Source organism: Trichosurus vulpecula, chromosome 4 (genome assembly GCF_011100635.1).
Source record: "Trichosurus vulpecula isolate mTriVul1 chromosome 4, mTriVul1.pri, whole genome shotgun sequence".
Lineage (NCBI taxonomy): Eukaryota > Metazoa > Chordata > Mammalia > Diprotodontia > Phalangeridae > Trichosurus > Trichosurus vulpecula.
Genome location: NC_050576.1, coordinates 155,265,761 through 155,409,939, shown reverse-complemented (window position 1 = coordinate 155,409,939; position 144,179 = coordinate 155,265,761). Strand labels below are relative to the sequence as shown.

General features: G+C 40.1%; 3 protein-coding genes across 4 annotated transcripts in view; 1 reads left to right on the top strand and 2 right to left on the bottom strand.

The window, feature by feature from the left end:
* Nucleotides 1–8,792, bottom strand: part of GNPAT (glyceronephosphate O-acyltransferase) — a 49,565-nt gene extending 40,773 nt beyond the window's left edge. The window contains exon 1 of the mRNA XM_036754456.1: nt 8,490–8,792. Coding sequence (XP_036610351.1) covers nt 8,490–8,576 — 87 coding nt within the window. The 5' untranslated portion in view covers nt 8,577–8,792. The remainder of the gene's footprint in view (nt 1–8,489) is intronic.
* On the top strand, nt 8,359–33,004 carry C4H1orf131 (chromosome 4 C1orf131 homolog). The gene is made up of 7 exons (XM_036754457.1): nt 8,359–8,995; nt 16,855–17,201; nt 28,158–28,214; nt 28,701–28,796; nt 28,930–29,016; nt 30,727–30,782; nt 32,282–33,004. The coding sequence occupies exons 1-7, from the start codon at nt 8,908–8,910 to the stop codon at nt 32,418–32,420; spliced, it is 870 nt and encodes a 289-aa protein (XP_036610352.1). The 5' UTR covers nt 8,359–8,907; the 3' UTR covers nt 32,421–33,004.
* Nucleotides 33,005–59,308: 26,304 nt separating this feature from the next.
* TRIM67 (tripartite motif containing 67) lies at nt 59,309–136,548 on the bottom strand. 2 transcript variants are annotated; one of them, XM_036756339.1, is made up of 11 exons: nt 136,424–136,548; nt 135,493–136,300; nt 93,450–93,545; nt 89,766–89,888; nt 87,647–87,757; nt 83,084–83,243; nt 80,525–80,670; nt 76,043–76,181; nt 72,195–72,498; nt 61,766–61,928; nt 59,309–59,374 (listed from the first exon to the last, which is right to left on the bottom strand). In XM_036756339.1, exons 1-11 carry the CDS (start codon nt 136,546–136,548, stop codon nt 59,309–59,311), a joined length of 2,241 nt encoding a protein of 746 aa, XP_036612234.1. The 2 variants fall into 2 exon arrangements, with proteins under 2 accessions (XP_036612234.1, XP_036612233.1); XM_036756338.1 differs by having other exon boundaries at nt 135,493–136,548.
* Between the last annotated feature and the right edge of the window lie 7,631 nt (nt 136,549–144,179).

Below are 144,179 nucleotides of genomic sequence, written 5' to 3'. Positions count from 1 at the left end.
GGGAATTAGAGATGCGAGACTGGAAGTCAGCAGAGAGGTTAAGACAGGAGAGGTAGAGGTCTCCCATCCTATCAAGGAAGACAATAAATACAGATTTAAGAATGGAATAAATATATCCAAAATGAATGTAAGGTAATTAGTAAGGGAAGCAGTAGCAGTTGGGTATAGAAGGTAGTGTTTGTGTTTCTTCTTGAAGTTAGGCATTCTGTGAGGTAGAAATGAAGAGAGAGTATACTCCAAGTATGGGAGATGGTCAATGCAAAGGTGGGGAGAGTGACATATGTGAGAAGTCAAAAGAAGCCCAGTTTGGCTGAACCATAAATTGTGGGAAGGGAGTAATATATAACGAAGATGGAAAGGTAGATTAGTGCCAAGTTGTAAAATGCTAAACAGAATATATATTTTATCCTTGAGGCAATATGGAGCCAGTAGAATCTGAGTGGAGTGGCATGATCAGGTCTGTGCTTAAGGAAGACCACTCAGGCAGCCTAAAAATAGGCCGGAGTGGGGGATGGAGGGAGGGACTTATGGCAGGGTGATGAATTAGGCAGCCATTGTAACAGTCTAGGAAACAGGTGAAGACGTCACTGAATTATGGTGGTGGCTATGGGAGGAGAGAGAAGGGGCTGGTTATAAGAGATTTTGTGTAGGAGTAGAAATGCCAAGATCTAGCGACTGACTGGATATGTTGGGTAGAGGGCAGTAAAGACTCAAGGAGACTCAGAAAGTGGGGGCGTCCTTAACAAAAATAGGGAAGTTATGTAGAGGGGAGAGTTTGGGGGTAAAGATAAAGAATTCTGTTTATGATGTGTTGAATTTGAGTTATCTCTGGGATGTCCAGTATGAAATGCTCATTTCAGAGCTCAAAAAAGAGGTTTGGGTGGATGTGTATGGATCTCTGAGTCATGGGAATAGTGGTAATTAAATCCATGTAAGCTGATGAAATTACTAGGAGAGTGTGGAGAGAATAGAGAGCCCAGAACAGATCCTTAAGGCATACCTACATTTGAGTAGATTATATGGATAATGATGCAATAAAGGAGACTGAGAAGAAACAGTCAGGTAGGTAAAAGGAGAACCAACAGAGAGCACTATCATGAAAACCAGAGTAGAAAGTGGGTCTAGAGAGTTGACAACAGTATCAAAAAGGAACTAGCTATTTTCTCGATAAGAGATCATGAGAAGGGCTTTTCAGCACGCGGAGTAGTGCCTCCCCTTCCCTGAGGGTCCACAGTACCCCACCTCCCAACCTCTGCCACAAACTCAGATTTTTGGGATTTAAAAAATTGCATAGAGCAAATCATGGTGGATTGTGATGTGCACTGTTGGATCCCTTCCCCGTCACAGAATCCCTAATTTTTCTTCAAGGAGCAGCTCAAGTACCACACTGATTAAATCACTGAAGTATCAATGTAATTATATTCTCCAGTTTGGCTGATTTGTCATTGTCTGACAAACTATGCCCTAATTCTAGTGCTTTTGCTCATACTTACTGGAATGGTTTTCCTGCCACTCTTTGGCTGTTTAGATTGTACATTAGCTTAAGTGCGGTTTCTTCCATAAAACTTTTATTGTAGTCCCCAATTATCACCTCTTTCTTAGAACTCCCATGTAGAATTGGTAGAGGGGCCACCGGTTTATGATTGTTCTGTTAACTCCTCTCAGCAAACATTTAATCTTTACTTACCTTTCATTGTCAGTGGGGGTAATTAAATTTTAATTAAGTTCTCTAAAGGATTAAAATATTCTCCATGTTGACTTCATAAATACATATATTCACACCAAGTTAAAAGTCTACCAAATAGGAGGATAAATACCTAATTATCTGGAATACTGCAATTACTACCTAGAAGGATTCTCTGATTAGTTTCCCTCCCCTCTAATAAATCTCCCTAGTTGCTGCCAGGCTAACTTAAAACCCCAGTTTCTTTATGTCACTTGCTCCTCAAAAGCCTTCATTGAATTTAACAGAAACTGCTTATAGAACCAACTCCAAGCCCCTCAGTTAACATTCAAGGTCTTTGATCAATCAGAAAACACTTATTAAGCACTTACTATGCATTAGGCAATGGGGTCGCAAAGACAAAAAAAGAAACGAACCCTGCATTTAAGGAGCTTAAATTCTACCTGGTGAGGCAATATACACATACATAAAGAATACAAAAAAAAAGTAGTCTGATATCCTACTCATCCAACCTTCTTTCAGATCTGTGGATAGAGGAAAAGTTCATGACCAAGCAAGAGACAAAAAAATCAAAGAAGATAAAATAGGTAATTTTGCTTACATAACATTTAAAATTTGTGCACAAATTCAATAAGGCTACCACTAAAAGGCAAACAACTAGGAGGAAAAGTCTTTGCAGCAAGTTTCTCTTAAAAAAAAGTCTCATTTCCAAGATATGAGAAACTGATTGAAATTTATAAGAATCACTGTCAATTGATAAATAATCTAAAGGATATGAACAGAGAATTCTCAAGAAACTCAAGCTATCTATAATTATATTAAAATATTCCAAATCATTAATAACTAGGGGGAATGCAAATTAAAGTAATTTTGAGGTTTTACCTCACACCCAACAGATTGGCAAAGACGACAAAAAAGGGAAAATGATGAATGTTGGAGAGGCTGTAGAAAAATAGACACAATGATGTTCTGTTTGAATGGATACAACTATTCTGAAAAGCAATTTGGAATTACACACAAAAAGTTACTAAATAGTTCATGTCCTTTGGCCCAGCTAGACCACTGCAGGGTTCATACCCCAACGAGATCAAAGAACGGAAAAGATGAGACAGAAAATATTAAGCACTTACTATGTGCTAAGGTCTGGGGATAACAAAGAAAAGTAAAAGAGAGCACATGGTCTGAAGACAATTGGCAATTAACTATATATGAATATGTTGCAGTTGTTTGTCCTTTGTTCTAAAAGAGGACTGATGACATCAGGAAGTGATGTCTTGACTTGCAAGTGAATTGGATTTAAGTGAGGTAGGGCTGTGCAAAGTCATTAGCCTCACTCTATTCTCCAGAGCCATCTGGGTCCAGTGGCAAGAGATAGATCAGGACTGGAGATGGCCCTGGATACAGTGGGAGACGTTGGCCTTTTTAAGCTAAGGTCTTTCCCAGGTCTCAGTTTGTCTTAGGCAATGCCCAATGAATAAGCTATGGACAGGGTAAATAGGAAATAATCAACAGAGAGAAGGCACAAGAATGAAGGATTCAGATGGACTTCCTGTAGAAGGTGGGATTTTAGGTGGGACTTGAAGGAAAACAGGAAAGTCAGGAGGTACAGGTGAGGAGGGAGAGTTGGGAGGATGGAGTGCCTTGCTTGAGGAACAACAAGGAAGCCAATGTCACCAGATCAAAAAGGCATAAGGTGTAAAAAGACCAGAAAGGTGAAGAGGGGCAGATCATGAAGAGCTCTGTATGCCAAATAGAAGATGTTATATTTGATCCTGGAGATGGTTGGAAATCACTGGAGTTTATTCAGTAGTTGTTAAACCTGTGCTTTAGGAAAATCACTGATGGCTAAGTAGAGGATGGACTAGAGTGGGGAGAAATTTGCGGCAGGCAGACCAACCAGCAAGCTATTACTTCAAAAGTCCAGGTGTGAGGTGATGAGGGCCTGGCACCAAGGTGCTAGCAGTGTCAGAGTACTGAATAGGGAACATGCATGAGATGTCCTAAAGGTAAAATCAGCAAGTACTGGTGACAGATGGGATATGGGAGGTGGGGGTAGGGAAGGGAAGGTGAGAGAGGTTGAAGAATGAGTGAGCCTGGGGGACTAGGAGGGTGGGTGTCAAGTACTAGGAAAGTCTAGAAGCAGGGAGGGTTTGGGGGGAAAGATAGTAAGTTCAGTTTTGGACATGTTGAGTCTAAGTACAACTAGTTCAAGTACAGGACATCTAGTAGACAGCTGGAGATGCTAGACTAGAGGTCAGCAGAGAGGACAGGGCTATGTAAGTAGACTTGAGAATCATCAGCATGGAGCTGATAACTGAATGGGAACTAATGTGATCATTAAGTGGAATAAGATAGAGGAAGAAGAGAAGAAAGCCCAGGACAAAGCCTTATGGTTAAGGAGGATCACCTGAATGAAGATCCAGCAAATGAAACAGGAGTTGAGTTTATGTAACATAAATCTGTAGCGGAACTAGGCAGCTTCGTGATTTTCTCATACTTTGTTTAGCAGCTTTGCTCATTCCCACCTCCCATATATGTAGAGGCAGCAGATATCAGAAATGATCTAAGCTTGGCAAGAGATGGGCAATATGATAAGGGATTCAAGAGAAGTGTAGATCTGAACTGATTCAAGAAAGGGTCAAGATAGAAAAAAGGGCAGTGTAGTTGGTATGGTGTGATGGCCTGGGAGAGAACTTGAGGGGTCAAGGAATTGGAAGTCATGGTTGGACAAAGAGTAGGATTTGGGATTAAAAGTCAGAGGGAAAGGTAGAATGACAATGGACTGTGATCAAGTAAGTAAATTTCAGAATTCATGATCATGGACATGGTACATTTGTGGGTGGTGGCAAAATCTCAAGAGCATGGCTATTTTTATATGTGGCTTAGGTAGAGGAGAGGAGCAAGTTAACTGGAAAAAAAGCACATTAGAGAAATATGAGTGTATGGGCAGCTAGGTGGCACAGTGAGCAGAGCACTGGTTCTGGAGTCAGGAAGACCTGAGTTCAAAGCCAGCCTCAAACACTTGACACATTTGTTGGGCAAGTCACTGAACCCCAATTGCCCTGTCTTCCCCTCTCAAAAAAAAAAAAAGAATTTAAAAAATGTGAGTGGAGCTAAAGTACCAGACGGAGTTAAGAGTCAGAGAGTCCATAAAGATTTATTAAGTACCTACTATGTTCCAGACACTGTGCTAAGCTCGGGGGGATAAGAAAAAAGGCATGACAATCCTTGCCTTCAAAGAGCTCACAATCTAATGGGGGAAGACAATACAAAAAAAGAAGTTGAAAAGGGAGGGGAAAGTACCCATGCAAGGGCATGACAAGGTCCTGGTGCTGGGAGTGGGAAATGATTTAAGGACGTGTGAATTAGAGCTGATTTCATCATACTTGATAGAATGGCCTTTCTCCTCTAACCCAGAGGCAAGGAGTCTAATGGAGGAGTCATAATAATATTTCTTTTTCTGAGGGAGGCTGAAGACTAGGCAGTTCATGCAGATGGAATAGCACCTTCTCCCCTCATCAAAAAGGCAGGAGACTGGCTTCTTTTCCTCTTACTTCAAAGAGAGGAGAAAAGGCCTAATATTTACCAAAATATCTACTGCATCTCTTTTCATGATAGCAAAAAACTGGAAACTAAGGGGATGCTCATCAACTGGGGAATGGCTGAACAAAATATGGTCTATGAATATAATAATGAGAAAACAATTTCAAAGAGCTATGGAAAGGCTTGTATGAACTGATACAGAGTGAAATAAGAACAACATTACAATTAATACTACAACATCTATATTATAAAAATAAAAAACTTTGAAGACTTTTATAAACTGATGAATGAAATGAGCACAACTGGGAGAACAATTATACAATAACAACAATGCTGTGAAGAAAAACAACTTTGAAAGCAGTGAAACTATGATCAATACAATGACCACGATTTTTGAGGACTAATGATGAAGCACATTATTTACCTTCTGACAGAGGTGATATAATTCAGAGAGCAGAATGAAACTTATTTTCCTGATCATGGCCAATAGGGGAATTTGTTTTGTTTGCCTATGCATCTTTATCACAGGGAATTTATTTTACTTTTTCCTTTTTTTCCAGTGGGGTAGGGGGCATGAGAAAAAAAGATTCTGTTAATTAAAAAAATAAAACTTTAATAGGCGGTCTAGAGGTGAAAGGGACTTTAAAGATTATCTAGCCCAAACCATTTTCCAAATGAGGAAAGAGAGCACTGGAGAGGTTAAATGACCTGCCAAAGGTCATATAAGTAAGAAGCAGAGGTGGGATGCTGTATTATATGTGCTTCAAGGGCAGGGACTATGTCAAACTGTTTTTGTGTGACCCAGCACTCAGTACAGTGCTTGACACACAGTAAGTGCTTAATAAATGCTTTTTCATTCTTTTCATTGACATGATATTCATTCCACAGCATCTAACAAACTAGTTACTCAGTAACTATTATTATCAGTAATAACTCGCTTACATTGCACTTTAATATTTACTAAGCACTTTCCTCACAACACTTTAATGTAGTGCAATCATTATCCCCAATTTACAGATGAGGAAGAGAAGTTTTATCAGCTTAACTATGGTCACAAAGCTAATAAGCAGGACTGACTCACACCCAGATTTTCTGTCCCTAAGTCCTGTACTCTTTTCGTCACACCAGGCTGCCTCCATCATGTCCAGGACTGTCATCTCTCCATGAAGCCTTCCCCCATCTATGTGGACCGCATTAATGTCTCCTCTGATTCTTTCAATTCCTTCATGGATCTACAACTTGATTACATAGTCTTGCTAATAACTTGTTAAGTATAAATACAATCTTCCAATTTGATTTCTACATCCTCAAAACAGGAAGGTTGGTCATATTTCTTTATTTGACCTGATAATGCCTAATTCATCGCATAGTATGTGTTCAATAATTTTTTAATTAAATCACACACATTTATTTACATGTATTTATTACATATATGCACACACATATGCATGCAGAAATAATAAAATGTTATGATATATTAAGTGACTCCCCTAAAGCCATCATTTCCTGGTTGGATATGAGTTTGCACAGAAGCAGAAAGGAAACCGGAAAAATTAGGAGAGCTTGAAGTTGACAAGAAAATAGGTGGAATTACATAGGAGAAATGTCAAAGTAAAGGGAAAGAGTTGTAGCTGTCATTCCTTGACACAAAAAAGTGTTTCAAAAAATCTTAGCATTAAAACGAGAAGGTATGGAGAAAGTTTAAAGAACTGAACATTTGTACAGTTCAGACAGCTACTAAGTATGGGTCAATGACAGAAAAGGCAGACCTGAAAGGAGTCTAACCTACCAAGAATCCTCTGTCCCATCATAGATATTGATGACTGTTTTTGGACTAATGAAATTGAGTTGGGGCAAAAAGATATAAGTGAAGGGGGCAAAGGAATCAAAGGAGTTAAGCCTATTGGAAGAGTGGAGTTATAATAATTTGACTATTAAATCAAGTGTCAGAGAGTGGACCAATAAGAAAGAAAAGGAAAGAGTGCTCAGAAATTAGTTAAATGGCAATTGCTGCCAATTATGAACCTAAGTCTGTCTTATATTGCTGATGTTGAAAAGGACATGCCTAATAATTTTCCCCTCTTTATTTTTATATATTAAAAGTTACAAGCTAAGAATATACCCAATGCAATGGATAGCATATGGAAGTTCCAATATTAGATGAAAATAGTCTCATTCGAAAAAAAAATTTTTTATACTGCCTATACTTTTCTTTTTTTGTACTTTAAACTTAATTTCTAAGTCAGAAGATAGCATTCACATGCTTCTTAAACGAATTTTTTGTTTCCTCCAGAAGTGGTTAAAAATTACAACACTGTTAAAAAAACACGGCGATTTCAACATGCTTCTAATCGCATGATTACGCAATCTGGAAGACAGGAGTACTTCTACCTCTTGACTTCTTGAAGTAAGTTTTAAGAGATCACTCCTGAAAAGGAGGAGCTAAAGCAGGCAATTCTGATAAACCAGGCGGAAGGGGATTGGGAGGGAATGGGGAGAGAGGAAATGGGTTGCAGTCAGGCAAGGGGATAGTTTAAAAAAAAAAAAAAGGAGCTTGGTGGTGTCAGCTGTTCCTGTCCATTACTCTCGAAACAAACACTACAAACTGTCAGAAAATAAAAAGAGGCAAGGAAAAATTCCAGAAAGATTTCTAAATCTTCTAGAGTATTGTCAACTCCAAACCCAACGAAATCCTCCAAAACCCGAGGATTTGTCGGTGGGAGAGGATTTCCTGGAGGAAAAGAAAAACGAGTCTGGAGGACTTGGTGTCCACAGCCCGGGGGCAGATGAGACGGGGAGGGGGCGCGCTTTCTTCTCCTCGGGTGTGACACATGCCACTAAGAACCCGGGGCAGCCACCCTGCCGCCCTCCCTCGTCCCCCGCCCTGCCCCAAGCGGCTCCTGGAGCCAAGCCGCGCAGTTCGGAGGAATGTACTCCCGCCTCGCCCACGGAGGGATTGGAGAAAGTGCTTCCTCTGGGTCGGAGTCACTCCCATCCCCACGCCCTCAAAGTGGGGAGAGTGGTCGGCAAGCAGTGGGACGGGAAGCAGAAACCGAGACCGCGGGGTTGGTCCGTGGCGAGTGTAGGGTCTGAGAACTAGACCACCACCCTGGGCTCCGTCGCCTAGGAAACCAGCCCCCACCCCCCGTCCCCGACCCGGTCCGCACCCCTCGCCGGCTGGGGCAGGGGAGCAGAGCCCAGCTGCTGGGCGATAGCTCGACCTCTCGCCGGCCCGACTCCCCGCCCCGGCCTCAGAGCCTACCGAATAGAGGGGTGCGGGGGAGGCGACCGTGGAGGTAGAGGTGGAAGCGACGGCGACGAAGCATTCGGATGACCGAGCCGCTGCCATGATCCCGCTGCCGCCCTCCGGGAGATGCCTGAGCTCCCGAGCTAAGCAGAAAGGGTGGCGCTGACAGCTGCTGACCCGCGCTCAGCGGCCCGACCTCGCCCGGGGCGGCGGCACCCGCGGCAGACGCTCTTAGGGGCCCCGGGCGCCGCCATCTTGGCCCGGACGGAAGCCGCGCTGAACCAAAACGCGAGCCCAGGCCCTGCCCCGGAAACGCGGAAGTCGGAGGGGGTCTCATTGTTAATTGCTGACCACCAAAAGCTTTGGGTCCTAACTCCGAAAGGTATTTCTTCGGTCCCCCTACCCTTTTTCTCCCCTCGCCTCACACCCCGTAATGGCTAAGGAGGAGAAGCCGGGACCAGAGGACTCTTCCAGCCCTGAGAACCTCCTGGATACACTGCTGCACACCCTTTACGACTTCGGTGAGTGCTCGGAGCTGGGCCGGCACCCACGTGGGGAAGGAGCGGCTGCTTGGGGGGCGCGGCGGTGGTGTGTCTTACGCGTGTACTTTCTTGGGAAGCGAGAGACCAGCTCATTTCCGCCAGTGGCAGCTCCTTCTAGCCCTACGCGTAGAGCTGAGCTTGGGCAGGCGCGATTTAGAAGGCGCCAATGATCCTTCCCCACCTCCCGGAGCCTCTGTTTATTCCCGGGCGAGGCCGGGAGCGTGGGCTGCTTCATGCCAGCCAGGTGCTTGGCGTACTTTCTCACGAACTCGCCTAGGGGCGGGAGGCCGGTCCCCTACTACCATCCCACTCCGGGTTTTACTTTTCCTAGGGAAGCCTCCACCCCAGCACCTCCAGCTTCCTGCGCGCACCCCCCCCCCCACCCCATTGGGTAGTAGTTAGTTTTACTTCTCCCAGGAAAGCACCCTCCCACCCAAACACCTCCTGTCTTCTACCACCATTCCCTCCCCACTCCTTGATTGAGAAGTAGTGAATTTTAGTTCTTCCAGGAAAAGACCCCACCCACCCGACTTGGTACTAACCTGTTCTCTATGCGATTCCTGCTGTTTCTTGGGCACTCTGGGCACCGGGGTGCTTGGGGATACGGTTGCCAAGTTCACAGTCTTCTCCATACCTTCTTCTGCCGCACCAAAACCCAAACAAAACAAAACAATGGACCTCTGAAAAGCCTGGCCCAGGTTACCCGGCTTTCTCTCCTTTTTTACTCTCCGTAGCCCTGTCTAATTAAGCCACCTTGCCCTGAAAGAATAGTAGCTCTTTGCTGGATTAGGGGAGCGCAGACCTGGGAAGTATGTCCCAGCTCAGAGCGTTTCACCACCGCTGGAGAGCTTGGACAGAACAAACTAAGACCTTCCTAAGCAAAACTTCTCACTGCCTCTTGAGTTCCTAGCCGAGATAAACGAAGGTCTTCCTTAATCTCAGTGGGCATGTTATTAATGGTTGGGATATAATTTCCTACCTGGCACTTCCTCGGAAGGTAGCACCACACCCCTTTAGCCAATGATGGTAGGAGGGGGAGATTGAGGGAGGGGAAAAAACCCTTTTGTGTATACCACAGATAATAATTATTAATAGGAGGTCTTATATGTATGTAAATGCAGGCACATTTTCAAAACTAGTTAAAATGTTGGGAATGCTGTTTTCTTTTTAGTTGTCTGTTTTGAGACTGGGTAAACCGAACTTCTAGGCTACCTTAATGTAAAAATAGTCAACAGTATTTACTGAGTACCTGTTAATAAGGAAAGCACTCTGTCCTGGGGGTTTTGGGGGGGAAGGAGGGAGAGGGCAGTTACAAGTGAAGCAGAAGACTGGAGGTTAAAGGTTTTTGAGAAGATTAAAGTCTAATGGAGAAAATGATGTATTATAATGTTATACAAATGCCCATAATACTAAGCAGACATATGGGGTGGGAACTAAGTCTTCTGGTATTCGAAGTTAGACAGTACGAGTCCTGAATGGTCAGGGAACTGGGTGTTTTAAATGCATGAGTGCTAGGTGAATCTAGAGGCCAACAAATCTGGAGATAATTATGAGGTGGGTAAGGGGGAGGCCCTTGGGTGACTGACAGATTTGCTCAGGTTAAACCAAGAACATGATTGTAATTTAGGGAAAATAGGGCATTAAAGTGTTTACTGGTGCCTCAGGTTTAGTTTAATTGTTAAATTTTTACATGTAGAAGATCAGGAGTGAGAAGATTATATATCTTCTATCTCATGCAAGAAAGGCTTGTTGAGCAAAAAGAAACATTTTCTGATGCTACCGTCAGCTTTAGCCCACCATCCAAGCAGAAAAGTGAGTCAATGGTGTCTCAGAATGGCATTTGAATTTCTGGATGATGGCCTAAGATAGAGGAATGATGGGCCAAGAGGGACGAAGGACACTAACAAGGGCCAGTAGAAACGTATTTCCTTAGAGTCGTAGAAAGCTGACCAAAAAAACTTTAAAGTGAAAAGGGAGAGTTAGAAAGGTGCCTGTAGGATGAGATGTACAATGCAGTCTCAGAAGTAGAAAAGACCAGAAATTTACAGAAAACAATATTTAGGAAAATGTCAGAAATAAAGCACATTTGCGTGTTCTTAGGTATTCATATACAAATGCGCAAAGTGTGGGCAATAAGCAAGATTTTTTAAAAGACATGTTCAGAAGATGAAAGCAAAGACAGGTAACAGAGAATGAATGCTAGAGGGTGATATAGTTAGACTCTTGTCTTATCCTAACATGGTGGTGAAGGCACAGGAGTGACCTCCTCACCATGTCCTCCATGTCCATTTCAGGATCAAGAGGTTTCTTGCAAAGAAGCAGAAGCAAAATTGTTCCATTCCTTAATGGAGTTGCAAGAAAACAGGCAGGTACAACTCCAAGAAGAAATACTGGAGAAGGACCAAACTAGTTATAAAAACTATCAGCATGATGATACACTTAGTCTGTACTAACTGCATAACTAACTACCATAACACCACTCCTGTTAAGAAGTAAATGCCACTACCCTGCCATTTTGGAAGCTGTCTGCTAAGGTGCAACTATCAAAACAACACAAAAAACTTATTTTGGAAGAGACTGTTCTTGTCCTTTTGTTTTCACATGTTGAGTTGATTGGTTTAGTAAGAAATATGTACATGGGGCAGCTAGGTGGCCCGATGAATAGTGTACCTGGCCTGGAGTCTGGCAGACTGACTCATTTTCCTCAGTTTAAGTCTGGCCTCAGACACTTACTAGCTGTGTGACCTTGGGCAAGTCATTTAACTCTGTTTGCCTCAATTTCCACATCTGTAAAATGAACTAGAGACGGAAATGGCAAATCACTTCTGTGTCTTTGCCAAGAAAACTCCAAATGGGGTCACAAAGAGTTGAACGTGACTGAAAAACGACTGAACAACAAACACGCATAAAATTTAAACTGTTCTCTGCATCACTATTTTTATATATTATATGTGTATAATTATATATTTGCCTGTAAGAAGCAGAGTCCATAATAAATAAGGTGCTGGAGTCAAGAAGACCAAACAATATGTATGATCCTGAGCAAGTGACTTGACCTCTCTGAGTCTGTTTCCTCCTATATAAAATGGAGATAATGATAGCACCTTCCTTACAGAGTTGTTGTGGGAAATTAAATGAAATAGCAGCTAATGCAAGTTAATTAATTTATTTATTTGGGCAGGACAGTTGGGGTTAAGTGACTTGCTCAAGGTCACACAGCTAGTACATGTGTCAAGTGTCTGAGGCCACATTTGAACTCAGGTCCTCCTGACTCCAGGGACGGTGCTGTACTCACTGCGCCACCTAGCTGACCCAATGCAGGTTAATCTATAAGCCTTCAGTGCTATATAAACTTGACCCATTTTAGCCAGATTATGTGTGGACTCTTCTGCACTAATTGAAACTAGTGATAAAGTATATTAAAGAAAGGCCTTATGTCGCTTGTTGTCTATGCTAAGGAGAATGATCTTGGGACTGAAAAGAACAGAAAATGACTAATAGGGAGTTGAATAGGAAAAGTAGGAGAAAAGATAGAACCTATCTTAGATAATGAGTTGATGCTACCAGGCCCAAATAAACTAAATCTTCATTATAATATTCCTGTTAGATATAATTGTTGAGTTAATGTTCTTTGAAAAGATCCTAGAGAGTGGCAGAGGTACCAGAAGTCTGGAGAAGGGCAATGTTGTCCTGACCTCTAACTAAGAGAAGAAAATCAATTATAAAAACTGTAAGCCAGTGAGCTTGATTTATAGAACATGTATTTTATTTATAGCGGCTCTTTTTGTGGTAGCTAAGAATTGGAAATCAGAGGGATGCCCGTCAATTGGGGAATGGCTGAACAAGCTGTGGTATATGAAGGTAATGGAATACTATTGTGCTGTAAGAAATGGGGATGATACGGACTTCATAACAACCTGGAAAAACCTACACGACATAATGCTGAGTGAGCAGAGCAGAGCCAGGAGAACATTATACACAACCACAGATATACGGATTCTGTGAGGACCAACCCTGACACACTTCGCTCTTCTCAGCAACACAAGGTACAAAGACAACTCCAAAGGACTCACAATGGAGATTGCTATCTACATCCAGAGAAGGAACTATGAAGTATGAATGCAGATTGAGGCACATTTCATGCTTGCCTTTTTCTCCCCGCCCCCTTTTTTTTTTCTCTCTTTTGTTTTTGGGTTGTGTTTTTTGGGTTTTTTTTTTGTTCTGTTTCTTCTTTCTCATGATTCATTCCATTGGTCATAACTCTTCTCCACAACTTGACTAGTGTGTAAATTAATTCAATGCGATGTTATATGTGGAAGTTATATGGGATCCCATGCTCTCTTGGGGAGGGAGGGAGGGAAGAAAAGCTGGAACTCAAAATTATGTAGAACCGTGTGTTGTAAACTAAAAAGAAAAAAAAAAAAGAACATATATTTTTTCTTTTTCTTCTTTTTTTTTTTTAAACTTGTGATTTCAAGGTAGAGGGAACTCCTGTGAGGAAACTTCCTCCCCCAAGGCAGATCAGCAACTCTTCTCCAACTTACAGTCTCAGAGAATTGCCTGGGTCATGGAAAGGTTATGAAAATATCCCAGGGTTACACAGCCGGAGTAGAACATTTTGTTAAGGGGATAGTTGGTTACTAACTGAAAGAGGAAGCAGTGATCCCAGAAGGGTATTCTAGACTAGAGCTAACTCAGATAAGTTTAGCAATTCAGGCTTAGCAATAGAATGCTATAAGATACTCAAGGATCAAAAAAAGCAATAAAAAATCTTTACTGAGAAGATTTTTTAAAAATATAGTTCCTAATTAAAATAAAATACTACTCTTCTCCACCTCAGTATTAACCACAGCAAGTGGTAACACTGTCCGGAAGTCATACCTTGCAGGATGATATAAATTCTGTTAAAAGCTATAGAACATTTGGTTGGTAAAAGATACATTGAACATTTCTTCATTTATATCTTTGTAAGGTTTTTATGCCCTAATAGATGGTCTTTTTTTTTTTTTAATAAAAGTACTATATACTGTTGAGAAATAGGTATACTCCTTTCTATTCCCATTCAGTATTTTCCAGAGGGCTAGTAAATCTAGCTTTTCTAAAATTCTATTCTGGTCCTTCATTTCTTTTGATTTCTTTTTTTTTTTTTAAATTAGACTTATTTATGTCTGAGAGGGTGTAAATTGAGGTCCCTCACTATTATGGTTTTACTGTTTTTTTCTACATATAACTCAGTTAACTTTTCTTTTAAGAATTAGGTGCTGTGACATTTGGTACTTTTATATTTAGTACTGATATGAATTTATTTTCTATGGTACCTTTTAGTGGTCTCTAGTTTCATGTTTTTCTCTTTTAATTAGGTCTGTTTTTGCTATCATTTGGTCTCAAATCATGATGGCTACCCTTACCTTTTAATTCAGCTGAAGCACAATAGATTTTGCTCCAGCTGCTTATTTTAGCTTGGTATTTTTCTGTTTCAAATTTGTTCATTACTTTTCCTTGTCTTTTTCCCCTGACCCCTCTTTGAAAGTTTGTTTGATTTACTCTCCCTATTATTCTTTCCTCTTTTCCCTTAGGCCCTTTCCTTCCTATTTCTTTGTCAAGTAAGATGTATTTCTGCCCTTGCTCTGTATTTTTCCCACCTTTGACCAGTTCAGGTGAGAATGAGGTTCATGTGTCACCCACTTTCTCCTGCTGCCCCTTAGACTTCTACTTATGCACCCCATTTATGTGAGATAATTTTTCCCTTTCTTCCTCTTTAGTATATTCCTCTTCCCCTCTCTTTGTATTCTTAAGATCATGAAGATATAACAGAACCATTCCCAGGCTTTATCTTATCTACTTAGACTCCCTCTGTGACCCCTAATTATGAAAGAATTTCAAGAGGTTAATCATCTCCATGTAAGAATATAAACAATTTAACTGTTTAGTCCTTTGTGATTGCTTACTTTTGTTTGCCTTTTTATGTTTCTCTTGACTCCTGTGTTTGTATGTTTCAGCTCTGGTCTTTTCATTAAGAATGCTTGGCAATTCTCTATTTCATTAAATGTCCATTTTCTCCCTGTAGGTTTGTAATCAGTTTTGTTGAGTAAGTTTTTCTTGATTGTAAAATCTAGATCTTTTGCCTTCTCGAATATCATATATGCAAGTTCTCCTTTCCTTTGGAGTGGTGGCTGGTAAATCTTGTGTGATTCTGACTATAGCTTCTTGGTATTTCAGTTATTTCTGGTTGCTCCTTAACCTGGGAATTCTGGGTTTTGGCTTTAATAGTCCTGGGAATTTATATTTTGGTGTTTCTTTCAGGAGGAAACCAATGGTTTCTTTCTCTTTCTACTTTGCTCTTTGGTTCTAAGAGAATTGGCCAATTTTCTTTTTTGTAATTTCTTGTAATATAATGTCTAGGTCCTTTTTTTGTTCATGACTTTCAGGTAGTTCATAGACTTATTGAATTATCTCTCTTCAGTCCATTTTCCAGGTCATTTGTTTTTCCTATGAGATACGTCACATTTTTATTCATTTGATTTTGTTTTAGTTTTTTGATGCCTCATGAAGTCATGAGCTTTTATTTGGTCAAATCTAACTTTCAAGGAGATATTTTCTTCAGTATGGTTTTGTTCCTCTTTTTCCAAGCTGTTAATTCTTTTCATTTCTTTATTCCATAGACTTCACTTCTTTTCCATTTTTTTTTCCTCTACCACTCTCATTAATTTTAAAAATCATTTTTAGGTCCTTTTTAAAATTTAACTCTTATAGGAATTCTTCTTGGACCTTTGTCCAGTCTGCATGTGAGGCATTGTTTATAGGTGTTTTCAAGTCATTTTTCTCTTGGGTTTGTGTTTTGAACTTTCTTGTCAACGTAATAAGTCATCATGGATTTTTTGTTTGTTAGCTCATTCTTCTATCCTACTTCTTGACTTTAGACTTTCTGTTACTTCTGGACTCTGTACGCTACGGGGAGGAATATCTTGCCTGAGCTTCTGTCTTCTTATGTCCTTTTGCATAACTAGAACCAAAACCTCCAGATCAAAACCATACCCCAAACTCAATAACATAAATTTAGGAGCCAGTGAAGGTTTATCGAGTTCACCAGCAAAGGAGCCCCAACTGCATAAGTGGAAACTCCCTGAATGAACAGAAGGACAAAACTTACATAAATTTCGATTTAGGCAGGAGGTGAATTGGGTATGGAATTGGACAAGGTTGTTGCAGTATCCCTTGATTGGACAGGTCTGTGCTCAGGCTAATAACAGGAAAGACTATTCAGGTTAGCTATCTCTTGTAACTCTGCTCTAGTAGATAGGATGGTCCTTGCTATTTCTGCAGTAAGGAAGGTCCCAGATGGGCAACTAGGGGATGGGTGAAGGAAAGTTGCAATACAAATAGGGTCAGGGGCAATAGAGTAACTTCTAACCAAGTTGTTTTAGCTTTCTCCTACCCACACTAACATTCATACAACACCTACTATGTGCCGGGCAATTATTATCTCATTTGATTCTCACAACAACCCTAGGAAGTAGGTGCTATTACTGTCCCCATTTTACAGATGAGGAAACTGAGGCAGACAAGTTAAGTGACTTGGCCAGGGTCACATAGCTAGTAAGTGTTTGAGGTCACATTTGAACTCAGGTCTTCTCCATTCCAATCCCAGTGTTCTATCCACAGTGCCACCTAGCTGTCTGGGTGCCTTTGTGTCTGTTACTTCACACTTACGTTTTGAAACTCAATGTGTTTATATATATATATATATATATATACATATATATATATATATATATATATATACATATATATATATATATATATATATATATATATTTTTTTTGTCCTTGAAAACACAGGAGAGACCCTAGATAAAAAGACATTGAAAAGAAGGAAAAATAAAAAGGACAAGAGAGAATCAGCAACTGCAGAAGCCACGACAGTGGACACAGCCTTGCAGCCAGAGTCTCTTTGCAGAGGTCAAAAGAAAAGTGCTTCTAGCTTCTTCCAAAAGCTTAAGGAAGAGCTTCTTTGTGACTCTTCTGAGGGTTCCACTGGTCTTGCTCCTACAGAAGTCTCTGCAACAGTTTCCTCTACACCATCGCTAAAAAAGGGAAAAAGAGGACCGGTGGAAGTGGTTGAGTTTCACAGCTGGAATAAAAAGAAGAAAACTGAACTAGAACCACCCAAGGTTGAGGGCACAAAGGTAATAAATATCTGTTTACATCTAATTAATACAGTTCCCTGAACCCTGTTGTACTCGGTAATATATGGGCTTTCTACCTTAATAGTATTAATTAAGCACTGATTTTTTTTTTCCTAAAAGTTTTATTTTTGTAGGAGATGATGCCGTACACAGGAACAGGCAACAGCTATGTAGAATGTAAGCTTCTTGAGGGCAGGGATGGCTTCCTTTTTGGTTTTTATCCCCAGAGCCTAGCACAGTGCTTGCTGATTCACTGACTCCAAACTCTGAGGGTATAATTTGTACATCTAGCTCATTTGTCACTCTTTGTGCAGGTTACTCAATGTTGACTACTCAGCTTTCTCATTTTTAGAAAGGCCTCTATAAGACACTGACCAGAAACCCCACCTTGTCCAGTCAAGTCAACGAGTGTTTATTGATGTGCCTGGAACTTGCTCAGCCCTGGAAATAGAAATATAAGCAGAAAGAAAGTCCCTGCTCTCAAGAAGCCTACATTTTAATAAGGGAAGACAATACATAAAAGGAAGCTGAAAAGGCTGGGAGAAAGGAGGGTAGAGTCCCAGAGCTGCTGCTGCCTGGTAGAGAAAGTCTGAAGAGTCGAGGATGGAGTCTGTAGAGGAATGAAGACTAGGCTGGCCTGCCCAGTCAGTCTCCTTAAAATGGAGGTTCTGGGAGGAACCAGCCAATTGGAGGAAGAGGGTTGAGGAGGAAAGAGTACTTCCAGTGTGAGAAGTGGGGGAGGGAAGAGGGGGAGGAAGCTTCTGTGAAAGGGTAGAAAAAGCCCAGAGTCAGAAGTGGATCCTGCAGTGGAATGAAGGTATGGCTGGCTTTTGTTTTGTTTTGTTTTTTAAAGAGAGAAAGAGATCAAGCCCCAGAGTGTACTATTTTTTGTTTTGTTTTGTTTTTTTTAATGGACCAGGACTCTGATAAGGGATGGAAGAGATTATTTTCCACGGTATTGAACTGGATTGGGAAGGTTGTGATACAAAGCAAATCATTGCAGTGAAAATAAGGACATTTTAATTGGAGTCATGTAATTATAGAATGCAGGAGCATTTTCAGATTTTGTCGACTTTTTCTGTACTGATTTTGCTTTTGTGTTTTAGAGAATCCTACTTTCTCTATGCTGAAGTTTACTTCAGGTTATGGAGGTGAAGCCAGCAGTAACTTCCAAAGATGAACTCTAAAACGTTGGCTTTAGCTCAAGAACAACTCACAATTGTACAGTCTTTAAGGCTGACTAAGCAGCATTCTGCAGTAGGTAGTACAGATGTTATCGTGCCATTTTTACAGATGAAGAAATGAATTATTTAAGCAACTTGCCTAGGGGCACCTAGTTGGTCATTCTTAGAGCAGGACTTAAAGTTCAGTTCTCTCTGCACAGTAACATGCAGTTTTTCCACAGCCCTAAGTGAGTGGCTCAGACTTGAACTCAGTTAAGACAGCTAAGATGTCCTCTTATTCTTTTCTCAACTATATTCCATTTCAATTATTGCTCAGGCGTGTCTGACTCTTTGTGATCCCATGTATCATAGCATGCTGATACTGTCCATGGGGTGTTCTTGGCAAGGATGCTAGAGTGGTTTGCCATTTCCTTCTCCAGAGACATTCAGAGGTTAAGTGACTTGCCCCCAGGGTCACAGAGCTAGTGTCTGAGGCCAGATTTGGTTTCAGGTCCTGCTTACTCCAGGCCCAGTGCTCTGTCCACTGAGCCATCTGGTTGGCTCTTACATTTCGATTACCTATTGACTGTATTTTCTCTACCTTTTACAGCTTGCAGAGCATTCTCTTCAATAAAGCAGATGGCAGCAAAACGAAGTTGTCTGGTAGTTTGGTTTCCTTTCTGTCACCTGCACTATGGCATTTTGGAAAGAGCATTATTAAATTTGGTAGCAGAAGACTGAGATTAAAATTCAGACACGCAGAGGCTTTAAGTGTAAAATGGCCATGTAAATGTGACCTTCAGTCATCTGCATTACATTGGCCCTAGGTAAAGCAATGGGTCAATCCTTTATTTGTTCCTTTTGTCCCAAACATAGCTTTAAAACCTTTTTTTTTTTAATTTATGGTTGATTTTTCACAGACTTCAAGTTCACCTCCGTTCTTACCCTTATACTTGGTGACTTGAATTTACATATTGATGTTCTCTCCAGCACAGTAGCTTTCCGGTTCATCAGCCTCCTCAAATCCCATGATCTGTAACTTCGCCCTGTTCCCACAACACATGGGAATGTTCCTATCCTTGCTCTTATATCTCATCACTTGCGAGTTTCTTCTGTGTGTACCATTTCTCCCATCCGTAATTCCAGAATTCCTCATCTGACCATAATCTCTTACCCTTCCATCTCTCCCTCAGTCTCACCCTTCTTAAACCTATTCTTTGACCTCGATGAAACCTCCAGTCAGTCCACCTCTCTTTGCTTTTCCAAGCGATCACCTCTGCTCCAACCTCATTTTCATCCCCTTTAAAATCTGGACTTTATAGTTTTACCAGTTCACCTTTAACACTTATTCTCTTCCTGTAAGCCCCCTGCCTCCTTATCCTGTTGGTGCTGCTCACCCCTTTCCAAGTTTCAGCTTTAGATCATTGCCATCATTTGCATACTCACCTCATCTACTAATGCATTAAATGCTATTGGAGGAAATCGTACAATTGTGCTATCTTGATTCACTACAGATTTGGCTACGTAATCTCAGCTGGGCTCTCACAGCTTTGGCTCGTACTTTTTATTTTCCCTACCTGACTATCACCTGTGGAATCAAGACCCCAGACCTCATTGAACTTGTAGAGAGTTTGACATCACTGCAAAGGATTGTGGGTAAAATAAATGATGCTAACATGAAGAAGCTGTGGGGAAAATATCTTCCTATGGAAAAAGGATGTTGCCCCTGGGTAGGGCTATGGAAAGCCCGGGCTCAGTTTCCAGTACTTGTTTTTATGATGTTTCAGTCACAGTTTAGTCACTGTCCTTCTAACCAAACCTTTATCAGTCTCCTAACATTGTACTTCCCTCTCACAGCATTGTACAAACCCCCTTTGTCCTCATAAACTCCACCTCCCCCAATTTATCCTTTGTCTTCTCAACCAAATTCTGAATTGGTCAGGCACACTTCACTTGGTTGGAATGAACATGGCTTGCAAGTCAATGTTCCAGTTCTCCCCTTCTGTACACAAGTAATAAATACGTCTTGGTTAAGCCAGATAAATTCAAAGTCCTGAGTTAATTCTCAACATCATGCTCCATTTTCTTCTCCTTTGCTCCTGCCTTGGAGGAAGAGGTGGCTTTTCTCCTCACCAATGTGAACCCCTTAGTTCATCCCCTCTATCTCATCCCCTTTCCTCTAGGAGTTTGCCTGTATGATCTCTAATTTTGTCCCTCTTTATCTAGTTTTCCATGTCTCCTCATCTTCTTATTTCTTCCGTTCTTCCTATAAGTTTGCTTAATCTTCTCCATCATTAAAAAAACATTCACTTTATTACCTCTGATGCTATCATCCTAGATCTCTCCTCCCTTTCACAGCCAAATCCTTTTTTTTTAAAAGGTTGTCTGCATCCCTTGCTTCCACTTTCTCAACCTCTAGCAGTTTGGCTTCTGTCCCTATCACTATCCCCACTGGCTCTCTCCAAGATCATCACTGATCTCTTTATAGCTAAACTCTAATGAACTTTTCTTAGTAAAAGTCTTTGTGATCCCTCTAGCAGTGGTTGATACTGTCAACTACTCTGTCCTTCCTGGATTCTCGCAACACTGATCCCTCTTGGTTTTCCTACTACCTGTCTGGCCATTCTTCAGTCTCCTCTGCAGCATCATTATCCTGCCTCTTATCATTTAGGAAGCCCAGGCCCCTGTCCCAGTGTCCTCTCCTTTATATAAACTCTGCCTTGGTGATCTCATTAACTCTCATGGGTTCAGTGGGTGTCTCTATACAGCCCTCATTCATTCTTGAGTTCCCCACAGTCGTCACCCCCATCTCCAACTGGGCCTGTTTGGTAGCTTGTATGACTTACGAGTATCTTAAACCCAACATACCCCAAACCAGACTTTTTCTTCAAAGACCACTCCTTCCCTTGACCTTCCTTTTTCCATCATGGCACGCACCACCTTATAATCACCCGGATTTGCAACCTACCAGTCATCCTTGACTCTTTTGGTCTGATTAAATTGGGGAAGGTGGAGTTTTGTATAACTTTGTTCCCCTCAATATATAGTCAGTTTCGAGGCTATTAATACTATGTCCACCATAATCTATTAGAATGGTATTTTATAATGGTCTCCTAGTTGGTCTCCCAGCCTTTCCCTCTCTAATCCATCCTCCACACAGCTTCAAAGCTGATATTTGTAAATCACAGGTCTGACCTTGTCACTCTACTACTCAAGGATCTCCAGTGGCTTCCTACGGCCATAGTATAAAACCTCAACTCCTCTGTTTGGTATTTAAAGCTTTTTACAGTCTGGCTTCCATCCATCTTCCCAGGCTGATTAGACATTTCTCCTCTCCATATATTTTATTTACTTAGCTACAAACTATAGCTATGTTTCCCCACCTAGTTGAGATTATCTCATTTTTGTGCCTGGCACTTAGTAGGCATTTCATAAATACCTGTTTATGTCTGAGCTTTGGCGTATTCACATACTAGGTGCTTGTTAAATATTTATTGAATTGAAGTGAATTAGCCTACATGACAGCGTAACAAGAATTTTCCATTCATTTGGTTACGCTCATCTCTTTTCTTTCTCGTGTGTGTCTGTGTGTGTCTGTGTGTCCGTCCTTAGAAATCTGAGCTCATTCAGTCAGGGAAATGGAATATATAGCTTTAAAAGACACGTATAAAGAAACATGAACAAACAAATTAATATGCTAATTCTTAGGTTAAAGACTATTTTAAGACCTAAAGAGTAATCAACAGTTTGGGGGTAATGAGGATGTATAACACCATTTTAGTTGCTTATGTTCCATATTAAAAAATAGAACTTGTTTACTGCCTCCCAGGAGTCCTATCATCTAATTGAGACAGGATAGACTAACATGTAATCAATAGAAATATATAAATACAATCAGCATCTGACTTAAAAACACCAACTCTCCTGCCCTGAGACTTGAGCTGAGGATTTCCGGTCATAATACCAGCTACACAGGTAGTAGCCAACAGGCTTTTGACCTCATTGTCTTCTAAGAGCTTGTATATGCATGTGTGTGTGCACATCCCCCCACCCCCACACCCCATATATTCCAAACTCTCTTCACATAATAATGGCCCAGAGGTCCATCTATATAGTAACCTAAGCGTGGCACACTGCCCCTGCTTTCTATTCCAATCCCAGGTACGATATTCACAAGATATTCTCCAGTGAGAATGCTAGCTCCAGACTCAGGCAACTTGGCCCAAACCCCAGCTCTGTCCCCAAGTCCCTGCGACATGTTACTTCATCTCTTTGGGGCTCAGTTTCCTCATTTTTAAAGTGAGTAGGCCAGAGGCGAGACCAGGTCCTCCTAGCTTCAAGGCTGGCTCCCCGTCCAGACACCATGCTGCCTCCAGATAAAAAGCCCTTGTAAGGATTACCCCAGACCCACACTGTACTAAGTTTAGAATAATTACACACACTTCTTTAAGTTACTAAAATGTAAGAGCATTTTATATAAGTTACCTCTTGTACACTATTGAAATCCTATCAATTTTTCAAGCTTCAGGTATGAACTCTGACTCCCCATCTATTCACTTCTGTAATTGGAATGAAGACTGTCCCCAGCTAAAAATGGATTGATTCCAAAAGTTTGTTATGTTAACTTATTTGTTTCGGCACACCAGTAGAATTCTCCCTTGTTACCAAAAGCCTGGATAGACAGAGCAAACCTAATCATTAACTATGTCTTTCAACTAATAGTTCCATAGATTTAGAACTGGAAGGGGAATTGGAGGTCATCTCATCCAATGCCCTCATTTCACAGATGAAGAAACTGAATCCCAGAGAGGTCTAAGCTGCTGATTTGAGGAGGGGAAGACATTTTTCCCTGGCACCCTTCTGAAGTCAGGCCCGGCCTCTGCATTGATCGGAATGCTGTGGTCTTTGAGTGTTGCATTTGGAATGGATTTTCCACTGGAAATAATACTCTGTTCTATTGGTTTGGTTTGGTTTTTTTGAACCACCTTTTTTGGTGGATTTTTTGCTCTCAATTTTATTCTTTGATTTTTCAGAATTTCTGTTTTGGTGTTTAATTGATGGTTTTTAATGTGTCAGTTTTCCAATGTTTTTAGTTGTATGCCTATATCATTGATCTTTGCTCTCTCAGTGTCTTGGTGCCAATATCTGTGCCTCCCATCCCCCACCCCCTAATCCCCTCATCGCTTAGTGAGGGTGTTTAGAGATACATTGTTCCCATAAGAAACTGCTTCGGCTGCATCCTGAAAATTTTAATGTGTTGTCTCAATGTTATCATTGTCTTCAATGAAATTACTTATTGTTTTTATGATTATGTTTTTAATTGCTTTTGTGATTATGACTGACCCACCTATTCTTTAGAATTGTTAGTCTCCGATTAATTTTCATTCTTTGCCTCAAAGGCTCTTTTATTGAACCTAATTTTATTGTGTTATGGTCCACAAAAGATGCATTTAACATTTCTACTTGTCTGCGTTTGTTTGTGAGGTTTTTATGCCCTAACTCAGGATCAGTTTTTGTGAACAGGCCACACATAGCTATCAGTAAAAGCATTCCTTTCTATTCTTGTTTAATAATCTTGAGAGGCCTAGACCAAGTATTTTAAATGGTGGTTACATTTCCAGGGCAGCACACAAAAAGCCTGTTTAACCCATATAATGTGTGTAGCTAAAGAGTAGTTATAGTACTGGCCTGAAATATAGGTCATGTGAACAGGAAGCCATGCAAAGCAGAAGAAACTTTATAGTCATACTTTTGTGTTGTTAACAACTCCAGTTAAAACAAACATGCATGTATTCTTGAAAGACAAGAAGTTCCATAAAAGCTTCAATAGGGAGTAGACTGGAGAGTTGGGTGTCATCAGTCAGTCAACAGATGTTTACTGAGCGCCTAATATGTGAAGTGTAAAACGTGGTCCCTGACTTTAATGAGTTTATAATTTAGTTGTAGCAATTAAGGAGGGTGCCCCGCTGTGCTCCTTTGGACTTTTACATCATGCTCCCAGGAACCTCATCATCCTGCAACAGCACATCAGACCTGCTACGCACCCCTCACCAGAAACCTCTGCCTCTGCCACGGGGGCTGAAGGGCAGAGCTAAGAGCTCCTCCCCAAAAACTTCCATGAAGGAGAGCACCCATGCCAACCATCCCTCTGTTATCCATCTGGCTGCACTCCTTTGAATTCCTCATCCTGCCTCTGCGGCAGGCGCCTTCTCGGCTTCCCTTTGTATTTCTTAGCACAGAGCTGGCACATAGTAGATGGCTAATAAATGTTTATGGACCGACAAGACTTATACACATGAGAGTGCACAGACATGTGTGCACACACACGTCGGGCTTCCTGTATTTGTAACTAACCAAAGTGTTAGCACAAAGTTTATATTCAGCTGCAAGGACAGCTCTTTAACGTCTTCTGGTCCAACTCCCTTACTTTCTCTAGGTGAAATAGGAGTTTCTCAATGGTGTGCCAGTGTAATATTAGGCAATCTTGCATTGATGGGCAGGGCATTTCCATGAGGTATTTAGCCATTAGGTTTCTCTGTTCTCACAGTCCTCCCTATTGTGGAGACAGTAGAGAACTTGCATCATCACCAACCAAATTGGAAATACTTTGGGCCATTAAGCAACTTTCAGATGGTAGCACTGTTGTTGAGTGATTACTGATCTGTAATCATTTAAATTATTTAGTATTAGCATAACTGCTATTTATGTAGAAGAAAGGATATGTTCCATAGGATTTTAGAGATCTCCAAGTCATCCGCCTTTATTAACATAAGAAATTAGGCATGTGATGAAATCACCAAGGAATGGCTTTCAACCATGTTAAACATATTAGTCATATAAATCAATAACTCCAGTGTCGCAGCTCCCTAGTCACTGTTGTTCTATGCTAGTCACAGAAATAGATTTAGATAAGAAGAAATGGGGAACAATACATGTCATCATTTTCCTTAGGGAAAACTATCAGGGAAGGGCCAAGAACAGATTCATGGTTTATGTATTATGTTTATGCACTTGACTAATTAATCAAGTCGCTGTAAAGGAAATCTTCTAAAAGATTACCTGTCCCAAGAAATGTATTTTAAAAGTATTTGCTCGTTCTGTAAGGGAAAGATGACAAAAGTTCCAGGTGCAGGAAAATTGTGAGATTCATTTAATGTGGCTTAACAACGCTAAATCAAACACATTCTCTCCCCAAGTTACATGTTAAATTTATATGCTTAAGAAGGAAAATAACTTGTATCAAATAGAGATTCACAGTTTCTAGTACAATCCTCTTTTTCTGTTCTACTTTGTATATAAAAATATCCATTTTATTTGGCGTCAAGTGTTCAGAATAATTTTTTTTAAAAAGAAAACCTATGCAGTAAACTGGGGAAAATGGACAAAAGTATGCTTAATATCCAGCCTTTCATAAGTGAAAGCCTAGCTCCCTAAGTGACCAAAGTATTTGTGTACTTTGAATATTCAATATGTACTTTATCATTTGCATTTCACAGGTGCTTTCAAAAGTAGTAACATGGATGCTCACCTATTACCTGCTAGTCAGGCTAATATCATGAACATTTATATTCAGTCTGCTATTTTTTGACAAATATAAAGTATTCTCCCTTAAAAAAATGATTAAGGAAGCAATGGAAGTAGGAACAATCTTTGAGAAGAAGGTGGGAATTGACATTGATTTTCTTCTACAGACATTTATTAAGAGCTTATCGTACAAAGATTGTTGTGCTAGGTGTCAGAGAAAATACAAAGTCCTTGCTAAAATAGAACTAACGCTAGTAGCATGATGACATGGATAACTACAATACACAGTATTACATAATCCATAAACACTTAGTAAATGATCACTACGCATCAGTTATTGGGCTAGGCCAGAGGTGGGGACCCTACAGCCTTGAGTCCATGTGTGGCTTTCTAGTTCCTTAGGTGCGGCCTTTTGACTGAGTCCAAATTTTACAGAACAAATCCTTTTATTAAGGATGTCTGTTCTGTGACTCCTTGGATCTGGTCAAGGGACTGAATTTGAGGACCTACAGGGCCACATGTGGACATGAGGCAGAAGGTTCCCCACCTCCAGGCTATGTACTGAGAATATAAAGACAAATACGAAAAAAAACAGTTCCTGCCCTCAGTGCTTACATTCTACCTGGGAAATACCATGTTGTACACGAATAGATAACAAATCATATATAAAGTAAATAAAAAGTAATTTGGGGGAGAAAGGTAGTAGCAGCAGCAGCTGGTAGAATCAGGAAAGGCCTGAGAAGGTGGCAGTTGAACTGAGCTTAAAGGAAGCTAGGAATTCTTAGAGGAGAGAGACCATTCCAGTCTTGTGCAAAAGCCTGTAGGTGGGAAGTGGTATGTTATGTAGGGGGAAAAGTAAGAAAGCCAGTTAGGAGTGCAGAGAGTATGGTGGGGCTCATAATTTGTAATAAGGCTTCAAAAGTAGGTTGGAACAAGATTGTAAAGATCTTTAAAGGCCAAACAGAACAGTTTGTTTGATCATAGAGGCAATACAGAGCCATTGGGGCTTCTTGGACAGGGCGGCAATATAGTTGGACTTGTGCTTTAGAAATACCACTTTGGCAGCTCTGTGGAGGACTGGATGAAAAGGAAAGAATCTAGAGGCAGTGATGGGGAGACAGGTAGGTAACAAGCATTTGGTAAGTGTGTAAAGTTCCAGGCACTATACTAGCCCTGAGCATGCAAAGCAAAAAGAAAGGCAGTCTCTGCCCTCAAGGCACTTAGATTCCAGTTGGAGAAGACAATACATTAAGGGGAATGGGAAGGGTAGGTATGGGTACCTGGGCAAAGGGCATGGTGGCAAAGTCATTCAAGTCAGAACTGAGAAGAGAACAAAGTGTGGCTGGTCTGGGCTTGTTTCCAAAATCGAGTGCAGGAAAAGAGCTCATGATTGGGAAATGGGAGCTTGGCATAGCAGAATAACATTGGAGGGTGATAAGGCCCCAGGTGATAAGTGAAGTCCCAGAGTGAGTCGTGGTAACAAAGTCCTTAGAGTCAAAAGCACAGTCAGGAGGGGGAAGGGAGACCTTCCAGAGACTTTCAAAAGTAGTACAGGTGGTAGGTGATTGGGTTCTGAACTACGAGTAGTACATGAGAGTAGAGAAAAAGGGATAGACATGAGCACTAAGAGGCAGCAGAGGGATAAGGCAGGGCTGTCCAACCTTAGGTTTTTATTGAAACAATAGACAATATATTTTGATTTGCCATTTTAATGAGAGCTCTAAGGTAGCTCGGCATCTTTTACTAAAGCATTTATGTAAATTTCTATGCTTATAGGCGGGCCACATGCTGCCATATTTTGGACAACCCTGGGATAAGGGATGAAAAGCCAGTCTCAGATTCAAGAAAGCTAGAGTCCAAATCCATCCATCTCTCCATATACTGGCTAGTCAGTGAACCTCAATGCCCTAGGCAACTCTAAAAGTATACGTTGCTTAGCATTTGCCAGCCTGTTAGTAGAGGAGGTTTATTCATGAGGAATTCCCTGCATCAATAAAATCCCAGGTATAGATGCCGTGTCCTGTCCCCCCCAAATTATGTGATAAATAAATATGAGTTGTGGAACAAATTTCTTTGTGAGGTGCAAGGTAGAAGGTTATTTCCTGACTGGGAAAGGGGGAATTGACAAGTATGACTGGACAGGTAAACATTCTGACTGTCTTAAAGATTGTTTTTGTATTTGTCCAAACTTCTGGAGTCAACAATCATGATCATTACATCAATACAGTAATGAATGGTTTAATGAAAACCTTTTTGTTTTTCCTTCCAGACAAAAATCAATGCCCTTGAGAAGGACGTGGGTATGCAAGAGTTTAATTTGGAAAAGGTATGCACTAGAAGATGCTCTGAAGAGATTTCAGAGGATGAGTGGACATCAATCTTGGGCAAATCCTGAATTTTATTCCTAGGTCTCTCATTGATTTATGAGGTAGCTGCCCTTTGCCTTATCCTACCCTTATAAATGAGTAAATATTCCTCGCAGGAATAAGGACGTGGAAAGATTTGAGGTGGTGTTTTCCTATGCTTTCATACTGCTCTTTGAAGTAACTAGAATTCTTTTCTGTGGTTGGAAAGGAAAACATGCTAGGGAGAATGTTTCTAACATCACTAAATCCCCTTGACTTAAAACACAGCATAAACAAATTATTCCTAATAGGTTAATAACATTAATAGTAGGGAATTCTAGTTGTTAGAATGCTAGAGTTAGCATTCAATGCAGCCTCTCTAAAATGCACTGTTCAGTGGGATGGCATGCTTTCTCTAGGGCAGTTAGTATAGGTGACTAGTGTTTAATGTTGCTCTCTGTTCACAGGCCCGTTTGGAAGTGCATCGATTTGGGATCACTGGTTATGGGAAGGGGAAAGAACGGATTTTGGAACAGGAGAGAGCCATCATGCTGGGTGCTAAGGTCAGGTGTTCTTTTCTTCCTTTGAGGGAGACTTAAGGAGAAAGACACTGGGAGACAGAAAGACACTGGGAGATGTCTAAAAACTGCCATTGAGTTAAGGTCAGTAATGTGTGTCCCTTTTATTTCATTACAGCCTCCAAAAAATAATTACGTGAATTACAAGGTTTTGCAGGAGCAGATCAAAGAAAAAAAGGCAGCAAAGGAAGAAGAGAAAAGAATGGTGGGTACAATTTTTTTCCTTTATTGATTTTTATACCTTGAAAAGATCTTGTGTGTTTAAGTCACCACAGCCTGCCAATTTAACTCTGAATGGGAAGTCAAATCAAATCAATAAGCGTTTATTAAGCACTTACTATGTGCTGGGGACACAAGGGCAAAAAAATGTTTCTGTTCCCAAAGAGCTCCCAGTCTATTGAAGGTGACAAAATGCAAATAGCTGTGTCCAAATAATAGATACAGGATAAATTGGGGGTGATTTTAGAGGAAAGGCACAATGATGATGACAATGATTATTCACATTTTTTTTTTGAAGGGGGGAAGGCAGGGCAATTGGGGTTAAGTGACTTGCCCAGGGTCACATAGCTAGTAAGCGTGTCAAGTGTCTGAGGCCGGATTTGAACTCAGGTCCTCCTGACTCCAGGGCTAGTGCTCTGTCCACAGGGCTTTTGTTCTTCACTCATTTCCATTTGAGGCCTATATATCTTAGATATCAAACCCTTACTGGAGATAGTTGATAGAAAGATTTTTTTTCCTAGTCAACTGCTTCCGTTCTTAGCCTAGATGAAACAATTTTGTTCATGTAAAAGCTCTACAATTTCATGTCATCAAAATTACCTATTTTATCTTTTCTAATCACCTCTATTGCTTGTTTGGTTAAGCGTTCATCTATCCACAGCTGGATATAAGCACATGATCTAGTGCAGTTTCCATTTTTTATAGTATGATCTTTCCTATATTTAAGTCATTTATGAATTTTGAATTTATTGTGGAATATGGTGGAACATGTTGGTCAAAACCAATAATTTCTCCACTTTTCCCAGCAGTTCTCATCAAATAAGCACTTGTTTCCTTTGTAATTCATTTTCCAGCTTACTGTATTATTGAGCTCAGTTATTTCTTATTCTTCCATGTCTATTCTGTTCCACTGATTTATATTTTTTTCAGCTAGTACAGCATTTATTGTTTCATTATGTGCCAGGCACAGTGCTAATAAGAGTGGCAGATACAGGCAAGCAAGACTGCCCTCAAGGAGCTTACATTCTAAAAGCTTAAATTGTTTAATGAGACAATACATAAAGGGGAGATGGGAAGAAGAGTGAGGGAGGCCTGTGACCCCAGTAATGTGGTTTGGATCTGGTAGAGTGGAGGCTTAATTTCTGGGCAACATAAGATAAAAGCCCAGGATGGTTCATGGGTGGAGTACAGGTTCCTCTGGGGAACAAATTAGACTGAAGGCCTGAGTGCAAGTGGCATAATTTGTAACCACTGACTACGAAATATGGTGGAGGCTCAGTTCCCAGCAAAATGGAGGAAGAGTTCAAAGTTCAGGGTGGTTCCCAGAGTTGGAGTTCTCGTTTAGAGGGAGGAAGAGGTGGGAAAGGAGGTCTGAGGGGAGCTGGCGTGATTTGGAGCTGGTTGCTAGGAAATGCCAAGGGGTTTTGATTATGGCTGCTTCATAATAAGAATTGGAGGTCTGGAAGTGCTATTTCCCCTTTCATTCCTATCTATTCATTATTTCTCTTGTTACTAAGCTCTTCTGTTGAATTTTATAAAATAACCCTACACTGTCGGCCCTTAATATGTGTTTGTTGAATTGAGTGACCTATTAGAAATAAACTGTGAGTGTCTTTGTGAGAATCAGTAATTTTGTAGTGACATTAGAACATGATGGTAACTACTTTGACATAATTCTTTGAAATTCTGTAACTAGGTGCAGGTCACAGACGTGCTCAGAAAAAAGAAGAGGAAAGGTTCAGAGGATAATCGGTGAGTGATAGCCTTTGTTTCAAAGAAGTCAATGGTTAAATTCCTATTTAGGCATCATAACAAAATCTTGCCACTAATATAGCATTTTTTGCCATCCAATTATGGTCCTACTTCATCTGGTTTTGTCTTGATGATAACTTTGTTGGAAGTATGGGTAAAATAATTGTGTTATCTGTAGTTTATGTGTAAGAATGCAGAAGTGGAGAAGTAACTTCCCCCAGACAACACATTTATCCAACATTTCCACCAACCTGAACCTCTACTTAGATTCCCCGATTCACAGATCTTTTTGTGAGACAACTCAGTAACTGTAGACAGGCTCACAAACCTTTGAAATCAGATGGGCATTTCCAAAATCAGGACCAATTTCAGAGGAAAGAATAAGGTAAATTATCAACAGATTTTGTTACTGTCTGCAGCAACACAAGTGTAGAACTTCTAGAGTCCTCTCTTCCCCATCCTTTGCCTGAACCCCAAGCAAATCACTGTTTTGTTGAGACTGTCTTGTTAATAAGGTCTGGTCTAAGACCTTGTTAATCTGCCATGGTTGCATTTGTCCTCCTCGTTTTTATGTTTCCAAGACTGTTTCAGCCTGACTCAAAAGGATACTGTGACCATTTCTTTCTTTGTTTTTAGAATGGAATAAGCATTTACTGTCAGCACCTCCCAGGTGCCAGTCACTATACTAAGCTCTTTACAATTATTTTCTCATGTGATTTTCACAACACTCCTAGGAGGGAGGTGCTATTATCATCCCCATTTTCAAATGAGAAAACTGAGGTAAACAAGGGTTCGATGACTTGCCAGAGTCACACAGTAAGTGTCTGAGGCCAGATTTGAACTCAGGTGTTCCCAACTCCGGGCCCAGCACTCTACCCCTAATACCACCTTACCGGCTCTGCCATGTCTACGTGATCCTGGACAAGTCACCTAACCTCTCCGGGTCTCAGTTTCCTCATATGTGGAATGAAAGGTGACTATTTCTTTAAAGAACAATATATTTTATTGCCGCCCTTTTCCTTTACATCACAGTTATCTCAATTCCACCCCTACCCCCACCATTAAACTCCCTTGTAAGAAAGAAAACCAATTAGGAAAAAAATCTGATACAGTGACCATATCTAACAATGTTTGCAATACTCTGTCTGTGGTCTCTTACTCCCTCTACCATTACAGGGGAAATATGTTTCAGAATCTTTTCTGTGGGACTATCATTGGGTTTTTTTATGACCTCGAGCACACAAACCTTTCCATTTTCTTTGACACAATACCATGCAATATAGAATATTAGTAATTTTCAGTAACTTCATTAGATTATATTCTTTTCCTCTGATTTTCATCCTCTCAGTAACCCTTTACTCAACATAGTCTTTTCTCATTTGTGTACATGTTCAGATGTTATCTTTGGCTCCCCTTGAGTTAGGACTTTTGATAGGTGCTTTGTGTGTCTTCTTCACTCAACTTAATTATAGCCTCTTTTTTTCTTATTTTAAATCTAGGAAATCCAAAAAGAAGAGCTCAGCTCCCAGTATTTTGTCAACAGGATCAGCCGGACAGATTGGAAAATTCAAAAATGGGACCTTGATTCTGAGTAGCGTGGATATCAAGAAAATAAATTCTTCTAAAGTGACTAAATGAAGCATTTACTGAATCACCTAAAGAGAAGAGAAGCTGAGATAAGCCCTGTTATCCTAAAGGAGGACATCAGTTCATTCAGAAATTTCCTTCTTTTCACATTTCCGCTTGACCTTTTTTTTCTTTTTGGCAACATGGTTTATTTTTAAAAATTTGTTTTTGTTGGTATCTTTTGTTTTTACATCATCTCCATTATGTCCTTCCTTCCTCCCGAAGAGTCATGCCTTCTGACAAAAGGAAACAAAAAAAAGAAGAAAAAAATTCATTTAAACTAAGAAACAACTCAGAAGCCCAGTGTTGTGCTCTCTGCTTCGCAGACAATGTCTTCCAACTGTCTGCAAAGAGAGAAGGCCAAACTCAGTCATTATCATTTCCTAGAATTGCATTTCTATTGTTTTATTGTTGGTCTTTCGGTTTCCAATAAGTATGTTATTTTCCTGGTTCTGTTTCACTCAGCATCAGTTCGTGTAATTCTTACCATGCGCCTCTGCCTTCATCATTTCTTTCAGATTTTCCACCATAGTTTCTTTAGCTATTAACCCACCACTACAAAAAGCGCTACTGAAAATAACACAAGACTTCAAAGTGTGTTTGTGACCTTTTTATCATTGACTACGGGATCAGTGGAAATGGGGGGTAGTATATCCCTAGCTATATGATCTCTGCATTTTCTGAGACTTTTTTACCCTTTAGGGAAGGAAAAATCATCTAACTATTCATATCAGATTTCAGAGTAGTGAGATTGTGATAGTCCAGAAATGGTTATGTCCTGAAAGACTAATAATGCGTGTTAGTTTCTTAAGAGTTTTATAGAAAGGTTAGTTTAATGCTAGAGCTTGGAAAGACCTTAGTGATTATCTAATTCCATCTGTTTTATAGATGAGAATACTGAGGCCCAAGAGGAAGAGCGACTGGCTCGAGATTACATAGGCAATAAGGGACAACACTAGCATTCAAACCTAGGTCGTCTGACTCCAGATCTAATTCTCTTTCCCCACCATACCATCATGTTCTGTCTCTTCTAGGTTATGAAGTATAAATTGGCCTTTAGAAAGCTCCCAAAAGCTTTCACAGAAATACGACTAATTAGCATGACATTTTATTTTTCAAATGTCGGATTCACACATTCAAAAAACTATGAGCATTCCCATGGATATAGTAACAATAATAGCTAAGGGGGGCTGTGCTAATCCCTTTACAAATACTTTCTCATTTGATCCTCATAACCACCTTGAGAAGTAGGTGCTGTTATTATCTGCATTTTATATATGGGGAAACTAATGCAAACAAGTTAAGTGACATGGTCAGGGTCACACAGCTAGTATAGATCTGAGGCCAGAACTGAGCTTAAGTCTTCCTGACTCCACGCACTGTGCCACCAGCCGTACATATACAGGGCAGAGGATTATATGTGAAATAAGAAGCTCCATTCCACACCTCTTGCTTTAGAAAAGAGCAGTCAACTACATTACTTTCAAAAGTTCCCTGCTTATCTATGTTCATTTTGAACATCCCTTTGTTCTTACATATTTTTAGAAAAATGTTGAATTACTGGAACTTCTTTCCCTGTTTGGTTATCTTACTGTGTACAGAGGGCTAGGGCTGGTGACCTGATTGCTAGACCCTGCCTGCTAACCTGTGAAGCATGTATCAGTACAGTGATCTGTGACTAAAGGCCATAAGAGTAGATTTCTGTCCAGTACAGCTTCTCTCTTAATCTTGAGTGTCTTGGGTTGTTCCTAGTTTCTGTACGACATTGGATGACCAGACAGGTTGACCTCACTTCAGCTGCTGTAGGTGAAGTAGATTGGACGTCAGTTCATCAACTGCTTCATAAGACAAAGAGATCATATGCAGTATATGATATCATGTATGTTTATTTTTGTTATGTTGTGTGTGTGTGTGGAGTATCATTCTCTACCCATGCAGCTGCTCCTTGGTTCTCAGAACCCCTCACCTCTGAGAACATACCTGTCACTGTAACATTCTCCAACTGGAAAACTCAAAGGAACCATTCAGAGCTAACTCTGATTTAGGCTAAACTAAGCTGGAGAGTGATTCCTGGTGGCTGCCTTTTACATAGTTGGCATGATGGGTCCGTCAATCAAAACGCCAAAAAACAGCTCAATAATAATTAGGCATTACAATGTAAATAGACCATAAAGGCTCACGCAATTACATACTATAAAATAGTCAAGGCATGTAATAATTTACATCCTCAAAACAGTGGCACTTTGTATAATTTGCATAGCATTCCAAAGATGTAGTCTAGCAAAATTCCACCCTCTGTACTGGTAGACCATATTACTACCCTGGGGATTAGTGGAGTGGTGCAGTACTTAGGAATGTAATTCAAGGAGCTAAGTCTTTTTGAAAGAATGAATAATGCCTTTATTAAGCATTTATTATGTGAAAAGCACCACAGTTGGCTCTGGGGATACAAATTGAAAAGTAAGACATTTCCTGCTCTCAAGAAGCTCACATTCAAGGGGGAGAAAAACAGTTTCAGCTACAAGTCAGATGGAAATGCCATGGTCTGTAACAGTATAACAGCACAGCAGGTGTGAATGCTGCTTTGATGTCCTTTACGCTGATAAAATCATACTTGGTTCTGACGTTGAACCGTTTGGCAGTGTCAACATGGCAACAGCTTCCCTTTCTGCATCTTCAGTAGCCACAGCTGTTGGAGTGGTTGCCAGGCTGCATCTCCACAGGCAATGTTTTCTAGGAGGGCACTAGGCTGGAAGTGTTGCCGTTCCCGAGGCTCTTGGATTTAGATCCAGGATTCTGATTCCTCTACTTAGAGTCTGAAGGGAGATGATGGTCGAGGTGGTGGTAGCGGTTTGACTTGCCTGGCATATGCTGCTTGCTGTCTCTCAGGGTGCCTAATTGCTTAAGCCGGGTGGGCTTTGGGGCAGCTGGGTGCCGCAATGGATAGAACGTTCAGCCTGGAGTCAGGAACTCATCTTCCGAGTTCAAATCTGGCTTCATACGCTTATAGCTGTGTGACCCTGGGCAAGTCATTTAACCCCATTTGCCTCAGTTTCCTCATCTACAAAATCAGCTGGAAAAGGAAATGGCAGATCACTCCAGTATCTGCCAAGAAAACTCCAAATGGGGTCCCAAGGACTCTGAAATGACTGAACCACAGCAAAAGTGGGTTTTGCCAGCCCTGGAAGTGGTGGTTGGCATTTACTGGGAAATACTGGTTATGTCTCCACAGGAGCTGCTTCCCCAGTTGGTGTCTGTACAGACTGGGCTGGAAGCAGGACAGTGCTGCCACTCCAAGGGCTCATCTGTTGATGACAGCTGGTCAGCAGTTATGGCTGGTGATGGTGAGGAACATAAGCCCCTTCTACACAATGATTTCTCCCCTCAATGGTAGCTGCAAGGGCTGCCCTGGAAGAGAATCTGGACCTTGCAACATGTAGTTGACCCCAGATATTTTCCCAAATACCAGCTACTTCACAAAAGTCAGTAATTCTGTCCTTTCCTGTTTTTCAGGGGAAGCAGGTCTAGATAGATGCTAGCTTTTTCTGGGGCAAGTGTCAACTAGTATTTGGGAAACAAATTCACAAATTTACAACTGAACAGGTTTGGATGGTCTTTTAATTAAGGAGCTGAGAGGGGATACATTGGGTAGAACAATGCCCTTGATGGGAGGATTGCCTGTTGCTGGAGAAAACCTGAGTTTTGGGTTATGGTTCTCTTTACAGGACAAAGGAGGTTACAGCCTCTGTGCTAGCAGGGGCAAGATGCTTGAGATAAACTGGGGTTGGGAGTTTGGTAAAACATGAAAATGGGAGAGGTGGGCAAGTGACTGAAAATTTATTAAATTTTGCCATTTGAGAGTAATTTGAGGCCAAGGGAAAGGAGTTTGGGCAAAAATTTTACATAAGGATGAATTCCAAGATCGCCTAGAAGAGCACTTTATCCTAGGCAATCTGACAGGTAGGATAAACATGTTTATCAGTCAAACAACAAGATGTGTTCAACACCTAAAATGACCAAGACCTATGCTAGGTGCTGTCATAGAGACAATAGCAAAACAACCCTTGCCCTCAAGGAGCTTGCTTTCTATTTCTGCACATAAATGTATACAAAACAGGTACAAGATAGTCAGAAAGGCAGATGGGAGGAAAATAAAAGGCCTCCTGCAAAAGCCAAGTTCTTGAGCCTAATCTTAGAGAAAACCCATGATTCCAAAACATGGCGGTGATATAGGAGGGCACTCCAGGCAATGAAGATAGTGGGCACAAATGTATGTTAATGCAACATGGAGTGTGATGCATGAGGAACACCAAGAAAACCAGTTTAGCTGGACCATGGAGTTCATGGAATGGAGTTGTGTGTAATGAGCCTGGGAAGGTAGGACAGAGCCTGTTATGAATGCCAAACAGGAATATATACTTGATCCTGAAGATGATAGTGTGAAAGTGTATTTAAAATCTTTTAGTTTCCCTAGAAATATTAAATCATATTTCTCTAAAAAGCCCTTTCCAAAATCCTTGGGAAAGCCTCCTAGGGTGGGTGATAGGTCTAAGACAAAAAGGATCTTCTTAGGGATATGGATTCAGAGTTGATAACCAAGTTTGATTCTTGCTCTCCACCCACCTGAAATAATAGCCAGGATCCAACCCTCTCCATTGAGAAAGAGTTTGTTTACTCCAGAAGTGAGAGGAGTTGCCTAGGAGGTAATGGACTTGGTTACTAAACAATTCCATAATGTTAACCCAAACTGTATTGTGATCTTTCCTTGTTGAAGATGCCTATAACATAGCTGATGTCTTCTTGGGGCAGAGAAGATATGTTGGACATATAAGTAGCTATGCCAGTTTGGACATGTCTTTCTCCAAGCTAGAAATAGCTTGTATATATAGAGATTATATATGTATGTGTATATACACAGATTATAGATCATAGATTATTTATAAAGATTATATAGATTTAGTATTAGCTTAAGTGAATTTGTTTTAAAAAAGTAAATTAAGTAAAATTGTTTCTAGTCTAAATGATGAGCCTAAAGTATTCGTATAGTATTCGTATTATTATTTTTTCATTGACAGGGAAACTACTGGAGTTTACTAGAGTTCAGAAAGGTCACATGGTCAGAATTATACTGTAGGAAAATCACTAGTGGCTATGTAGGGGTTAGGTTCATGTAAAGAAACAAGACAGGGAAGTAAGTTTTAAGAGACCACTGCGGTAATACAATTGAGACATAACGAAGATCTGAACTAGTGCTAGATGTGGAAGTAGAAAGGAAAAGATTTGGCAAGTAATTAGATAGGTAGGGTGAGTGAAAGTGAGGAATCAAGGATGACACCAAGGTTACAAACCAGCATGACTGGAAGGATGCTGAACAGAGCTCTGTAGTGATTGAGAGGTCCAGATAAGGGATGGTTTTTGAGAAGATAGTACACTGTTTTGGACATGTTGAGTGTGAGATGTATATGGGACATCCAGTTCAAATTATTCAATATGCAATTTGTGATGCAGGACTGGAGTTTGGGAGAGACTAAGTTTCAGAGTCATCTGCACAGAGATGATCATTAAATACAGGAAAGTCCCTTGGTTTAAAGACAATCTCACCAACTAAAAGAGAGAAGAGGTTCTAGGAGCCTTGTACAATCACAATTAGGGGGAGCAATATGGATGATAATTTAGCAAGAGAAACTGAGTGAGGATTGGATGGGTAGAAGGAGAACCAAGAAAGAATGGTGTCACAAAAACTCATCAGGGAGAGAGTACCCAGGAAGGCAGGGCAGTCAACAATGTCGAATGCTACAGAGAGATCAAGAAGAGTTAGAACTGAGAGGAGGTCATTAGATTAGGTGTTTAAGAAATCACAGGTTCCTCTGGAAGGAGCAGTTTCAATTTCCTGATAACATCAGAAGCCAGATTTGCACAGGATTTAGAAGAGTGACAGGAAAGGAAATAGGAATAATGAATGTAACTTTTTGTGAACAGGTACTTGGTACTAAGCTCTGAAGACAACTGCAAGCAAGACAATCCTTGACCACATTCTAATGAGGGGAAGGGAAGTATAAAGGAGAGCTGTAAGTGGGAAGATAGGTACATGCTATGGAGATGTTTGGGTATTGGGACATGGTTTGGGACTAGATGAGATTGAAAACTCACCTATCAGAACCCAGCTTCCTGGGACAGAATCCAAGATTCCAGTGGGAAACAGGAAAGTTTCCCAGACCATTTTTTCCTTTAAACAATATTAGATTCACAGTTGTCCCATTTAATCTTCATAGACCTGGTAGGACAATTTTGCTCCCATTAGAGAGGAAGCATGCTCCTATTACAGTGATTTTTTTTTCTATCAAGGCTAATAAGTGATATAGTAGTGTCTTTTCACCCTTTGGAGGAATCTTGAATGATTTTGATGTGTAGAGAAGAGCTGTGCAGTATTTTTGTCATAAGGAAAAGTTTTTTGTTGTTGGTTTTTTGTTTTTATTTTTTTGGAGGCAGCTAGGCAGCATAATGGATAGAGTGCTGGACTTATTATTTATATTAGTTAAGCTTCTGGATTAAATTATTGTGACCTTTGCTCAAAGGATCATTTGCATGGGATTATCCTCATTGGTGGATATTGATTGCTCAATATTCAGTGCCTAGGTGAGTAGAAGAAAGGAGAGATCCTGATTTTCTTTGGGCTTCCAATTGATTGAAGTACAGTTCCTCTACATGTCAGCTTCTACCTAGAACCTTTCTTTCCTTTCAGGAACATGAAGAGACTCTAGAACTTCATGCCTTCTCCTCTCAACAGCTGGTGCAGACCCTCATCTCCTCACTTCTGGAATATTACAATAGCCTACCGGTGGGTCTGCCTGGCTCCAGTCTCTTCCCCACGCCAATTCATTTACCAAAGTGATTGTCCTAAAATTCAGATCCTATCATGTCACCCCCCTGCTCAATAAACTCCAATAGCTCCCTATCACTTCCAGGATAAAATATAAAATCTTGTTTGGCATTCAAAAAACTTCATGAACTATCCATCCTCTTACCTTTACAATCTTTTTATACCTTACTCCTCACCATGTACTCTTTGATTCAATGACACTGGCCTCCTTGCTGTTCTACAAACTGGCAGACCCTTATGCCTGGAATGTTCTCCCTCACCTCTATCCAATTAGCTAAGCTAATGGCCACTAAACCATACTCAAAGATCCCTATGGGAGCCTATAACTTAGAAAACCACATATTAACATTATGTTTCATTATATTTTATTAATATCATACCATATTTTTATTTATTTTGATAATTTTTTTCTCAATTACATTTTAATCTGGTTTGTGCTGCACTTGGGGGGCCCTCCTCTCACATGTTTGACACCTCTGTTCTATAGGAAGCCTTTTCCAGTCCCTCAACTCTACTGCCTTTCCTCTCAATTATTTCTTATTTATCCTGTGTATAGCTTGTTTGGACATATTTGTTTATGTATTGTCTCTCTCATTAGAGTGTGAACTTCTTGAAGGCAGGGACTCTCTTTTGCCTCTTTTTGTATCCCCAGAATTAGGACTGGGCTTGGCACATAACAGGTACTTGAATGTTTCTTGAATGGCTGACTAACTACTACTCTGAGAAGAATGGATAGTTGGGATGTATGATGAAGAAAACCTGTGAGAAACCTCCTTGCACCAGTCCATTCCCCAGCCTTCCCCTCTCCCCACTACACTTCTTTTTTGATATCTACTGTGCTGGTTCCTAGGCCCAGCCTTGGTAAATGCTGATGGCCTGAGGAGGAGAGAGCTCAACAGCTGTTACTAGGTACACTTTTCCAGGTCATCTGCAGTATCTGTTTAAACCCACCTATCCTTTGAATTTGTACCAGGCTAATGTCGTCATCATCACCACCATTGTCATAATCATCACCATTACTGTAACTGACCTTCATATGGTGCTTTAAGGTTTGCAGAACCCTTTAAATTCTTGATCCGATTTGAGCCTCAAAACTGCCCTGTGAGAGGTGCTACAGAATTACACCTATTTTGCAGCTAAGGAAACTGAGGGTTGGAGAGAGTGAGTGATTCTCCTGTGGTCATACAGCTAATAAACAGAAGTGAGATTTGAATCTGCTCCTTCTGATTCTAATCATCATAGCCTCCTGCTTGTTCACATGCCATCCATGTGGCCCCACATAGTCTTAACTATCTTCTTTCACCGTGGGAGGTGACTCCACCCACAACCATTCTTATTACTATTGCTTGATCACTCTGCTCAGGTGACTGATTACAGGATAGCCAAAACTTCCGGGACTCAGGAGATAACACCTGCTTGGCCTCATTTTCCAAATGGGTGGGGGGAATGGGTAATAACAAACAGTAATGTATGATCCGAAGGGTTTGGGTTTTTTTTTATTTTTTATTTTTTTTTGGCAAAACAGACCCAAGAAAAAAAGTCAACAAGAAAAGAATAAAACAATGATGAGTAATACCATTTTTCTAAGTCAGCGGGATTGAATCAATAGAATCTTGCTGAAGGTGGCATTTAGATGTTTTCTTTGTTCTTTGTTTTCAAAGAGGACCAAATGATATCACAAGTGATGTCTTGGCTTGTGTGCATAAGTTGGATTTAAGTAAGAAAGAGTTGCACAAAGTCACCAGCCTCACTCTTCCAGAGTCACAACAATCCAGGGTCAGGACAAAAGTGAGAACGACTGGCTATGCCTTGAGATGCGGTGGATGACCTTGGCATCTTCAATGTCTGACCATGCTCTAAATACTCCACAGCACCTGCTTCAGCCCCATCTACCCACTGTACTGAGGAAAGTTTTCACATGCTTGGGGTAGATGCCCCTTAACTCACTGACAGCTTTGAGGCCTGTCACCCTCAACCTGGTTTACCTGTCTGCCAAGACAGTTTACCAGGGTGTGGCCGCTGTACATGCCACACTTCCTGGAGCCACAGGTGAGAGTTGAGTGAATCAGATGGACACCAAAGGTGGATAAGCGGCTGTGAAAAGGGCTTGGCAAGCCCTCATACCTGAGGTGCCAGTCCTCCTGAACATTGCTATAATCCTAGCAGAATTACAGAACTAGCTTTTCCCTGTGCCATGTAGGATGGAGAAAGCCAAAATCATGTGTACAATGGAAAAGAGAAAGACATCTTCTGGGTATAGTGGCTGCAATAAACATGCTGGAAAAGCGACCGCACTGGCACCTGCCAGCAAATTCCAGATCCAAGACAAGAACTCCAAGTGGGGACACAAACAAAGACAGAAGATTTGGGAGTGATGCAGGACATGAAAATGGAATCAAGAGAGCAAGCAGCAATTAAGAGGAAGCAGACAAGCAGTGAAACCCCATGCACATTCCTGGGGTCCTCCATTAAGGTCTGAATAATGATTGGTAGTGGGGGGGGGTGGATGTAGGCCTGTAAGGGTCATCCCATGTAACACTGAGCTATCCTAGCTGCTTTAGGGCAGCTAGGTGGTGAAGCGAATAGAGTGCCAACCCTGGAGTCAGGAGGACCTGAGTTTAAATCTGCCTTCAGACACATGTGACCCTGGGCAAGTCACTTAACCCTGTTTGCCTCAGTTTCCTCATCTGTAAAATGAGCTGGAAAAGGAAATGGCAAACCGCTCCAGTATCTTTGCCAAGAAAACCCCAAATGGGGTCGTGAAGAATCAGACTAGACTAAACAAAAATAGCAACAGCTGCTTCTAGCCAACTATGAGTGAGAAAAGGTTTATTGCTGTGGAATAACAAAGAAATGTCTTTATTAGTCCCTTAGTCTTGTGATAGCAGCAAAGAATATCAGCATCACCATCGTCTGCTGAGCCAGGAAAAGGTACCCACTCATAAAAAAGAAAATAGGTCCCTGGACACATTGCCATACATATTTGGTGAATTAGACCTATACAACGATACTGTGTTGCTGGAAAAAATATAGACAACAAAAATTAAAGTGACATCTTTGAGAAAGATCTAAGTGCATCCCGTCTTTGTCTAAGGTGCAGTTCCCAGATCTCCTGATATGGTCAGGAGAGTGTGGAAAAGATGAGGGTGGGTGGGAAATCCACATAACAATTACAGAATTTTTAATAAGGGCTTGAAATGGCAAATAAAAAAAAACATACTAGAATGTTTCCCTTCCATCCTAGGGGAGAGGATCTTCCCTGTATCTTTTCCTCCATCTTTTGCTCCTGTGCCACTGCCCCTGCCTAATTCCTACCTTGATAACAAACCCCTCTCAGAGGGCAGGAACAGGACAATGGAGAAGATCAAAGGGGAGAAAGTAACAAGAGGGAGAGAGGAGGGCAGGAAGGACTGGTGAGTATTCTAGAGAGTTTTTCTTCTCAAAAGAAGTTAAATTATGAAAGCCATCCAAAAGAACAGGAATGTCCTTAAACCACTCCACCTTATTATTTCATTTTAAAAGCTTTTAAGTAGCCAAATGGATCACATCATTTATGCAAAAGCATGCTGTTCTAGGTACATATTTCTCCTGGATACATCCTGGATACATGGTTACTTATTTCTAAAGGGACCCTAGTCTCCTGCAACCACTGAGGTGAGCCAAGTTTCTGTGAGAGTGCAAGAAGACTCTGGAAGAAGTATGAGATACTTAAAGTCACAGGGGTGCTGAGGTCAGGTCCAATGGCTGGGGAAAGCTAATTGTTAAGTTTTCAGTGTGAACACATTACCTCAGAAATTAGCAAATGCTAATCAAGGCTTGATTTTTTTTTGTTGATTTATAAACTTAGGAAAATGATGGAAAAAATATTAATAATGCAGATTATACTTAAGCATGCTGAGTGTACATTTCCTTTTTTCTCCCCAGCAGCCAGTTGTTAAACATTTACCAGCACATCCCTGTTCAAGAAAGAAGGGAAGACTTGGTTTTAAATAATAGAATGGTGTTTAGGAGGGCTGTGACAGATATGCTAGGTGTCCTGTGGAATCCTAAGGAACAGGGAACATTGAAAATCATTATCAACAAGTGCTGTTTATATTAAGAAATAGAATAATGTGAGAAGGGCCGGTCACCAGGGAAATCAGCGGAATAGCTGACATCTATCTCTCCTTCCCCCAAACTGAGCTCCTCTGTCTAATAACCTGTCATGAAAGCATCAGAAATGGGAAGATCAAGGCAGGCAAAGCATCCAGGAAATAAATAAAGGTAGTAATGGTTTAACCTAGTGCCAGACAACATCTCTCCTTCCTATAATGTTGGTTTTAGAAAAACTAAGAGAAAAAAAACCCAGTGTGCTTACTGGTCATGTTTTGGCACCCCCTTTGCTCTTACTAGGGAGAAAGCTTACTATTTAGAGAGCCGACTCTCCATTTCTATTTTGGTGGCTTCTCACAGCTTCATTTTAGTCCAAAGATGCCAGGTGAAAGTTATTAAAATAATAAGTTGTATTAACCTAATACCTTTCCCAGAACAGCTTGCACCTTAAGAGCAAAAGCCATGGGTTAGTGTCTCTGGAAAGCATCTTTGTAACTCCTGTCCTGGGGCCCAACTACCTCTCTTGCTGAATGAGTGCAAATTTACTTAGCATACTCAATCTAGCTGGCGGGTGGGCCCAGATTCTAGACCTTATGTCACCTTCAGATCTGATCCTGCTATCTCCCAGGCCATCTTGGAATCTGTCTGCTACTGCTGCTACCCCACTTCTTCCCACTAAGATCAACATCCTCTTCAGACCTGCAGAAGATAGACTCTGAGTTGCTATGGAGACTAATCCATCCCTCAATGAGCTTATATTCTAATAGGGAAGACAACATCTTCACATACAAGTATATACAGAATATGAATGTGATATCTGTTTGGAGGCAATCTTCCAAATGGAAGAAAGGAAGAGAATTCTGGCACTTATAGCATTGGACTTTGGTGGATGCTTCCAGAACAGCTTCAGGGCCCATAGGACATTAGACTGGCTAAGGGTGATGTGAACTCATGCTAGATGCGATACAAGAAAAGCCAAGGTTAAGATTCAGAGCTGGAAGGAGGCAAAAGTGGGGAGAGAAAACATCTCCTATGGCAGGAGTGAACTGGGAGACAAGTTCCATCTCTCTTGGTATTGTGGTTATTGTTCTTTTCTCCTTCTTGTGGATAAGAGACTTGAAGAGAGATATGGAAATACCATGGTAGACCAGAAAGACTTGTGGCAGGGTTATGCTGCAGCCAGCTCAAACCAGCTCAGGGGAGCTGATTGTGAAATTTTCAGTGTGAGCATTTATACCTCAGAAATTGGCAAATTCTATAAATCAGGCCTTGCTCTATTGTTTGTTGATTGTGTAGACTTAAGAAGGTGAATTAGAAAATGCTAACATCACAGATTAAACTTTAAAGTATATCATATATACTTTTGTGGGGGGAGGGAGATTCAGTTGTTAAATATTTACCAGTGTGGGAAAACTTTATTGCACTGTTGGAATGTAGCCCTGTGTGGCTTAGAGATCAGATTTTTTGCTTAACTAGGATATGCAAGTTATGGTGACCCCCAGAAACCTTCCAGGGGAGCCAGACATTACTACAAGGAATATAAGGAGTTTCCTCCCGTTATACACCTCAAGTATCCTACATTTCTTCACTGGAAACTGCCTATATGCTGTCCAAATGGCTGTTGTTTCCTTGTGCCAGTGTTCGACCTCTATATGATTTAGAACTTACAGAGAATGGGGGCGGGGGGCGAATGTCACCTATTTCCATTCTCCCCTCTCCCAGACAACTTAATAAACTTCTTCCTAAAACTTTTTTCAGGTTTGTGTTTGTTCTCACCCAACATCAACACACTCCTGCTTATGAGGCTTTTCTTGTTACAGATAACACCAGACTTGAGGATTCAAATATGGCTGCACAGCACAGACTCCCCTCCTTTGAGTGAGACATTGTGGCTACAGGAACCTGGAGGATTCACCTATCCAGTGACAAGACACACTACAAGTCCAGGCATCAAATCATAGCATCTTTAGCAGTCATCTATGGCAAATTTTTACTACAACCTGCTCTTGTTCCTATTAACTAAAAGTGGGTATAGTATAGCCATTTGATGGGAGACCCAGGACCGTAGCCTTGCTGCCCGAGTCTGGGAGTCAGAAGCAAGGGAGAGGGTAGTTTGGGGATGATGATTGGATTTGAGGTATCTTTTGATTTTTCCCCCCTGGAAATCAAAATGCTTTATATTTTAGATAAATTTTCTTTTTCTCACTATCTTATGAAGTCATGTGATAATTCTGACTGGGTCAAAAGGGGGAAATTCAGTTGAGTCGGGGCTGAGTATTATTGTGCGTAGTTTTAATCCGAAACCAATCCAACAAACTGGGTAAATACCCAGGGTAACATTTGGTGACATCTCATGTTTAGAATCACAAAGATAATTTTGTCCAATGATCTTTGGATTATCAATATGAGGTGAGGTATAATATATGTAGATGTATGCTCATCAAAAGTGTCTTGATCATGACATAAAGACCATTAAAGAAGTCCATCAGTATAATGATCTTGGACAAATAGCACAAATAGACAATGATCTGGGTCCAGAATTGAACAACAGGAGAAAAACAGGACTATTTGAGAAACTGACTGGCACTTTCAATAATTTCAAGGTGCATGCACAGACTCAAACACACACACACACACTCGCTTACACACATAATCTTTTTTCTATTCATTCTTAAACATTTTTATTTAAAGTTTTAAGTTCTGAATTTGATACCTCCCTCCCTTCCCTCCTCTTCCCACATCCTTGAGACAGTAAGCAATCAGATATAGGTTATACAGGTGCAATTAGGTAAAATATTTCCATTTTTCACTTTGCACAAGAAGACTAAAATAAAAGAAAAAATGAAAGAAAAAGTGAAAAATAACTTGCTTCAGTCTGTATTCAAATAATATTAGTTCTTTCTCTAATGGTTAGTGCTTTGGGATTGTCTTGGATCATTGTATTGCTGAGAATAGCTAAGTCATTCACAGTTGATCATTTTAAAATATTGCTCTTATTGTGTACAATGTCCTCCTGGTTCTGTTCACTTCATTATGCATCAGTTCATGTAAGTCTTTCCAGGTTTTTCTGAAATCATCCTGCTTGTCATTTCTTATAGCATAATAATATTCCATTGCAATCATATAACACAGCTTGTTTAGCTGTTCCCCAATTGATGGGCATCCCTTTGATTTCCAATTCTTGGCCACCACAAAAAGAGCTGCTATAAATATTTTTGTACAAATAGGTCCTTTTCCCTTCTTTGGGATGTTTTTGGGATATAGACCTAGCAGTGGTATAGCTGGATATGCACAAAGGGTATGCACAGTTTTATAGCCCTTTGGGCATAGTTCCAAATTGCTCTCCAGAATTATTAGATCAGTCCACAACTCCACCAGCAGTGCATTAATGTCCCAGTTTTCCCACATCCCCTCCAAAATCCAATATTCTCCTTTTTTGTCATATTAGCCAATCTGCTAGGTGTGAGGTGGTACCACAGAGTTGTTTTAATTTGTGTTTCTTTAATCAATACTGATTTAGAGCATTTTTCTATATGCTATAGATAGCTTTGATTTCTTTGTCTGAAAACTGCCTGGTCATATCCTTTGACCATTTATCAACTGGGAAATGACTTGCATTTTTATAAATTAGATTGAGTTGTCTATATATTTGAGAAATGAGGCCTTTATCAGAGATGCTTGTTGAAAAATTCCCCCCCCCGCCCAGTTTTCTGCTTTCCTTATAATTTTGGTTGCATTGGTTTTATTTGTGCAAAAACTTTTTAATTCTATATAAACAAAATTATCTAGTTTACGTTTTTGTAATGCTCTCTATATATTGTGTCCTAAATTCTTTCCTTATTCATAAATCTGACAGATAAATTATTCCATGCTCTCTTAATTGGCTTATGGTATCACCCTTTATGTGTAAATCATGTACCCATTTAGACCTTATCATGGTATATGGTGTGAGATGCTGGTCTATAGCTAATTTCTGCCATGTTGTTTTCCAGTTTTCCCAGCAGTTTTTGTCAAATAATGAGTTTCTATTCCAAAAGCTTGGATCTTTGGGTTTATCATATACTAGATTACTATGATCATTTACTATAATGTAATTTGTACCTAATCTATTCCACTGATCTACCATTCTATTTCTTAGCCAGTACCAGATTGTTTTGATAATTACTGTTTTATAATACAGTTTGAGATCTGGTATGGCTAGACTACCTTCTTTCACACTTTTTTCATTGATTTCCTTGATATCTTTGAGCTTTTGTTCTTCCAGATGAATTTTATTATTTTTTCTAGCTCTATAAAATAATTTTTATGTAGTTTGATTGGTATGGCACTGAATAAATAGATCAATTTAGGTAGGGTTGTCATGTTTATTATATTGACTTGGCCTACCCATAAGCAATTAATATTTTTCCAGTTGTTTAGATCTATTTATGGGAAAAGTGTTTTGTAGTTGTGTTCATATAGTCCTTGAGTTTGTCTTGGCTGGTAGATGCCCAAGTATTTTATATAGTCTATAGTTATTTTAAATGAAATTTCTCTTCTATCTCTTGCTGCTGGATTTTGTTGGTAATATATAGACATGCTAATGATTCATATGGGTTTATTTTTAATTCTTCAACTTTGCTAAAGTTATTAATAATTTCAAGTAGTTTTTTTAGTTGATACTCTAGGATTTTCTAAGTATAACATCCTATCAACTGCAAAGAATGATAGTTTTGTTTCCTTACTGCATATTCTAATTCCTTTAATTTCTTTTTCTTCCCTTATTGCTATAGCTAAAATTTCTAGTACAATATTAAATAATAGAAGTGATAATGGGCATCCTTGCTTCTTCACTGATTGTATTGGGAAAGCCTCTAGTTTGTTCCCATTACAGATAATGCTTACTGATGGTTTTAGATAAATATTATTTATCACTTTAAGGAAAACTCAATTTATTCCTATGCTCTCTGGTGTTTGTAATAGGAATGGGTGCTGTATTTTGTCGAAGGCTTTTTCTGCAGCTATTGAGATAATCATATGATTTCTGCTGGTTTTATTATTGATATAGTGAATTATGCTGATGATTTTCCTAATATTGAACCAGTCCTGTATTACTGGTATAAATCCTACTTGGTCATAGTGTATGATCCTTGTGATATATTGCTGGGATTTCTTTGCTAATATTTTATTTAAAATTTTTGCATCAATATCCATTAGGAAAATTGGTCTATAATTTTCCTTCTCTATTTTGGCTCTTCCTGGTTTAGGTATCAGCACTGTATTTGTGTCATAGAAGGAATTTGGTAGGACTCCTTTTTTGCCTGTTTTTCCAAATAGTTTCTACAGTATTGGGATTACTTGTCTTTAAATATTTGGTAGCATTCGCTTGTGAATCCATTTGGTCCTGGATATTTTTTTCTTAGGAAGTTTGTTGATGGCTTGTTTAATTTCTATTTCTAAGACTTAGTTATTAAAGTGTTTTATTTCTTCTTCTGTTAGTCTGGGTAATTTATATTTTTGTATATATTTATCCATTTCATTTAGATGGTCAAATTTATTGGCATGTAATTGCCCAAAATAGCTCCTAACAATTGCCTTAATTTTTTCTTCATTGGTGAATTCACTCTTTTGTTTTTGATACTAGTAATTTGGTTTTCTTTTTTCCTTTTTCAAATCAAATTAATCAATGGTTTATCTGTTTTATTGTTTTATTTTTTCCATAAAACCAACTTCTAGTTTTATTTATTAGTCCAATGGTTTTCTTACTTTCAATTTTATTAATCTCTCCTTTGATTTTCAGGATTTCCAATGTGGTGTTTAATTGGAGATTTTAAATTTGTTCTTTTTCTAGTTTATTTTAGTTGCTTGACCAATTCATTGATTTGCTTTTTTCTCTATTTTATTGATGTAAGCAATTTGAGATATGAATTTTCCCCTAAGTGCTGCTTTGGCTGCATCCTATAAATTTTGGTATGTTGTCTTATTGTTGTAATTTTCTATAGTGAAATTATTGATTATTTCTATGATTTGTTCTTTGACTCACTTATTTTTTAGGATTAGATTATCTAATTTCCAATTAATTTTTCATCTTTCTTTCCATCGTCCAATACTAAATGTAATTTTTATTGCATCATAATATGAAAAGGATGCATTTACTACATTTTCTACATTTTGTTGTGAGGTTTTCACAATGTCTTTTTAACATGGTATTCTTCATGTGATTATAAATGGTCACGAATCACAGAACACTGTAATCTTCAAAGAATTAAAATTTCCAGGAATCCAAAGGACCACAGTCTGACGCATGGTGGGTCTTAATAGTCCCATTATCCAAAGACAATTGCATGCAAGAGGTGGTGTAAAAGATATTACCCCTGAAATGTATAATTGGAAAAGGAGGTGGGCAAGCCATGTGGCAAGAGTAAAGGATAATAGATTGATAGTCTGTTGCATTGATAACCACAGAGTGTTAAAACTAAAATCGCCCATCATTGAATAACAGGTAAGCCAGCCTAGCTGAAGCAGTGAAGCACTCTGTGGGAAAGGCAGAAGATGTATATGCCAGGCATGTCAAACCACCTTGAACACCACCTCCTCTCAGACCCTGGTGGAAACAGAACAGGACCCTAAGCCCAAAGACCACAAGAATACCAGTGCCTTTCAGCTCTCCAGTCTTTCTTCAAGTTTGGTCCTTGGTGCCACCAACAAGATGAGCAACTCTTGCGCAGATGCAACCTGATGACTGTCCTTGCAGGGGCTGCAGCTCCTGTTTCTTCAGCAGCCACAGATACTGAAGACCCAGAGAAGGATGTTGTCTAAATTCTTTGTGCTAGGGAAAAGAAATATTGGCCCCGAATATTTACAAATTAAAACAACAACTCCAAACACTAACAGAAATACTTATCTTGGCTGTGTTGGGAATAGGGTACCATTCTTCTTTCATCAATCTGGTGATCTATGGGACTGACTGGCAGAAAGAATTCAAAGAGAAACTAGAGATCTGAGGATGAGTAGTAATTACAGACCACGCCTTCCTACAGATTGTTGGCAGTGTCAAAAGAATTTATTTCAAATCTGGTTAAGACAGTGGTAAAACTTAGGTTTTCCAAAAAATAATACATAAAGTTCAACCAGACCCCAAAAGACCAAAAAACACTTGTGTTTCCAATTCAAAAAATACAAATGCTTGCAGCTACCAATACAAAAATTAGAAAAAAGTTTTCTTTCCTTTCCTCCTGTCTCCAGTAACACATGAGCACAGATGTGACCGACAACTGTCACTAACTTCCAACAATGAACAACAGAAAGTGACCACACTACAGGAGGAACAAGGATGAGTAAAGAGAGGTGGAAATTTTTCTTTAATAACCAAACAAGACACAATTTTTTCTTACTTTTAAAGTTCCTTTGCCAACATTTAAACTAACATCTTTCATGCTTCATACAATAGTTTGGTGCAAAGGCAGCAATTCTATTTCATGCATTTTAACTCTCCTGCTTTGCCCCATGGTGCCTCTTGGCTGTGCTTCCATTCATTGCTGATTGAGAAAGCCTGGTGTGTAGTTATTTCTAGCCACAGTGTTGAGGGGAAGGGTTGGAGTCTATAACCACCATTTTTTCTCTCTTCTCTCCACCCCAAATCCCATTCACTCCTTCCCCCACTCCTCAACACTGAGGTGGCCCCAGTCTTGTCCATGCTTAAACACCTACCAGAAATATCTTTCCTGAGCCTGATGCTTATCCTGGGACTCAGCCTCATGGTTTTATCCTCAAGTATAGCATGCAACATCAACAGGTGATGAACTTTGACTGTTTGGGAAAATACGAATAGATGCCCACAGAAGAAACCACGCTGTGACTAATCTCCCAATTCCTTGTCTACCAAAAAAAACCAGCTTAATTCATCTAAAGGGCCAGCAAACTCCCATTGGAGATGGTTCAATGGAAGTCCAGGCATTTATCAATTACCTAGAAACATCTTAATACTCTTAAAGTTACTACCTTTAGATCTGAGTTTGGTTTGTATCTTGTCATATGTCCAGACACGTATATGTAAGGATGCTCATGGTGCGTGAGGCCCTCAGTCATAAAAACAGCATGCTATCTGAGTGATTGTGTGTGTGTGTGTGTTTGTGTGTGTGTGAGCACCAATCTTGAATGAGGAGGCAGAAGCCCTGACCCATTTCTTCACGTGGCCCATAAGGCTTTCTGCCCATTCAATGCCTTGATGATTAATAATGAGAACACTGACACTTATAACACTTGTATAAGGTGACTCGTTAAAACTGGCCCCACTTAAAGCTAGAGCACTTGGGATTTTTTTAGTAGTCAAAGTAGGCCTGTTCTCAATGCCTATTTACGCCCCTAACCAGGCCAGCCAGCCTATGAATATACACTGGAGGAGAGTGGATCAGTGAAAAACCCCTGTACCATCAACTGTTTTATAGATATTCATTAGCAAAGGTTTCAGAGATGATGGCTACTTTTTTTTTTAAGGCCTCTTGCTGTTCCTTGAAGAAGACACTCCATCTCCAGACTTCTGGCATTTTCACTGACTATTTCTCATGCCTCGAATGCTCTCCCTTCCTGCCTTCAGATACTAGCTAAAATCTCATCTTCTACAGGAAGTCTTTCCCAATCCCCCTTAATTTTAGTCCTTTCCCTCTGTGGATTATTTTCAATTTATCCTATATATAGCTTGTTTGTACATAGTTGTTTACATGCTGTCTCCCCCATTAGACTGTGAGTTTCTTGAGAGCAGGGTTTGCCTTTTACTTTTCTTTATATCCCCAGTGCTTAGTGAAGTGCCTGGCATATAATAATTGCTTAATACTGATTAATTGCCTGACCATTCATTTTCACAACAGCCAGTAGAGGTAGGTTATACTATGATGATAATAATTGTCCCATTTTACTGATGGGAAGGCTGAGGCACAGAGAGATTAAATAATTTGTCTGGCACCACACAGTGAGTCAGCAACAGAGCCAGAGTAAAAAATTTCAGTAGTCAGGACTTGGTACCTTGTGATAATAAATACTATTACTTCATATCTCCTTTCAGTTCCTTTCCAGTTTAAGCCGCTTTGATTATTTTTAATGCCCAAAAAAGAATCCTTAAGAGATACTACCACTGCAAAAAAAAAAAAACCCACAAAAAGCCAAACAAACAAACAAAACCAAAATTGGCTACTTTTAGAAAAGAAAAGAGAAATCCTGAGAACACTCTGGGGATAATATAGTCCTTTTATTTGCTGTTTGTCTTCTAGCCAAGTTTGAGAATGTTCCTTCCTAACCAGTTGAATCCCCTATGTCATTGACCTACCTCCCTTTTCAGGGCAGACTAAGAACTCGGTTTTCATTCTAAAGCCAAAGGCTCAATTTTCTGTGGATGGTGGGGTGGGCAGGGAGCATCTCCTGAGGCTATAGGGGTGGGAGCCTAACTCTGTTCCTTTTGTGGTTAAGATACCCCTAGATGTGCCTCATTACATTATTTCCTCTAGAGTTACTGAAATACAGTTGAAAACTCCATTTTGATGCTGGTGTTGGAGGAAAAAACACATTCCAGCTATTGTAGGTTAGGCTTCCTGGGTTACCATGGAAGAAATGGCCAATTCATTACTTTACATGTGAGGCAGCATGGTTAGACTGTCTATGTATGTATGTTGTATGGCAAGGCGCCTAATAATTATGTTTTACAGTATTCACCAGTTCCACTTCCAACGAGTATTTTCTCCACCACCCCATTCATGAGAATCTGGGAAGAGTAAGCAGATGGTTTGGTATCAGAGCCAGCCTTATGATGCATTGGCTGAGCCAGTATTTGGCTAGCAGATGAGCGGCAAATTTTGATCTTTTCCTAAGGACAGTTTTAGTCAAGTAGAGGACACAGAGTACCTGGAGGGGGAGAGAATGATATTTAGTTGTTTCATGTTTTTCAGACTCTTTGTGACTCCAAAAGATTTTCTTGGCAAAGATACTGGAGTGGTTTGCGATTTCCTTCTCCAGCTCATTTTACAGATGAGGAAACTGACTGACTTAGAACTTAAGCAATATGCATAGGGTCACACAGCTAGTAAGTGTCTGAGGCTGGATTTGAACTCAGGAAGATGAGTCCAGGCCCAGCATTCTGTCCATTGTGCCACCTAGCTGCCCGCAGAGAACAACAGGGAACATTGTAGACTGGGACAATGGGCCTTGCCTCCCAGAAGTAGTCTCAGGTCTCTTATAAGGCATATTGCCTAGGGGAACTTGGAGGCTCACAGGTTCAGGCAGCATCTCGGTACACATTTCTAAAATGTTTAGATCATGTGTCCCAGTTACCTTTGCCCACATTCTCTATATGTTGGACTCTGGTTTTCCAAACATCAGAACAGAAAAGTGAAGTAAAACAACATTATATGTGATATTTCACCTCGTCCTAGGTAGAGCTCTAGGAAGCTTTGCTCTGAAATTCTCTTGGATATTTTAAAGAGATGTTTAAAAAAACAACACACTGACCAAACTGTATCACCAGTGAATAATGTACTAGAACTACTTTAGGATAACATTATTTACAATGGAATGGGATCCTTAATATTTCAAACTACTTCAAATTTCATCCTTTCTAACTAAACCCTGCTGGATAAAATTAATTAAGTGGATTTCATAGCTGGCCTATTATAAACTCTTGATAAGTTGGTTTCTTTTTAAAATGTACGAAGGATGACATTGGCATATAGTAACACATTAGAAACTCTGATGAGAGACAACAACTCCGTATTATTCCATCCTGAGTCCTAGGAGCCCAGTACTTTCTCTCTTTTTTTGGACTGCAGAAATGACTCACTATCCTTTCTATTTAAATGCCCCAGAGACAAAGGCGAGTGTGTGCAGGCTTGGCCCTCCTTTTGGCATCTGTCCTTGGTCTCAGTAAACTGAACATTGCTTTGAGCTAATGCAGAGGAAAGAATGAGGAGGTATAGCTCCATTTAATTTGTGAAAGTTTTCACTTTGAGGTGTTGATTATGGAAGGTTGGATTATCCACTCCCTTCCACACTTCCAATACTTAAGTAGTGGGGGAAAGGGGAGGTAAAAATTAGGAGAAGGCATGTGGCAAAGGACCCAGGAAGGGTGCTGAGAGGAAAAAGCAGAAGGAAGTCTTTCCCAAAGGTTACATTTTAGGCACTAGTTTCTCTTCAGCCTCCACATAATCAAGGCCACCTGAGACCTTAGGCATTTTCAGCTTCTTATTGGAAACAGACGTAAGTTGTTTTAGGGGAAGAGGTGGATTTAGTATTTCTGGGTGCCAGAAAGAGTTTTCTTTTTCCTCTCTCCTTTTCTGTTCCTGATCCACAAATCAGTACAAACTTCTCTGAATCCTCCATACCTCTCTTCACCTCCATCTTTGGGAAGTCAGGTACTATGGGCCTCTATTTACTTGCACTGGGGTTAAAGAAAGCTGGGAGAGAAGGGTTTTAGCCTACAAATATCTTCCTATTAATCTAAGCAGGAACTTAATTCCTATTAATCTAAGCAGGAACTCCATCCCCTAAAGTACTACTCTGATACCACATCCTTGGTGGGAAAAACTTTCAGTTTTGGAAGACTGAACAATCACAGTAGATGTTTTGGCAGGTCTTATCATACTAGGTAGATTTCCAATACAGGCTCTTCTATGGACTACAGACTGCCTGTTGTCTGAGGTCTAGACCAAGGGCAGAAAGGCTCTTCACCACAAGTTGGCTAGCAGATAATGTTTTTTGTTTTGTTTCGTTTTTTGTTTTTGTCCACAGTAATTCACAAGGACTGTTTCCTAAGGCATGATGGGGTTGTAATCTGCACCCAAACTAATGATATCAAGGATTTTCTTTTTAGTATTGAAGGAGCTGATTTCTACCTCATTCTCCTTTCCCTCAAGTCACAGGTTTAAGACTCTATGTGGGAAGTCCCCATGGGACCCAATGGATCCAGTCTGGCCCTCTCACAAATAATAGCAATAGCTTACAAAGTACTTCACATACATTATTATTTCTCTTGACTAAATGTCATTACTGTCTCCAAAAGTGGAGAATTATCCCAAGCTCATTGAAGCAATCTAGCTTAACTGCTGTCATTGGCTGGCCCCAGAAACTTAATATCTTTCAGCCTTGGATATCACCAAAAACATTGTTTGGCTTCTTTCTGGCCACAGTTTTGGGAAAGAAGAAAGCCTCTGTGCCATCACATGCTTCTTTTTGTTTGTTTGAATTTGTTTCAGATACCTCTGGAAATGAATCACTCCCTAGCAGTTTGGCCTCATCTTTTTCAAAGGAAGCTGTGTGTGTGTCTCTCACAGCAATAGAAACGGCTGGCCAAAGCACATGAGGTGGGAAGGTAGAATCTGTCATTACCTCCACCTCCTGATACTGCAAAAAAAAAAAAATTCTTTGTTCATTTCCACGGGTTCTTCCTGGAAAATCAACCCAGAGTCATGATCCTCAGAAACAATTTGCAAGAAGAGACAACAGAATCCCTACCTGAACAATGGGAGAAAAAGAGATGGAGTTAAATACCCCACATAGGCAGCGGCAAAGTTCCCTCTGTTTGGCATTCTCTTGAAGGGTCTTGCTTCAGGAAACAGACCTACTCAGAAAGTGTCAAAGGAAGAACTGCCTTCCTGCTTCTTGGAAATTGCTGCGCTCAGAAGTCAAGTCGGAAAGAGGATATTGTCTAGGACAAAGTTCAGTGGTAGTTTAGTCACAACAATCCCATGCAATGCTTGTTCCACTCTTCTTCTTCCTGGGGAAAGCAGGATGAGAGGGTTCCCCAGGACTATTCAAGATCTGGAAGCATGAGATCTGAGGTAGGCTTGTTGGATCCACTGAATAAAAGATCAAAACCTGCACAGCATCAACCGGTGGTTAGTAAGAAACCTAATATATAAACGAGAATCTAGAACCTAAGAAAAACACAGTTGGTTTCGGCTCACAGATCAAAGTAAGTAGAGATTCAGCAAGTAGGTTAGCCCTCAACCTCAAAAATAAGAGGCCTGATAAAACATACTCTTCAAGAAAAGGAAAAAAAATCACTTGTTGCTCTCAGATGAAATTGCTTATTTATGTTGCTTCCTTCATTTCATTCTTCATACAAAAGTGTATGTCTCTGTTGGATGGTAGGGTGGAGACTGGGAAGAAGTCTGGATGATCACAGGTAAGCCAGGGAAACTGAAGACCGGATTCTTAGCATGCTTCACTTCTCAGACATACCCATTGTGGCATCTCTTCCTTTCCAAAGGTCCTGGTGTCACTACAAATTTCCTCTGTCTTGACTGCTGCTTTTGCTCCCCCAATGGTCTCCTTGTCCACACAATGGGCAGATGAAACATGCTTTCCAAGTTGGTGTCCAACTGTTGCCACAAGCAAAGGAGATGACAGTGTGACTCTGATCTACAGACTTAACTCTGGGCACAAGCCTATGGACAGGCTTGTTTGTCTATCTTGAAAAAAAAAAGCATGCCAATTCATTAGCTGTGCTTCTGGATGAGTGAGTATGCAGGCAAACAATGAGAGCCATTCAGCAATGCACACAGCTTTATCCTCAGAAAATTCGGCCCATAGAAAGGGCAAAAGTGTTAGATGTAGCGTTGCCCTCCAGAGCTACCTGTATCATCTGCTGTTGTCATGAGTCTAGTTAAGTCCTGGCCATCTTGACTAAATTCAACTGTGAATTGTATGGATGATACCGAGGTGGAGCATTTGCCTTCATCTGGTGATGGTGTCTAAGGTGGGCAGGGCAGAGGCAAATGTTCTGAGAACAACAAAATGTGTCCAATGGGATAGGAAGTTTGACTTAGGGCAGGCTCATAGTGGTCTGGGAATCCTGGAGTGAGTCACCTCCAGCAGTTATAGAATCCCCAATGCTAGGCCAGTATTGGGCTTTCCTGGTAAAGGGTATGAAACAGCACTTACCGTGGCATCTGACTAACTGGGATGTCTTGACCATGTTCAGCTTTGGGGTAGTGGAATAGAGGGTGCAATCCCAGAGCTTCGTTTGCTTCTTTTGCAATGACGGGGTAACCGAGGATCTCAAACACCATCAAAGTCCCAGTTCAACAGTAATTACAAAGTATTATTGATTCATTTCCTACCCTCACCAGTAGACCAACTATTGTAAAGTCCAAACTATTCTCCCACCTCTGCCCCAGACCCCAGGGCAAAACTTTCATTGACTTCACTGACACTTTTGCTCACAGGCTTAGGTTTTGAGGCAAATGGGTATGGGGGGGAGCAAAAGTCTCATTATGAACCCCAAATTTTACTTGCTTGTGACTCTGAGACTGACAGTGCTAGGAAGGGCAACTCCAAGGCCAACAGCTCTCCAGTCACCACTTTCCAAGCTTCTTTGTAAGTCAGCCTTACAAGTAAGGCCCAAACAGTATTTTCCCATCCTGCTCTCCTCTAAGGAGAAACACGAGTAGCCAAAACAGTGATATCTTTTTTCCCCATTTAGCTAGGATAGAGGACTACTGGTGATCAATCAATTATCAAGAATTTATTAAGCACCTACTCTGTGCTAGCCCCTGGCAGTTCCAAATGCGGAACAGAAGGATTCCTTGTGAAAGGACATAGAGATCATTTCTGCTCTATTAGAACTAGGGGTGAGAGTTGATTGTTAAGCTTTTAGTGAGCATTTACACCTTAGAAATCAGCAAATGCTACAAATCAAGGCTTGATTTATTGTTTTGTTGATTGTCTAGACTTAAAGTGATGGAGAAAATGGTAATAATTAAGACTAAACTTAAAAGTGTTTTGTGCATATATATTCCCCACCCCCCTGCGCCCACCCCAGAGAGCTGGTTGTCAGACATTTACCAGCACATCATTAATTGGAACTCAGTTTCCAGGAAAGGATATACCACTCAGGGATAGGTTGTGATTTACTCAAGAGATTTTCAAGAAAACACTAGTGTTTGCAGTAGAGCATTTAGGTAGATTTCTTCTGTGGATGTGTGTGTGTGTGTTTGTGTGTATTTGTGTGTATTTGTGTGTCTGTTTTAAGGTAGATCTTAGTTAAGGAAGGAGAAGGGCACTGCCTGCACTACAACACAGATGAGTCAGATATTACAAGTTCTAGAAAAGCCATTCTGTGAAGTCCAGAATAAATCAATAAAAAAGCTAGAATCCAGGATCCATTCTTTTCTCCATGTCCTGGATTACTTTGTGTGCAGGGCATTATGCTATGCAAACAGTAGGTGCTTAATACATTTTTTTTTAAATTGCATTATTAGACTAGACTGATACCAGCAGGTACCAGGTAGCAGACTATAGACTCCTGAAAGACAAAATTGGAGATGTTAGTTATGAGGAATGATTTTCCTATCCCAAGAGGAAAGTCTAGCAATCTTGGGACTGCAAAGAAGTAGGACCATCTTAGAAAAAAGGCAAAACACACACCATACTCCATTTAGTACTTAGAATTAAACAGTCATCATTGCCCTTTCTGGAAATGTCATTCTCAGAACCAGGAAATGGAAACCTAAAAACTAATTCCTGTTTTAAAATGAGTTATAAGAAACCTACACATATCACCTACACTTGCTATCTCACTCGCCTGTTAAAATTCCCTTTCTTGTGATTAGAGAAAGGAACTCTGACTTTTGGAGGTTCTTGGAGTAACAGCTTCATCTCAAGCTACCCCAGTCTCCCATCCCATCCTAAAGAGCTCTGCTATGGAAAAGTGAAGCTATGAGGATAAAATGTACAGATCACACACCCACATCTGTATGGGAAAAGGGACTTGTGATGAGGAGACCCATTCCTCATTCTCCATAGGAAAAGTTTTTTACATGGTCTTCAGTGGCTACTGGGCTGCCCTCCTCATTTGACCACTTTGTGTTACTCAGAACAGATTCTGTGCTAAATTTGAAGAGAGGGATGGCTGAGTTTCTCTCAGAGAGGATTTTCTCACTGAAGATCATCAATTTCTGGGATTTCAGTTGCCAGACAGTTTTTGCTGCCTGGGATTCAATGGCACCTCTAGTCCTGTCTGCAGGGTAACCTGGAGAAAGAAGAGGGGATAACGATGGGTACAGCTGTTGCCCCAAATAGGATATTTAAAGCAGTCTAGAAACCACGTGGATAATGGCTGTGGTGATTCGTGACAGAGGCCCAGAGAGCACTGTAGTTCTTTCCCTCTGAAATTACCTTCCATTTACACCACATGGGTCTTGCTAGACAGTTATTTCCACATTGCCTTCCCTATTGGACTCTTCGCTTTTCTCTGTTATCTCTAGCCTCAGTAGATGGTAAGCCCTTAATAAACGTTTGTTGGCCAACTGACTGCTGTGCATGTAGACCTAGGTCTGCCCCCTTTCCAAAGACAATCCTGAAGACCTGAGCATGAGAGGCAATTCTACTTCAGCTGTGGGCAGCATCAAAGAATTTGAGAGATGGAAGGGACCCCACTGGCCATGTAGTCCAATACATACATACATGAGAAGAATCCCCATTGTAACCTACCTGACCAGTGTCCATCCAGCTTCTGCCTGAAGATCTCTAAGCACAGGAAACTCATTGCCTCCTAAAGCAGCCCATTCCACTTTTGAACAACTCCAATTATTAGCAAACTTTTTCTGATATTTAGACTAAGTTTGCTTCCTTGCAATGTCCAATTATTGTTCCTGGTTCTGTCCTCCAGGGCCAAACAGAACAAGTCTAATCCTTCTTTCGTAAGGCTGCCCTTTGAGGCAGCTAGATGGTACAGTGGGTAGAGTAATGCCCTGGAATCAGGAGGACCTGTGTTCAAATCTGACCTTAGACACTTAGCAGCTGTATGACCCTGGGTAAGTCAAGTACTTGAAGACAATCTTCATGTCTCTTCCTCTGTAGTCCTCTCCAAGTCTTCTCCAGGGAGGTCAACATGCCTAGGTTCTTTAACTGAGTCTCCTAAGGCCTTTCCCTGTGCTGGTTGCTTTCCTCTGGGTGCTCTCCATCTTAACCATGTCAAGTCAACAAACTTAAATATATCAAGCATTTGTTATGTATCAGGCATTGTGCTAAGCAGTGGGGAAAACAAGAATGAACATGTGGCACCCAGAATTGGGACCTGGAGAGGGGTACTGAACACAGCATTCCAGGTGAGGTATGACCAAAACAGAGAGCAGGCCTCTCTTTTTCTGGAAATTATGTCTCTCTCAGTGCTGTCCAGGGCTGAAGTAGAATTTTTGGTGTCCACATCATGCTACTGACTCTTCTCTAGGCTTTGGTCCAATAATCTTTTGCAATTACTATTTAACCATGCCTCTCCTACATTGTACTTGTGATGTTGATTTTTTTCCCTCATTCAAATATAAGACTTTATACCCTTTTCACTATTGAATTTTGTCTTATTAGATTCAACCCAATGCTCTAGCCTGACACTGTCCTTTTGGATCCTAACTCTCATCTTGTGTTTTAGCTATTCCATCCAAACTGGGTCATCTGCAAATTTGATGAGCCTACCACCTATGCCTTTATCCAGGTATAACAATTTTAACACATGGGGCCAAGCAGAGATCTCTGAGGCATTACAATGGAGATAAGCCACATGGACATCAAACCACCAAAAACTACTCTTTAAGTCTGGCCAACCAACCAGCTCTGACACCATCTAATTATAATATCATCTAATCCATATCTATCTTTTCCACAAGATTTGCATGAAGTGTAGTAGGAGCTATGCTAAAATCTAGGTAAAGGTTGGGCCCACACCCACATGTTTTACTTCTGCCTCCTCTGCCTCACCGACATTTTGGTGAAATGCTTCTAACCTTGTACCTGGTGGGCCTTGGCCTCCATGTGTCATCATCATTCATCTGAAGCTTATATTCAACACTGGAGGTCCCCAAAGAAAGGTTCTCCTTCTAGTCCAAGTGAGAGCCATAGGAAAGGTCATAGGGGAGGAGGACACTAGGGAAGACTTCCATCTATTCAAATAGTCTCCTATAATTATTTTCTTCTGTACATCATCCTCAAAGGGCAGGCACATGAAATAGCATGCCAGCACATTTGAGGCAATTAAAAGTCAGTACTCAGGAAGGTCTCTATAACCAGGGGAGGTAGTGTGTATGGTACAGTCTTAGATGGGAAAATACTCTATCACCTGCTCCAACTTTTCCACCTCAACTTCCCTGGGTCAGTAGCCTCGGTGAGCTAAAACATCACTGTGTTTCTTTTGCTCCTACCCATCCCATAGGCTAACAGCTTTAGAAACAGCTATTTCCTTCCTCTTTTGGGGTGAAAAACCAGAATGTATGTTGGGCATCATTCCTTCCATTATCAACAACCTCCAAGACACAGGATTGATTTCAAACACCACTTTGTGGGCTAGCATAACGTAGGACTTTATTTGTAAGTGGCTCCATGAGCTAAGTTTCCAGACCAGTTTGGAAATCCAAGGAATTCACTATACCTGAACATTCCGATTGAGGCTGACAGCTGGCATGAAGACCCCATCCACATGGTCAAAGGCAGTAGGACCCTGTTGTTGCCCATTGATATAGAAGGTCAGGGTATGTTTATTCAGATCCAGAAGTACACCAACTGTAGCCCCTTTGAATACACCACCTTCAGTCCTAGGGGAAGCCCAACAAAGCCCAGTTACCAATGCTGACCTTACACCGTTGGTGAAATAGGTGATCACAGTATCGTAGATTTAAAGCTGGAAGGGACCTCAGAGTCCATCTATAACTTACTCATTTTACAGATGAGAAACTGAGGCCCAGAGTTAAGTGACTCTGCATTGTTTATAAAGCAATACAAGGATGTGCTGGTGAATGTTTAATAATTGGGCTACAGAAGGTTGGAGGAAATGTTTGCATATACCTTCAAGTTTAACCTGTATTAATAACACTTTCTTAAATCTAGACAATCAACAAAACAATAAGTCAAGCCCTGATTTGTAGCATTTACCAGTTCTAAGGTGTAAATGCCTATACTGAAAATTTCACAATTAGCTTTAGCAAGTCAGTTAGTAAACCCCTGATAAAATCCCAGCGTTAGATTCAATCCTTTGGCTTTATTCAACTGAAATCAATTCAACTTTAAGTATCTACTGTGCATAAAGTTTGGTGCTAGGCAGTGGGATTAAAAGTTCAAAAAAAGTCCCTGTCCTCCAGGAGTCAAAAATTAGGTGAACAACAAGATGTTGTCAGAGATAAACATAATTTGTTAAAATACAATTAAGAGAAGGGCAGTGTGGTACAGTAGAAAGAGTCCTGGATTTGGAGTTAGAGGATTTAGGTGTAAATCACTGCTCTGACCCTATTACCCGTGTGGACTTTGAGCATGTTCTGTGGACCTTAGTTCCTCAACTGCAAATCTCTGCTCCCAAGTACACTCTGTGTGCCTGTGACAGGGGTGGGCAAGGGGTGATCCCAATAGAGTAATAGGCCCAATAAATTCAAGGAGGAAGGATCACTTTTAATTGGGAGAAAGGGAGAATCGCAGAAGTCTTGAAGGAGGTGGCACCTAACTTTGGGCTTTTAAGAATGAGGATTTCAACAGGTAGCAGTGGGAAGTTACTTCAAGGCATGGTGTTAGCAAATCGACAGAGGTACAAGAGGGAGCAGATGAGATCAGTAAGAAACAAATGGTAACTTGGCCAGAGCATAGACTATGTGACATAAGGCTGGAAAGCTAGGTTGGAGCCAGGCTGTTGAGGAACTTGAAAAACAGGCTTAGGAGTTTACATTGTATTTTTAAGCACTAATGAATTACTGAAAGTTTTTTGCTCTGGAACTTGACTTTGTGATACCTATGAATTAGGACAATTACTTTGGCAGTTCTGTGAAGGATGAAGTTTTAAAGGTAAGGACTGAGTCAGAGACGTCATTGGGGGAGCCATTACAAATAGTCTAGGAAATAGCATAGTCTAAGTAATTAGGGCTAGAACTAGGATATTGACAATGTGAGTAGAATGAAAGGCATAGGGTATGAAAGATATTGTAGAGCAGAGGTATCAAATTGTGGGAAGCAAATTAAAATGTATTTGGGAAACATTTAACGAAATAAATTAAGATACAATGAAACATAGATAATGTTAATATGTTCCTCCTGGATCATTGCCTGGTTGGTAAAGGGGCTTATATAGCTCAATTAAATTATGAGCTATGCCATGCAGGGTTCCCAAGATGAACAAGTCATAGTCGAAAGTTCTGACAAAAGATGATCTATTGGAGAAATGGCAAATGACTTCAGTATCTTTGCCAAGAAAACCCCATGGACAATATTAAAATAATAAAAGATATGACACCAGAAGATGAGCCCCTCAGGTGGGAAAGTATCCAACACATTACTGGGGAAGAGTGGAAGACAACTACAAGTTGCTCCAGAAAGCATGAAGCAGCTGGGTCAAAGCCAGAAGGAAGTTCAGCTGAGGGTGTGTCTGGTGACAGAGGAAAGTCTGTAACAATCAGTATTGCATAGGAAGCTGGAATGTGGGAGCTATGAGTCAAGGTAAGCTGGATGTGGTCAACAGGCAATGGAAAGATTAAACATCTGCATCTTGGGTGTCAGTGACCTTAAATGGATGGGAATGGGTGAATTTAATTCAGATGATCATTACATATACGACTGTGGGCAAGAATCCCTTATAAGAGATGGAGCAGCCCTCATAGTCAATAAAAGGGTCAGAAAAGCAGCACTGGGGTATTATATCAAAAATAACAGAATAAATCTGTTTGAGTCCAAGGCAGACCATTCAACATCAGAGTAATAAAGTCTATGCTCCAACCACTGATGCTGAAGAGGCAAAAATTGAACAATTCAATGAAGACCTATAACATCTTCTAGAAATAAGACCCCACCCCCCACAAAATGTCACATTTGTCATTGTGGATTGGAATACCGAAGTTGGAAATCAAAAGATAATTGTAAAAAACCAGGCCAGTTTGGCTTTGGAGTATAAAATGAAGCAGGGCAGATACTAAGAATTTTGTCAAGATAACTCAGCGGTCATTCTAAACATTCTTCTTCAACAACACATGGAAATCACCAGATAGTCACTATGGAAATCAGATTGACTACATCCTTTACAGCCAAAGATGGAGAAGCTCTATACAGTCAATTAAAACAAGATCTGCAGCTGGCTGTGGCTCTGATTATGAGCTTCTTATTGCAAAATTCAGACTTGAACTGAAGCAGGGAAAACCATCAGACCATGTAAGTATGGCCTAAATAATATCCCTTATGAATATGAAGTGGAAATGATGACTAGATTGAAGGGATTAGACCTGGTAGATAAGACTACCTGAAGAACTATGGACAGAGGTTTGCAATATTGATAGAAGGCAGCAATAAAAAAACATTCCGAAGAAAAAAGAAAAGCAAGAAAGCAAAATGGTTGTCTGGTAAGGTTTCACTAATAGTTGAGGAAAGAAGAAAAGTGAAAAGTAAAGGAGAAAGGAAAAGATATACCCAACTGAATGCAGAATTCCAGAGAATAGCAAGGAGAGATAAGAACATTTTCTTAAATGAATAATGCAGAGAAATAGATGGGAAGACAGGAGATCTCTTCAAGAAAATGAGAGACATTAAGGGAACACTTCATGCAAAATTGGGCATGATAAAAGACAAAAAATGGCAGGGACTTAACAGAAGTAGGAGAGGTGGCAAGAATACACAGAACAACTATATGAGAAAGATCTTAACATCACCAATAACCATGATGGTGTGATGACTGATCTAGAGTCATACATCCTGGAGAATGAAGTCAAGTGGCCCCTAGGAAGCATTGCTAACAATAAGGCTAGTGGAGGTGATAGACTTCCAGCTGAGTCTCTCCCATCTCTTTGAGGACTTGCCACATTTTGTTGTACCAGATCATCTTACTTGTCTCCTGAGGAACCTATATGTGGGCCAAGAAGCAACATGGAACAACTGATTGGTTTAAGATTGGATTAGGAGAATGCCAAGGCTGTATATTGTCATCTTATTTAACTATATGCAGAGTACATCATGCAAAATGCCGGGCTGTATGAATTAAAAGCCAGAATTATGGTTGCTGGGAAAAATATCAACAATCTAAAATAGTTTTATGGACAATTTCTCAGACAAAGGTCTCATACCTCAAACGTATAGAGAACTTTGTCAAATTTATAAGAATACAAGTCATTCCTCAACTGATAAGTGGTTAAAGGATCTGAACGGGCAGTTTTTTGATGAAGAAATCAAAATTGCATATTGTCATTTGAAAAAATGCTCTAAATCATTATTAACTGGAAAAATGTAAATTAAAACAACTTTGAAACATCATTTTACACTTATCAGATTGGCTGAAATGACAGAAGGGAAAAATGACAAATGTTAGAGGGGATGTGGAAAAATTGAGATATTAATACGCTCTTGGTGGAACTGTGAACTGATTCTACAGTTTTGGAGAGGAGTTTTAAATTATGCCCAAAGAGTTATAAAACAGTTTATCCTTTGACCAAGTAATACCATTATTAGGTTTGTTTCTCAATGTGATCAGGGAAAAAGAAAAAGAAAAATATTTATAGCAGCTCTCTTTGTGGTGGCAAAGAAGTGGAAATTGAGGGAATGCTATTCAATTGGGGAATGACTAAACAAGTTGTGGTATATGATTGTGACGGAATAGTATTGTACTTTAAGAAATGGGAAGGTTAGGTTTGGAAAAAAAAACATGGAAAGACTTGCATGAAATAGTGAAATGAGCAGAACTAAGAATGCTGTATTTGGTAACAGCAATATTGTTCAAAGACTGATGTAAATGACTAAGTTATTCTGAGTATTATAAATATTCAGATCAATTTGGAACTTAAAATGTGACAAAAATAAACAATATTTAAGAAAAGAAATTTAAATAACATTTAAGAAAAGAAAAAACAAAATTAAACAAAAAGAAATATCAACAATCTCAGATATGCAGATGATGTCATTCTGATGGCAGAAGGTGAAGAAGAATTAAGAAACCTCTTAATGAGGGTGAAAGAGGAGCGTGTAAAAGTTGGCATGAAGCTTAACATAAAAAAACTAAGGTCTTGGCAACCGGTTCCATCACTGCTGGGCAAACAGAGGAAGAAGAAATGGAAGCAGTGTCAGATTTTATACTCTTGGGCTAAAAAATCACTGCAGGCGGTGACTGCAGCCATGAAACTAAAAAATGATTGCTCCTTGGAAAGAAAGCGATGGCAATCTGGATAGCATACTAAAGAGCAGAGACATCATCTTGCTGACAAAGGTCCGTACAGTCAAAGCTATGTTTTTTCCAGTACCAATGCATGGCTGTGAGGGTTGGACTATAAGGAAAGCTGCATGCCACAGAATCTACACTTTCAAATTGTGGTGCTGGAGAAGACTTTTGAGAGTCCCTTGAACAGTAAGGAGATGACACCAGTCAATGCTTAAAGAAATTAGTTCAGACTATTCACCGGATGTGAAGTTCCCCTTAGAATGTAAAGAGTCTGAGGTTGGAGAATATAGGCACTGATGTTTCCTAGGCAGCTATAAATTGAGTGTAACTAGCGGTTTGGTTTAAGAAGTACAAAACACTTTTATGTACAATATTTCATTTTACCTCATAAACACCCTGTAATCTGGTGATGCAATGGATTAGTAAGAATGCTAGAACCTGAGGCAGGGAACCTTTGAATCCCATTCGAATCCCCACTCTGCTCCTTACTGCATGTGGGTCCTTGAACAAATCACAATCTCTCTAGCTCTCAGTTTCAAGAGAGCTTACACTTGGTGATCTCTAATGGCTTTCAGTTCTACATCTATGATCTCTATTAGCTAGTAGCCTGGCATTCACAGTAATTCTCTTATCTTCTTTTTTCAGATAATAGGTTATGACTTGCTCAGGGTGTAATAACAATGTTACTTACAGCTACTATGGCTATGTAAGGCCAATAATACAAGCACACAGGAGGGCTGCTAGCACAGGTTCTTTGATATGCTTTTCTAAGAAGCAACTTTAGAGGGTTAACAATCTTACTTTAATTAAACATACATATATCATTCACTTAGTTCAGGGGGAAACACCAGCACCCTGGACTTCAGAGAGAATACAAACAGAAATTACAAGCAGAAATTATAAACAGAGCAAAATAACACAAATCAACAGACAGGTTTCTGTCTTACCATGGCAATATGTACATAGTTGCCAGGGAAAGAAGCACCAATCTCTGGGTTTTCAAAGCCGGGGTATGGGGGGAGGCTCCTTAACGGCTATCCAGAGTCTTGTCTGAGCAAATCACATGAATGCTCTTTCGATGAGTGAGCCCCAAGCAAAATGCTAATCTCAGAGTATATATACACTTCTTTAGGGTCAGAGGGTGTCACAATCATTGGACTCAAACCCATGTGACCTAGGCCTTCCTGTAACTTAAGCAGGTCATGAAAGACTCCCAATTCAATCGAAGACTCTTGACTGAAATAAAGGCAAGATTCAAAGACACTTGATTGCTTTAGTGCTGAGAAGCACTCCAAAACAAAAACAGCAAAAGTCCTACCCTGCTTGCCATTACACAAGGTCACTCAGTTACACAATGGAAGAGTTAAGACAATTAACTGGGATCAGAGTACTGAGGAGCTCAGAGTTTTGATGGGTGAGATCATATTTTGATTTGTTTTTTTTTTTTTTGGAGGAGGGCAGGCAGGGCAATTGGGGTTAAGTGACTTGCCCAAGGTCACACAGCTGGTGAGTGTGTCAAGTGTCTGAGGCCGGATTTGAACTCAGCTCCTCCTGACTTCAGGGCCAGTGCTCTACTCCCTGAGCCACCTAGCTGCCCTGAGAGATGGCTTTTTTTTTTTGGAGGGGGGAAGGCAGGGCAATTGGGGTTAAGTGACTTGCCCAAGATCACACAGCTGGTAAGTGTGTCAAGAGATCATATTTTGAGCTAGGTCCTACCTGGTGAGGGCAGGTCTCAGTGCACAAGGCAGCATGAGGCTACTGAGTATGCCAGATGGGTAAGTATGTCAGCAAAGTGGGAAGGGTGCAGTCAATAGAACTTCAATGACTTTACACTTTTGCCTAGAAATGACTTTACTCCTCACAAACAGAGAATTGAAATTAATAGCATAAGTTAAAATTCTAGATCCCTCAGCCCTTTGGCAAAGTATCCAAAGAAGTTAAAGGTACAAAATAGTTCCCTCTAGTCTAGCCTATTAACAGTATAAATTCAAGGTAATCAACGGGGGTGGGGGGGGGGTGGGAAGGCAACAGCATTAAGGGAGATAGTAGAAAGCTTCTTGTAGAAGGAACGATTTTAGGTGGGACTTGAAGGAAGCAAGAGAAGCCAGGAGGTACAGGTGAGGAAGGAAAGATGCAGTGTCTTGTGTGCTATTCCTAACAGCAAGGAGGACATTATCGTTGGATCACAGAGTATGAGGGGAGAGTAGGGAGTAAGAACTTAATCTGTGCCTGGCACATAGTAGGTGCTTAACAAATGCTTTTTTTTTTTTTTAATTCACTCATCTAGGCCCTGTCTCATTTCCTTTGAGAGAAATTGCCATTTCTCCTCTGGCAACCACATTCCCAGAAAAAGCTGCCAAAGTTCTTTACTCAACCCATAACTACTTCTGTCTGAGCACCTAGGCTCTTTCCTCCCCAGGCTGGAGTTTAAACTCTAGACCAGGGGTGGGAAACCTGCAGCCTCAGGCCACATGTGACTCTCTAGGTCCTCAGGTGTGGCCCTTTGATTGAATCCAAACCTCATGAAGTTTGAATTCAGTCAAAGGGCCATACTTGAGAATCTAGAGCGTCACATGTGGCCTCAAGGCTGCTGGCTCTCCACCCCTGCTAGACAGACTCTAGTCAGAGTAATTAAGAGTCATGGTTTATGTATTGACTAACTTTTTCCATTATTAGTTCATTAAGATGTGAGCTCCTGAGGGCAGGGTCTGTGTTTTTGCCTACACACACACACACACACACACACACACACACACACACACACACACGTATATATGTATGTATATGTGTGTGTATAACCCTAGCATTTAGCATAATACTTTGAACATAGTAAGAGCTTAATAAATTTTTGTCGATTGAGTAGTTCGAAATAAATCTTCCTATCAACCTAACTTCCACTGATGATATGAGCTAAGGCTCCCATATAGAAAAAAAATTCCACCCATCAACTTATTCTGGTGCCTGAAAACATATTAGAACTATTTTAGCATTGGTATCTTTTAAAAATTCAAATCCTCTCCTGAGAGATGATATTTTAAATATTTATACCTTAGTACAAATGAGTTCACCCCTTATCTAAAAGATTTTTTAATTTGGAGAAGGAAAAAGGAATGAATTTAGGTTAGAATGAAGGGGGAGGGAAAGCTTTGAGAGGGGAACTGGAGGAACTGAAGACAGACCTTGTCTGTTTCGGAATTATATTTTTCCTAATACTGCTTGCGGAGTGGCTCCCTCAGAGTGCAGGACAAGGATGTGTCTGGAGCTGGGGATTTGGGGTCCTGCACCAAGTGCTGGGAACAGAATGGCAAAGCTTGAGCATGCTGCATAGACAGTCAGAGCCAGTGCTGTTCAAATATAGACCACAGTGTGGCAGTACAGGATAGGGAAGTGCTTAATAGCGTGGTGACTAAGATGCCCACACTCCAGTAGGTGAAGCCAGCCTTTGTCTTGAACAGATTCAAACATCCTTCTTCCCCAAATTTAACTGGCTCCATCCCTACCCCTACTAGTCTCCTTCCTGTTGCCTGAAAGTCTTCTGCAGCAGTATCGTCTGTAAGTCCGTAGCCCCAAATACAGAAGAAATTCTGACTGCCTCTCTCCCTCCATCTTCTCCCATGGCCTTTCAGTAATATGCTGCCAATAATTCTTTATTTGGCCCCATTCTCACAGCTTAACGATCTCAAGAGGGAGGAAACTGAAACCAGTGGTACTCATGAGGTTATTGGGTTCTCTGCAAATTACAATTCTGTTAAATCTCCCCAGTCTCCATTTCCTTACTAAAGGCTAACTAAGATCCTGACTGGACAAATCTCTCATATCTACAGAAAACGGGGGAACAATGACATGTCCTCAAGGATCTGAGCCAGAAGATGGTTGCCCACTTTGTAGGGTGTGGGGGCCAGAGGGTATAGGAGTAGAATGAACTGAGATCCCTCTCCCCTAAAAACAGCTATATACATGCCACTAGGAAGAATACAGCTCTATCTAAAGGAGGTTGGGGAGGCGGTTTCAACAGTTTTCAGTTCTTCTCTGGACCATCAGGGTAGCCTTGGACAAATTGCTTCTCTCTTCCAGGCCTATGTTTCCCAATAAGAAAAGATGACTCCTTTCAGTGTCTGGGAGAATTTTGAAGGGGTTTACCAGAATGAGCCAAGCAAGACAGAGAAAACCAAAGAATTTCCTTTTGCAGACTCAGTTTCCAGCCTTGCTCTTGAGACTTCTCTAATTCACTCTGTCTTTTATGGTTGAAGAGAATAGCACACAGAAAATCTAGAAGCAGAGTGTGGCTTGGGGCCTTCTCCCTCTCTGTTTCTAGGTTTCTCGGCCAGAGGAGAGCACAGTGACTGATTTCAGTGATTTTCCATCCCTTGTATACTCTGGCAGAGGTTAAAGATGAAATCTCTCCAGAGAAACGGAAAGAGGGCACTGAGTAGAGAAGGGAGGAGTCAGGGTGGTGCTGTCACATTCACTGTGGTTAAGAAGAGTGACCAAGGTGACCATGAAATACTGGAGTGACTCCAGGCATTGCAGATACCTCTCTTCAACCAGGCCAAACAGAACACCAATCTCCCCTGCTGCAATCTACCTTAGACTGGTCAGGTCTTAGGCAGCCCTCTGCCAAAGGTTGCAATAACCTTCCTAATTTAATTCACATACTCTTTTTAAAAAAATCTTTTCTTTCACTCATTTGATTCCAACACTATTTGGTGAGAGCTTGCTGTTTATTTTATGTGTATAGTGTGTAAAGAAGCATTACACTCAATGCTAAGGGATACATAAAGATAAAAAAATGGTCTTTTTTAGGTATTTTTTTATCTCCTGTAACTTATTTCTGTTGCCTTATACTCAAGCAGAAGGAGGCAGATAGACAGCAACACAGCACAGTGGAAAAAAGTTCTCTCTGAAGTCACAAGACTGGCTTCAAATCCTTCTTGTGACACTTATTATCTCTGTGATCTTGGGTACATCATCTGACTGAGCACCCTCAGTTTCCTCACATGTAAATTATAGATGGCTTCCAGCACTACATTAATGATCTAGGTACAATGAGCCTATTTGCAAAGTGAAAAGGAATGAGACCCTCTTCCCCTGGGTAATCCCTGCTAGAGGAAGCACAAGAACAGACCTTAGAACACAATAAATGCTGGGCAAAGCATGCCATCCCAAAGTCAGGGAGGAAAACCATCTTTCATAAGATACCGAAGAACAGGAACCAACTAGTGACTAACGGTACTTGACTAGGGTAGCCATTTAATTAAAGAAGAACTGTGAAGTTGAAGGAAGTGAGTTTGGGGTTAAAGTGAAAAGGTTTCAGGAAATGAGGAAGTTCAATTCACAAGAGACTTTTTAAAGCCAGGGAACAAGTCCTTGTCATGGCTGACTTTAGGGGAGATGGGCTGAATAGGAAACAATAAAGGAAGATGTATTTGGTTGTTGTAGCTATTTCTCAACTCATCTTTTGCTCCTGGTACCCCAAGTAATCACTTCCTCCTACTTGTGTTCTGGGTCTCCACTTTTCTCTCTTGAAATTAGGGACCAAGAGTGACTAAAATGTTTCCCAAAATCCCAAATGATGATGATTATAAAACAGAAGAGAAGGACACCACTCAAATGGGAATGTTCATTCAGAGAGACCCCAGTGATCTCAGATTACAAGGGAGAGCTGATAGTCAAGCCCAGGACCACTCACCGGTTGGTGTGGGAGTTGCAGTGCATGAACCAGCTTCGGTTATTGTCCACGTACATGGCCCAGGCCTTGTCATCCTTGCCCAGCATCATATCCTTGACCACATTAACTCTGGCTACACCAAAAGCTGGATCTGGATGGTTGTCATATCGATCCACAAGGAATTCCCAGTAATGGACTCCCTTGGAAAAAGCTGCTGTGCCCAGCACCACCCGGTCATCATAACTGCTACACGTAGCTGTCTGGTTGTCATTTGACAGGACGATGTCCCGGTGGCCAGAGTTGGGGTCGAATGTGAACCAGGCCACTGTACCAGAAGGAGATGAGAGAGTTAGAGTGAGAGCATGAGAGAGAGAGAGAGAAAGAGAGAGAGAGAGAGAGAGAGAGAGAGAGAGAGAGAGAGAGAGAGAGAGAGAGAGTCAGAGTCAAAGAGAAGGAATTTAAATAGCATAGAGGCAGTTGGTGGTACAGTGGATAGAATTAGAATTACAATTAGAAAGACCTGAGTTCAAATTCATGCTCAGGCACTTACTAATTGTGTGACCCTGGGTAAGAAATGTAACCTCTGTTTGCCTCAGTTTCCTCAACTAGAAAATGGGGTTAATAATAGCACCTACCCCAATAGGGTTGTTGTGATGATCAAATGAGATAATAATTATAAAAAGGGCTTAGCACAGTGTCTGGCACAAAATAAGCACCATATAAATCCTTATTCCCTTCTCAGTCTGACAGAAAAAGGGCTCCCCACAGCTACCAAAGTGATTTTTCCTAAGATATTGATCCCTACTCCCCTACTCAATAAAACTCCAGTGGCTCCCTGTTAGTTCTGGAATCCATTATAAACTCCTCTGCTCATCATTCTCCTCTTGGTCCCAACCTACTTTTCCAGCCTCTTGCACATTACTCTCTATTGAACACCTTATTGTCCAGCTGTCCTGGACTGTAACTTGCTGCATGCTTGACTCTCCATCTTATCTCCACATACCCTTGCACTGGCTGACCCTTATACCTGAAGGTATTCCTTCCTCATCTTTGCCTCCTGGAATTCCTAGTTTCCTTCAATGCTCAGCTCAGGCCTATGGTTTTCCTCATCTCTCTCCAGGTGCTAGTACTTCTGCCCTTCCCCTACCATTACCTTTTATTTACTCATTTATTTTGTATGTACCTATATGTGTACATGTTGTTTTCCTCAGGGAAGCTGTAAACTCCCTGAGGGCAAGTCTTTGTATCCCCAATGCCTCACATAGTCCCTGGCACATAGTAGTAACAAATGAATGTAGGGGGATGGTGTAATTAATTATAAGAGGGAAGTCAGACTAGACAACATCTAAGGATCTTCTCAGCTCTAAAATGTTATAATTCTATGTTTCATTTAATTTTCTCTGGAAATCCAGAGACCAAATCTGACTGTTCTCCAGTTCAATTCAATCCCCAAAAGCACTAATTAGGCACCTACTATGGAACAGGTAGGCAGCTAGGTGGCAGAGCGGATAGAGTGCCAGACTTGGAATCAAGAAGACTCATCTTCCTGAATTCAAATCCAGCCTCAGACACTCACTAGCTGTGTGACTCTGGGCAAGTCACTTAACCCTGTTCACCTCAGTTTCCTCATCTGTAAAATGAATTGCAGAAGGAAATGGCAAACTACTCTAGCATCTTTGCTAAGAAAATCCTAAACGGGATCATGAAGAATCGGACACAATTGAAAACGACTGAATGACAACAACACGGAACAGGGGCTGTGCTAAGCACTAGAGATACGAGACAAAAACAAAGGATTTCCTAGGGGAAGTAACACAGGCAGAGACAAATAAAAAGTATGTACAAAATAAACACAGAATAGTTGGGAGTGGTGGTGGTGGGAAGCACTGGGGGAACCAAGAAAGGTCTCTTAGAGGATATAGCCCTTTGAGCCGAGCCTTGAAGGTAGCTAGGGGTTCCTGGAAGTGAAGAGAGAGAGAGACAGAGACAGAGAGAGACAGAGAGAGAGTGAGAGACAGAAAGAGAGGAGAGAGAGAGAGAGTGAGAGACAGAAAGAGAGGAGAGAGAGAGAGAAAGAGAGAGAGAACAAACATTACAGGTCATGGGCTATAGCTTGTACATGGACATGGGAAATGGAAACTGAGGTTTAGAGAAATGAAAAGACTGAACAAGGTCTCACAACTATTTGTCAGTCAGGCCTGCTGACTCTGTACCATGCAGCTCCCCAGCTATCAGAGGAACCAGGCTGTAGGCAAGTAATACTAGCTAGCATTTACATAGTACTTTAATGTTTGCAAAGTGCTTCATAAATATTACCTCCTTTTATCCTCCCAACAATCTTGAGAGATAGATGCTATGATTATCCTCATTTTGCAGACTGGGAAACTGAGGCAGGCAGAGTTAAACAACTTTCCCAGAGTCACACAGCTACTAAATGTCTGAGGCCAGGGAATCTACTCTAATCCTCCTCATTTTATAGATGAGGAAACTGAGGCATGGAGAGGTTACTCAATTTGCCCAACTTTACACAGTGAGGAACAGAACCCATCACAAGGAGGCTGGTAAACATTTCTGGAGTTGTCTAGTGGTTTTATAAGCTGGCATATTTTAAATATGCATCCAGCAGGGAGATCTACTATTACCTCTGACACATTCTGGCTGTGTGATCCTAGCAACATTAAACCCCTGAGTACCCACAGGCAGGGGTGGGGAACCTTGGGCCTCGAGGCTACATGTGGCCCTCTAGGTCCTCAAGTGCAGCTCTTTGACTGAATCTAAACTTCAACTTGAATCTTCAAACTGAATCCAAATGATAACTTCAAGTTTGGATTTAATCAAAGGGCCATGCTTGAGGACCTAGAGGACCACATGTGACCTCAAGACCCCAGGTTTTCCATTCCAGAGTCTAATGCTATCCATTACAGAGAAGGTGCCAAAGTTATGCACTGATTGAGATAGTTTGTTAAAAAATATTCACCAGTTTCCCCCTTTATTGCTACTGCTTCTTGGGCTCTTACGCTCCCCTGGGAGCATATGCACCTGGGTTACAATCTGGAGCTCCTAGTTCTTTATGAACAGTAAGCAGTGAATGGGCAATAGGGGGTAGGGCACTGTGGGGCAATGAAGGGACAGCAGCTGGGGAAGCAGGGAAGCTGTGGCCTTGATTTAGTAGAGGCAAAACATCCCTGGATTTTGGTTCTCTATCCCTGGTATTGTTCCCATCTACTGGCATGGAAAATCAAGATCTGATTATCTATAAATGTCCTCACATGACCTAAAAAACAGATGGGTGTTTAGGCTAAATAAAGCCAGCTGTCACATCTCAGCTCTTTTCACTTTGTTTTTGATGAATGTGTTAGTGTGGGGAGAAAGGGCTAAAGCCCTGGAGACTGAAACCCATTCAACCTTAGAATATCTAATGCCATTCAGCAGCAGCAGCAGCAGCAGCAACAACCCTACCACCCAGGCTGCTCCATCCCTAGCCCACCAACATGGCTTGTACGTTAAGAGATTCTTCCCAACTTTCTAGGACTACTGGATTTTCAGAGACTAAAGGATAGCTATTCTGGTTACTGTTTAGGGTTAGATAGAGACATGGGAGGGGATATTTCTATGAGTTCTTAGGATGAGATGAGGTAGGTATCTTGTTATCTTATGTCTGAACAAGAAATATAACAACACATTAGTTCTGTGTTCAAGCTGCTGATGTTTTCCTTACAGTGTATGTTTGCTGCTATCAGGCCATCCCACCTTCAGGATGAAATGCAGTCCAGGTCTGCATTCTTAGGGAAATAAATATTCCATAGGAAACCAGAGACATGTGGGGCCATGTCTGTCATCTTTTGAAGAAAAATGTAAATAAGACTCACCATCAGATGTCTGGAGAACAACAGTTTTGCTGTAAGGCCCAACTCCAGAGGAATTGAAAGCCTTGACTCTTGCATTGTATGTACTGTTGAAATGAAGGCCATCAATGGTGCAGAGGGTTTCCTTGCCAACATAGACTTCCTAAATGAGAGGCAAGACCATTAAGTTTTTCCCCCCATTTGTAAATCTCAATTAGGAAATTGCACAAAAGCAATAAGTAGATAATAATTCAGTAACTTAAGATTTTCCTTGGGGGTGGGGAGTGGAAGTAGATCTAATGATATCTAAATTCCCTTTCAACTATAAGCCTTATGATCCCAGGACTTTCACAGATCTTCACAGTAGCTATTGTTGGAACAAGAATCATAACAATCAATGATGTCTTATTGCCCTGGGCCACCTCAAACCAGAGGATCAGCCTGACATTAAAGGTGGTCCTCATTTCAGAGTACTTAGTAACATCAAGCTGGCTGACCTACATTGACTTGATAACCTCCTCTGGCTAATAGTATCTGTTTTCTAATTCAATTCAATTCAACCCAACAGTAATTTATTAATCACCTACCATGTACCAGGCACTATGCTACTGGGAATAGGACAAAAAAATTTACTAAAATGTTCTGGTGGCAGAAAAAGAATATTGCTTTGGCACAGAAAACTGATTTTAAAAATCAGCTTAAAGAAGAAAATAGCCTCTGACAAAAAATGTTGAGGGGAGATTCAGATGCTCCTGAGGATCTGAGAATTGCCCCTCAGATAAATGTACTGGGAAGAACTATTTGAAGGTAGATCATTGGCTAAGGTCATTGGATTTAGGCCACTATATCCATTAGCTCATTTGTATATTACTATTTTCAGTGTTTCCAAAGATACAGTTGATAAATTATAAATCAGATAACTGGGGAACAGGAGATTGTCATGTGAGAGCTTTTGGGGTCATAACTGAGAGAAAAGTACAACGGTTGATTTTCACATAAGTTGCAAATTGATCACGTTTTATGAGTACTTATTTGAGGGATTAGGAGCTAGGAAGAAGGAGCTTAAAAAAAAGGAGAAAGAGATGATCAGGTAAAGATAGAAATAGAAGAGAAAGAGTCAGAGAAAGAAGATACAGAAGGCAACAAGAGCAGCTGGTTATACAAGAGTACAGGAGCTGAGGAGAGCTGATCAAGGCTTATAGGAAGGATCTGCAGCTGTTTCACTGGGAACTGTGCTGATTAGAAGAGAGACACTGCTTTGCTGAGAGCTGATTGGTTGAAGAAATGCAGTATTATCCTCTAGTGCCATCTTCAGCTTGAGAAAAGGGACATTTCTCAAGTTTTGCCTTCATTGCTCTTTACTTTCCTCTGGTCTGGTTAAGAGGGAGAAGCAGAGTGGGAAAGGCAGGCTTTGCATCTTTGCTTTGAAAAGAGGTGTAACTGGGACAGCTAGGTAGCACAGTGAGTAGAGCGCCAGCCCTGGAGTCAAGAGGACCTTAGTTCAAATGAGGCCTCGGACACTTGACACACTTACTAGCTGTGTGAACTTAGGCAAGTCACTTAACCCCAATTGTCCTGCCTTCCCCCTTCCCCAGAGAAAAAGAAAAGAGGTGTAACTTTGTTGGGAGATGATTGGAAGAAACAGAATTCCCTTATATTTGAAGAGCTGGCTAGGGTAAGGGTGCTTGGCCCCTATCTACAACTTCTGACTTCCTGGTCCAAAACATTCCTCCCTGGCCACCACTCTCCTTTATGTGTTGTCTTCTATTTTTTTTGGAGGGGGCAAGGAAAGGCAATTGGAGTTAAGTGACTTGCCCAAGGTCACACAGCTAGTAAGTGTGTCAAGTGTCTGAGGCCGGATTTAAACTCAGGTCCTCCTGACTCCAGAGTCAGCGCTCTACTCACTGCACCACCTAGCTGCCCCTGTCTTCTCCTATTAGAATATAAGCTCCAGGGAAGGGACTTGCTTGCTTGTATATCCAATATTTAACACAATGTCTGGCACATAGTAAGCATTGAAATTATTTTTCATTCATTCATTCATAGTGATAGCTATTTTCCATTCTCTCTCTCTCTCTCTCTCTCTCTCTCTCTCTCTCTCTCTCTCCCTCTCTACCCAGATCTCTCTTTCTTGCCTAGGTTGGAAGTGTAATGATCCAATGATCATTCACATTGCCCAATATCACTACTAATGGGCAGGGAAGCTTTGATCTGCTCCATTTCTGACTTCGGTTGTCTTGTTCCTTCTTGGGCTGTGTGGCATTCGCCACCCCCGCCACCTTCTTTGGGGCTTACCATTTAATGCTAGACTTCTGCAGACATGTAATTGGCTTCAGTCCTACTGTAGCTCAGAGTTCCAAAACTCAACCAATCTCCCAGCTTCATCCTCCTCTAGTAGCATGGATTACAAGACTGTACTAACATACTCAGCCTTTTATCCATTTTCCATCTGTTCATTGTCTCGTACCCAATTTCATCTCTAAATGTCTTTGGAGTGCTGTAGCTTAGTTGGTCCTTTTGACAAGTGATCTTTCTGTAAACTTTTCTTTCAATCTGTTGCTTCTCGATAATTTATAAGGCAATTCTATTCATAATCTTCTATTATCTTTTTCTGTAAGATTTTTGCAAATGAGTTTATACACTAAGCCAGGGTTGTTCTTGCTGCTACCTATTGTTTTGACAAGGAAATCAAATGTTTTCTGGCTTACATAGAATCTATGCTTTTAAAATTCTCTTGTTATAGCTGTTGAATTGTATCAGTTAAACTCCCTTAGGAAATGGTGATGGTCTATGTAGATGCCTACTTTTTAAAAATCAATTTCCTAGTGAACAGCTTGTTTCAATAGTTCACATTGGAGCAGCCTCAATTGTGCTCCATGCCCACTTCTCATATTTATCCTTTCTTCTAATTTGGAATTGATTTTGATCTTTGCATTATCAAGTTGTTGGTCTGACTGTACATAGATAGGAACAGCAGCAATATAGTTTTTGTCTTGTCTTTGTATCCCTAGTGCCTACCACAGCCTCTTGCATATGGTATGCCCTCAATAAATGCTTCTTGGATTGGAGTGGAGTGGACAATGACTCTTACATTGGTAGCCAGTCATTTCCTGTGTGTCAAAATATAAACAATTTCATTTTTTGATAACACTTAGCATTCATCACGTTCTAAATAGATCTGACTCTCTTATTAAGAAAGCATTCCTGATATGTAGCCATGAGGCTTCTTCTCTATTTTCTACAAGCCTCTGACCCCTCATTTCTTACTTCTATGAAAGCCATCTTTTCCAAGACATTTTTCACTGTCTTTCCCTATGCCTACCTTTTCAGTGAAGTTATGGAGTACAAAATTATCTGTTGATTCAAATGAGAAGAGTTATAATGAATTATTTGTAGAATTTCTGCTTCCTTATTCTCTACAAAAAATTGTCACATAAACTGCAATTATCTTCATGGGAGCCTTTTTGCATAAGCTTACCGTGAGCACTTCAATAAAAAATGACCAAATGTCCTGTGAAATGCTGTTTCTTTTTGTCTTTGGATGTACTTTCAAGCCCACACTGCCAGCTCTTTCATTTGCCTTTCCAAAGAGAATTTGAGAGCTCTTTGGCCATTTAGCTACAACTCATTTTAGACTTCTGGTTTCATTTGGATCAGGAATATCAACATTCCTATAATTCAGTTTCTCCATTAGTCTGTCCACTTGTTGATCATTGGACAAGGATCTTATAATTTGGGTATCAACTGCTAAGTATGTCTCTGGAGAGGTAAAAACTTTGTGATCTCGGCATATTCTCCACCCTTTTTTGGGGCTCGCTCGGATGTGAGATTTAAACATAGGTCTTTCTGATTCTGAGTCAAGCAAGCACTCTGTCCATCACCCCATGCTATCTCCCCTGGGCAATATGAATAGTACACACAATAAATGCTGCAGATTCAGAAAAGGGTACTATTTAAGTGGGCTGGCAAAGGTGATGCTCCATAGATAAATAGAGGGAAACTTAGAATTATGCATGTGCATATGACTTCCTCATATGCCTGATATTGTTTATGAATTCTGTGTTACTTCTTAAAATGATCTTAAACACCACACACTATTTGGTCTTCCTGTAAGCCAGATATCAATCAGAAACCAGTTTTCCTTAGTCAGATACTGACTTGGTATTAGGATTCACCCTGTTTCTAAGATCTCATATTAGTTCCCTTTGACTTTAGAGTAAGAATAGAACCATAGGTCATTTAGTTCAATCCCAATTGTACAGATATTGAAACTGAGGTTAATCAAAGAGGTTAAGTAAATTGTTCAATGTCCTAGTTAGATAGCATCAGAGCTGAGATTAGAACTTGGGTCTCCTAACTTCCAAAAGTTGAATCCAGGGAAAAGTTCCTGGAAAAATGCTTGCTTTGTTGGCACAGAGAGAAAAGTTATCTAGATTATCATCATCATCACCACCACCACCATTATCATCCCCATGCCATTCAGACTCCTAGAATGGAGGAGCTCACCCGAAACTGCCCACCATCCCCATCATCCAGCTCCAGGATATAGCCTTCCACAGGGCTGTGGATAAAAGGTGGCATCCTCCAGGCCAGAGTGACACTGTTATTTCGGGTGCAACACTTCTCCAGCTGCAGTAAGGGGACAGGCGGCACTGCGACAGGAACTGAGCACAGGTTAGTGTAAACCCATCCTTTCCCATCTGACATCAAAAAGAGGTATCCTAGAATCTGTCCCTTCCCCCCACCCAAGTGATAACTCCAACCACTGGGAGTCATGGCCACAGAAAACCTATTTGGGTTTTGAATCTCTCCTTGACAGTCTGCAAGTCTGCATCCTCAAGGAGTTCGTCGGGAATCCCAAACATATATATATATACACCTTTGGTTAGGCCCTTTATATCAGAACTTGAAGGGACTTTAAGGTTTATATGTTCCAACACCCATATTTTAAAGATGAAGAAACTGAGGACCAGAAAGATTAAATGACTTCCCCAAAGTCAAATAAGAATTAAGTGGCAGAGCCGGGATTTGAACATGTCTGCCAACTCATAGCCCAGGCCTTTCCAGTATGCCCTTCAGAAGGATATTAATTTGAAAACATTCAAAGTAGCCTTAAGGCAGAAGCTTGGTCATAAAGATGGTGAACTAAGTATAGAAATAGCAGTCCTAAATAGGAATTCTGGTGGCCAAGGCAAATTTAGTCAGGATCGATGGTGATAGATCATGGTTAGGAGACTAATTTCTAGCCCACGCTTATCCTGGGGCTACCCTGGAGCTGTGTTCCCTCTCTCCCCAGTCTGAAACACATTTTCCGTCCCCAGCATAGGCCCTGCTAGACCTTTGTCCTGAGAGGACCAGAGGCCCTGAAATTCTCCTTCTCCAAAGATGATCATGGTCAGAGGGACTTCTTACCAGCTAAACCCTTTCCCCTATCCAGGAGTTGCATTGCTCCTTTGTCTGGGAGGAGTTTAATCAGGCCCCTAGAGTACCCTTCCTCCATGGAGAAGGGAGGTACCTGAAGGGACCCTTTTCTCAGGTAGAAAGTGGTCCAAAGAATCATACTCCTGCCTGCCACTTATCCCCAGTGTGCCTAGGGTTGTGCTGCCCTTGTGCCAGTGGATCAGCTCATTTCAGGGATCAGCATCATCTTTCTAGGAGATGCTGTCTCTGCTCACTCCTCAAGACCAATCTGCCTCAGGCTTGACTCTAAGTATCAGAGTGCTTTAGAATCAGGAATGGGAATGGGATCCCCTCAAGTATGATTGGGAGTATATTTTGATTTTTCCCCCAATTCAATTAAGTTTTTTTAAAAGAAAATATGCAGATTCTAATAGATTAGAGCTACTTCTTTGGGAAATCGGTTGACTGAAACAATACTTTTAGCTCAGGTTCAGGTTTTTCAGTTTGGGGTTCATGGTTTGGTTTGCTTAAAATTGATTTGGAATACAGTTAAGCCGTGAGTTCAGGGACAAGTAGACATAGACTGACACCTCTGGTCCCTCATTAAAAAACTGAATAAAATCTCCATTTTGCATTTATTTCTTTGTCCTGTGACTATTTTTCTGCTTTTTTTCCTTTTAAAAATCAATTTCTCACTGTCATCTCCCCTCTCCTTTTGGAAGACAGTAGTTGGACCAATCAGCACAGAACTTCTTGCCTTCACCAAGTTTTTTGGGAAGGTTGAAGTAGACTCCCTTCCTTATAATACCAGTCCCAGGTCCCATAGGTGAAGGAGGATGTTGAGCTTCCATTGGAGCTCTCTCACCAGCACTCTGAGCCAAGGCTCTGAAGCAATGGTCAGTGTTGCTCCAAGTAGCTTCATTTCTATTGAGACAGAAGCATTTCCAAACTCTGTCTCCAGAGGAGCTTAAAAGTTCTTCCAGCAGCAAACTATGAAAGTGGTCATAAGCCTGGGAATAGGTTCATGGGAAGGGTGAGGGTATTTCTTCAGTTTCTCTTTCTTTAAAAGGGATATAGGTGAATGCCTCCAAGGCAAAACTCTCAAGCATCTCAGGTTCCATAGAGATAGTTCAAACCTTTGGTGCTTTAGTTACTGACTCAAGTTCCTTATTCATTCTTCCAAACATACAACTGGAATAATAAGCAGATTGAGCTGAGTGGGAGTGGTTTTCCTCCTCTCCCTCATTACATGAAAACTAAGCCTTTGGGGAGGAAAGATACTCAAAGCTTCCAGTAGCCTTTCTCTGAAGACCAGAAGCAGTAGAGAACTCCACTAGGGACTTCTGCTGCATTCCTTACTACAACAGGACTATTTGCATGGATTCTCTGAGCAGCTCTATTAAGGCATCCTATTGAATTTATGAGATTATGTTTTCTTTGCTTATTAATCCAAAGTCAACAATATGCTCTGTTTCTCTCCTTGGCAATGGTCTTTTGTCCTGATTGAATTCAGTATATCTCTATCCCCCAGCCACTCCAACCCTACTTTTTTTTAAACAGGAGACCTTGGGTCTCAGAGAACTGAGCTTGGTCATTACTACAATGCTGCCACAGAACAAACGTTCAACAGAAGAAGCATTAAATACATGCCCAACCAAAGCTCACCCCTACATTTCATCTGGATGAAGTCCAGCTGATGGATAGCCTGCAGCAGAGGCTCACTGTCCAAGGTCAAGTCAAACTCTGCAGACACCTTGGGCTCCAATGCTCCTTTGACCCACTGCTCTTGAGACACTTGGACACGCTTGATCAGAGCATCTGAAATCTTAAAGAAACCATTAGGTTTGGGCTATGAATCTTTAAAGCGAAGGATAAATGGAAAGTTGAGAGGATAGGTTTATTTTCAGCCTTCAGGGATCAAGGACAGGAAACCACTAAGTGATTTGTTTAGTCTCACGTACCCTAGATATTTTAGAGGGAGAAAGAGAGAGACAGAGAGAGGGAGGGAGACAGAGACAGAAAGAGACAGATCAGAAACAGAGACACACAGAGAGAAACAGAGCCACAGCCGGAGATTTCAACTTTGTTTCTGACTGCTTCACCTCATGAGCCTTATGAGAAAATGTGGCAGCCAGGTGACACAGCAGAGAGAATGGTGCATTTTGAGCCGGGAGGACTGAGTTCAAATCCTGCCTCACATACTTACTAGGTCTGTGACCTTGGGCAAATCAAACCAATTCTGCCTCAATTTCCTTATCTATAAAATTGAGATAATAGTAGCACCTACCTCACAGAGTTGTGAGGATCAACTGTGATAACATGTAAAGTTCACTGCAAACCCTGAAGTACTATGTAAATGCTAGCTAGTATTATTTTATCTTGAAAATGGAATCACATTTGAAATATGACATTTAGTATTTAAAGGAACTCTGCAGTGAATCATTCTGTGAAATAAAATACATTTTTTTATAGCAAGGTGTGTTGGTAAACAAAATGGGCTTTTAGTACTCAGTTCAACCAAGTGCCCTTGAAGAGTTTGGCCTTTGTTTCCTTGATTAGATTTGGGAGTCCTTGGTGATCTCCTTGCCTCAGGGGAGGGCCTAGTTTACACATGAGTTTGAGTGACATGTTTGGGACATCAGAGGCTTTTAGACCATGTGGGTTTAAGTTGCCTCTTCATGATGATTCTAGGTCACGTGGGTCAGTAGTTGTGATGATTCTAGGTCATGTGGGTGAAGGAGGATGTTGAGCTTTCATTGGAGCTCTCTCACCAGCACTCTGAGCCAAGGCTCTGAAGCAACGGTCAGTGTTGCTCCAAGGAGCTTCATTTCTATTGAGACAGCAGCATTTCCAAACTCTGTCTCCAGATGAGCTTAAGAGTTCTTCCAGCACCAAACTGTGAAAGTGGTCATAAGCCTGGGAATAGGTTCATGGGAAGGGTGAGGGTATTTCTTCAGCTTCTCTTTCTTTAAAAGGGATATAGGTGAATGCCTCCAAGGCAAAACTCTCAAGCATCTCAGGTTCCATAGAGATAGTTCAACCCTTTGGTTGACGATTCTAGGTCATGTGGGTGAGTGGTTGTGACAATTCTAGGTCACATGGGTGAGTCGCATGGGAGACTCACCCTTGACCCTTAAAAAGATATAAAACCAGGGGTTGGCTTTCTCTTTCTCAGAGCTCTTACCCACAGCCATGGTGGCATGCTGTGACTCTGGGCCAGCCCTTGTTACGAGCTCCAGGGCTGAACCTAGATGTTGGTAACTATGAATTGTATTTGGCCTGTCTGTCAATATTTGTAATTTGTTTGTATTTGCTCCGAAGTTCAGGGTGCTGGCTTTTTTCCCTGAACTAAGTGAGTGATATTTGTATGCTTGATTAAAGTAAACTTGTCAACCCTTTAACGTTGCTTTCGTTACTAAAGCAGATCAAAAGAACCTGGGCTTTTGCAGTGTGCTGGTAGCATGCTTGTTGTTGGGCTTGTGTTGGTCTTTCACCCGTATAACAGCTGCTAGCCAGATTGTTGAAACACAAGGTTAATCCTTATTTCAATTTTTTAAAAATTAGTTGAGTGTTTTGTAGAGTGGGGAACAACCACATTTTGTCAAGTAGATTCTTAAGAGCAAAAGAAAATAAACACTGAGCTGCTGAAAATCGCTTATATCTCATTTTACTTAGTTGGTTTTCTCAAGGCCATTCCATACTCTATGCTCTCAATGCCATTAGCATCATGTGCACAGCACTACCCAATTTACAATTCAGCCAAACTGGACTTCTTACTTCTCCTTACATATGACATCCCATCTCCCATCCCTGTTCCTTTCCATTGGCTTTTTCCCATGCTTGGATTGTACTCCTTCACTCCTACCTCTTAGAATTACTAGTTCTTTTAAATGTCACCTCATTCATCATCTCTTACATGAGGCCTTTCCTGATGTTCCCTAGGTGCTAGTGCCACCCTCCCAAAAGTTAGCTCTTGTTTACTTTGTGTGTATTGTGAATATACATATTTATATACACTCATATAATTTTCTTCATTTGCTTGAGAAAGACTTTCATTTTTACCTTTTTTCTTCAATTTTTAGTTCAGTAGATGGCATAGAAGAGGTGATTAATAAATGCTTTTTGACTGATGCCAGGAAAGGTTTTAGTTCAAATTGCAAGGGAGAAACACCTATCCAGTATGGTGCTCCTCAGTCTCAGTGGAAGGGGCCTTTTTTGACAGCAGGAAACATTCTACTCTATTTGGAAAATAATACTACCTTTTTTACAATCAGAGCCACTATTCATTAATTCATCCTTTCAATATGAGGCCAAGGAAGAGAATCATCATAAAATAGGAGGTAGAACACTAAAAGACTGTTTTGATTTCTTTATCTAAAAACTGCCTTTTCATATCTTTTGACCATTTATCAATTGGGGAATGACTCATATTCTTATAGATTTTACAAAGTTCTTTATATATTTGAGATATGAGTTCTTTATCTGAGAAACTTTGTATAAAAATTTTCCCCCAATTTTCTGCTTTCCTTCTGATCTTGGCTACATTTGTTTTACTTGTACAAAATCTTTTTTAATTTAATGTAACTGAAATCATCCATTTTGTATCTGACTCTGCTCTCTATCAAAAGAGAGTGAATCTTGACTTAATTTTTTAAAAATTATGTACTTAACAATTACCAATGAATATGAACATTTCAGTATATAAAGAACAAAAAACAGCATTTTGTATGAAATTACAAACTTCTGTAAATACAATTTATGTTTTTAAAGTGTGTATTAAATTTAACTTGGCAGTAATAAACATGTCCTGTTTATTTTGGTCAATAAATCAATAAACATGAATTTATTAACTTCCTATTGTGTACCAGGGACTGGGTCCTCTTGGAAATTCTTGTTTTCTTCTGTTCTTCCGTGTACTTTAAAATATTTTGTTGATACCCTTTTCTTTCCTTTTTTTTCTTTCCTATTACCATCCACTAACTTATTTTCCCACTTCTCCATGGAAACCCTTTCTTGACAATAAATATAGCTAAAAAAGACCCCAACTAACTTGGCCACATCTTAAAATGTCTTGTTCTACAGCCCTAACCCAGCACCTCTCTGCCAAGAAGTGGATGGCTCTTACCTAAGGCCAAGCAGGATAAGATTCCAGGAATCTTTGGTTCCTGGGAAAATGGACAAGGCATTAGTAGCTCTCAGTAACTTTCAGGTGTCTTAGCAGAGTCCTTAGGGAATAATCAAGGTAATTCATTATTCCCTCTATAGAAAGAAGGTTACACTTACACCTGCATCACTGTTGTATTCCAGAAATTATACAACTCTGAACTGGTCTGCTATGCTAGGGATCAAATTCTAAATGAGGCAGGATTACCCCAGAGGACAACTGGAAATTTGTTCTGTCCTGTCCTGTGGGAACTTGCCCTTTCAAACATGAGAAGAAATAACAGCATTGACTTGCCATCAGCGGACACTCTGTTAGGCAGCCTGACATCACTGGACTACGCTCAACTTGCTTTACAGAGGTCATTTTACCCTGATCCTTGGCTTTTCTATAGAGGATTAGGCAAAAGAGTAGAAGTATGTTTATCAAAACACAAAAATGTAAAATCATATGATGTCAGAGCTGGGAGGAAACTTTAAACTCATTCAGTCCTGTAACCCCCATTTCACAGATAAGAAAACTGAGGCCTAGAGAGGCTGAGTGACTTCTTATGCTCACTAGTTATCATAAGAGCCAAAACAAGTAGCCAGCTCACTTGACTTCTATGCTAGTGTTCTTTCTTTCATTATGAAGGGGGAGAAGAAAACAAGCATTTATGTAATACCTACTATGTGCCAGGCACTATGATAAGCACTTTACAAATATCTCATTTGATCCTTACAACACTCCTCAAGGGAAATGCTGTTATTATCCAGGGAACTGAGACAAATAGAAGGTAAGTGACTTGCCCAGGGTCATATAGCTATAAAGCGTCTGAGGCTAGATTTGAATTCAGATCTTCCTGAGTCCAGACTGAGTACTCTATCTACTGTACCACCTGTAGCTACCTCTAGAATATTATGATACAATGTTCTTCTAATAGCAAGCAAAAGAGAATCAATATAATTCCAAATCCATGGAAAAGGGTTTTATTTTAAATTACAAAGTATGAATGGAGGCAGTGCTGGTAGAAAAGAGAGGGAAAACACCCTCCTTCCCCCAGCAAAGATCATGATGAAGACACCTACCTGCAAAAATCCAGAGGGGTCATTTTCTTTGATCACCTCTAGGCAGTATTCCATTAGGCCTGTCGACTGGCGTAACTTTAATGTACAATGGTTGATCTGGTCCCAAACCACCTGCAAAAAAGGAAAAGAATTCACACTGGGGTATCGCCATGGTTTTCTGCCTTTGGAAGAGAATTAAACAAAAGGCTGGAGGCAGCTGGGTGGCAAAGTAGATAGAGTGCTGGACCTGAAGTCAGAAAGACTCATCTTCCTGAGTTCAAATCTGCCTCACATGTTTATTAGCTGGACAGAGTTGCTTAACTCTGTTTGCCTCAGTTTCCCAATCTGGAGGAGTAAACAGCAAACCACTCCAGTATCATTGCCAAGAAAATGGGGTCACAAAGAGGAGGACGTGACTGAACCGACTGAACAACAACAAAAACAAAGGGCTGCGATAGGGACAGTAATAACAGTAACTTTAAAAAAATAAGTGGGGACAGCTGCCCAGCAGTCTTCTATCTTTGCACCTGAATTCTGCATGCAATCTGTGGTGGGAAACAATGTTGAGCCTTTCCCCAATGATCTTGGATTAGGCACCCAAATATGCCTTTCTGAACCCTGAATATAGAAAAAGCAGAACTGAGATGGTCCAAAGCAGCAGTGATTGGCTTACCCATGGGTAGCTCAATGGACTTTGGTTTCTTCATATATGCAATAGGCTTATAAAGCTCTAAAAAGACCTTAGGGGGCAGCTAGGTGGTGCAGTGAGTAGAGCACTGGCTCTGAAGTCAGGAGGACCTCAGTTCAAATCCAGCCTCAGACACTTGACACACTTACTAGCTGTGTGACCTTGGGCAAGTCACTTAACCCCAATTGCCTTTCCTTCCCCCCCCCAAAAGCCCTAGAAATTATTTATTCTATTTTCTCCAAATAATTTAGTCACAGGACCTTTTGGATCTTGAAATACATTGACAAAACCCAATCTACAAAGCTGGGGTTATGGAATACCCCAAAGATAAAGAGAAGTGGCAAATTTTTAATCAAAGTAGAAAAATAAAGTAGATTTTTATACTGAAAAATTCTGGAAATGATGAGTATTTTGATATAAATACAATTTGTATTTAGTATTTTAGGAAAAAAAAACGATTCACATTTATATTTTCTCATGTGATCTATTGGCATCACAGGCAACATCAGGCTGTGGAATACAGGGAAATGCTGAGCTAGCCCAAACTCTTCATCTTATGGATTAGCAAACTAAAGCCCAGGAACAGGAAATAACTTGACTGAGGTCACATGGGAAAACTAGATGTAGAACTCAGGTCTACATCTGGCCAAGCAGCCTGAAGCTGAACTTATAAGAAAAATACATTGTCAGAGAGGGTTACTCTTGCGTCTTTGCATACGTCTTTCAAGATTTATGTTATATCTTTTTCTTCTTTTGACAAAATTTTATTCTGTAATATTGTACACAGTGTGGATATGAGTGGGGAGTCCTAGCTGCAGTCTCATGCATGTATATTGTCCCATGTTTCCTGGGTGGATCTTAGGAGCCAACAATGAGAAAACCTCCATTGTGTACCTGACTTCTTTGTGCCCAGAGTGGGTCTCCACCACAAAGCCCATACACATTAAAAGCAGACCCAGATCACGCTGTCAAGGAGCTTGTATTAAATAGTCGAGATAGAGGCTCTTATGTAATGAATGGAAGTACAGGTAAATGCAACAACTGCAAGAAAGAGTTGGAATTATGTATTTATAGATTGTAGTGGGACAGGTGAGTTTGACAATAGGTGAAAGCTTCCTAGATGACATGAGCCTGAAGCATGTGGGCTCTAAAAAAGGAGAGATGTGCCTCTGGTATACCCTTATGAATGTTTTTGTAGAAAGGGCAAGTGGTTGATGTGATATTTTCTGATTTGCTGAGAACATGAAATTGGAGAGGGAAATGGCAAACCACTCCAGCGTCTTTGCCAAGAAAACCCCAAATGGGGTCATGAAGAGTCAGACAGGACTGAAATGACTGAACAACAACAAAGAACATTAGAACTCTTTATTCCCTGGAGACCGTGAATGGATACTGAAAAACAGTTTTCTTCTAGTTGATATCTCCCAAGGAAACAGGCCCCCAGTCACTCACCTTTAATTTGTGTTCCCGCTCTTTAGTGACCTTGGTGAGTAATTTGGCTTTTTGTCGAGTTAAAGCATCAACCAGGGCATCGCACTGAGCAACCAGGCAGGCCTCATAGTCTAGCCCATTTTCCTGGAGGAAATCAGGGTTTATCAAGGAGAAAGGTCAAAATGAAATACTATTACTATAAGGTTTTATCTCTCTCAATTCCCCTGTATCTTCAGCATCTAAGTGGATTCTCAATGTCATATTTCTTTGTGTTTCCTCCCCATCCTCCTTTTTAACCTGTGGCCTGAAACACTTCACAACTACCTACTTCAGTTTGTTAAGAGGGCTAGTCTTTAATGAATCTCTAACAACTCAATGGTCCTATAATTCATTCCTTTTTGAAAGCCTAACAGACTAAAGCTTAACAAAAGTAATGATCTATTTATGTAAACATGACTATAAATATGTTGGAGGATGCTATGATATAGTGGAAAGATTAATGAACTCAGAATCAGAGGACCAGTCACTTACCAGCCCCTTGACCTTGAAAAAATCCCTTACTAACTATGTGACCCTGGTGATGCTGCTTAACCTCTCTAAGGAAAGTGCTTCATGTAACTATGAAAATACAAAATATGTTACAGTATGCATGTGATTATATAAAAGAACATATTGAAGTATCCTTTAAATGTGAATTATAATTATTGTGTCTTTTGTTTATTTGGACCTTTGATTTCATGGGTATAGGGAATTTTAATATGGAAACAGCTTTCATTGTTGTGGATTGGTGACTGCTTGTAAATTATAGTCTGAGAATTTCCTTGAACCCTGAAAGATTAAGTGCATATGGTCATACAGTCAATATGTATTAGAGGTAGGAATTGGACCCAGGTGTTCTTGAGCCCTGTGCTGGACCTCTATCCATCATGTTACATGGCTTCTCATTCTGCATATGCTAGGTTCAGAATATATACATAATACACATGTAAACATGAAGCATGTTACAGAGGAAAGAACACTGCCTCTGAATGAGGAAAAGGAAAATGACTTCTCAGGCTGGGTTCAAATCCTGCCTTTGATACTTACTACCTATGTGACTTTGGGCAAGTCTCTCTCAGGTTCTCAGTTTTTTCATCTATAAAATGAGAGGGTTAGACTAGATGATCTCTAAAGTCTCTTGCAGTTCTTTCTCTCTCTCTCTGAATGTGTGTGTGTGTGTGTGTGTGTGTGTGTGTGTATACAGTCTTACTGCAAAGGAGTAGTAGTTACTGAGTCAGCCACCTCACCTCACTTACCCCTGATTATCAGGTGAGAACACATCTTTATATAATTAACCAATCAGAAGATAGATACGCATTGAATCACTCATTCTTAAAAGGCATTTCAACTAGGTGTGGCAGGAAGTCTGGATTTATTGAGAGACTTGGTCATATTCTATGGGGTTTCTATGAAACCATCAAGCTAATTTGTAATCAAGGAACTGAATGTCTAGCAGTTTGTGCTGGAAACCTTTCATCCAAGCCCCTGAAAAGGAAGAAGCTGAGGAGGAGGAGAGGGCTTCATCCTCAAGCTTGGTCTCCCATCCACTCCTCACCTTGGTTAGAGGAGAACCTTGGGAACTTCAGAACTTCAGAATATTTGGAATTTTCATTGGTATCTGAGCAGTGTTCCCAGAACAGCTAATGGCAGTGTCTACATCAGAATCCAAGAGCCGATTGGACTCAAGGAGAAAAGGCCAAGCAACCAAAGCAGAAAAGTTATACCATACCATACTTACATCCTAATGTTTCAAAGGGAACATCATAAGGACTTCACAGAAGGGAGAAAAGGACTTTCAGAATCTGTGAGATACCCCCTTTATGTTCTAAGCTTGAGTACACCTTCCCCTGGATTCCATATGTACTTGTGGTACAGTGTTGTAGACTTTGGGGAGGGGGAGTGTTTTGTACCAACTATAGCATTGTGGTAAATATCCATTTCTAAAAGCTAATCAAGTTTGACTAACTGATATAATTTGATAATCAGGTGAAACACACTGGTGGGGGCTCATGAGAAATGACATTACAACACTGTGCCCCCTTTCAGGATTAATTCTAGAGCAGGGGTCAGCAATCTATAGCCAGAATACCAAACCTAACCAACTCCTGTTTTTGTACAGCCAGTCAGCTAAGGATGGTTTCTATATTTTAAAATACAATATCACTTTTTAAAGCTATAAGAACCATTCTTAGCTCACGGATGGTAGATGTCAGCAATAGTTTGTCAACCTTTTTTCTAAAGCTCTGAGGGGATGGAGTAGTCAACTCTGGGGATGTAGTCTTGCAGCATGAGTAAGGGCTGAGAAATTAGCTCCAGAATATGTGCCACATTATTATATACCACTTTTTTGCCACTAAAATCCTGTCTGACCACTTCTGTTGGAATAAACCTATTTTTGAGTTGTCACATAGTGGAATGTAAGCATGTGCAGGTCTTTTCAATCTGTAAAGGCCTCAAGTACAGACCTTCTGACAAACTATGTGCCTGTCATCCAAGAACCAGCCCAGCTAAATTCAGAGAGCCTTATCACCAGAAGGTTGGCTACCAATAGAGGAATTTTTTGGCCCTAGAAAGTCATGAAATCTGCATCAATGGAGTAAGTCCTATAATCTACAGAATTACAGATCTTATCAACTACTGAAAAATAATGTATCATATATGATCTCTCTTTCTCTGAAAATGAGGGAAGTGAAATGAGGAAATAGATGCTTTCAAATGAGTAATAGGTGAGATGCTCTTATTGTACTAGCCAGGTACCAATTAGTATGAATAATGAATCTTAGGACATGGTTGTAAGCATTAAAATCAGTACAGTTCAAACAGATGTGGGGAACCTGTGACTTCAAGGCCACATATGGCCCTCTAGATCCTTAAGTGAAACCCTTTGACTGAACCCAAACTTCACAGAACAAATTAAGGGGATTTGTTCTGTGAAGTTTGAATTCAGTCAAAGGGCTACGCTTGAGGATCAAGGGGGCCACATGTGACCTCGAGGCTGCAGGTTCCCCACCACTGGTTCAAAGTAATAATTATATAAAATATGGTAATTGCTTTTAGTCAAATGGAGATGTGCAGTGCAAATTTGAATAATGCTACCACTTTACGGAATTCATTATTTACACTACTCTTGATCTAGCTGTATTTATGTCATCCTTTAGATGAAAAGAAATTTAAAGGTCATTTAGCTTAACCCCTTTATCTTACTGATGAATAATTTTGGGTCTAAAGGTTCTTCCTAACTTTAATATTCTTATAGATCAAAGATCTAGGGTTGGAGGTGACTTCAGAGGTCATCTAATACAACTCCCTAATTGTACAAATGAGGAACCTGAAGCTCAATAAAGTTAATTAATTTGTCAGCATCAGAGACAGCATTTGAAAGCAGATCCTTTGCCCCGCTCCTTCTACCACCCTCCTTATGACAGTCATGATACTTTATGTTAGTTTTTATTTAAATAAATTTCCTTTCTTTTCTTAGCTGTCAGGTAATCGTCAATATCTTGCTTTTGTCATATTTACAAGGGTCAAGCCTACAGCTTCATTTTATAACCAACACGATCTTCAAAAATGAACCTGCTATGCTATTCCTGACTCATCACTTAATATTTCCCTCCCAGCAGAGAGTTTGAGGGGAGTCATCCTCAAAGGGCCCCAGGAAATCCTTACCTGGATCTGCTGAAGTATGTTCTTGAGCTGAACTAGGAACTCTTTAGCTTCCTTTGCTTTATCAGAAACACCATTCAATGCTTGAGATAGCTGTGCCTAAACCATAATATACAGATATGGAAGAAAGAAAAATTAGAAATAAGCAGAGGGCAAAATTTACACTTAATAAGAAATTCTTCCATTTAAAGGGCACATTTCTCTGCAGAGCTCAGCCAATATTGTAGATACAATCATACATGACAATAGCTGATCTTTATATAGCACTTTAAGGTTTTCAAAGACCTTGACATATATTATATCATTTAGAGCCACAGTAGTCTTGTGAGGGGGGCGGTGCTGCTATTATTTTTTTATATATAGATGAGGAAATTGAAGGTCCTAGAGACTAGGGGACTTGGCCATGATCACCCAGCTAGTGTATAGAAAATGACATTTGAACTTAAGTACTTAAGCTACCGACTTCACAAGGTGATTGGGGAGGTGGGTGGGTGGGAATGTGTTATAAGCCTTTAAAGACTCATAAAACCATTATTCAACATTTTTCACATGGTCACATCTATGATGTTCACTAGTCACTGTAGGGGACATACAGATAATATATAGGCTCCTGCCTTCAAGGAGCTCGCAATCTAATAGGAGGTATATGGCATACACAAACGATAAATAGAAATAATATAAATAAAGAGATTGGGTATTATAAATTTAATAAAAATTAGTCATCAGAAGGAGGAGAGGCAAGGGGACCTATTTGGCTACACTACAGCTCTCCCATCCTGTCCTTTTCAGCTGTCCTTCCCCCGGGACTTTAAGAGGCACAGCTTTTGCACAGTGGAAGCATGCAGCACCAGCTGCTTGTCAATTTGTTGCCAATCCTTCTGATTCTTACTAGTATTGTGGAAGAATAAAATGAAGAATAATAGAATCTTAGCATTGGAAGGGACTAGAGGTCAGCAAGTGGAGGACAATGAGTGTTCTTTATGGTTATTTATACTTAATCCATGCTTCTCTAAACAGATATCAACATAGAGCAACATATTAATGGGGGTTTTGGGGGTACAGAGAATTGGAGACAAAGTGAGTTACTGTAGATTGAGGAATGACTAAACAAGTTATAGTACATGAATATAATGGAATATTATTATATAGTAAATAAATGTAATAAATATGAAGAATCTAGAGGAACATGGGAAGACTCATAAATTGATATAGTAGAATGAAGAGAGCAGAACCAGGAAAACAGTCTGGCTGAACCAAATGTGTTATATGATAGTAAGCTCCTTGAGGACAGGAATTGTCTTTTGCCTGTTTTTATCTCCCCAGCACTTAGCACAGCACTTAATAAATGTTAATTGAGTTGAAAATTTGAATACAAATGTAATAGACTGGTACTGTACACTATTATGTACTATTGTGAAATGAGGAAATAGATGCCTTCAAATAAGCAAGCATGGAAAAACTTTTGTGAACTACTACAAAATGAAGTAAGCAGAATCAGAAGAATAATTTATACCATAGCAGCAATATTATAAAAATGAACAACTTTGAAGACTTTTATAAGTGATGAATAAATTTTATAAATTTATTTATAAATATGATGAAGAATGAAATGAGCAGATTTAGAGAATAATTTATCCAATGACGATAGCATTTAAAAAAAAAAGCTTTGAAGGCTTCAAGAACAATGATCAATCAATAACCACCCAGGATTGTGGAGGACCAGTGATGAAGCATGTTACTACCTCCTCACACAGAGATGATAGACTCAGGGTGCAGAATGAGACATATCCCTTGAACGCAGATGATGAGGCAATGTTTTATTTGATTGTGCATATTTATTATGAGGAACTTATTTTTATTTTTTCAATGGGGTGGGGGATGAGAAAAAGAGAAAATAGGTTTCTTTTAATGAAAAACATATGTAAATAAATATATACAAAAACAATGCATGATAAACTTGGGAGGTGGTTATGGTAATACCCTGAGAGTGTCTGACTGGCAGGATTGGAAGAAAACCTCATAGTTCAGTAGGCACTCTCCTGCTAGTCACAGTCTTACAGTCTGACTTGTTAGTTATACTCATTAGTGCCAGTTTGGGCTTGAAAGGTGGCTCAGGCTCTAATGAATCTAAAAATCAGCTTCTTGAACATCATAATATATGTGCCCTGGATAGCTTGAACTCCTTGCTGATGATCAAGTGAAAGAGAGGTAACAGATAGAGGGAACCCTTGCCTGGAAGTGGGGAAATCTTGGCTCTTTTTTCCAGCCTGAGAAGTCATTTTACCTATTCTCATCAGTAGAGATTCAGAAATCACAAACATGCCATCCAATATGGTACAGTTATGGGGAAAACAATGGATTTCAAGTCAGAAAATCAGGGATTGCATCCTGATATTTATTGTCTGTGTGACCATGGGCAAGTCACTTGACTTTCCTGGGCCTCAGTTTTTTATCTGTAAAATCAAAGGGTTAGATTTTATTCCTAAGGTCTTGTCGAAATCCTATGGTAATTTAACAAAATGTCAGATGCATCGAACCCATGGAACAAGGAAACAGAGAAACAGATGAGATTTATGTGGATGAGACTGCTTTATAAAGCTATGCTCAGGAAAAGAGGCCACATCTCTTCTTCACCTTCCCTGAGGTAAGTCAGGTCAAGAATTAAGTTCTGAGTGAGAGTCCTCAGGGTGACATGTGGAATAGAGGAGCATAAGAATTGCCAGAAGAGGTCAAACCAAGGACTTATTTAGCCCGGGCTTCAGTTTCTGGCAATGGCTCAGAAGAACAGGTTGTCTGATAGCATGGTATCTCTCTGATATAACATTATGCTTCCAGCTTAGCAACACTCATAGATCAGTCCTAGGTCCCCTTTTAATAACGCTTGATAGATTAATCAACTGTAAATTTTGCCATACCTTTCTGGAACTTCTTTATAGAAGCTTGCCTCCTGCATAACTGCATTGTGAAATGAACAGTATTCCAGACTTAAACTCAAAAGGGTCTAAATTTGAATCCTCACTAATTGTGTGACCATGGTTAATCATTTAATCTCCCTGAGCCTCATTTTTCTTCATATGTAAAATTGGGATAACAGCATCAACAAACATTTATTAAGTATTTTATGCCAGACACTGTCTAGGTGCTGGAGACACAAATAGCAGATTCTCTGTTCTTTAAGAGCTTATGGTCTGTTGCTGCTGGTGGTAGGGTAGGAGTGGGGGAAAACACATACAATGATAGCAAATAAAGGATAATTTTGGAAGAAGAGATTCAAGCAGCTAAGAGGATCAGGAAAAGCCTCATTTGTGAAGTAGTTTTGGAGCTGGGCTTTTAAGGAAACTAGGAATTCTAAGAGGTGGAGGAGAGAAGGCATGCCCCCCAAGCACAGAGGATAATCTGTACAAAGATGGAATGCCATATTTGAGGTATAGCCAGAAGGTCATTTTGGCTAGACTATAGAGTGTGGGAAACAGAGTAATATGTAATAAGCTCTGAGGTAGGTTGGAGGTTTTAAATGCTAAGCAAAAGAGTTTGTATTTGGTCCTATAGATAATCGGGAGTCACTTGAGTTTATTGAGCAAGGCAGTGACTAGGAAAGGCATCTCGTAGAAGGTGGGATTTTAGCTGACACTTAAAAGAAGCCAGGGAAGCTGGTACACAGAAACAAGGAGGGACAGTATTCCAGACATGAGGAACAGCCAATGCATATATGTAGAGTCAGGAGATGGAGCATTTGTGTAAAGAATGGCCAGAAGGCAATGTCACCAGGGGCAGCTAGATAGCACAGTGGATAGAGTACTCGGTTTGAAGTCAGGAAGACTCATCTTGAGTTTAAATCCAGCTTCAGACATTTACTAGCTGTTTGACTCTGGGCAAGTCACTTAATCCTGTTGGCCTCATTTTCCTCATCTGTAAAGTGATCTGGAGAAGGAAACAGCAAACCATTTCAGTTCTTTGCCAAGAAAACCAAGAATGGGGTCACAAAGAGTTGGACACAACTGAAATGACTAAACAACAACAAATGTTGTTAGATTTTAGATTTCATGGCAGATAGTAAAGTGTAAGAAGGAGACAGGTTATGAAGGGCTTTAAAAGTTAGTTCAAGGATTTTATATTTGATAGTAGAGGTAATATGGAATTGATTAAGTTATTTGAGTAGGAGGAGATGACAAGGTCAGACAGACGTTTTAGGGAGATTACTTTGGTAGCTGAGTGAAAGGTAGACTGTAGTAGGGAAGAGATTTGAGGTAGGGAGATCAACTGGAAGGTTATTGCAGTAATCCAGGGTGGTGGCAGTGGAAAGAAGCAAGTGTTATGAGAGATACCATAAAGGTAAGACTGATAGGACTTGGCAACAGATTGGACGTAGGGTGTGTGTGTGTGTGTGTGTGTGTGTGTGTGTGTGTGTGTGTGAGAGAGAGAGAGAGAGAGAGAGACAGAGAGAGAGAGAGAGAGAGACAGAGAGAGAGAGAGAGACAGAGACAGAGAGATAGACAGAGAGAGACAGAGAGGAGAGAGAGGAGAGACAGAGACAGAGAGGAGAGAAGAGAGACAGAGAGAGAGAGAGACAGAGACAGAGATATACAGAGACAGAGACAGAGACAGAGAAGTGAAGAGTCAAAGATGACAGTAAAGTTTTGACCCTGGATGACTGGGAAGACGGTGATGCCTCAAAGCTAGGAAGAGGGGAGGACTTAGAGGGAAAGATAATGAGTTCAGCTTTAGACAAGCTGAATTTAACATGTCTTTAAGACTCCAATTTGAGATGAACAATAAGCAGTTAGAGATGCAAGAATGGAGATCAGGAGAGAGGTTAGAGTTGGAAGGATGGAACTGAGAATCATCTGCAGATAGATGATCATTGAACCCATAAAAGCTGATGAGGTCAACAAGTGGAATACTACAGAGGAAACAGAAAAGAGGGCCTAAGACAGAGCTTTAAGGAACACCAATAGTTAGCAGGCTCAACCTGGATGAATACTCAGCAAAGGAGACTGAGGAGAAATCAAACAGATAGGAGGAGAACTAGGAGGGAGCAATGTCACAAAAACCTAAAAAGAAGAGAGTATCAAGAAGAATGGGGTGATTAACAATGTGAGAGGTTAAGAAGGATGAGGATTGAGAAAGGCAATTAAATTTCAAAATTAAGAGAACATTGGTAATTTTTGGAAAGAGCAGTTTGAGCTGAAATATGAAGTCAGAAGCCAGACTGAAGAGAGTCTAGAAGAGAATGAGAAGGAAGATCTATTCCTCAAGGAGTTTAGGCATGAAAGAGAACTAATGAGAGAGAGAGAGAGAGAGAGAGAGAGAGAGAGAGAGAGAGAGAGAGAGAGAAGAGAGAGAGAGAGAGAGAGAGAGAGAGAGAGAGAGAGAGAGAGAGAGAGAGAGAGAGAGAGAGAGAGATGGACTCTGGACACCTCAGAAACTATTCCTCAGAAATCTACTGTCCACAGATAAGGTTTTCTTTGTTAAGAAATATGCATGTTAACACAATCTCCAAAAACCCGAATGACTTCATAGTCATTTATTTATATTTGTGGGGTAGAGGTATGAGTGGAGGAGGCATGAGTTTTATTCTTTAGAACATTTTTCTTACACTCAAAAGAATAATTCTCATTGACTTTACAGCTTACAGGTGAAATGAGAGTTCAGGAAGTCTTTCAAGGAATTATTGATTTCCTTTAGAAGCAGCACTGATGGTACTGGGAGTGAAGAAACTTGCTTTCAGGATGTACCATCTGTTTGCTCCAGATTTTGCCTAATTAGCTCCCTTGAGGTTCCATCTCTCCAAACCCTAGACACTGGACATCATATGAATGGCCATCTGACTTCACACAACTCAACTTTTCTAGGACATAGAAAGCATGTACGGGAACCAAATTCAAGTCCTTTTGACATACACTGATACACAACAGAAAAATGTGATATGTCAGAAGGAGTATTGAACTGGGAATTGAAAAGCTTGGACTCTAGTCCCAGCTCTACCACTAACTGGCCCTGTGACCAATTGTTTAATCTCTCTCATCCTCAGACTCCTCATTTGTAAAAAAATAAAATGAAGATATTAAATTAGATTAGATATCCTTAAGGTCTCTTCAACTCTAGAATTTTATGTTTCAACTCATAGGATCAAAGAGTCACGAGTTTTTAGCTAGAAGGAACCTTAAAGGTCATCCAGTCACATCTCCTCAATTTATATACGAGGAAACTGCAGTCTAGAGGGATTCAGTGAATTCACTTCAGTTTAATTTCAATTAAATTTAATAAAGTTTTATACCCAAAGTTTTATACCACCTTGACTAGACTATTGTGATAGCTTCTTAACTGGTCTTTTTACCCTATATTTTTTCCTTCTCCAATTAACCCTCCACATAGCCATTAAAATTATATTTCTAAAGTGTAGGTATGACTATGTCATTCCTTTACTCAGACAACATCAGTGGCTCCTTATTACCTCAAGGATGACAATCAAATTTCTATCTTTGTTTTTTTCAAGTATTCATAATCTGGCTGCAGCCTACCCCTTAAGCTTATTTCATATTATTCCTCTTCATACATCCTATGTTCCAGTCAAACTGGCCTACTTGCTTCTCCTTGTGCAGGACATTCCATCTCATGTTTCCATGATTTCCATACTTAGAATACAGTCCCTCCTAATCTCAGCCTCTTGGAACCCCTGGCTTCTTTCAAATCAGCTCAGCAAATCCACTGTCCATAGGTAACGTTTTTATTATTAGGAAATATGCATGTTAATTCAATCTCCAACAACTTGAATGAGTCTAAAAGCTACAAAACTGTGTATACTCTTTGACCCAGCAATATCACTTTTAGATCTGTATCCCAAAGAGATTTTTAAAACATATTTAATATTTATTTATTTATAAAAAATTTCTCCAGTTACATGTAAAACCAATTTTTAACATTCATTTTTAAAACTTTGAGTTCCAAATTCTCTTCCTTCCTCCCTCCCCACCCCAATCTCCATTGAGAAGGCAAACAATTTGATATAGGTTATACATGTGTAGTCATGTAAAACATATCCATAATAGTCATTTTGTAAAAGAAAACAGCTAAAAAAGCTCAAGAAAAATAAAGTAAAAAAAGTATGCTTTAATCTGCATTCAGACTATCAGTTCTTTCTCTGGGAATGGGTAGCATTTTTCATCATAAGTCTTTCAGAGTTGTCTTGGATTGTTGTATTACTGAGAATAACTCATTCACAGCTAATCATCTTACATTATTGCTGTTACTTTGTACCCAGTACATTTTGCTTTGCATCAGCTGGTGCAAGTCTTTCCAGGTTTTTCTAGGAGCATCTTGGTCATTGTTTCTTATAGTACAATAGTGTTCTATAATAGCCTCATATCATAACTTGTTCAGCCATTTCCCAGTTGATGGGCATCCCCTCAATTTCTAATTCTTTGCTCCCAGAAAAGAGCTGCTATAAATATTTTTGTACATATAAGTCCTTTTCCTTTTTGTTTTTTTTTTTATCTCTCTTGGGATACACCTAGTAGTGGTACTGCTAGGTCAAAGGGTTTACATGGTTTTATAGCCTTGTGAGCATAGTTCTAAATTGTTCTACAGAATGGTTGAATCAGTTTGTAGCTCCACCAACAGTGCATTAATATCTTATTTTCCCACATCCCCTCCAAAATTTGCCATTTAGCTTTTCTGTCCTATTAGCCAATCTAACAGTTATGAGGTAGTACCTCAGAATTGTTTTAATTTGCATTTCTCTAATCAATAGTAAGTTAGAGTATTTTTTCATATTCTGCTTTGTCTGAAAACCAATCATATTTTTTGATTATTTATCAATTGGGGAATGGCTCTTATTTGTATAAATTTGACTCAGTTCTCTATATGCTTGAGCAATGAGGCCTTTATCAAAGAAACTTGCTTAAAATTTTTTTCACAGTTACCATTGCCAACTGTATTTCCCTCCATCCTATTCCCCTCCATTCATTTATTCTATTTTCTCTCTCTCCATTTATCATGTCCCTCCTCAAAAGTGTTTTGTATCTGACTACACCACTCCCCCAATCTGCCTTCCTTTCTATCACTCATTCTTTTCTTATTCCCTTCCCTTCTTCTTTCCTGTAGTGTAAGATACATTTCTATGCCCAATTGAGTGTGTATGTTATTCCCTCCAAAATTTTTTTAAAAAGGAAAGGGAAAAATATTTAGAGCAGTTCTTTCTGTGGTGACAACGAATTGGAAATTAAGGGAATGCCCATCAATTGGGGAATGGCTGAACAAACTGTCATATATGATTGTGATGGAATACTATCATGCTATAAGAAATGATGAATAGGACGCTTTCAGAAAAACCTGGAAAGACTTACGTGAACTGATGCAAAGTGAAGTGAACAGAACCAGGAGAACATTGTGCATAGTAACAGCAATATTGTAAATTGATCAACTGTGAATGACTTAGCTTTTCTCAGCAATACAAAGATCCAAGATAATTCCAAAGGACTTATGATGAAAAATGTTATTCACCTCCAGAGGAAGAATTTATGAAGTCTGAAGGCAGATGAAAGCATACTATTTTTCACTTTCATTATTTTAAAAAAAATTTTTGGTCTATGTTTTCTCTCACAACATGACTAATATGGAAATATGTATTGCATGACTGCACATGTATAACCTATATCAAATTGCCTGCCTTCTCAATGAGAGGGGGAAGGGAGGGAGAGGAGAGAATTTGAAAATTAAAAATAAATTTTTTAATTAAAAAATTAAAATTTTTAAACATGAATGTTGAAAATTGTTTTTACATGTAATTGGAAAAAATGAAATATTTAAAATTGAAAAAAAAAGCAAGTCAGTTCAAGTTCCACTTCTATAAGAGGCTTATCTTCATCTCTCTGGTTATACAAGCTCTGCCCCTCCCTCGCCCCCCAAGAAATTACTCTGCATATATTTTATATTTGATTTTCTGTATACATATTGTTTCCTTACACTAGAATATAAACTCCTTGAGGGCAGGAACTGTCTGCTTTTGTCTTTCATCATGAGTACTTACTCGAAGTGCCTGGTACTTAGTAAGTGCCTAATAAATGCTTGTTGTTTGTTGAAAGCTTACTTTCTTCTGGGTGAGGTGGGTGTGGGGACATATTTCACAGAGAGGTTGGCAACTGAATTGAGACAAAGTAAGAGAGGCATTTCATTAAGTAGAGGTGGTGGTTGGGATAAAGGAAGTGTAAAAGGTCCATTCCAGGAAAGAGAGACAACATGGATGAGGGTGAGATGGAAATAATGATTAGTCTAATTTGGCTGGAAAAGTTGAAGGAGATTCTGTGCCTTTCATGACCTTATGGGGTTTATCATTCCCAGAGGAGTTGCTGGAGCTAAAGAGTTCTAAGTTCAACCCTAATCCAAACAACCTCTGCTCCCCTCTCATTCTTCACTTCAACCTATGAAACTAAATGATAACCCCATAATGGTTCCCTGCTATTTCTCTCTGGGACAACTTGCCTATAATTAGCAAAGCTCTTCCCCTAGGCAGCTTAGGCTTCATTTCCCAGTGTCTCTGAACTGGCAAGCCAGCTGGGTAACTGATCTTTTTAAGGATTCAAGAACCCAGTAACCGAAAATTACATAACAGTCCTATTTAGTTTCTCAAAGCTTGACAGTGATCTTTTAATAGTCCTTACTACTGATAGAGACCCAACAACAGACTTCCGAATGTGGAAAACAAAATAGTACTCTATAGGACTCATTGAAGACAGCTCACTGGAAACTGGGAGAGGGAAATACCTAGTATTTATGGAAGTTGTGGGAGCCCAGGGAAGGGGTAGATACTGAAATCTCCATTGTTCAAATAGAAAAAATTGAGGCACCAAGTGGGGTCATGACTCAGTCACACATGGTATTGCCAGGCCTCCCTAATCCCAAGCTCAAGTCATCTCAGCAGCATAGCATTTTCCCTTAAGTGATCTCCTAGGACCCCTGGGAGGGACAAGAGGGATGAGAAACTGTGAAGAAGAGGAAGTAAAGACTGTGCAAGTGAAAAGAATTTATGATGATTATTACTATCAAAAGCTCAGATTTTGTGGTGTGGCTGCGAGCCATGGAATGCTACAGTCTCTATAGAATTAAAAATAAGTACTAGGCCATTTATTGTGGGCTTCCCTTTTCTCTTTTTCATTTCAAACCCCCTTGACATCATCCCCAACTCTCCTCCCCCTTTGCCTCCTTCTCAGCTGAGAATATTGCCTCTTTACTGAAAAAAAGAGGCCACTTGATGATCTCCTTCTTGTCCCATTCTCTTCATTTCAAAACTCCTTGACACCATTTTCCACTCTCTCCTCCATTTGCCTAGTCTCTGACAAAGAGATGGCTCTTCTTGCCAAGGAGAATTACTCTACATATGCTCTTGATCCTCTCCCACCTTCTCTTGCAGATTGTACTTCAACCACCTTCCCCTTTCTAATCTTCAATCTCTCCTCATATACTTCTTTTCTATAAGCTTCAAACAATCCCTAGTCTTCCCATCTTGAAAAAAAAAACACAACTTCACTAGCCCTTACCATCCCCTCAAGCTACTATTGTGTTTTCCTTCCATTTCTCAAACTCCTAGAAAAATCTGTCTACACTGTCTTTATCTACTTCCTCTTCTTTCACTCCTCAACCCTTTGAAATCTAGCTTCTGTCCTTATCACTCAATTGAAACTGCTGTCTTCAAAGTTATCAGTGATCTACCTAAGGTGCCTCCACTGTGGAGGAAGAAGTGTATTCACTTACAGTTTTCTAATTTAACTATTAATTCTTGCTAATGGGGTGCTAAGCTCATTTATTTCTATACTGCTGAAGCACTATAAGAATTATCAATGCCCAATCAATTTTAGTGCTCTTGGGCAAAATTCTGTCCTATTTATGGCTCTGCCAAACATATTCCTTCTCAGCAACATATACATATCTGACTATTTATTGCCTTATATTTGAAAGGCACTCAAATATGCGTTGAATAAAAACAATTGATAATAATATATTACCCATACAGAAGATATAGTATATGTACTGAGCAGTCAGACTAAAAGTTGGGTGATGGCAAGAGCACTAAATTTTGAGTTAGAACACCTGGGTTCAGGCCCTATGTAAGTCAAGTCACTTGCCTTCTCTGGGCCTCAGTTTCTTCATTTGTAAAAAGGAATGGTCATTTCCCCCAAGATGGCACCAAAGGCAAAGAAGAAAGCTGTTGTCATCCCCAAGACAGAAGCCAAATCCAAGGCCTTGAAGGCCAAGGAGTCTGTGTTGAAGGGTGTCCATAGCCACAAAAAGAAGATCAGAACATCCCCCACCTTCTGGTGACCCAAGACACTAAGACTTCAAAGGCAGCCCAAATACCCTTGGAAAAGTGCATCTCAGAGAAACCAGCTCAATTGCCATGCCATCATTAAGTTCCCCTTGACCACTGAGTCTGCTATGAAGAAGATTGGGGACAACAACACCCTAGTCTTCATTGTGGTTGTCAAGGCCAACAAGCATCAGATCAAGTAGGCAGTAAAGAACCTGTATGACATTGATGTGGCCAAGATCAACACACTGATCTGGCCTGATGGAGAGAAGAAGGCCTATGTCCAACTTGCTCTAGACTACGATGCTTTAGATGTTGCCAACAAAATTGGAATCATCTACACTGTGTCCAGCTATCCCACTCCACCTACAATAAAAAGTTTTCCAGTATAAAAAAAATGGAACTAAATTTTCTCTAAGTTTCCCTGAACTCTAAAATGCTATGATTTTCAAGGTCAGTAAGCAGAGTAAGAGCACCTAGCTCAACTTAAGTAACACTGCCTAAAGTTCCTTTTCGAAAATATCTTCATAGACAAAAGATTATTTCCTCTGAGTTAGAGTATGTATTGTTGTCCTGCTTAAATCTTCTTTCAAAATGAAAATATGCTGGGAAGAACATATTAACCAATTTACATTGTAATGTCAAATTGGTTAACAGATGCAAAGCCTTAGTAATCCTAAATACATGAGAATTATTACTACTACCAAATCATTTCTAATATCATAATAAAATTATGCCATCCATCAGAAAAATTATCAATGATTTTTGAATTTTGAAATCCATTGACCCTTTTCTCAGTTCTTTTCCTTTATTTTTAACCTCTTGGCAGCATTCAATACCGTTGTCCACTTTCTCCTCTTTTATGCTCTTTCTTATCTTGGTTTTCATGGTACTTCTCTCTCCCAATTCCCTTCCTACCTGTCTGACTATTCCTTTTCATGGTAATTATTGAATTATCATCCCTAACATGCCCCCTAACAGTTGGTATCCCTCAGGGGTATCTTGGACTTTCTTCTTTTTCTCTATTCTCTGCTTTTCTGTCTCTCGTTCTGTGACTTTATCAATTCCCTTGGATTTAATTATCATCTCTATACAAATGACATATAGATCTTTATATCCAGCTCCAATGTCTCTCCTCAGTTCCAGTCCTTCATTACCAACTCCCTTCTATCGACATATAATTAGGCAAAACAATTTCTAATAATTTTCTTTATTTCTTCTCATTATCTTGTAAGTTCATTTTTTCCACTCTTGATACTGACAATTTGGTTTTCCTTTCTTTTTATAAAATCAAATTAACTAGTGGCATTTTTTTAATATTTAAAAAAATAAGTTTTACTTATTTTATTTAATTTTTTCTTTCAATTTTGTTACTCTTCTTTATTTTTGGAAATCCAATTTTGTTGTTTAACTCAGGGTTTGAATTAGTTGGTTTTCTAATTTTTTTAATTGTATGCCCATTCTGTTGAGCTATTTTTCATTCATAAATTTGTTTAGATCTATAAATTTCTCCCTAAGTACTGTTTTGAATCAATCCCTAAGATTTTGGTTTGTTGTCTCATTAGTGTCATTTTCTTTGATGAAATTATCTATTATTTCTATGATTTGTCCTTTAACCCACTCTCTATTTAGGATTAAGTTATTTAATGATCAATTAATCTTAAGTTGTTCCTTCAGTAGCCTTTATTGACTATAACTTTCTATTACATTGTCATCAGCAAAAGATATGTTTAATATTTCTGCTTTTCTAAATTTGTTTGTGGGGGTTTTCATGCCCTAATACTTGGTCAGTTTTTGTATAGGTGTCATTAATATCTGAGACATATGTATACTCCATTGTAGTGCTATTTAGTAATTGCAAGACATTTATTGTATCTAACATTTCTAAAATTCTATTCATGTTCTTAACTTCTTTTTTGTTTATATTTTTGTTAGATTTGGCTAGCTCTAAAATGGTACATTAAAATGGCACACCCACTATTACACTTTTATTATCTATTTATTCCTAGAATTCATTTGGCTTTTCTTTTAAGTATTTAGATGCTATGCCATTTGATGAACATATGTTTAGTGTTAGTTGTCAGTGATACCTTTCAGCATAGTATAGTTTCCTTATTTATCTTTAACCAAGTCTACTTGTGCTATTGTCTTTTCTGAAATCAAAATTTCCACTTATGGCTTCTTTACTTTAGCACAAGTTTAATACACCACCTTAGCTTCTTATTTTAATGCTGAGTGAATCTTTATATTCCAGATATGTTTCTTGCAAACAGCATATTGTTGGATTCTGCTTTCTTATCCATTCTGCTATCCTCTTACATTTTATGAGTGAGTTAATTTTATTCACGTTCACGGTTAGTATCATAAATTGTATATTTCTCTCCTACCTATTCTGTTGTATTTTTCCTCCTTTTGTCTTCTGCTTCCTTTTTATAAAGAAGGAATGGGTAGTGAGTGTGCTTAGCATTGGTGCTTGATGCAATCTACTTCCACTCTTCTGACCCTCTGCTCTTTTCTTATCTCAAACCCCAATCACAAGTTCTTTCCTTTTTTTCCTTTTAAATCCTTCTAGGTGGTCCATTCTCCATGGTTATTTTTCTCCACTTATGATTAATCTTTTCCTGAATATACCCTTCCTTTTATTCTTACCTTCTGGCTCTCTTATTATTCCCTCTTATTTCCTTGTTGAATGAAATGTATTTTTTCATTTAATTCTGGATATGTGTGTGTGTGTGTGTGTGTGTGTGTGTGTGTGTGTGTGTGTGTATTCTAGCCTCCTTTGACCAGATAAGATGAAAGTAAAACTTGAGTGTTGCCTACTTTCCCATCCCCACCTCCTTGTCAGTCAGTCAGTCAGCTAGCATTTATTAAGTGCCTACTATGTTCCAGGCATTGTGCTATGTGCTAGAGAGAAAAAGAAAGGCAAAAACCATTCTTGTTCTCAAGAAACTCATTCTAATGAGGTGGACAACATGCCCCTTATTTTCATACTCTTCTACTTCTACTTTTCTACTTTTAATTCAGTCTGGTGCTTCTCTAGGTCATTATCTTCATTGTGGTGGGGAGGTAGGAGGAATGGACTGTACTGCTTCTTCTTATTCTATCACATTGGCAGGTCTTTCCTCTAACCTCTTCATTTTAAAGATAAAGAAACTGAGGTCCAGAAAAGTTATCCAAGCTTTGATGCAAGGTCATATATTTAACAAATAATGGAGTCAGGATTCAAACATAGGTCCTATGACTCCACATATAGCATTTTGCCACAGCATCACAACTATTCCCTTCCAGATCCAGCTCTTAGGAATGTGCCTGTTTTGTACCCTTGGAGGCATTATCTAATTCCCACAGGGACTTCTTGGGTTATAGCTCTGCCTTGGATGTCCTCTCCCTGAGGAGACAGTGTTCAAACTCATTGGGGTAGGTAAAGGAGAAACAGATTGGAACATGCACAACTATGCCTACTCTAAATCTCTCCCCATATCACACCTCCTTCCAAGATTATTCAGTGGGAGCAATTCACTGTAGCAATTTTGACCAAGATAGGAACAAGAAGATGAAAACTAAGTCTGAGGGATAAGTAAAAAAGGAGGCACAAAAATAGAGGACCCAAGAGTTCTTGACTTGGACTCAATCAGTAACGAGCATATGGTAAACACCTATGTGCCAGGCACAATACTTGGCTCTGTAGATAAAATGACAAAAGTGACATGGTCCCTTTCTTCAAGGAACTTACCTTCTAATGGAAAACCTGAATTTGAGTTCTATGACACTGAGCAGCTGAGTCGTCTTGAGCAAGTCACTCCATCTTTCTAAGGCTTAATTTTCCTTAGGGATGGTATCATAATTATCTTCAAATATTTAAAGGGAAGTCAAGGGTAAAGGGGGTTAATATTATTCTGTTTGGCCTCTGGATGCATACCTAGGAGCAAGAACAGTAAGCTCTTAAGAGAGGATGATTTGGCCTCTCTTGAGAGCTATACAAAGGTGGAATGGCTAGCCTTGAGAGATAGTGGGTTCCTCATTTCTGAAGGTATGCAAGTAAAGAGTGATGGCTATTTGCTAGCAATATTAGAGAAAGTATTCCTGTTCAGAAAAGGGTTAGATTCAAATGAGAGTAGGGGGTGGCAATCAATAGCTGCTGCTTAACTGGATTTGAGTAATAAAACATAGTTGTCCAAAGGGTACACTCATTCCCCAGACCTTCCTAAGTTGCAAGGCAAGAAATAAGTTAAAGACATGAATAGCTATTGGGGAGAGAGAGGAGAAAGAGTGTGCAAAAAGAAGCATGAAAGAACTTGCTTTCAGCTATGAATGGCACAGCCAGTAATAAGTTATTCAGCTGAACTCCCCTAATTTTTTTATTATTTATTTAATATATTTATTTTTCAGCATTGATTTCCACAAGATTTTGAATTACAAATTTTCTCCCCATTTCTACCCTCCCCCCACTCCAAGATGGCATATAGTCTGATTGCCCTGTTCCACAGTCAGCCCTCCCTTCTGTCACCCCAGTTCCCCCATCCCCTTTTCCCTTACTTTCTTGTAGGGCAAGATAGATTTCTATGCCCCATTGCCTGTACATCCCATTTCCCAGTTGCATGCAAAAACAACTTTTTTTTTTAACATCTGCTTTTAAAACTTTGAGTTCCAAATTCTCTTCCCTCTTCCCTCCCCACCCACCCTCCCTAAGGCGGCAAACAACTCAACATAGGTCCAACATGTATCATTATGTAAAACCCTTCCACAATACAAATGTTGTGAAAGACTAACTATATTTTGCTCCCTCCTATCCAGTCCTCCTTTATTCAATTTTCTCCCTTGACCCTGCCCCTTTTTGAAAGTGTTTGCTTTTGATTACCTCCTTCCCCTATCTGCCCTCCCTTCTATCGACCCCCCTTTTTTATCCCCTTCCTCCTTCTTTCCTGTGGGGTAAGATGCCCAATTGAGTGTGTATGTTATTCCCTCCTCAGGTCAAATCCGATGAGAACAAGATTCACTCATTCCCCCTCATCTGCCCCCTCGTCCCTTCCAACAAACTGTTTTTTCTTACCACTTTTATGTGAGATAACTTACCCCATTTTATCTCTCCCTTTCTCCCTCTCTCAATATATTCCTCTCTCATCCCTTAATTTTATTTTATTTTTTTAGATATCATCCCTTCATATTCAACTCACCCTTTCTCCCTCTCTCAATATATTCCTCTCTCATCCCTTAATTTTATTTTATTTTTTTAGATATCATCCCTTCATATTCAACTCACCCTTTCTCCCTCTCTCAATATATTCCTCTCTCATCCCTTAATTTTATTTTATTTTTTTAGATATCATCCCTTCATATTCAACTCACCCTGTGCCCTCTGTCTATCTATCTATCTATCTATCTATCTATCTATCTACCTATCTATCTGTATGTATGCATGTATGTATATATATGTATGTATGTATATGTATATGTATATTCTCTTCAGTTACCCTAATACAGAGGTCTCATGAATTACACACATCATCTTTCCATTTAGGAATGTAAACAAAACAGTTCAACTTTAGTAAGTCCCTTATGACTTGTCTTTCTTGTTTACCTTTTCATGCTTCTCTTGATTCTTGTGTTTGAAAGTCAAATTTTCTATTCAGCTCTGGTCTTTTCACTGAGAAAGCTTGAAAGTCCTCTATTTTATTGAAAATCCATATTTTGCCTTGGAGCACTATACTCAGTTTTGCTGGTTAGGTGATTCTTGGTTTTAATCCTAGCTCCATTGACCTCTGGAATATCATATTCCAATCCCATGGATCCCTTAATGTAGAAGCTGCTAGATCTTTTATTATCCTGATTGTGTTTCCACAACACTCAAATTATTTCTTTCTGACTGCTTGCAGTATTTTCTCCTTGATCTGGGAGCTCTGGAATTTGGCGACAATATTCCTAGGAGTTTTCTTTTTGGGATCTTTTTGAGGAGGTGATCAGTGGATTCTTTCAATTTCTATTTTACCCTCTGGCTCTAGAATATCAGGGCAGTTTTCCTGATAATTTCTTGAAAGATGATATCTAGGCTCTTTTTTTGATCATGGCTTTCAGGTAGTCCAATAATTTTTAAATTCTCTCTCCTGGATCTATTTTCCAGGTCAGTGTTTTTTCCAATGAGATAGTTCACATTGTCTTCTATTTTTTCACTCCTTTGGCTCTGTTTGATAATATCTTGATTTCTCATAAAGTCACTAGCTTCCACTTGCTCCAATCTAATTTTTAAGGTAGTATTTTCTCCTTTTCCATTTGGCTAATTCTGCCTTTCAAGGTATTCTTCTCCTCATTGGCTTTTTGGAGCCCTTTTGCCATTTGAGTTTGACTACTTTTAGGGTGTTATTTTCTTCAGTATTTTTGGGGTCTCCTTTAGTAAGCCTTGTTTTTCATGGTTTTCTCACATCCTTCTCATTTCTCTTCCCAATTTTTCCTCTACTTCTCTAACTTGCTTTTCCAAATCCTTTTTGAGCTCTTCCATGGCCTGGGACCAGTTCATGTTTTTCTTGGAGGCTTCTGTTGTAGGCTCTTTGACTTTGTTGACTTCTGGCTGTATGTTTTGGTCTTCTTTGTCACCAGAAAAGATTCCAAAGTCTGAGTCTTAATCTGAGACCATTTTTGCTGCCTGTTCATGTTCCCAGCCACCTACTTGACCCTTGAGCTTTTTGTTGAGGTACGACTGCTTGTAGAGTATAGAGTACTTTGTCCCAAGCTTGAGGGGCTGCACTGCTATTTTCAGAGCTATTTCTACACAGCAAGCTCTGCCACCTCAGTGGTCCTTCTCCCCCAAGAGCCACCAACCAGGATTGCGGCCCAGATCCAGGCAGGGCAAAGCAGGCTTTGCACTCCCGCTGTAATCTGCTGCTTAATTCCTCCCACCTGGTGGGCCTGGGGCAGGAAGCAACTGCAGCTGTAGCTCTGGAAGCAGCCTCAGAACTGCACCACCTCCACTGCCCCTGGGGCGGTGGCCAACTGTGAACTCCTTTCACTCTGTCCCAGCAGCTCTTCCTACTAACATTCTCTGTTGTCTTTGGCATTTGTGGGTTGAGAAGTCTGGTAACTGCCACAGCTCACTGATTCAGGGCGTTAGGGCCTGTTCCACCCGGCTCCCAGTCTGGTTGGTCCTGGCATGCCCACATTGGGCTCTGCTCCGCTCCACTCCCAGCTCCGTGAGATAGATCCTTCCCAGCGACCATCCAGGCTGTCCTGGGCTGAAGCCCTGCTTCTCTTTGCTATTTTGGGAGTTCTGCAGCTCTAGAATTTGTTCAGAGCCATTTTTATAGGTGTTTAGAGGGACCTGGCAGGGAGCTTAAGCAAGTCCCTGCTTTCCAGCCGCCATCTTGGCTCTGCCCCCTTAATTGTTCTCCCCTAATTTTTTAACCCCTACTGATTTTCAATTTGGAAGTATTAAGTACTTGCCTGCATGAAGTATAGCATAAAATGTGCTAGCCTGCAGGGGGTTTCCAAACTGAGATGAATGATAAGAAAGGGACACACAGAAAGAGGATTCAAACACGTAAACAAATGTTAATAGATATACAAATTAAGGCAAGCATATGATATTAAATAGAAACAGAATGGGAAGCACCTGCCATGATATGGTGAATAAGGAGAATCTCTGTAGTTGGGTTGGAGCCACTGGTTGTCAGTAATTATATAGTATATAAAGTATAATATAATAAATATAATATAAAGTGTAATAATAGCTCAAATTGGCAAAGCACATTATGTACAATCTCTCAGTTGATCCTCTCAAAACCCCTTTAAAATAGATAGTAGTATTACCCTCCTTTTGTAGATGAGGAAAACAAGAATTAGAGAAGTCCAGTGCTTTGCCCACAGTCACATACATAAGTATCCAAGGCAGAATTCAAACCTAGATTTTTCTCAATCTAAATCCAGTCCTTTCTCTCCTATGCCACCTTGCCTTGGAAGTAGTGATAGGACACTTTAAAAAAAGTATCAACTGACTGCAAATTCCCACATGAATCTCTTAATATAATTAGAATGTGTGTTTTCTCATTTACAGAATAGCACCTTGTATTCCCAGCATGTAGCACTGTATTCCACACATTTTTAAAAATCCTGACTTGTGACTTCATTGTTACATTAAGCATCAAATGAGGAAACTCCCTCAACCAATGCATACTCATAACTGTTCTACGACTTATTTTCTTAGACAATTGCCTTGGGCATTTAAAGGTTAAGTGACTTCCCTAAGGTCACACAGCTAGTATGTATCAGAGATGGGTACTGAATCCAGGTCTTCCTGATTTTGAAGCCAGTTCTCTAACTGATATGCCATGCTGACTCTACTTTCCACATAATAAATGTACAAAAAACTTGTTTGTTGAATGAGATGATGGGGGTGGAGGTGGGAATTATGTATGAAGAACAATAGTAGTCCCTGGAAATGTTTTCCACCCACCTGCTGTGACTATACTTTATTCCCAAAGAATAAGAGTGAATAGAAAAACCATAGGGGACTGACCTAGGCTACTACTTCATCTCCCTGTTCTGAAAGCCAAACAATCCTGGCACAAAGGATTTACTTTTCTGTGTGTTTCTCTGTTTAGTGTAGGGGGTGGGTGGGTGAAGGGGAATTGTGGGAAGGGAGAATTGGAAAGCTTTTATCATCCTCCTTCCCAATGAACCAGGTATGCCTTAGGGAGGCTGAGGTATGGTCACAGCAGTTTCCTTCCTTGAATTCAGGGTCCCTCCTGCAGTGTAGGAGATGGGGGACAGAGCAGCTGAAACATGAACAATCAGCACAGCTGGGATCCCCTCCCTACTCTGTGGCTGCCTGGGCAGCCTGTGGGCTTTCTGTTCTGAGATTTATCTTCTGTTCAAAATTTATATGCCATGAAAGATTAGCTTCTTTCTTAGCCTAACTACTCTCCATAGATTGGAGACCATGGGTGTTATGGAAATATGTAGATTAAAAAGACCTCAGCAGGATGGAAACCATTCAAAGAAAGCATATAAACATTTATGTTTCTTCACCCAAACTTTCCTTTTATAGTCTTGGTTTCACCATTCTTAGTATCCCTAGTGCTTTGTATCCCTAGAAATTGTGAAGGAAAGCTTTGGAGCTGTGAGAGGCCCAACTCAGATGATTTCTGTGCCCTCAACTTGCCCTAAGGGCAGGGCTTGAAGAAAAATGACCAGGTGTCCCAAAGATAGGATAGCTTCTGAATTATACTTCCTGTAGGGTTTGGCACTGTGGTCTCTCATTAATTCATTTTGTCTTCATTGTAATATATTCTTGTCATTTCTATTCCCTAATCTCTTCCTTTCCCACCTTGGAGTCACGGGGCTTCAATCCCTACATGTCAGTGTGGCATTACAGCATGTCAGAGGAGGGTGGTATGTGAAAACAGGGATAATAGCCAAAGGTTGGAGACTCAGTTTCTTGGTGACACTTTCTCTAACCTCCAGCCTTTGACTGTTTTCAGGATATGTGGATAAGTCAGAGCTTTAATAAACATATTTGTATATATACATATATTTCCATTATATATATTAAATATATACATATATATTTAAATATATATATATTTAAAATATATCCATATATTGAGCAAATATATGTATATGTATGTGTGTGTTTGTGTATATATTGTTGTTCAGTTGTTTCAGGTGTGTCCAATTCTTCATGACCCCATTTGGAATTTTCTTGGCAAAGATACTAGAGTGGTTTGCCATTTCCTTCTCCAGCTTATTTTACAGATGAGAAAACTTAGGCAAACAGGGTTAAGTGACTTGCCCAGGGTCACACAGCAAGTAAGTGTCTGAGGCCAGATTCAAACTCAGGAAGATAAGTCTTCCTGACTCTAGGACTGACATATTCCTTGATGCGGCCACGGAAACAAATTTCTTTAATATTTCTCTGATTATCAGCATCAAGCAAGGCATAAATCAGAGAAAGACTTTCCAGAGGCGTGCATCACTGTCATGGAGGATGTCTTGAGCAGAATCCAAACAGAAGAAAAATTCCCTGTAGGTAGCAAAGTCTTCTACAGGGTGTCCCTAAAGTCTAGGTACATAGGAAATCTCATTAACATCTCATTAACCATTTCATCGAAGATTCTGTGTTGTTCAGGGACTTCTTTTTCTGGGGTATGCTAAAGGAGAAGGTGTACTCAATGAAAATCCCAGATGCAACACACTTGATTGAATGCATAAACACATAAAGAGTGAATGTGCTAAAATTGACAGCAATGTGGAGTTACTGCATTGAGTTCACATAAATCTTGCAAAGCGCATCAACTTTTGCATCACGAATGATGGAAATCATATTGTGGATGTTATTTGTTAATATTTCAATTAAATAAAATGTTGTTGAAAATTTCATTCATTTCATTTCTTGAAAATCTGCATTTTTGTCTATGTGTCCAGACTTTAGGAACACCCTGTAGATGTTCATTTTTCTGGATGACTTAGTGCTTGTGGCACCAATGTCCAGTATACTGCAGAACTGCTTTAGTGAGATCTATGGCCACTCAGAAGAGACCAGCCACAATGGAAAATCTCAAAGGATATAAAGAATGCATTTTGTCCATACTCTGACATATAGTTAGATGGGCGACCCAGTGAGTTAATCCATCAGTACATTTACCCTGGACAGGCACTGCAGATGGATAATGAATAGTGCTTAGAATTGAATGAAAGAGTGGGCTAGACCACATTTAGGGAATTTAGTATCTTCAGCAACCCTAAGCTTTTAAAACTGCATGTTGTAACAATATCTTACACCATATGCCACAATTAACTAAAAATAGATATGTAATCCGAATATTAAGGTCACACTATAAAAGAATTAGAAGAAATTTCAATAAGGTACCTTCCACAACTATGGCTAGTGGAGATAGAGCCTATCACAAAACATAAAATGGATCATTTTGGTAATATGACTAAAAAGATTTTTGCAAAAACAAAATTAACATAACTAGATAACTGGTCAATGTAGAGAAAATATTTGCATCAAATATCTCCAAAAAGACTTAGAACCAAAGATATACAAGGAACAATTAATAAATTAACAAACATTTATTAAGTACTTACTATGTGCCAGGAACTGTGCTATTTGCTTAAAAACTAAGCTAAGACAAATTTATAAGAACCAAAGTGATTCCTCAATAGATAGATGACAAAAGGATTTGGTTAAAAGTTCTCAAAATAACTTTGGACTATTAACAACCATATGAAAGATTATTCCCAATCACTAAGAGAAATGAAAATCAAAATAACTATTATACATCTAACCTCGCATTCAATAAATTGGCAAAGATGGCAAAAGACAGAAATAATCAATGTTGAAGACTTGTGGAAAGACCGGAACACTGATACACTATTGGCAGAATTGTAAATTGGTCCAGTCATTCTGGAAAAAAAATGTAGAATTATGTTAAGAAAATGACTAAAATATCCATAGGCTTTGTTCTGGAGATCTCACAGTAAGGCCAAAATCACAAGAAGGTCAATTATGAAAAAGGGCGGTTTTATATACACCAAAAAATTAATAGCATTACTTTTTGTGGTGTCAAAGAACTCTAAACAAAGTAAATACCCAGGAATTGGGAAATGGATGAAGAAATTGGGGCTTGTGAATGTAATGGGTATTATTATACTATAGGAAATGATCAATATGATGAAGGACTGGGAAAATCTAAAATTGATGCAAAGTGAAGTAAACAGAACCAGGAAACAACAAACAATCATGTTGGCGTTGCTCAGTTGTTTCAGTTATATTTGACTCTTTGTGACCTTATTTGGGGTTTTCTTGTCAAAGATACTCATTTTACAGATGAATAAATTGAGGCAAACAAGGTTAAGTGACTTGCCCAGGGTCACCGGGCACCTACTATGCAAATGAAGAAATAGTCAAAACAAAGCAATCAAAAATAAGATGCCACATAATTACTAAATTTAACCTCCAAACATTGTTACATTGCTGGTGGAGTTGTGAGCTGATCCAGCTATTTTGGAGAGTGGTTTGGAACTATGCCCAAAGGGCTATAAAAATGTTCATACCCTTTGACCCAGCAATACCACTTCTAGGGTTGTATCCCAAAGAAATCACACAAGTGGGAAAAGGACCCATATGTACAAGGATATTTATAGCGGCTCTTTTTGTGGTAGCCAAGAATTGGAAATCGAAGGGATGCCCATCAATTGAAGAATGGCTGAACAAGCTGTGGTATATGAAGGTAATGGAATACTATTGTGCCATAAGAAATGGGGATGATGCAGATTTCGTAACAACCTGGAAAAACCTACACGACATAATGCTGAGTGAGCGGAGCAGAGCCAGGAGAACGTTGTGCACAGCCACAGATATATGGATTCTGTGAGGACCAACCCTGACATACTTCGCTCTTCTCAGCAACCTAAGGTGCAAGGACAACTCCAGGGGACTCACGATGGAGACTGCTATCTTCATCCAGAGAAAGAACTGTGAAGTTTGAATACAGATTGAGGCGCACTACATGCTCGCCTTTTTTGCTTCTCTTTTGTTTTTGTTTTTGGGTTGTTTTTTTTTTTTTTTGGTTCTGTTTCTTCTTTCTCATGATTCATTCCATTGGTCATAATTCTTCTTCACAACTTGACTAGTGTATAAATTAATTCAATGCAAAGTTATAAGTGATAGTTATATGAGATTCCATGCTGTCTTGGGGAGGGAGGGGGGAGGGAGGGGAGAAAATCTGGAACTCAAAATTATGTAGAACCGTGTGTGGTAAACTAAAAATAAGTAAATAAATTAACCCCCCCCCAAAAAAATTTAACCTCCAAGAAGAGATATGAGAATGTAATTCCCATCCTTCTTTACAGAGTTAATGACCTATGGGTGTGCAACACAAAATAATTTCATACATGGTTGATATGTTGACTACTTTTGGCAAACTATTGCTTTTTTTTTAATCTTTTTTATTCTCAGTTATATGGGACGGTTCTGGGAGGGAAAAGAGGAACAGATATGTTGGAAAATGTAGGTGATATTTTTAAAAGATGTCAAAAAAAATAAATAAAAATAAAGTCCACTAAGACAAAATAAAAGGCTGCATGTTGCTATACTATTTATGAGAGTGACCTACAAATATATCAAAGGCATCTTTCATGTTGCCTGACACAAAAACCTATTTTAAAGAAATCAATATTCTTCTAGTGATGTTATACAGATATGAGAAAAGAAACACCACAATTACCAAAGAATTAAAATAATGGGTCACCCAAAATGCAACAGTGAAATTGGTTTTCTCTCCAAAAAGACGGGTTCTCATTTGAAAGAGTGAGGGGCAAGGAGAGGTATATAGGCTGATGTATATTATCTGGGATTACTAATGCATGAAAAGTGATATGAAAAATATCATTCAGGAAAGATATTATCAGAAAAGTGCTGATCATTTGGTGAGAATGAGAGTTAACAAAAAAAGATCCTGAATGCTACTTTGGCGATCCCCAAAGATTAAAAGACCTAGAGGAAGACCTCTTGCAGACTGAGTAGATTCTTTATGGAAAATTGATGGGAGTACAGGGACAAGTGAACAGGATGAAAAGGTGTGGATAGGTTGTGATCCATACCAGTGGAAAGAATATCCATGTTGATGAAATCACAATGCTTTAAAGTATTCGTTCTATCAAATCAGATGCTTTTTTTTTGCAATAAAAAAGTAGGACATTGGACTCTTATCTTTCCTACATCAGGCTGCTTAGTGGTGCAGTGGATAGAGTGTTTGGCCTGGAGTGAGGTACACTCCTCTTCCTGAGTTCAAATCTGGCCTCTGGCATTTACTAGTTGTGTGACCTTGGACAAGTCACTTAATCCTGTTTGCCTTATCTGTAAAATGAACTGAAGAAGGAAATGGCAAACCAGTCACGTATCTTTGCAAGGAAACCCCAATGGGGTCATGGAGAGTGAGACATGACTAAAACAACTGAACAAAAAACCCAACAAAATTCTCTATATCTCATTGCCAATTGTGTGACTGTGAAGGCTACTCTACTGTAGAGAATCACATAGGAAAGCCAAAAGGTTCCCATCTATAGTTTCATCAAGGAGATCCTCAATATGTGCATAGGCTAGTCTCATAAAGATTTTATAGTAATGAGAAAATAATCGTACCAACTAATAGTTACTTTTCTTCTTGTTTGCCATTTGGGGCAACAATATTGTCCATAAACTCTTCTATTATTTTAGAATGTTTTCCCCACCTTGAGATATCTTGAAAACTATTTTCGGTGTCTTTACAGCTGTTACCTCTAGCACTAATTCTGTCCATATGTCTTTGATTAGATCTAGTTACTTCTCTCAAGATTACAACTTTATGTTTATTATGTGTCAGGCATCATAAGTATTGGGGATGCAGAGAAAGATGAAAACCCAGTCCCTTACCCCAAAGATCTTATATTCTAATGCGGAAGATGACCTGCAAACAGCAATATACTATACACACACACACACACACACACACACATACATACATACACACACACATATATACACTATAAAAAGGGAAGTAAACTCAATTGGGGTTCATGAGCTCATAGCATTAGACAATCTCTCTGCCACTAGGAGAAGGAACCAGAAGAGGTCTGTTGCAAAAGGTCTGATATGAAGTGTCTTGAAGGAAGACAGGAAAGCCAGAGGGACAATATTCCAGGCATGGGGGACAGTAAGTAACAAGGAAAGCTGGGAGATGGAATTGTGTTTGAGGAACAGTGAGAAGGTCAATGTTGTTGAATTGTAGAGTGTGCATTAAAATGTAAAAAGACTGGAAAGGGGTTAAGCTGTGAAAGGCTTTAAAAGCCAGAAGGTTTTGTATTTGATCCTAGAGGTGATATTCACTAGAGTTGGTTGAGTTTTAAAAGCTTTTGCATGCACAAAATCAATAAAGATATTAGATGAGGGGAAAAAAGATTACAGCTTTACTGGCACAGCTTTCAAGAACCCAGACTCCCCATCATGAGGCACTGATGATGCTACAGTGGAAGCAGGGTTCAGGAGCCTACAGCCTTGAGGCCTCATGTGACCCTCTAGGTCCTCAAGAGTGGCCCTTTGACTGAATCCAAACTTCACATAACAAATTCCCTTAGTAAAAGGATTTGTTCTGTAAAACTTGGACTCAGTCAAAAGGCCACACCCAAGGACCTAGAAAACCACATGTGGTCTAGAGGCTGCAGGTTCCCCACCCCTGGAAAAAAGTCTTGCATTTAGAACCAGAAGATCTGCATTTGAATCATGACTTTGCCACTTACCACTTACATGACCTGGAGCAAATCATTCCATCCCTTTGGACCTTGTTATCTTCATCCATAAAATAAGGGCATCCAACCAGAGGGCCTTTAGCATTCCTTTCAGATCTATATCTATGATCCAATTATGAGGCATTGAAGTAGGAAAACTGTTCTTAGATGATGGAAGAATCCTATTAATAAGCTGATTTATTTGGCTCATCTTTCAGTTTAGAAAGCTGATTTACCAGAATCATAGAACCTCAGACAAAGTCAGAAGGGACGCCAAAAGTCATCTGGTCCTAATCGTTTTAAATAGGTGTGTTCTCTACAATAAAACCTGGTCATCCAGCCTCTACTTCAAGACCTCCAGTGACAGGAACTCACTGCCTCCAAAGTCAGTCCATTCACTTTTGGACATTATTTTAGGCAGGCCAGACTGTATTTCAGGTTCAATCCCATCCTGTCACCTGTCTTTCCAGGCCTTCTCATCATCTTCCTTTTGCCCCTGACATGGTCCTCCCTATCTGGTTCAACACCTTCCACACCAAACTAAATTCCTGGATCTTCATACCTGGGTCTTTCTGAATCCATGTGCTAGTCCCTGGGGAAGTTAATTCACACATCTTTGGAATTCCCTCCTAATTTCCCACCCAGCTGATTCGTAGCTGAATGCGGGGAAACTAGACCATCTGGTTCGTTATGTCTCCTGGCTGATCATTGAGATTCTAGATGATGCTCCAGCTTCCTATCCCATACAGCCACTTAGGCCATTTATGATGATGATCTGCCCTCCTCTTTCTTCTTCTCCTCCTTCTATTCCTTCTCCTCCTCCCTAGAACAAAACTCCCTTCCCTGTTTAGCTCTCCCCTAAATGTATTATCTTATCTTCTCCTGTTAGATTGTAAGCTCCTAGAAGGTAGGAACTCCTATATTTTTACTCTTTGTATCTTGAGTTTTTAGCATAGTGTCTGGCATATAGCATGCATTTAATAAATGCTTTTTTACTTTCATTCATTCATTTTCCTCATATCAAGCATAAATTTCTCTCTATTACAACCTGTACCCACTTTTCCTAGAGCTGACCTCTGGGTCGCAGAAGAACAAATCTATTTTCTCATTCCCATAACAACCCTTCAGATATTTGAAGAGACCTATCATGTTTCCTAAATCTCTCTTCAAGGAGAAATACCCCCAGTTCCTTCAGATGATTTTCATATGACATGGTCTCTAGTAGATTAGTTCTCTCCAATAGTGTACCAGTTATAATCCAGGTAGGGGAACATCATCATGTCCCTTACCACTTAAGTTTGCTTTTGACTCTTTACCAGTTGGTTGCTACCAGAATGAACAGAACTCACATCTGGCATTTCTTCTCCCCTTCTATTTCAGCTTCCCAATAATTCAGGCTCTTGGTTCAGAAGAAATTGTTGCATTCCCATGTTTGTCCTGCTACATTCCCTAATCACCTTCCAGAGAGGTTGCCACTCAGAATACAACCCCTCCTAGCATTTATAAGCCCCAATACTCAGTGAATACAGGAATAGCTGTATCATACTTTATGTTTATTGTTGACCCTTTAAAGCTACAACTCTTGAAACATCCCTGTGGAGACAGCAAGGGGTAAGAATAACTTTTTTGTTTTCCTACTTATTACTCAGTAGGGGATCTCCTGGATCTTCTCCAGTTTTAATTTCTGTGATTTTCAGAGTAGCTGTCCCCAATAAGTTGCTGCCCTCCACATGTGCATGGTGACAGCCTGGTCTGTCAATATTTATTTTCAAGCTGCTAATATTGATGTGTCAGAGCCAACAGCCATTCTCTGTCTGAACTTAATGGTGGGGTGGAAAATGAAAGTAGACAGCTTAATAGGAACCACAGCCAGGAACTAGATTCCAATCATTAGACACACACACCAGGATACTCTGATTCTTTTCCACTGTGTCAGTTTGGGGCAGTTATTGCTAATAGTACAAGGCACTGGATAATGGCAGGACCATATCATATTTATCTTTGTATTTTCTCCCTTCTGCCCTCTCCTCATCCCTAGCCTAGTACTAGGTCTCACATACAGTAGGTACTAAATAAAGGGTTATTGAAAGAATATGTATGAGTTATATACAGAGAAAATAAACTGTACACCACCTCCAGAGCTTAAACCATTCCCATAACTGGTCACTATATATATATATATATATATATATATATATATATATATATATATATATATATATACACACACATATATATATATATATGTAACGATTCCTATAGCTCACACAACTAACTGCTCATTCTGCCACTGCAAGAAGAGGGCTAGCTCTAAGGTGGCTCTGTTTCAAGGTCAGGGGGCTAGAAGAGATTAAAGAGTGCCTTAACCTTCTCAAGGATAACTTTTTGAACCTTTTCACTTGAGGGAGGTTCAATTGCTCTGTAGTAAATGGAGAATGCCCCTGAAAGTAAGGGAAATTAAAGCTATTCTGAGGTACGGCTTTTTGCACATTCACCCCAGATTGGCCATCTAGAGGAAACATTTATTTGCCAATTTGGCCAGAATAGGATTTGGCATTTCAGGGCTAGTACCAAGTGTTGAGAGCCTAATTCAATCTTTCTTTCTCCTAGTGTCCACATATGCTGCTCTTTAGCACACTAGAGACTTTGTTCTTCTTTATCTAGCAAGATCCCACCTGATTTCTTCCCCAGACAAGCACTGGGCAAAACACTAGTAATGTGGTTATACTGCTTTTGAGTATAACCCAAGTCCCCAAGTCTAATTAAAGCCCACTGATACTTATCCCACCACTTCATAAATGATGTGGTCAAGACATTCAGGTCAATTTGTATGGTCTTTGTTGTTCATCCTTTGTCTCTGAAAAGGACCAATGATATCATGGAGTGATGTCTTGACTTGCATGTGAATTGGATGTAAGTGAGGCAGAGGTGCACCAAGTCATAAGCCTCACTCTCTCTTCCAAAGTCATCAAAGTCCAGTGACAAGACAAAAGTCGGGGTGATTGGGATGGCCTGGGATTCAGTGAATGACTTTGGTGTTTTTGATATCTGACCAAGCTCTAAGAACTCTACAGTGTGCTTCAGCCACCTTCATGGCCATCAGAACAAGTTGTTCTCATCCACCCATGCAACCAGGGTACATGCTTGGGGTAGACATTACCTTAACTCACTTAGGGGTTTGAGTTCTGTCAGTTACCCTCAATTTGGTTTAGCCCATCTGCCAAGATGGTTTTACCAAGGTGTGGCTGCTGTGCATGCTACAGCTTCTTGGAGTCACAGTTGAGAGTTGGGTGAAAGGTGGACACCAAAGTTAGATAAGCAGCCCATGAGACCCAAGGAAAAAATGCCTTACTCCTCTTTCTTTTGTCTATTCTACTGTTTCTTATTATTTCTTACTTATCTTATTCCTTTCTGATATCAAAGCAAGTGCAATTTTAGTTATCAACTTAAACAGAACACTTTATCACCAAAACACTTAATTTTAAAAGCTCAAAATGAACAAGGCATTGGACTGACATGCACACGTGGCACTAAAAAGGCCCCCCAAGAACATAGAAGATTTTGATCTAGCAGGGACTTCCAAGGTCATCTCATTTTAACTCTTAACTTATGAATGAAGAAACTGAGGCCCAGAGAGATAAAATGATTTGTCGAAGGTCAAACAGATAAAAGTGACAGAACCAGAACTTGAATCCATGCCCTCTAACTCTACTTCAGTATTTATTTCTATACACCAAAGACCATTTATCTCTGTGTCCACGCAGATTATCCTTATGAAGATTAACCTTTGCCAACGATAGCCTAAGAAATGCTAACCTAAACAGGAATTTTAAAAGCTTCACTTCAGTCCCAGAGGAGCACCCACAGTATCTGAATTTTGAATAGCAAAAACTACTTGGGAAGCAATCTGGCTCTCCTACAATATCTTGTCAGACTATTCTGTTCTGATCGATCTCCTTCCTCAAACCTTTCCTGCTTCCAGTCCATCCTCCACACAGCTATCAAATTATTCTTCCTAATGTAAATGTTTGATCATGTCATCCTCCCTACTCAAGTAACTCCATTATTTTCTAATTTCCTCCAGGATGTAATAGAAAAATGCTTCATTTGGCTTTTAAAGCCCTTTATAACATGGATCCTTTCTGCCTTTCCAGTCTTACACTAATCCCCTTGAGGACCATCTCCAGTGGTCCTAATCTGTATCTGGCCACTGGACCCAGATGGTTCCAGAGAAGAGAGTGAGGCTGGTGACTCTGCACAGCCCTCCCTCACTTAAATCCAATTCACTTGCATGTCATGGCTTCACCTTCCTGATGTCATGGTCCTCTTTGAGAATGAAGGACAAACAACAACAATACCCTCTTCCTACTTTGATTTAATAACACTGTTATTCTTGCTGTTCCTCACTCATGACACTTCCATCTCCTGATTCTGTACTTTTTCATTGGTTGTCCCCATACTTGGAATGCTCTCTCTTTTCACTTCATGTCCTAGATTCCTTGGCTTTTTCTAAACTCAGCTCAAGTCCCAGCATCTATAAGAGGTCTTTCTTATACCCTGTTAGTGCCTTCCTTCCAAGATTACCTCCTTTTTCATTGTATCTTGTATTAATACAGCTGTTTGCATGTTGTCTTCTTCATTAGGATGTGAGCTCTTTGAGGTCCAGGACCCTGTTTTTTTGCTCTCTTTATATCCTCAACTCTTAGCACAGTGCCCAGTACATAGTAAGTATCTAATAGATACTTGTTGACTGACTGTGCCTTGACTGTGTCTTCTCTTTAGCACTCCTGAATTCTTGATATTATTACAGTGGACACATTATGGGGATAGAGCTTTGTGGGGGTGAACCATTTGTTAATGCTAGTATGCCAACCCAAATAAGAAGTTAGAGAAGCTAATGTCAAGGATTTGTCTAATCATACACTAGAACAGCTTCTTGGCTGGTCTGACAGGATGTGATTGGTGTGGTCATAAAAGATCCTTTTCCCCCTTGTCCTATCACCTCCTTGCCAAACCCCTACCCTGAATTACTACCACTATCTGCATCCAACACTTTTATTCACCTCCAGTTCTGCATAGCTACAGGAAATTATGAAACAATGCTGATTGAGTTCATTGTAAATTTATTTAGTTAGTTTATTTTAAATTTATACTGTCTAATACCAACTAGGCAATCATCATTATCACCCTCACAGCAAAGCAAACATTCTATTTCCCCTTAATCAATTTGCTATTCCAATCTCCAAAGCAATTTTCCCAAACTTTGCTTTCATTAAGCCTCCCATGGTACTCCCTCTCGCCATCCTCCCAGCTAAAGACCTTATGTATGTGCTTTACTGAAAAAAAAATAGAAGCTATTTACTGAGGGCTCCCATTCTCCCCTTTTCCTCATCTCACATTACTAGAACATCTTTCACCACCATCTCCTCCTTTATACTTATATTACTTAAAAAGGTGGTTCTTCTCCTAGCTGAAGCCAACCCCAATACATGCACCTTGATCTCACCCTTTCCTGCTTATCTAATAGATTGCCCTATCATTCCTGCTCTCTCTTATCTTTGATCTCTCTCTCTTTCTACTAGTCCTGCCTACTAATATGCCCATGTCTTCTCCATCCTTAAAAATCCTCACTTGATCTTACCACCCCTACCAGCTAATGTCTTAGATCTTTTCTCCCTTTCTTGAGTAAACGTGAGAAAACCTTCTATAGGGATTTTCACTTCCTCTTCTATCATTCTCTTCTAAATTGCCTAGATTCTGATTTCTGACCCCATTATTAAAATGACCATTGTCTCCAGATTTGAGTGATTTCTTAACTGCCAAATCTGATGACTTTTCTTATTCCTCATCCATCCTAACCCTCTCTGCATCAAAACTGCTGACCATCCTCTCCTCCAGGATACTGCCTCCTTACTGGGCTTTTGTGATGCTGCTTTCTCCTGATTCTCTTTCTATCTGTTCAATCACTCCTCAATCTCTATGGATGATTCTTTATCTGCCGTGCCCAATAACTGTGGGTGTCTTATAAGGCTCTATCCTGGGCCCGCTTTTCTTCTCTATATGTACTATCTTGCTTCTTGGTCTCAGCCTCCATAGGTACTATTATCATTTCTATGTAGATGACTTCCAGATCTCTATATCCAGCTCTAATCTCTCTCCTAAGTCACAGGCATGCATCTCCAATTGCCTTTTGGACATCTCAAACCAGATGACCCATAAGCATTTCAAGTTCAACATGTCCAGAATGGAGCTCATTAGCTTTTTTCTCAGATACTCCCTTCTTCCCATCTTCTAGATTATTGTTGATGGCACCACTATTCTCCCAGTGAACCACGTGTGCAGCCTTGGTGTCATCCTTGACTCCTTGCTCTCATTTACCCCTCCCCCCATATTCAATCTGTTTGCCAAATCTTGTCATTTCTATCTTAACGTATCTATCTGTTTGTCTATCTATCTATATTATCTATCTGTCTGTCTGTCTGTCTGTCTATCTCGTCCACATTGGGGGAAGGGAATAAGCATTTATTAAGTGCCTATAATGTCCTAGGCACTGTAATAAATGCTTTTAAAATATCTCATTTGATCCTCACAACAACCTTGAAAAGAAAGTGTTGTTATTATCCCTATTTTACTGTTGGGGCAACTGAGACAGATAGAAGTTAAGTGACTTGCCCAGGGTCACACAGCTAGTAAGTATTTGAGATGAGATTTTAACTCAGGTCTTCCTGACTCCAGATCCAGAGCTCTGACCACAGTGACATCTGGCTGCCTGTAATTATTTGGCTCTTAGGGATGGTCATACCCTAGATATCACCATTTCCATAAGTGTTCCATTTCTTAATTAGAAACTCTAACATTCCTGTATCTAACCATAACCTTCTATCATTCTATCTTTTCCTCTGCCTCACCTCTCCTAAACATATTCTCTACCTTTATTTAATCTCCCCATCTATCATTTAGTGTTTTCTCAGCCCTTTTCTGACTTCACTTTCCTCCTTCCCCTACTGTTGATCAATTAAACCCTACACTGTCATCTACTCCCGAATCCCTGGCCCCATTGTCTCATCAAAGTTCATCCCTTGCCAATCCACCCCAAATTTTTCCACCAAGCACCACTTTTGATTCTACACAGATGATGCTGAATAGAGTTGTAGGAAGTCACACAACTATGATGCCTAGTTTCACTATAAATTCATATTATACAACTTCAACTGGACCCTTGCTACAACAAGGCAATGCTTTTATTCCTCCATCATTGATTCCTTATCTGATTCCCCACAGAAACTATTCCAAATCTTTTCCTCTCACCTCAAGCCTCCCACACCTCTGTTTCTCACACTCTCCCAGAGGGAGACCTCCCCTCTTACTTTTCTGAAAAAAATTGGACCATTTGCTCTTCTGCTTTTCTCATCATCTCAAAACCCCTCAATACCATCCTCTACTCTTTCCTACTTACTTCCAGTCTCTGACAAAGAGATGGCCTTTCTCCTTGCTAAGGTTAGCCTCTTTATATATTCCACTGATCTCATTCTCCCTTGCCTTTTCCAGATTACTCTTTTTTTCTAACCATCAACCTCTACCAATTTGCTAATTTCTTCCTTTACTGCCATCATTCATGCCCTAGTCCAGAAGTGAGGAACCTGTGGCCTTGAGGCCACATGTGGTCTTCTAGGTCCTTGGGTGCAGCCTTTTGACTGAGTCCAAGTTTTACAGAACAAATCCTTTTATTAAGGGGATTTGTTCTGTGAAGTCTGGATTCAGTCAAAGGGCTGCACTTGAGGACTTAGAGGACCACATGTGGTCTTGAGGCCGCAGATTCCCCACCCCTGCCTAGTCTCACCCATCTCTAAAAAAAACCCCAAAGACTTTTAAGATCCTACCATTCCCACAAGCTATTGTCCTATGTCTTTCTTCCCTTTCTCAGATAAACACTTAGAAAAAGTTGTGTATACTCATTAACTCTACTTCCTCTCAGTTCGCTCCTCAGTGCTTTACAATCTAACTTTCAGCCTTATCATTTAACTGAAACTGTTCTATCCCAAGTTAGCGATGATCTCTAGATAGCCAAATCTGATGGTTTTTTCTCAATCATCATCTTCCTTTAGCTTTGTGCTGTATTTGACATGTTGATAACCCTCTCTACTGGATAATCTTTCTTATTTAAGTTTTTGTGACCTTCATTTCTCTTAGTTCCCTTCCTACTTGACTGACAGCTCCTTTTCAATTTCCTTTGCTGGTACATCATCTATAGTATATCCCCTGTCAATGTTCCCCCATCCTAGGCCTCATACTCTTCCTCTTCTCTCTCTATACTCTCTCTCTCTCTCTCTCTCTCTCTCTGTGACCTCATCAGTTCCTATGGGTTTTAACTGTCATCTCCATGCAAATGATCACCAGATCTAGATATTCAGTCCCAATTTCCTCTGAGTTTCATTCCACATCACCATTTGCCTATTGGCCATTTCAAACTGAAATGTCCTGGAGATATCTTCAACTCAACATGTCCAAAACAGAATCACTATCTTTCCTCCTAAACCCATTCTTCTGCCAAACTTTCCTGTTTCTGTTGAAGGTACCATCATTCTTCTGGTCTTTCAGATTTGTAGATTTGGCATTTTTCTCAACTCACCTCATCTCACATATTCAATCAGGTGTTAATTCATATACATATATTTTTTACTTTCTCTATAATATCACTTTCATCCAACTTCTTCTTCCTATTCATACAGCCATCACCTGGGTTTGGACCTTTATTGTCTCTTGCCCGGATTGTTGTAATGGTCATCTAATTGATCCCCCTGCCTCAAGTCTCTACCAATTTCAGTCCAGCTTCCACACTGCTGTTGCCAAAGTGGTTTTCCTTAAGTGCAGATCTGACCATGACACTTCTATATTCGACAAATTCCAGTGGGTCCCTACTGCCTCTGTGAAAAAGTATAAACTCTTTTGTGTAGTTTTTATAACCTGTCCCCAACTAATTTTTCCAGCCTCATTGTACATTACTCTATCTTCTATATTCTGAGATCTAGAACTGGTCTTCTCTCTGCTCCTCACAAATGATACTTCATTTCCCTCCTTTGTACTGGCTATCTCCCATGCCTAGAATGTATTCATCATCTCTGCCTCATAGAATCCCCTCAAAACACAGTTTAAACACCACCTTACTACATGAAGCATAGTAAATAGAGTACTGTGACTGACATATAATAGATGCTTAATTAATTTTTATCGATGGATTAAAAGTGTTGGACTAGGAGATCTCTGTGGTCTGGGTTCAACAACCTTTCAGCTGTATCCAGAGTACAGATATGTTTGCATGTATGTAGTTGATCCCAAAGTTCTCTCTATAAAAGCATAAATATATCTTGTGCAGTTCATTACCCACCACAAATGTGACTTAAGGGGCTTGTGAACCACGTAACGAAGGCAGGGTTATGGTGCCTTGAAAGAGAGCTGCAGTGTTGGGGAGGGGAGGGAGAGAGAGAGAGACAGAGAGAGAGACAAAGAGAGAGGGAGAGAGGGAGAGCGGGAGAGAGAGAGCGACAGAGAGAGAGAGAGAGAGAGAGAGAGAGAGAGAAAGAAGAGAGGAGAGGAGAGAAACAAAAAAGAAAGGAAAGAAAGAAGAAAGGAACAAAGGTAAAGAAATAAAAAAAGGAAAAGGAAAGAAAGCAAATTAAAAGAAACATCATATCTTAGGCCAGAGTTGGTCTATTCACCTCATCTGACAGATTGAACAGAAGCTGCTTTGAACACTTTGCTTCCCAGAAACCTCAAAGTTTATATACATATATATGTATATATATATATATGTATATGTCTACATGTGTGAGTGTGTGGTGTGTGTGTGTGTGTGTGTATGTGTATATGATCAGCTTCACACTTATTTAAGCTCTCAATTGAAAAAAAATTGCAGTATCCTTAGATCTGCCCTGCCACAGGCTCTGAAAGTCCAGACAGGTTTCTGCCTAATGATATAATACTTATAGCTGACATCTGAGGTAATGTGAAGCAATCAGTGTGATGGGACAAAATTCTAGATCCCTCAGCAAAATTGCAAAATGAATGTCTTTTTCTTCCCCTGAGAGACATCCTTTGCTATTTGCCTAAAGTCTCAACTCTTTCATAAATCTATAAGACCAGCAGGTGTTGCCAGACAGTAACTGTGCCTGTGGAAGAAACTTTTACGTGGTTCCCAGGAGTCTGACCCAAGCAATAGTAAACCCAGGAATCCAGGTACAAATGAAAAATTTCATTGTAGCTCATAATAGTATTCTCAGGGGCTTTAAAGATTATTACCACATCCCTTTTGACAGAGGAGGCAACAGGAGTGCAGAGGCCAAATGCCTTCAGGCATGTTATCAAAACAAGTCTGTGGCAGAGGTCCTCTCTCTCTAGATCCCTGGTTTTCTAGGACATGTACTCTTTTGTATCTGTGCTGGCTCAGTGGGAGCAGCAATCTCAGAGCTGTGAGATAGCAATTAAAAAATATGCCATCTGCTATTCTCAACATATTCCAAAGAGCTCCCAAAGAAGCATTCATCTAGAATTTCATAACTGTTTCAGAGATCAATTCCTATCTCCTTCAACTCAGGGTCAAATTAACTCTACCTAACTGACCAGACACAATGCCAAGATGCAAGTGCCTGCATAAATTATAAGAGAATTTATGATATCCTGTGAAATATCACAACAGGCCTGGAAGCCACTAGGTTCCTCTACTGAAATCCTTGGTTCCTAGTGCCATCCTGGTATTGATGAAATCACTTTTATGTTATTTTTATCTGTATGTGCCCATGTTCTCCATCTCCAACCCCTCCCCATCCCCCATTAGAATGCAAGTTCCTTGAAGTCAACGACTTTTTTCCCTGTATTCTTAGTACCTACCAGAGTGTCTGGCTTACAGTAGATAGTTAATAAATGCTTGTTGCATGAATAAATCAGAGCTCATCCTTACCACCATAACAGTGGGGTTCCATGTCCAAATGTGCTCTAAAGTGGTTTGTCCCTTCTTTAATTTTCTTTAAGTCAGAAGCATTCATTGGAACTGTTAAGCCTCTTCCTTGTGAAAAGGTGTTTGTTGAGATCAGCAGCTTTTTCCACTCCTTTGGAAAATGTGCTAATCAATCTTTCCTCAAAATAGATACAAGTGCCAAACATGGGCCTCATCTGTAACCTCAGAATTATACTGATCAGAGTCAAGCTCAGTGAAATTTGAGTATACCAAAACCAAAGCCTGATGAAAGCTTTACATAACAGATAATTGAGGACTGCCAAGGTTTCAATCTTCTACCCCTGAAGCCTATAGAGGCAGATATCGGATAACTAGATTTGGTATAATTTTAGGGGAGACTCTGAAAGTTTTTATAAGACTAGGGGAGGAGATGGAGCCTACTACAGGAGACTAAGTTTTTCTAAAGAACTCAGCTTTCACAATGGAAAGCTGGTTGGAATTCCATCTTCTAGTATGCATTTCAAGGGAAGACATCCTTACAGCTAGCAGCTAAATTATGTACACTCATATACAAAGCAAATAAAGGTAGTTGTCAAAATATCCAGCATTATGGAAAAAGAATGTTTTTCACTAATACAATTAATATGATTCTTTTTGTTAATTTAGAGTGATTAATCAGCCCCATGAAGCAGTAAGTAAGGCATCAAAGCATCATTTCTTGCCCTGTCAGTGCCTTGTCTTTGGAAGTTTCCTTGGACTTTTTTTTAAAAGAAGTTAAGCTCTAGAAGTTTTATCAAAATGAAAAGATATCTACAGATACGGCAAAGGCCTTGTGTCAATCATCCAAGGACCTAGCAAAGTTTATTGTCACAGTGTTGGTCACCAGGTACTAAATTTATTTTGGTCACAGTAATTTATGAAGGCAATTTACTGAAGTATAATGGAGTTATGATCTGCATTAAGGGAGGGAATACTTATGCTGACAAAAACTCAATTCCTCAGTGTAGTAGAGAGCATGACAGCTCTTAGGTCTAACATGTATTTTTCACTTGTCCTCGTAGTTCTGTCCAGAAAGTAAGAGCTATCAGATCCATATAATTGATAGGAAAACTAAGGCAAGGAACTGAAGTAGCTTTCCCCAAGACATAGAAGCCCCTCCAAACATGTCCTATGAAATAATTCATGAGCTCATTTAAAAGAGCTTGAAATCTTTGTAAAGTCTAACTCTTTTGATCACCTCTTCTGTCTCCCTTTCCTTCCCACCATTCTGAGCTTTTAGAAGACAGCACTCAGATTTACTTCTAGAGAGAAGTATGAATTTTACAGTCTCCAACAGATATTGCATTTAGAAGTCATGTTTCCTGGTCTACTAAATCCAGAAAGTCTACCTACCTCATCAAATGTCATCTGATCATAGTCTTACCTGCTTGCTTTTTCTTATTTGTAATATGAAGAAGAGAGTTTCAGCCACTTATCTTCAAGCAAATGAATATATAAAAAAGTATGATTGTTGATAGCCCTCAACCATTCCTGATTATATATATCTTTCTTTTTTCATTTGCCTCCTGATTCTCTTTTCTACTCCTTCTTCTAAATCTACTTCTTTCTCTTCTTTTTCTCTGTTTTTCCTATTCCCACTTTCCACATCTTTCCCTTCTCTCATTCTTCCTTCACTTTGCCCCCTTCTCATATGCCTTTCTCCCATGCACTGCTACTCAGTGGCACCCACAGATAGTTTTAACCCTGTTTGCAGAATAAAGGTTACTGTCTAAACCAAATAAACAAAATATGTAAGTAAAATAAAGACAAGAAGATCAGTTTGGATAAATTAGTAATTAGAAAGTAGTAATTAGTAACAATTATGGTGAAGTATTCTGCTTCTAAAACACAAATTCATTGCGGTCTAGTGTAGATATTTTACCCAACACAAAGCTATTTTAGCACTACTTAGATAAGCATGCTAAAATTTACCAGCTCGTTCTTTCCCTGGGCTACATGATCAGTTAAAGAAGTATTTTTGCCTCTGACTCATGGTTATCTATAAGTCTGGCACTACCATCTTTGGGAATGCCATTGGTGTAGTCAAACCAGACATTAGCAAAATAGTCAACAAAGTCTCTCAAGTCATTGTAATCCCAATACACAAAAACAAAAGCATTATTCTTATGAAAAAGATGGAAAGAAGCAGGCAAGATGCTAGTACAGTTAGTTGGGTTTAGAACTAGTTGAATGGTTACTGACTCAAAAAAATACTCATTTCTACAATAATTTCAAGAAATTCTTTAGAGAAGAACTCCATGGATCTGTGCTTGGCCCTATTCTATTCAATATCAGTAGCTCAGATAAAGGCATAAATCATATAATTATCAAATTCCAAGATGGCACAAAGCTGGGAGGGACAAATTGAGTGACAAAGTCAAATCCCCAAATGATCTTAGGCTAAATCACTGCTCTGAATCAAGTAAGGTGAAATTTAATAGAGAAAAATTTAAAGTCTTAACTTGAGTGGGAACAATTAATTTCACAAGCATACCAAGAGGAAGGTGTGGCTAGAGACAGTTCATTTAAAAATATATGGGGTTGCGATATGTCACAGTAGAAAAAATTGTGGCTCTAGAGTTAAGAGAATCTGGGTTCAAATCCCATTTCTGATACTCCCTGTGTGACCTCGAGCAGGTCTCTTAATCTTTCTAGGCTTCACATTTCTCATCTGTAAAATGGTAGGCTTAGATTAGAGGGCCTCTGAGGTCTGCTGTAGCTCTAAATCTATGATCTTTGTGTACTTTGTATGCTACAAGCTCCATAAGGGTTAATATATGATATGGTAAGCAAAAAACTATGACAATCTTAGGTTGCCTTGATAGGCATAGTATTCAAGACTCGGGAGGTAATAATTTCACTGTACTCCCCCCACCTCAACCTGATTCATCACCAAAACCTGAGAGCAAGCTTGTTCAGGTTTGTCATTGGATTTGGAGGAGAAACCTGGAGAAAATCTTTTTCTTTAATGAATGTTAGAAGATCTGATCATATTTTTTTTAAAAAAAGAAGGCATTTCCATGGCTGGTTTTAATTGATTTGAAAATTGATTCAAATTTATTAAGCATACCTACCATGTACCAAGCACTGTAAATGCTTGAGGAGACTATAAAGTTTAGATAAAACATGGTTACTGCCCTCATGGAACTAATTATCCAGTAGGCAGTTGAGACACAAATAGAAATAATAATAAATAGTATTACATTCTGTATAATACTGAATTAGGGAGTTCAAAAATCAGAGTGCTATGTGAATTGTTAGCAATAGGGTCATTATCAACAGGATGATTAAGGGAGGGTTCATGGAAGTGGCTTCTGAATTGGGTTTTTAAGGGAGTATAGAACTTGAGTTTTTAAAGAGCATTTAAAATTTTATTACTGGTATACACCCTTTCTCTTCATTGGACAGTAAGCTAATATTTTTTTTAATGGCCTGCACCTGTGATTTCACCACAGTATAGAAAACTCCTGGTATGTAAACTTCCTTCATGAGTGTATATCAGCAACTAATCTACATTTTACTCTTAGAGAGTTGACTGGAACCCCAAGAGGTTAAGCAACTCCACATATTATACAACTATTATGTATTAAAGGTAGGGCTTGAACCCCACTCTTTCTGACTGCAAGTTGGCCCTTTATACACTGACCAATGATATTTCTTGAGCTCATCATCAACTAAAACAGTTTATTCTCTCCCATTAGATATCTGAAATGCCATCACGCTAGGTACTCTCCCTTTATCTTTGTGTTGCGGAAGCCACATATCACCAAAGTAGGAGTCTCTTTAGAAAGTCAGCAAGGAATTAGCTATCATCTTATTTTAAAAGCATACCCTGCATAGTCCTTTTCACTACAGTCTTCCTCTCACACTGTCCAGAATTACTAGGGGTAAAGAAATGGGTAATACTTGAGAAACTAACATCCCACTGGAAAAAGGATTAGGCATTCAAATTTCAATAGTGGACTTGTGATACATGGCTTTCCAAGACCCATAAGAAAATGCCTTTTCAGAGATTTTAGGATAAGAAACTTACTAGCAGTAATGAAATGCAGAATGCAAGTTTAAGATGAAGGTAAAAACTACATATGGAGCAAGTTGGAGGGTAGTGTTCTGCATATAGGAAAATGGGTTGACCTGATGGGCCTGTAGTTTGACGAAAAGCTAAGGAATATTTTTTTCACATGGGAGCAGGGAGAAGTTAGGCATTTTCTTGGTGCTATATGAGGAAACTTCCATTTGATGACCTAAGGAAGATCTTGTCACTGGGTTATTGCAGGAATTTGGGAATCAGATATGGGTGTGAAAGCCATTTCTTTGCTTAAACTAGCTTTCTGTGGAGGGTGTGATCTCTGCCCACACTCCTTCTTGCTTCATTCTGGTAAGTAAGAAGTGAAGGAATTCCTCCCAGGGTTAGCTTTCCACCCCTCCAAAACTCTCCTTTTCAGAACTGTTCATCTCTTAGCTGTATATATCCTAAGAGATTTCTATTTGCTGCTCACCTTGTGCAGTTTCCACATGGCCCCTAGAGGTTTGACTTCATGCTTGCCATGTCTGCCCTCCTCCAGACACTGGTAGCAGACAGGGGTACGACAGCTCACACAGTACATACTGTAGTTCTCTAGCTCATGATCCGTGCATGTGGGAAACTTACGGACCCCGGTCCCCCCTGCTGCTCCCGCCCCAGGGCCTGGGCTTTTGCTGCTGCTGCTGCCGCTGCCGCTGGGGGTTCCTTGGGCAGCACCTAGAGGTGCAGAGGCCGCTGGCTGTGGCGGCGGCGGTTGCACCAAGCGGTGCTTGGCAAAGGGTCCTCTGGACGGATGGCATTTGATCTGGCAGGCAGAGCAATAGAGTACATCGCACTGCTCACAGAGCGTAGCTGCTGGCTCTGGAGGGGTGCGGTCGCAGAGCTGGCAATGGGCAACGACAGCTGCTGCGGTTGCTCCAGTCCCAGAACCCCGGCTCTGTTGATAGCGATGTACAATGGCCTCCAGCAGCCGGTTGCGCTGGAAGCCACGGAGGCCGCGGTGGTCCAAAGAGGCGCTGCGGTGGCATTGAGGGCAGGTGATGGAGCTGGAGGAAGAAGAGGACAGGGAGGAACAGGCGGCTCCCCGGGCAGCGGCGGCTGAGGAGCCTGGGGGTGCGGGCACCATAGGTAGTACTCGCACTCCATTAGGGGACTTAAGGCTGGGAGTGTAGGAGCCATAACCGCTGTCCGTCTCGCTATGCAGGCTCAGCTTGTCAGCATGATCCCCTCCCCCAACGACACCACCTACACCGCCGCCGCCGCCGCCGCCGCCGCCACTACTGCTGGTGCCTCCACCACTACAGGCTGGTCCGGTCCCAGTTTCATATTCTGGTGGAGGACCTGCAGTTGAGCCGGTGGGCAACGAAGGGCCCCGAGTATGCAAGAGAGGCGGAGGCAGGTGTTGCTCGCTGTCAGGAGTCTGTACAGCTATGGTGCGGGCACAAGGCAAGCAGACATTGTGGGAACAGGGCAAGATGATGGGCTCTCGAAACAGGGACCCACACACTGGGCACTTCAGCTCCTCTTCCATCTCGGCTTGGGCGGCGTCGGTTGCTCAGAGGCTGGCGGCAAGGCTTGAAGCCCTGGGAGTTGAGAGGGACGAGATAGTGATTAGCACCGTGTAGCCACGAAGGTAATTGACATCAAAGAGGCATGGTTTCCAGCCCCGCCCCCACTTTGTGGTGCACACTTCTTTCTATTCTTTTGCTGTGACCGCCCTTACGCTTAGGGCTCCAGCACCCGGCTACTTTCACTCCCACTGCCCGGGCCTGGAGTGACTTCCTCGCTGTTCTCCGGGTAAAAGCCTCCAAGTAATATGTGATGAATCAGCAAGAGCGCCTCCCTGAGTTGCAGAGCTCGCTTTTCAACACTCCGTTTAGGGGAGCAGGCAGCCTGTCTCTCCTCGCTCTCCCTCTTTTGCTGCAGCCCCTTGACTGCTATAGGTAGCTGTCAGGGGCCCTTCACCGAGAGGAAGTGGAAGGTATAGGGAAAGAGTTAGACTTGCCTTGAGGCAGAGCTGGATTCAGCACCAGGACCCTGTTGGACAGCGCCCTACTAGCAGAGAATGCCTCTATCCTTTCGAGATGAACGAGGCGCAGTCGGCGAGGAGGGAGGCGGTCGGAATTGCTGCTGCTGCTGCTGCTGTTGTTGCTGCTGCTGCTGTTCCCGACTGATAGAGCGCTGCTTGGGTGGGGATGATCCGGCTACGCCTCACAGGGTTGCTGCAGCTGCCACTGCTGTCGCCGTCAGTCCCAGGCTAGGCAGAACAAACTACCTTGGTTTTCCGCTACTACTCCCGAAGCGCCGCTGACCTTGGTCTAGCCGAGGATGGCAGCAGGCAGGCTGAGGGCGTGATCCCAGATTGCACGGGAATTCCCCCGCTTCCGCCTCCTCCCTCCTCTTAGTCTAGGTGCTGGTGCATGGTGGAGTTGTAATTTTCATAGCAGAGCGTAATGGAGGGGTGGGGGGAGAATCTGCTTAGCAAATAAGTGCTTGCTTCACATGGCCGGCAGGGCAAAGGGAAAATTTAAAGGGATTCGGGGAAATTGGATCATTATAAATTATAATTCATTATTTAGAGGGAGAGCACATTTTGGAAGGAGCACCGCCCTAGCCTCCCATCATCCCCACACCTCTTTTCCCTGCTTCCTCCCCCAAAATAAACAAATGAGGAAAAACAGGGCTGTCAATAATCTCCAGCTTAAAATGAATTGGAGACACAGGTTGAGGGTTTCTTTTCAAATCTATTATAGAGTTAAAACGCTGGTCACAAAATGTCGGACAACATTAAACCAAAGGATGAAGCTTTATTAAATTATTTAACATAAGACGTTTTGTCTATTATACACATCACCCTCTGAGCCATGGCCTGATAACACAGACCAGCCTTGCAAAAAGCGGGGCTAAAAGGGAGGAAGTCCCAGTGACCAACGAAATGTAAAAAAACCCACTAAATTAGCACGTACCACTGTCAAGAATTAAGCACCAAGACCATGTATAGGCTGTGGTGGAAGGGGGAACCAAGGGGACTGGAAGTGTCCAAGGAGAGCAGAGAGCAGGATTGTAAGTTTTGTGAATGGAAAATTCATCACACCCTCAAATGCAAGCCACTAGCGGCGGGAACAGCCTACCCACGCAACCCTCGAATCTCAGTCTGCTCTGCAGATCTCTCGGATTTCTATGTACTGTGGTGCAAACAGAAGGGAAGAGATCACAAATAGGAAGCAGTCTGCCTACGGAAATTTCTCGGTAGCAAGAACCAGAAAAATATTTAGATACCATTTACTTAGAAGTTACATGAATATCTAATTTCCTCCTTCCCATCGCTTACTGGGTATGCAGAAACAAAAGGCATAAAGACGGAGTAATTGCATACAGCATCTAAATCATCAATACCTTAGCGTCAGTGGCAAAGGTGGTTGTGCTGTTTCCACTGGTCAGCAGAAAAAGGAATCAGTTTCTTCAACCATCTAACTATGGCATTCCAGCCCCCTACTAGCCACCTGCCCCCTTTGCCCCTTGACTTTCCACGAGGCAGGTCGTTTAGGATAAAAAAGAAATCTGAGAATGAAAGAGTAGAGAGCAGGTAGACGGTATCTCTCCTCAAACCTCACTTTAGTGGTTAAAAATATCCCTGTGGATTAATTATCAGGGTGAGACCTGATATTTGAAAGCTCTGTTTTGTTCATTGCTTATCTGTCTGCTATCAGTTTGCTTGACACATTTGCTATAGAAAGAGCAATGGAGGGGGTGCCTTTAATGGACTTCATACAGTTAAATTCAACAAACCAATCTAAGCTGTGTTCAGAAAGAAAGAGCTAGGCTAGGTGCTGGGGGGGAGAGAGGTGGAGAAGCAGAGATGAATTTAATTAAGACACAGCATATAAGCAGATAACTATAATAAGTAGTGTGTGTGAGCAAGATGCCTAAACAAGTGATATTTCATATCAGAGGAGATAATTGTTCCTTACAGAGGATATCAAAGAAGGCTTCATGAAAGAGATTTTTTTTTTGAGTTAGGCTTTAAAGAATGAGTAGGAATTTGTCAACCAATGAGTGAGGACATTCCAGTTGCAAAGAAAAGTGCAAAGTCAAAGAAATAGGAAGGAGACGAGTTAGTGGCCTACCACAACAGTGAGCAATTCAGTTTGTCTGGAACCTTTCAAATGTGGAGTGGAGTGCTATGAAATAGGATGGGAAAGTGATGTCAGATTGTGGAGGGCTTTGAAAACCAGGCAAAGGAATCTGAGTGTGAACTTAACCATAGGGAGCCACTGAAATTTTTTTTGAGCAAAGAAGTGGCATGGCCAGATCCTAAAGATTAGTATGACAGTGGTATAAAACATTTATTGGAAAATGGAGTCAGGGAAGCCAATCCAGAGTCAAAAACAGAATCCTGGATACTGTTTCCTTTTTTCCATTGGGTGATTAAATCCTATCATATTAACCAGGCTTCAGCAGGGTAGAGTGTAAGTAACATCGACTTTGGAGACAAAAAAATCTGAGTTCAAATCCTAGATACTACTTACAAGCTATGTGCCCTTGGGCAAGTTAGTTAATATTTTGAGTCTCAATTTCTTCGTCTGTAAAATAGAGATAATAATGTCTGCATTACTACTTCACAAGGTTGTTGTAAGGAAAGTACAGTATTATATAAGTGTGAATTATTATTAATACTTGTTTGACAGCCTCTGTTCTTAGTTGCCTTCCAAAGATACAGCCAGAATGAATTGGATCCTGCCTGAAGAACCTAGATAAGTCTCCTAAAAAGTTGCCCATAACAACCTTCTCGGCGTCTTCACATATGACACTGTCTTTTGTCGCTCTGTCCTTACATGCCTTTCTTTCTATTCCTGGAATACTCTCCCTCCTTAACTTGGAGTTACTCTTGGAATCTATAGTTTCCTTCAGGACTTGGTTCAAGTACCATCTTCTGTGAAAAGCCTTTCTCAGTCCTGCCAGAGTTAATGTCTTCCCCCTTAAGGCAACCCTGTACCTACATTGCACATATGTTGTAAATACCTATATATGTACATGTTGACTTCCCTATTAAAATGACCTTGAGGTCAGGAACTTTTTTCTTCCCTTTGCATGTTCGGCACTTAGCACAGTACCTGGCATATTGTTGCTGATTTATAAATGCTTATTGATTCATTAAATGACTGATGTCAGGGACTCGATAGCATTCAATTTAATTTTCTTAAAGCAATACTCCAGGGTCTTCTCTTTTCCCATTTTTTCCAAACCTTTTCCCTTCCCAGTACACAAAATTTTCTCTTTAATCCTGTTGTTGTGGCAAATCCCTGAGGCTGATGATGACGTGAAATCTCTGGAGAGCATCCCAGACTTCCCTAGACTTAGAAAAATTCAGTTTTAGAAGGGATATTAAAGGGTATCTAGTCCAACATGCCCCTGAATAAGAATTCTCTCTTTATCTCCCTGTAAGTGGTCTCCTAGCCATTGCTTAAAGATGATGATGGAAAATTCACTGCCTTTTAAGGCAGTATACTCCACTTTAGAATAGTTATAAATATTAGGCAGTTCTCCTTTACAAAGTATTTGAAATCTGACTGTAACATCCATCCATTGCTCCAAGTGGTGCCCTCTGAGCTAAGAAGAACAAGGGTAATCTCTCTTTCACACAACAGACAGCTTTCAGATCCTTGAAAACAGCTATCACGTCCCCCTTAAGGTTTCTTTCTCTGGGCAAAACATCCTTGATCTTCGTATAGTATGATCTCAAGGCCTCATAGAATCCATATGGTCTTGTTGTTCTCCACCTTGTTGATGATCTCCTGAAGTGTGGTACTTAGAAGTGAACATAATATTCTAAACAGAGTGTAGAGTATTCTAGGTCCTGGATAGTATGGTCCTTTTAACATAACCTAAGTTCACATTAGTTTTTTTGGCTAATCTTTGCCATATCCCTAAGCCTCAAGATATCTTTTCATATGAGCTGCTTTATAGCCATAATTCTTGATCTAACCCAGGCTGTACTTGGAGAGAAGTATTTAAGAGACACAGGTGAGAGAAGGAGGTGTGAACTTTGAATGAAGAGTTTCCCAATGCCACATACATGTGAGGGGAAAGCCCCCCAACATGTCCATTAATTTCCATTACCTGTATCCTCCAAGACTGCTAAGAGAGTACAACTCCAATAAGATCATTCTCTCCCTTGCTTTGCAGAGGTTGTACCTCACTCCTCAAAGTGCCCATTTAGTCTTGTGTATTTTATTACCCGCACTAATTTATATAACTCCCCCAATTTCTGTTTCACTGTTTACTCTGATAAAAAATGGTTGCTTATTACTCATAATTGTTTCTTGTGTGCAACCAGTGTTTGGTGGGAAGAAGTTAAGTTGACTGAGAGAGAGCTACTTGTTACTTTTTTCCATTAGACTGATCATGGAAAGTCACATAACAGTTCTTTTTAACTTTTCAACATTTATTTTTCATTGTTTTGTGCTTGTTTCTCCATTTATATTGTTATAGTCATTGTGTATATGGTTTTCATAGCTCTCCCTACCTCACTCTTCATCAGATCATGTGAATCTTCCCATATCTCTTTGTATTTACAATATTAGTAATTTCTTATAGCACAATAATATTCCATTACATTCACATGTTGTAATGACTGTCCTTCACATGTAGCATGGAAGTGTTATTGTGTGGCTCAAAGGGAGGCAGAATAGACAGATCTAGCCTCTCTCCCCTGCAACTCTTTTCCAAGGGAGACTTTAACGCCTCCGGGAAAAGAAGCCAGAGATTTGGGTCAGAAGTTTGGCTGCTCTGTTTTTCTTAGTGAGAGGGAGTATGGGGCTAGAATTATATCTATCTGCTCCCTTAAATTTTGTTAGTCTAAGGGATATAGTTTTCAGGTTCCAAACAATTTCTGATCATTGCTCACTTAGTGAGGGGAAGGAGGTGGACCTCAGGCTTTAAATCTAAAACTCAACTCCCTTCCTACCAAATACCAGTTCCACAAAGAACACACACATAGGAATTATCCAATTTAATAGCAAAACAGAAATCAGAGAAAATATATATGAGAATATAGACCAGAGAATACCAAACAAAGGGGATCTCTTATTTGAAGAGAGATGACTCATTTCAACCAAGAAACAGAGTTCTAGATTTCACCCCAGGAGATTGTTGTAGGTAAGTCTGAACAAAAGGGTAAACTGAGGAATTTCTCTGCACAATATAACACTTATTAACAGAGGCATGCTATCTGTCAATAAAGGGATCAGTGGCTTGCCTCCATTTATGCTAAAGACCCTAAGCAGACAGACAGCTCCCCTTTTAAAGGTTTCGGAGAATACAGAACAAAGAGCAGAACAGGTAGATGACATCACTTATTTAGAACTCCAAATTTTTTCAGTTAATTCCAATTCGATTCCCCCCTTAGGGGGAGTAGAGACTGATAAGGATCTAATCCTTAAATAAAAATATAGGCAATAATACTTTTTGCATGTAGATGACCTCTATTACATAAATGAATTTACTCAAAAGTTGCAAATTTTATTTCAATTGTAGCAAAAGATCTGGAATGAGATGGGCAAATATACTAAGCAATTAATTTCAGATTGTATACAAAGAACAGTACATATCAAATGAGTTGTCTACAGTAAAACTTGTTTGCACTTCAGGACATGCTTAATATAGAGGTGGTAATTCCAAATTAAATGATAAACCTAAGTAAAATTGGACTTCCCTTTAAGGTCATATAAGATAGTCTATTAAGTTACTCTCCTCAAAGATAACTGATAACAGTAAAGTTTTCTTCCTTACAACTAATTAATAGATTTATATAAGCATCATTGTCTAATTACTTCCATATCATTCTGAAAAACTTTAGGACCTTATCTTATATATGAATATAACTATAAACAGGCAGATAATGAGGCCAAATACCCATCTATCCAGTTGTTCAGGATATGAGAATGACTATAATCTCAGAGTGAAAACAGTAAGAGATGCTAAGGTATTGCAGCAACAAGATTCATTATAAAAAGCATAGCTTAACTTGCTCTCATTAGAGAGATTTTCTATGGAAGGAAGAAGCAGGGACATGCTTGTAACAGCATCAAAACTGGTCCTCCAGGCCCAAGCCCAAGGACACAGAATGACTAAACACAAGCATAATATGATAAAGTATCCTTAGTTTCATTTCATTTCAGACAAGAAATAGTATAAGCAGCCAAGTGTATGACAGGACCCCACAGTCAAGTTCAGAATTAGCCACGTAGAAAGATTTCTTGTATGGGAAACTGAGTCAAGAGGGTCCTACCTTAATCTTCCCAAGGTTGCTCCACTCCCTAACCTTTTTTCCGGGGACAGATATTTACTGGCCGTAGATCACAGACCTCACTACCATTGAGCTGCTAGCATTTTTCTTGAAGTGCTAAGACCTTAGCTCAAGGACACAACAAACCTTAAAATGAATCTAAAAAAGAAAAATTATGGTCCCCAAAGGTTTCACCACAAACAGCAAAGTCTCCCTAATCACAGTATGGCTTGACATAGTTGTTATCAACTACTCTTATGTCCTTGCAATAAATTAGATAGCGAATAAAAAGTTATCAGTCCATCTTTAAAAAAAACACACAAAAGATTTTACATAACATTTTTTTCTATTATTTCCCTTTCTCAAATACAGCTTAAAATTCATTCTGATTTAAAAGGTGAACATCAGACTTTAACAAGGCAATCATATTACATAAATTCACATAGATAGCGAATATATAATAGTTCACTCAAAAAGAGTCTCAGAATATGCCCACTAATTGCTTCTAATCTCCAGACTAGCAGTTATCAATCTCCTAAGGTATTGTATGCTAACCTCTAAAACAAAATAAAATCTTTAATACTGGGGTCTGTTAAGACAAAGTTGGTTAAAGATGTGACTTCAGTACAGACCATTCCAGATATAACTTCATAATTCACATAAAACAGTTCTATAATATAAAAAATCCATAATTACTTCCCCCTTTCATCAAGGAGTGTTTGCAATGGGGGATGAAGATCCTGTTCCCTAAATAGATAAATCTATAAATTCTTTCACAGGTTGATCAGATTTTCATGATCTTGCTCAAGAAACTTGGTAGGTTAGCAAATAAGATTTTTTAACAAGGTCTTTCAGTTTCTTTTTCTTTTTGCAAA

Bases quoted from the DNA above. Each gene is read 5' to 3' on its own strand.
- C4H1orf131 (XM_036754457.1), top strand. From the start codon at position 8,908: ATGGCTAAGGAGGAGAAGCCGGGACCAGAGGACTCTTCCAGCCCTGAG. The intron at 28,215-28,700 runs GTATGCACTAGA...CTCTGTTCACAG, and splicing joins AAGAGTTTAATTTGGAAAAG to GCCCGTTTGGAAGTGCATCG. The intron at 30,783-32,281 runs GTGAGTGATAGC...TTTTAAATCTAG, and splicing joins AAAGGTTCAGAGGATAATCG to GAAATCCAAAAAGAAGAGCT.
- TRIM67 (XM_036756338.1), bottom strand. From the start codon at position 136,548: ATGGAAGAGGAGCTGAAGTGCCCAGTGTGTGGGTCCCTGTTTCGAGAG. The intron at 80,671-83,083 runs GTGAGCTTTGGT...TTCCTGTCGCAG, and splicing joins CATCCAGATGAAATGTAGGG to TGCCGCCTGTCCCCTTACTG. The intron at 61,929-72,194 runs GTGAGTGGTCCT...GGCTTCCCCTAG, and splicing joins TGCAACTCCCACACCAACCG to GACTGAAGGTGGTGTATTCA.